This window comes from Ambystoma mexicanum, chromosome 1p (genome assembly GCF_040938575.1).
Source record: "Ambystoma mexicanum isolate Mex_15411 chromosome 1p, UKY_AmexF1_1, whole genome shotgun sequence".
Lineage (NCBI taxonomy): Eukaryota > Metazoa > Chordata > Amphibia > Caudata > Ambystomatidae > Ambystoma > Ambystoma mexicanum.
This window is the reverse complement of record NC_090921.1, coordinates 146133775-146277953: the sequence shown is the minus strand read 5'-3', so window position 1 is coordinate 146277953 and position 144179 is coordinate 146133775.

The following is a 144179-nucleotide window of genomic DNA, read 5'->3' as shown; positions in this document are numbered from 1 at the left end:
GGCTCTTCTGAGTTCTAAGTGTCAGGCTTTGCACTCGGATTCCAAGATGATCCCAGTTCCATCCTGCAAGATGATGGATCTCCTATGGTGGTCTTCGACCTACAATATTACAACGGGGGCCTCCTTTCAGGAGCCCTGCCCACAAGTGACGAATACCACGGACTTCTCCTTTCTGGGGTGGAGCGCAATGCTAGATCATCTGCAGGTTTTCGATCTATGGACGCTGCAGGACAGGCAGTTTCATATTAATTATTTGGAACTCCTGGCTGTTTTTCTGGCGCTGAAAGCTTTTCAACCGTCCATCACGAACAGGGTGGTCCGCATCCGCACTGACAACTCAGTGTCGATGTTTTATATCAACAAGCAGGGTGGCACCAAATCACCACCTCTTGTGGACCTTACCATTCAGATTTGGGAATGGACCATCCAGCACAGCATTTGGCTACTGGCGGTACACATTCCCGCTCAATTCAATGTGACTGCAAACTCACTCAGGCGACAAACAGCAGCCAGCTACGAGTGGGAACTGAACACGGAGGTCCTCTCCACCATCTTTGCCAATGGGTCACTCCAAAAGTGGACCTCTTTGCGACTTCTAAAAACAGGAGACTTCCTCTTTATGCATCCCGGAACAGTATCAGGGCCTCCTCCCTAGGGGATGTTCTCAAAATTCTGTGGTACAACATGAAGGCCTATGCTTTCCCGCCTCTACCTCTGATTCATCGGTCACTTTGCAAGCTCAGGAATATATCGAATTACACTCTCCTGTTCATAGCTCCTTGGTTGCCAGCTAGATTCTGGTTCTCGGAATTTCAGCATCTGTCGATTTGTCCTCTGATCAGAGTGCCGTTGATTCCCAACCTGCTTCACCAGTGCGATCAGCTGATTTGGCACCCCTCCCCACAATCATTCAGCTTGGTGTCCGGGTGCCTAAATTCAAATCCTTAGCACAGTTTAACTTGTACGAGGACAATATGTGCATTATCCAAGCGGCCAGGAAACCCTCTACGAGGTCTCAGTATAGGAGCAAGTGGCTCAGTTTTTGCCACTGTCATGCCACCTACTAATCTTTACCCTGGATCTCACCTTTTTTCCTTTGCCACTCTTCCTTCCTCTACTGTGGCGTGCCCGGGAAGGGAATTTGCGGGCTGCTTTTCTTCCCCTTTCACATCTCCCTCATTCCTTGGGAGAACTTTATCCAATCCTTCATCGGTCATCTGCTGTGACCCACGACCCATTGCTCCTATCGTTTTCTGTATTATTTGCCCCATGTCAGGCTAAATTCTCTTCTGGCTCTCCCTTGCCTTGCTATCATCACTGGTGCTACTCATCACCGGGTATTGTGGGAGGGTATATCCTTATGTGTTTTTCAGGAGTCTTTGGCCTGCTCCTGTCAAAGTGTACACTGATGTGTACTGGGTGAATCCAGCTGCTGATCTCGCAGCTACCAGGTTTTTCAGGAGGGTGTGTCCGTCATATGCTGTGCGACAATGCACTCCTTTGGCCAGCAGGGGTGCTGTGTATAGAGATCGTACGTCTCTCCAGATAGTTTTCATGAACATATATAACATCGTTGCTTCACGTTAAGCAGTAATCTGCTGAATCCTTAATTACTGTTTTCTTCCCGGGTGACTAAGTGTTGCAACGGTCACGAAAGTGTGGTGCGGAGCGCTGGAACTAAGATTCCGTCACGCTCCGATCAGACTTTGCGACCAGTGTGCCCTCTATCAACTGGCCTCTGTTATTTCAGTCTCCGGAGGAGCCGACTGACCGAAATATAACACTGGTTCCGCCACGCCATCACTGTGCTTTGCTAAGAGATCCTGCGCTTGCGTGCGTGTTACCAAATTCAACGAATTCAATCAATACATTTACATATATATGAAAGACATAGCGGAACACTTAACTGGCTGCTCGAGCAGCAAAGAAAGAGCGGCTTTTGGGGTTTTCCATTGTTTGTGAGGATGTGTGTCCAGGGATTGAACAGTTTTGGCGCATGCTTTGTCAGGAACAAATGGTACTTGGACTGCCGGGGACTCGAAGCAGGTGGGACTTGTGGTCATCTTTGTTGCCGGTTGTGTTGTTGTTTTGTGGGGTGCTGTTCTCGAGGTGGCGTTCGAGAGAAAGCATAATCCGAGCCTCTGTCTTGACATAGAATTCAGAAACTGTAGGTGTAACCCTTCGAAGAATTTGCTATGTTTACAACTGAACAAGAAAATAAAATGAAACTTTCTTGTACTAGTGCAAAAAGTGCAAAAAGTAAGCCTGTGTGTATGTATTTTACTAGGTTTTGGGACAATGGCCCTCATTACAACCCAGGCATTAAGGGGTTAACGGCGCCGTAAAAGGTGGCGGCGCCGTTAACCCCTTAACGCCCGATTACGAGGTCCCTTTGCTGGTTGCAGATTTTAACGCCTGCTTTTTGCAGGCGTTAAAAACCAACCGGCAAAGGGACCTTGGTGCTAAGTACGGTGCCGCAATTTGCGGCACCGTACTTAGCGCCTTCCCCATTCCCATTAAGCCCTATGGGGCAAAAATGGGAATGGGGAAGGGCCATGGCGGCATGGGGAATTACCGCCCCGCCAACCTCGGAATGGGGCGGTAATTCCTCATTCCGCCATGGCGGAGTCGGTAAGTTACCGGCACGGACCATGGTGCTATTAGCGACATGGACCATGGTGCTACTAGCACCATGGTCCAACGCCAGGGTTGTAATGAGGGCCCATATGTTGAAATTAAAATCTTATTCGGTTCATGGGACCTGTTTTTCTTAACCTCTCAAGATGAAATGCGTTCAAAATATCAAATACGATGCTTTATGGGTATTAATGCTTGTCATTGATTTTATCAGAACTATGGGCCTCATTACGACCGTGGCGGAAATCGAAAAACGATGGCGGAAATGCAATACCGCCATCGAATAGCGCTCGGTGCGATCATGACCCGTCACCGCAAAGTACGATGCCATTAGCGACACCGTAGTGAACGCCAACGCTAACTGCACCAAGTACGCGCGCGCGCGCCATGCCAAACCGTAATTACCACCATGGCGCAACGGTACGCGAATTCCGACCCTAGCGGACATGCACCTAACGCCATCAAGCACGGCGGAAAGTACCATTCCGCCATGGTGAGAAGTACGGCATCGCGAACCAACCGTAAACGGCCCTACTGAGTGCTTGTACACCGCTCCCTGGCCACATTGTACAACCCCCCGTAGGTGCAATGAAGTCACACAATGCAACCAGTGAAATGTACTAGTCATCCATGCCTGCCAACGAACAAATGAATCTCAAGAGGGCCCAATGGGAGCTGCAGGGCACAGATGGCACGAATACAGAAGCTATACAAATGGACATGACCTCAGTCTCCCACCAAGAAACGCACGCAAACACAGGCACCTGTGACCAGCAATATTCCGATAATCACATCATTCCACCAATCCAACTGGCTGACCGGCATCTGTTACACAAAAGCTAATCCCCCGCCCCTGAGCATGACATCATCAAAACAGTCATAATGGCAGCCCTTATCCCTGACCTCACTGGGCTTCGTAGGCAAACGCGCCCAGCACAGTACCACGCAACTATACTCCGAAGCTGGAACCCAATGCAGATCTCCTCACAATACATCGCTCCCCAAATAGGAATATGCCACATCACTCGCAAAGAAGAACGCTACACGGTTCATATCAGAATAGAAATTTAATGCACAACAAATTCACCAAGCCCATACAGCCATTAGGCCATGAACTCCAAAATATATTTCATTATTGTGGGCTGCATCCGCAACAAATGACCAGCTACTTCTTGTGTGACGCCCTGTTCCTTCATGGTACACAGGGGCTACATTCCCGTACGAAAAGGCAACATGGAAGCGCCTAGAACCGCAGGGCCGTCCCAATAGGGAGGCACTAGTCCAGCTGAAAGGCCGAAATGTTGCTCCTAGCCACTAGTACTGCGTAAGGGCATGTGGCCCATTGGCGATCGTCCCATAAGATCGTAATGCTGCTCCACTGATTAACACGAAGCAGCAGGTGTCGGGAGTAAAATCCATCTGCAGGAGTGGCATACAGATGGCAGTGGCAAAAGGGGAGGAGATACCTGTCAACCAAATGAAATGAAAAAGAATAGAATGGCCATCAGAACTACATTTGAATTACTCACTTCAATGATCACACCAAATCCACAGCCATATGCATGCTAGCCCACTCCAAAGGATCATCACCACCCAAAAGCCACTTGCGAATCATAACTATCCATATCGAGGTGAAAACACTATCACAAACGAGTGTACCTGTGCATGCGTCTGTTAAAACAGAATCCATCTGATGGGATTGGTAACGTGCATAGACACAAGTGTCTGAAGGCGCGTCGAGACAGGGAGGGCTCAACAAGGCCAGATAGACGATGGTCCCACTATGGCAGCCCTGCATCACATAGCGCAGGGGAGGCGGATAGATTCCAAGAAGCCCTGTACATGGCAAACTCTGTATCAAATCATCTGTCCATGCATCCATACATCATTCCCTCATCCCGTAATGAAAACGCCTGTTTCCATACTCACATAACATGTGAAATTTCCATTGAGTCTGTGCGTTATGCAGCCTGCAAAATCCACTGTGCCCCAGCCCGTTATTCCAGTGTTGTGAAGTAACATGTATTTGGGAACGTCCGGCCTCATCGCCCACGTCGCTATTGCGCATCCCAAACTATTCATATCAATCATTGCATCCTCGCCATGGCCCCTGTCCCAAGGACATCGAACAATAGAACGTTATATTTGCAGTCAGACCTGTGGGCATCTCCTCGCCGCTAGCTGAAAACCGAAAGCGCCGCCCTTCGAATTCCTCATTTGCAACATCACGTCGAAAAGGCATCTGTGGCCGCTTGAAACCACAAATTAATCCATCTAGTGCGGCTGTGTGTGAAAATGGCAACTGCCTTCACTCACAAATGGAACGCCCCGCCCGTCGGTGAAGCTCGGTACAGTGTTGCATGAGGGTCCACCGTTACTCGAGTACTACGTTCCACTGACCCTTCACAAGTCTGTTCGCGACTGCAAAGATTGTATGTGAAACAATGGGACCATAGCCGAATGAACATATCAACCAATGTTACACTGCCATCGGGTACAAATACATGATTGCAATAGCAAGATGCCATTCGTCGAATTGCAGCGTTGTGTGCGGGACGTGCTCGCCCAAAGGGGAGTGCAGCTTGCACAGGTGGAATGAATCACCACAGGTGGAGGCCATACAGCCTGAAAACACATAAATTGCACACCCAGTCTCCTCCCACAACCACACCCACTCCGAAATGCTACCGGCAGGACTAGCCATGTTGGCCCTGGGGGACCTGATAGCACTGCAAGTACTCCAACTTCAAGAAGAAGACGAACACCAACTACAACCGGCCGCACGGCGGAGACGCAGGAGGAGGAGGAGGCCAAGGCAGGGCCAGCAAGGGCCGCCAGCACAGCCACTACCAACACGCAGGCAGCCCGCAATCCCACGCCTCCGAGCACATCCGTTCAACCTCACTGATGAGCAGATCCACACCCTCTACCGTTTGGACCGGGACACCATAACCGCCATTGTGGACATGACACAGGCTGACCTTGTCAGCATGATAGATAGCCCAACCGCCATCCCACCCCTACTGAAGGTGGTGTCTGTACTACACTTCCTGGCCACAGGCACCTACCAGCACACAGTCGGACAGTTGCATGGCATATCACAGCCACTGTTCACACGGACACTATTGCAAGTGCTCGATGCCCTCCTGAAGCACGCAGACGACTACATCTCTCTACCACGCTCGGAGCAGGAAATTACCAACACAAAAGTGGGATTCCATGCACTTGCCGGCATACCGGGTTGCATTGGTGCCATCGACTGCACCCATGTGGAATTGGTCGTCCCACATGCCATGGAGGCCCAGTACCGCAACCGAAAACAATTTCATTCCCTGAATGTACAAATGGTGTGTGACTCCAACAGGATCATTACACATTGTTGTGCCAGATTCCCTGGATCAACCCATGATTCTATGGTCTTGAGGAACTCTACTATACCACGCTACATGGAGCGACACGCAGGGAACAGATCCTGGCTACTCGGTGAGTCTCATTTCATGCATGATGATGTGGGGTATGTGATGCGGCAATGACCTGGCAGGAAGGGGGGGGGTGCGTACGTAGCAATGGCATTCCTCAATATTCCTTTCTTGTCCACATACAGGTGATGCCGGGTATCCACTGAAGAGATGGCTCCTCACACCAGTCCGGAACCCACGGGACCAGCATGAGGAGGACTACAACCATGCCCACTCACGTACCCGTGTAGTCATAGAACAGGCATTCGGCCTACTGAAGACTCGTTTCCGCTGCCTCAGCAGGTCTGGCGGGGCACTCCTGTACCGCCATGTGAAGGTTGCAAAGATGGTCATGGCATGTGTCATGCTCCACAACATGTGCGTACGTAGAAATGTGCCCATGCCCCCTGACGCAGAACTGCAAGCACCTGATGATGGTCATGATGAGGGTGGGGATGTGGCAGCACCTCAAGGAGTCTGCGAGGCACAGGAGGGCCGTGCCATTCGTCAGCATCTCATAGATGCATGCTTCTAGCACTCACGCCTGGTGGCTGATACATGGACACGGGACTCGTGGCACTGTGTGTGTCTGGAACATGCACAATATGGACTGTACGCCTATAATGGCCTCGTACACAAAGATCAATGTCCACACATCTCATTGCATGATCGTGCATTGTTTATGGCATATGTGATATCATGTTAAACACCCTATCGACCCGCCACCCAAGTGAGCCCAACACACCCCCTCCACCCTCCTACCTCCCCCCCGAACACCAGTGTCCAAAGATGCTCATTGTCAGTGGGCTGTCGCTATTGCAAGCCCCCTCTGCGGGTATCAGGGGCACCCCTGCCTGTGGAGCGCAGGTTCCTCCCAGATCTACGTTGGGGGCTGCCCTGGACGGAACTTGCAACGGATGATGTCTCTGCCTGGTCACGTCCATGCATGTCCCTAAGGGTTTGTGAGAGCTCAGTGAGCACACGGCGCACTGCGGCAAGTTCGGCACATACGTCTTTGGACGTCGCATGCAGTTCCCCCCTCAGGCTCTCGGTGCTTCTCTCCATTTGTACTCTCAGGCTCTCGGTGCTACTCTCCATTTGTGCCCTTAGTGTCTCTGTACTTCTCTCCATTTCTGCCCTAAGTGTCTCAGTTGATGTTTCTATGTCTGCCTTAGTGCCCCCACATTCATCGGCATGGTCCTTGAGGAGCGTGGCCAGTTGCTGCTGTTGCACGATTACCTGGTCGAGGGACTGTTGCCTCTGCTGGGCCATGGCCATTTGCGGTGGTGTCACAGAGGGGCTGATCACCTCATGTTGCCTTGCCACAGGGCTTGTGGGGGATGGCCAGTCGTCATCTTGTGGGTGCCCCTGCGTGGTATCCTCATGGTGTACGGGATGGAACAGACAGGGGGATTGAGACAGGTCATGGATGGATCTAACTTCGACATCCCCGTTTTCTGTGTCGGAGCATGCTGCCATTAATGCAGTATCACCTATGGTGCTGCTGCCACCAGAAGCAGTGCCTACTGTGGCATCCATTGGGGGGACCTGTGGTGGTGGTGTTGTGGGCATGCTGGCTGCTGGGGTGCCTGTTGGAGTTCCCTCCTGTGTGCTGTCACTTGATTTGTGCTGCTGCCGTGTCTTGATGCGTGCAGCTGAGGTGGAGGGTCTTTGGCCGTTGGTCTTGGCCCTCTTTGCAGGTGTGCTGGTAGGGGTGTCCTGGAGCTCGTCGTTTGGATCGGACCCTGTGGTGGAGTAAAGGAGGGCGAGCGTTATTAATGGGTCTGTGGGAATTGGAATGGCAATGTATCACATGCATTGGGGTGGTACCTGAGGGTGATTTAGGTCGGGGCCTTGGAGGTGGTTTCATTTGTGTGTGGAGTGAGGGTGCAGTTGTTTGGCAGCCTGCAGTTAGGGTGTGCCTGCTGCACGTGTAGAGGGTGTTTTTAGGATTTTTAATTATTTATGTATTTGATGTGAGTTTTAAAGTGTGCTATCAGGCCTATGTATGTGGACGTTCTCCTGGACATGTGTTCCTGTTGCACTATGTGGGCACGTGGTACTTCACATGATTGGACATTGTGGTTTTGGCATTGTTTTATTTGGGACACCTACCTGATTCTTCGGATGTCTGCACTCCTTTCTCCATCCCTCCGACTCCCTCTATGCTCTCCATTCCAATGGTGGAGGCACAGATTTCTTCCCAGGGGGTCAACTTGATGGGTGATTCCGATCCTCCCCCGGTAGCTGTGGCAATGTTGCGGTTGGCAGAAAGTATGCTACGGACGCGTATCCGCAGGTCGTCCCATCGCTTTCTGCATTGCTGTGGGTTGCGGGGTGCGGTCCCCACCGCACTTACACGCTGTGCCACCAGGGCCCATATGGCCTTCTTGTTCGCAAGTGCCGTCCTGGTCATTTGCGTGGAGAAGACGACGGCAGCATTCTCCTGGAGGGTCTCCGTGAGCACCGTGAGTTCTTCACGGGAGAAGTGGACCTGCCGCTTGCGGTCGCACGCTTTCTTCGCTACTTTTCCCATTTTTCTTGGTTTCACTAGGGTGGATGACGGGTTGGGATGTGTCTCAGGGTAGTATTTTTTATGGTTGTGTGGATTTTGTGGTTTTATAGGTGTACGGCGTGATGTTTCCCGTTCCGGGACCATGCTTTTACTTCCGTTTCCGTATATTTACGGTCACCGTACTTTCCGGTTGGCGCTCACTGCGTTGTCCGCTGAGATGGGTGGCGGTATTGCACCTAGGGCGCCGTATGGCGGCGGTGTGGGCCGTTTTGGGGTCATTTCCGCCATCGCGGACTTTGCACTTCCGCCATGGCGTGGTGCTCGTGCCCGATGGGTCGGAATGAGCCGCACTTTGCTCCATCGTGCAATGGCGGAAACGCTATTTACGCTATGGCGGTCCGGTCGGTTGATTTCCGCAAGGGTCGTAATGAGGGCCTATGTTCTTTTTCAGTAAGCCGTGGCGAAGTGCTGCGTTTGTTGTAAAGTTGTATGCCTGTATCTCAAAGTGAAACCAGCATCAGCTTATGCAATTCATTTAGTGATGTTCAGCAAAACGCCATTATTTAGGAAAATTATTTTAAAAGAAACGCTCCAGACACGATAGAAGAAATTATTAGAATGAGAAATGGTAATAGTTAGAATTTAGGAGGGCAAAGCATGAACTGCCAAGGCTGTTTTATTTCTCTTACAGCAAAATAAAAAAATAAAAAGTATTAGATTGGGAAGGAGCAGGGCAAGTTACAGAGCCAGGAGTAACTTGTGAGCGTGAGCACAAAGTCCTTATGCATTAACAGAAGGGTGTATTTTGATTCTTTTGGTCTTTTACTTTCCTGGAGAAAGCCTACCCAAGGGACATTACACCCTGAAACTATAGCTCCATTGCTGCCTCCTTTCTCTTGCCAGAACAATTTACGTTGAAAGAATTTAGGTTATATGACCTAATTAAGCAATAACCCCCTTGCCGGGGCGGCGTTATCACTTCAGTAGTGCCTGGAACAACGCAGGCCACGGGGCATTACCTGAAGCGGTAATACACCGCCCCCATGCGAGGCGCTCATTGCTGTTGTTACTCGGGACAGTTGTACTGGGGTACTAATAGAATCTTTCCAGAAGTTGTGAAATGCCGTCTGCATTTCACAACTGAAAAGGAACACAACAAAAAGATGCCCGACATGGAACGGGGAGAAGGAACTATGTAGTTCCTTCTCCCATGGCTGCATATCTCAGATCAGGAGTGGACGCGATCAGGAGTGGACGCGCTGGCAACACTGCTGTTCCCGGTTCAGAACCAGAAAGGAGAAGGTAAGTGGGCGGGAGTGGGAGGGAGTGAAATTAGTGGCAAACTGGGACAGGGGATGTGTGGGGGGGCACTTACCTTGTTCCCCGGCAGGGGAGATGGCAGGCTCCAGCCCTGAGGAGGCTTGGAGCGTCATGACATGGTAATGCCACCACTCCGTGCCTCCCCATTGGCTGGGAGGACAAAGCCACGCCCCCACCGGGTACTAATACTACATAATGTGACTTTCTGGTTAAAAGATCACCCACGTAGTGAGACTACCGTTCATATGAAAAGCGTAAAAAATTTTTTTCGGCCTTTGGTTAGAAACACATGTGGTTAGAAACACATGTGGAACAAGATGGAGTTGCATGACAAAATGTTCTGAAAAATGGTTGCTGCCACTGTGTGTAGCGATTTGTTTTGGGGGATGAGCAAATACCTCTTGATTTCTGCTTTAAGCAAGGGTTGACAGAAGGTGGTTTCGGGAACCACTGCAATGCTTACAAGATGGCGGTACTGTAATCACATCATATGCTTAAAACAAGACCATTGTACTCTGTGCTTCGTGTACTCTCCCTCATCCCACTCAACCGACCCTCTAGAGGAGGAGGAGTAACAATCGTTTTCAAGTCACACTTCTCCACCTCAATCATCGACTACCAGACAATCATCCCTTCCTGCGAATCGCTTCTCATCAAACTATCCCTCCCCCCAACGTTTTCCCACAGCTTCCTAATCATCTACAGACCCCCTGGCAATGACAGCCAATTCTCATGCAACCTCTGTGATTCGATAGCCACCATCCAAATAAACCATCCCACCCTCACTCTTCTAGGGGACTTCAATATCTGGCTCGATATTCCCACCAACCCCATGACCCAATCACTGGTCGACTGCAAAACAACTGTACAAATCCCTCGAACGCAAATGGTGGAAAGATAAAAACAACCTGAGTAGATCCACCCTGGTCCGGCACCATCGCCACTACAAAGCCGAAGTCCGAAAAGCAAAAAAAGTCCACGACAACTCTCGAATTCTCAACTGTGAAAACCCCAGCAAGGGACTCCACAAAATCATTTCTGAATTCACCAAACCAAGCTGTACCTCCACCCAATCCACCCCATCTCAGTCACTCTTTGACTCACTCTCTCTCCCCTTCTACACCACTGCTCTCGACAGAACAAATTCTCTCAACAACAAACTGACCCTCCTGTCCCCGCCATGTAATCCACCCACCCTACCAGTCACCCCCCGCCGGCCACAACAACTATAACCCAATCCACCTTCGACTCGTTCACACCAATATCGAGAGACACATTTCTCAACCTTCTCTCTGCCCGGCAACCATCTGGCTCCCCCCTAAACCCCTGCCCCGCCTCAATCCTCAAAGAAATATTCTCATCCACTGGCGCAGGAGAGTACGCAAGAACCATCATAAATGACTCCCTCTCCTTGGGAATCTTTCCTGATGCCTTCAAAACTGCACGTCAAGCCTCTTCTAAAAAAAACTTCCCTCAACCCCAAAAACTACTGCCCCATCTCAAACACCCTGCACAATCAGGCTTCAGACGACGACACAGAACCAAAACCACTCTGACCTCAATCTGGGATGACCTTAAGATCACTGCAGAATCTGCGGGTTGTGCTGCACTAATCCTTCTAGACCTCTCCGCCGCCTTTGACACAATCAACCACTCAATCCCCCTCGACCGCCTCCACTCCCTAGGAATTTGTTGAAACGCTCTCAAATGCATAGCATCCTTCCTCAACAATAGGAAAAAAATAACCCTCCTCTCCACCTTTGCTTCCGCCGCCCGACCAGTCAATACCGGAGTCCCACAAGGAGCATGCCTATCAGCCGTCTTGTTCAACCTCTATATGTCCACCCTCCCAGGAATATTCCACCCACACAATATCCTGTGCTATAACTACGCTGATGACACCCAAATAATCCTAAAACTCCTCAACTCAAACTCCAACTGTCAGCCCGACCTCGCAGCCTGCCTCCTTGACATTGAGCGTTGGATGACTACAAACCACCTCCTCCTAAACCCCATTAACACCGAAATCATGTTGTGCGGCAATACCAAGCGTCTCCCCCACCCTCTACCATGGCCAACATCCATGGGCAATCCACCCACCACCTCGACCACAGTAAAAAAACCTTGGATGCACTCACGACTCTGACCTAACCCTCTCTCGCCAAATCAACAACGTCTCTAAATCCTGACATTACCACCTCAAAATTCTTAGACGCATTTTTCCATACCTCTCCTTTCCCAACAGACTTGCCGCTGTCCAATCTATTGTAATGTTGGACTGGACTATGCCAACTCCCTCTACCTCGGGGTCCAGGCATACCACCTCATTAAATTACAATAGCACAAAATGCTGCAGCCAAAATGCTTCTATCACTTGGACCAAGAGACCACACCTCTCCAGCTCTCGGAACTCTCCACTGGCTCCCGGTTGGACGAAGGGTGACCTTCAAAACCTTATGCATCTCCCACCGATCAGTACATAAAAACGGCCCTTTATACCTACAGGACAAACTAAAACCCTACCACCCACCGCACACTCTAAGATCAAGCTCTGCACTCCTTTTAGTGATACCAAACACCAACTGCCTCAGGTTAGGAGGATCCTCATTCTCAGCATTGACCCCCACTGTGTGGAACTCGCTTCCACCCCACATTCAACACACCGAAGACTACCTGTCTTTCCGCAAATTACTAAAACCTGGCTCTTCCCATAAAGAATCGATGCTTAGAGCAAATGGAATGAATAGCCACATTAAACAGAAATCCAGGGTTGTTTGAACAAAGAAAATAAAAGAGCAAAGGGAGTCGATGCAACGGATAGAAAGACTAAAACGGATAGTGTAACTAAAACGGATAGAGCGAGTGAAACGGATAGAGTAAGTGAAATGATGGAATGGATGGAACAGATAGAGTAGATGGAACGGATTGAGTAGATGAAATGGATTGAGTGGATAGAACGGATAGAGTGGATAGAACGGATGGAGTGGATGGAACGGATAGAGTGGATGGAACGGACACGGACAGAGTGGATGTAACGGGCAGAGTGGATGGAACAGATGAGGGATGGAATGGATGAGGGGATATAATCGGATGAAGTGAATGGAACGGATGGAATGGATGGAGTGGATGGAACGGATGGAGTAGATGGAACGGATGGAGTAAATGAAATAGATGAAGTGAATGGAACGGAGGAAGTGGATGGAACGGATGGAGTGGATGGAACACATGGAATGGATGGAAAGGATGGAACTGATAGAATGGATGGAACGGACGGAACGGACAGAGTGGGCGGAATGGATGGAGTGACTGGAACGGATGAGTGGGTGGAACAGATGGAGTGGATAGAGTGGACGGAGTGGATGGAAAACATGGAGTGGATGGAGTGGATGGAACGGATAGAACGGATGGAAAGAATGGGGTGGATGGAACGGATAGAGTGGATGGAACGGATAAAGTGAATGGAACAGATGGACTGGATGTAACGGATGGAATGGATGGAACGGATGGAGTGGATGGAATGGATGAAGTGGATAGAACAGTTGGAATGGATAGAACGGATGGAGTGGATGGAACCACGAGTGGATGGAACGGACGGAGTGTACGGAACGGGTGGTATGGATAGATCGGATGGTGTGGACGGAACGGATGGAGTGGGTGGAACCGATGGAGTAGATGGAATGGATAGAGTGGATGGAACGGATTGGACAGATGGAGTAGATGGAATGCATGGAAAGGAAGAAACACATGGAAGGATGAAACAGATAGAGTGGATGGAACATATGGAGGGAATGGAAATAATGGCACTCATGGAGCAAATGGAACAGATGGAGTGGATGGAACAAATGGAACGGATGGAGGGGACAGAATGGATGAGTGGACAGAACAGATGAGTGGACTGAGCAGATCGAACAGAAGGAGCGGACGGAACGGTTGGAGTGGACGGAATGGATGGATTGGATGGAATAGATGGAGTGATGGAACGGATGGAGTGGATGGAACGGATTGGACAGATGGAGTAGATGGAATGCATGGAAAGGAAGAAACACATGGAAGGATGAAACAGATAGAGTGGATGGAACATATGGAGGGAATGGAAATAATGGCACGCATGGAGCAAATGGAACAGATGGAGTGGATGGAACGGATGGAGGGGACAGAATGGATGAGTGGACAGAACAGATGAGTGGACTGAGCAGATCGAAGAGATGGAGCGGACGGAACGGTTGGAGTGGACGGAATGGATGGATTGGATGGAATAGTTGGAGTGATGTAACGTATGGAGTGGATGGAACGGACGGATGTAAATGGAATAGATTGTAAGGATGGAGTAGATGGAACGTATGGAACGGATCATATGCATGCAAGGATGAAAATGGATGGGTGAATGGAACATATTGAGTGGATGGAAATAATGGAACAGATAAAAGGAATGGAATAGATGAGAGGAATGGAACAGATGAGAAGAATGGAAGGGATGGAGTAGATGGAATGGATGGTGTGGATGGAACAAATGGAATGGATAAGACCGATGGAGTGGATGGAACGGATGGAGTGGATGGAACGGATGGAATGCATAGAGCAGATGGAACAAACTGAATGGATGGAACGAATGGAGTGGATAGGACCAACAGAGTGAATCAAACAGGCGGAGGGGATGGAATGGATGGAACGCATGGAGTCGATAAACAGATTGAATGGATGGAACGTATGGAACGCATGGAGCAGACGGAACAAACTGAATGGATGGAACTAACAGATTGGATGGAACAGATAGAGTAGATGGAATAGATAGAGTGGTGGAACGGAAGAGAGGGATGGAACGGATGAAATGGATGGAACGGATTTAATAGATAGAAGGGATAGAATGGATGGAGTGGATGGAACAGACGAATGGATCGACTGGATGTAATGGATGGAACGGATGGAGTGGACGGAATGGATAGAGTGGATGGAACGGATGTAATGGATGGAAGAGATGTAATGAATGGAATGGATGTTATAGAACTGATGAAACGTATGGAGCGGGTGGAACAAATTAGTCAAATGAACAGATGAGTCGATGAACGGAGGGAGTTGATGGAACGGATAAAGTGGATAGAACAGATGGAGTGGATGGAGTAGATGGAGTGGATGGAGCTTACGGAATGGATGAAATGGATGGAACGGATGAACTGGATTGAACGGATGAGAGAATCGAGAAGATGGAGAGGATGGAACCGATGGAGCGGATAGAACGGATGGAGCAGATGGAACGGATGGAGTGCATGGTACGGATGGAGTACATGGAACGGATGGAGTACATGGAACGGATGGGTGCATGTAACGGATCGAGTGCATGGAACGGGTGGAGTAGATGGAACGGATGGACTGCATGGAACGGATGGAGTGGACAGAATGGATGGAGTGGACAGAACGGATGGAGTAGACGGAACGGATAGAGCGCATGGAACAGATGGAGTGGACGAACAGATGGAGTAGATGGAATGGATGGAGTAGACGGAACAGATAGAATGGATGGAACGGATGGAGTGATTTGAACGGACCAGGCGAATGTCGTAGATGGTGCAGTTGACACAGACGGTGCAGATGTAACAGATGTTATGGATGGTGCAGATGCGGCGGATGGCGTGGATGTGACGAATCTAACAGATGGTACGGGTGGTATAGACGTTGCAGACAGTGCGAATGTTACAGACATTGCGGATGATGAGGATACTACCGGTGATGCGAATGCTACGAATGATGTGAATGCTACGGATGGCACGGATGGTGCGGATGCCACGGATGGTGTGGATGCTGCAGACAGGGCAGATGCTACAGACGGTGAGGATGTTGTGGATACTGCGGATGGTGCGGACACTACAGATGGTATGGATGCAGCGGATGGTGCAGACGCTGCAGACGGTACGGATGGTACGGATGTCGCGAATGCTACGGATGGTATGGACGCTGCGGATGCTGAGGACGGTATGGATGCTGCGGCAGATAATACATATCTTTATCTCCTTTATATGTTATGTACCTGTATCCCCATGTTAGCTGTATCACATGTTTTACCCCTATCCATCCTGTCGCTTTATATACATATGCCGCTATGTACGCCCCCTGTCCTGCTCTCAGGCCTGGTCGCAGGCGCTTTACTGATAACCACCATATCACATTACTACGCTTACTCTCTCCTATACACCATCATTCAACTAGAACACAGCTATACCATGATAAATTCGGCCTAGCTGTTCTCATACTAGCATGACCCCACGAACACCTCATCATCCTAATAAAACACAACTAGCTGAGCACATTCCGGCTAGCTTAGGCGTCTCCTCAGGCCTAACGCAGCCAGAACTCTGTCTGGGTGTCCACCTTCCAGACTGAACACATCCAACTGATTTCCTCAGCACCACACCTACCACTAAGAATCAGCTATCGTGCAACAACCACACCAGCTGCACACATATCTGGTGCGCCCACGCACCATATGACACTCTCTCTCACTACTGACTTGAACTGTGATTCCCGAGGGCGTTCAACCTACCAGTGCTTTGAGGTCATACCAATGATATATATGGCGCTATATAAATGGCAAGTACCATAACATAACACTGGTGTTTAGCTAAGCAGCTGGACCCCAGACATACTATGATTGACACTGTCCTGTCGTTCATGTCTCATCTGGCAGCTTCGGGCATTCTTGTCTTGTAGGACTTACTTGTCGGCTATTGCCGCCTACCTGTACACTGACAGCTGTTCCTTTTCATTGACAAACCCAGTCATTAAAAGGCATTTTGCAGGTCTATTACATCTTTTTCCACCGGTACATAATCCCCATCCAAAATGGTATTTGAATGTGGTCCTCACTGCCTTATGCCATAAACCATTTGAACCTATGGTTACGGTTGATCTCAACTAGCTTTCATGGAAGGTCTAATTTTTGATTGCAGTGACTTCGTCAAGGTGAGTAAGCGAGCTTCAAGCTTTGTCTGTGGAACATCCATTCCTTATCTTCCGTAAGGATAAGGTTGCGCTCCGCACTCATCCTTCTTTCCTACCAAAGGTAGTGACTGATTTTCATTTCAATTAATCATTGCCTGCCTTTTTTCCGAAACTGGCCTCTGATGCCGAGAGAGTTTTACACAATTTAAATGTCAGTCGAGCCCTGAAGTTCTATCTTGACGGAAAAACTGAACTCTTCAAAGGCTACTATCTCCTGATGGCTTGCCTCCTGTATTTCAGAAGTGTATACCATTCAGGGTTTTCAACCTCCGAAGGGCATTCATGCCCATCTTGTACGTGGCAAAGTGGCTGCTGATGCCTTCCAAAAGTATGTTCCCTGGGAAACCATTGCCAAGGCGGCTACGTGGGCTTCCCCATCAGCTTTTTGTAAGCATTACTGCTTGGACCTGAGCTTCAGGGCTGATGCCCAATTCGGCCAATCTGTTCTTAAAAACCTATTTCAGTAAGGAGTTTCCATCCACCCGTATTTCCTGTGAGGAGTGCTTGGGAATCTCCCACAAGTATGGAGGAAAGGGGACGGGACATAGGAGTATAACAAAGTTACTCACCGTAGTGACTACCTTTCTCCTAGTCCAAAATCCCCTTTCCTCCCTACGTCCGCCCGCCGTCCCCGCTAATAAGTATCCTCTATTATTGCTTAAATGGTCGCAGACCTGGTGATAGAAAAGGAGTAAAAAGAGAAGGACACACATTTTCATTTTTTATGCTTTTTGACAAAAGTGCTCTGGTCCCGTCCCGAAGGACGGAATGTCTCGCAAGTATGGGGGAAAGGGGTCTATGGACCAGGAGTAAGGTAGTCACTACGATGAGTAACTGTCATTTTCACACATTTTTTTTTTTTTTTTATGTGTAACATCTAGTTTTTACAAAACTTTTATTACAACTTATCCTCAGATCAATAGTGACGCTTTCCATTTCCAATTTAGTTCGTGTCTTTTCAGATTAGGACTGTGTCTAGAAAGTTTATCACTGAACAGGTAAGATGTATCGAGCTTCCACTCAGTATCCGAAACCACAGATCTTCCATCTCTTCGTTTACTGGCTTGAATTTGCTCAAATGGATGGAACGCAACTTGTTTAGGGCCACACATTCAATTGTCAGATGTTTTAGTGACTCTGCAAAGAGTTTGCAGTGGCGACAGACTTCTTCGGTATCTGGTTTCATTTTTCTCGTCACCAACATGTGGTTAGTTTTCAGAAGATTTAATCTGAGTCTGAGAAATTTATCTCTGTGATATCTTGATGGAAATTGACACAGATAGTTTGGCATATTGTCCACTTTATTCTTTGTTGGCCCAAGATCCAAGGCTGTCGGCATTGTTTCAAGTTTGTTCACGTTATCTATCCATAGCCATTCTTTCAATTTTGTTCTTGCGATCTGTTGCCGATTCATCAAAGTTTCCATTGAGATATTTGCACTGTGCAAGATGGCTTTCACTTTCTCAGACCATCTTAAGAGCAGCCCCTTGTGTAAATGTGTTCCTTCTGATTTTAAGATTTTGTAAACTGGTGCAGGGTTCGATATCTCCATCTTTCGTAGCAGTGACAGGGATTTCCATAGAACTGATCCGTACAGGCTTTCTAGTGCCAATTCGTGACGTATTATGGTCATTGAGAGGTATTTTGGTAATCTCAAGGCTTGGCGCCAGAATAGGCCTTCTAAAGTGGGCCATATCTTTAGGTCTATGTTCCAGCCTGCTTCTACTCCAAAAGTTATTGAGGGTACCACTTTTTGGATGTAAAACATACGTAGCGGTAATACTGAAAATTTACCGTATAAGGTATGTATTCTTGCTCCTTGTAGAGCGAGCATTCGGGTCCGCTGGAATAGATCATGAACCCAACTCCACTCACGAATCGAGATGTTCATCATTATTCCTAAATATCGAATTTCCATGACTTCTTCAAGGATTTTATTGTCAATTCGCCATTTGAAGTTTTTTTTTTTAGCGACTCGATCACTGCCAAACCTCATGATTTTTGTTTTTTTCACATTGATTGATAAGTCATTATCGATCATGTAGGATTCAAGCTTTGACAAAAGCCGCTGTAGCCCTATCTGGGTCTTGTCAACCAGTACTAAGTCATCTGCATATATCACATAACTTATTGGATGTCCATTGATTTTTGGGGGGAAACAGTTGACACTTGCCAATGCAATAGAGATGTCAGCAATATAGAGTTTGAACAAGATGGCAGCAAGTGGACATCCCTGTTTTACTCCTCTGGTAGTAATAATGGATTTAGACAGGTCTCCACTTGCATTTAGTCTTACTCTAATTGTTGTATTGGAGTGTAATTCCTTTATCGGTTGAAGCAAGGCATTTGGGCAGTTTCGATTTTCCAACTTCTCCCATAGTTTAATTCGATTAATTGAATCAAACGCTTGCTGTAAGTCAATGAATGCCATGAATAATTGATCTTTCTTATTTAGGGCATCAAGTTTTAGCAGATTTACCAGAACAAGGTTGTTCTCTACTCCCACGCCCTTTGTGAAACCAGTTTGTCTGATATCAGGTGGGTTAACTTCATTGGCCCATGCAGATAGCTTTTTTTGTAAGAAAGTCGCCAGCACTTTGCCAATAGTGTCCAGGAGGGCAATCGGTCGATAGTTGGCGGGATCGTCACGACTGCCCTTCTTATATACTGGTACTATTATTGCCTCAGTCCATGAACTCGGTACCTGTTTTCTGTCGGCTATCGCCACAAAAAGTTTGCCAATGAATTTGGACCATGCATGGCTATGTTCTTTTAACATTGTGTTGCTGATTCCATCTGGCCCAGCAGCTCTTGAGGTCTTTAATTTTGATATGGCCATTAGGATGTTTTCTCTAGACTCGATTATGTCCCAGGCTGTGTTGTTATTTCCACTCTCTTCAAGGTGTGGTGTCTCCTTTCCTGTAAAGACACTGTAAAAGTGCGTTATCCAGTCACTTTCGGACACTCCATTAGACATTAGGGCGTCCTGATTAACCGTGCCTTTATTCAGGATTTTCCATATTTCCCTTGAATTATTTTTTTTTATCAAAGCCAACATTTCTTCGCCACGCTCTTGGTCTCTCTGATAAGTGAAAGATTTTAACCAATTTCGATATTGTTGTTTTCTCCGTTTTATTTGGCACAGGACATTCGCTCCATGCTGTTTTTTTAATTTAGTTATGTCTTTCCTGAGCTGTTTTTTTTGATTTATCAGAGTGTGGCTCCAATTATGTTTATGATCTTTATTATTTTGGGATACTTTCCCGGCAAAGCCTGTATTCAGGCTTGGTAACAACGGTATGTAATTTAAAGAGTCGACGTTATCATAGTGTGTCGCTTGTATTTCATTGGACATTTTGATAATTTGGTATTCTTTTATCCTTAGACGATTTCGCCCATGATTTACTTCAAGTGCTTTACTGTTGGTCTCACATTTCTTTTTACGTTTTAACAACCAGGACATTACTAATGGGTAATGATCACTGTAGGTTGTAGGTATAATTTTGAGATTAGTGATAGTTGCAAACACATTTCTCGAAATCCAAAAATAATCTAAGGTCTTTTTGTGTCCCATGTTCTCCCAGGTGAAATTTGGTGGTATATCACCTCTCACTTGACCATTTGCCATCATGCAGTCACGGGCTTTCAATTCTTTACTCCATTGCATTCTGTTTTTATTTCCATGGCATTTATCTAACGAATTTTCTTCGATAGGTTTCTTATGTTCATCAAACCAAGAAATATTCAAGTCTCCACATATGATTATTGCGAGATCCAAACAGGTCCGTTGGTGGCTATCCAATATTTGCGTTACAGCAGATATAAATACATCAGTCGAGATTTTTAACGGGTTCCAGTACACATTCAAAATTAATAGATATTCATTGTTGTTTTGCGTATTCGTTGTTTGAAGTAATGTTCCTTGAACATAACTATTTGGATTCATTTTTTCAGTTATTTCCCAATTTGTTCCTGATTTTATCATTGTAATTGAACCAGAAAATGGACGTCCCTTGTTGTTTTTTTCTGCTGGGTTTAGCAATGTTACATAGCCATCTTTAGTTGGAGGCACCCGCAACCAAGTTTCCTGTAAACAGATGGCGAAGTTATCAGTTAGATCAACCGGAAAGTCATTGTATAGATGGTTGAAGCCCCTTGTGTTCCAAGAAATCACAGTCGCAGGCGCATCAATTTCCTTTTTTTGTGCTAAAGCTTATTTGACTTGTTGTTGTCGTTCCTGTTCTTTGCATTACTAAGTGGTATGATTTTTAACTGACTTCTCAAGCTATCACGTCGCTGTTCCAAAGTTTCTTTCGCTTTTATATTCACAGAGATCGCTGTTGGTCCTTGGCTGTTTGTTGGATCATAAAGTGAGATCTCAAATCCCAAGCACAAAAGATCCTGCTTTGCAGATAGTAACATTGTACGTACTGCTTGGGAATTTATGTGGAGAAGTACAATGTCAACTCGATCTTCCGAGAAGTATTCGACAATACGGATGTCGTCGGACTTGATGTTCCTTAGCGCTGGTACTGCATGCAGTAGACGCATGATGTTTCCGCGATTCAAGTTAACATCTAATTCATTTCGGAAAATGTTTTCAATCATGATCTTTTGATAGGATGCCTTAGGTGCAGTTCGGGTAAAATCATGTAAGTCAGAAAAGGACTTGCAATTATGTGCGGACGTGTATTTTGGATTTAATTCCGAACGAGAGTTGTTTTCTGACTTGGAGTTAAAGTCTAGTAGACCACTCTTCCGTCCAGACAAAGGTTCTACATTTGTTCTTTGTTTCTCCCCGGCCTTACCTATATCACTTTTCTGGCCTCCTGTTTTCATTAAAAGCGGTTTCCCTGGTTTTGCCTGTTTTGGTGAGTCTGAACTACTTGTCGACATGTTTGTCAGGTCCACAGCAGATCCTCGAGGGGATTCCTCAACCTCATTGTCGTCATATGTAGACAAATTACATAGATCTTCTATTAGATCTCCAAGATCAGAAGATCTCTGATCTGATTCGATTCCCATCCGCTTTTTTGGATTTGCAGGCGATTTGCACTTAGGTTCTGCTATTGTCTCAGCCTTTCCCACTTAACTGTTTGCATTTGATTTGCCAAGGCTTTTATTTTCAGTTGACTTTGATTTCGCAGGCGTAGTCAGATTTCTTATAAATTGTTTTGTGTTGCTTCTGTGTTTTGGAACAGTCTGAATGTTCTTTTTTTTCTAGCTTTTTCTTTAGGTGACCATTTGTCCCTGAGATTGTTTTTTCTTTATTTGCCGTAGTCTCAAGGTTTTTGGCGGGGCCGCTGAAAATGCCATATGATGCTTTTGCGGAGGAACATGATGGCTGCTCCGAGCACTTCCCCGTGATCGTGTTTATCTCACTGCATCTATTGCGGGAATCAACAGTCGGATCAATGGTTCCCTCCGCCATGGATTGATTTGAAGAATTAGTAATCTTATTTATCTCAGGGGTAATTCCATTAGTCCGTGTCTTTGGAACTATAATTGAGCTGTTTCCTGTTATGTCAATAGGAACTTGCAAGATTGGACCGGTGACTAAGGTATTTTTATTATTTCCATTTTCTGTGTCACATATTTCTGCATCCAATCTGCATTGTATCCCTGCATCTATTCTGCCATAAATATTAATAGGAGTATCTCTTTTCTCCACTTCGTGTGATGGCATTTGTGTTAAATTTTCGAGCATTTCCTCAATGCGTAATCTGGATCCTTTGTGTTCCATCAGCAGTTGTTCAAAGTGACTGCTCATGTGTTCGGCAGACTGAGTGTTTTCGACTTCTTGTCTTAATTGGAAAGCCACGAATTCTGTTTCGATTTTGTTTATTTTATCGTCTAAGTGTCTCATGATCGCTCCGTTGTTTTGGGAGGATTCATTCAAGCTTTCATATAGTTTTATGAATGGAATCAAGGCAAGAGATGTTGCAGCCAAGAAGTTATTGTGGATCTGTATGGCGGCCGCAACTGATAGGTTCGATTTTGAATCAGAATCTTTGCAGTGTAAGCTACCAGTATTCTCTTTGCTTGGAATACTCTGTTCGTTCATACTGGATGCCGGAATGCTTTTCGGCCGTTGTTGGATTTCCACATCAGTTGCTTTTCCCCCCTGGCTTTGCGTTTTTGAGCGAGTGTTGGCGCTAGCGCAGAGGTGTATTCTTTGACTTTTAAAACATGATGTTATGTCAATTGCTGGATTTAAGTTAGGGCGGTCTACTTTACGCTTCTGATCCGAAGATGTCTGTTTCAGTCCTGTCACTTTGTCGCTGATGGTGCGTTCTTGGTCGCCTTCAATATTTATGTCAAAGACAGTTTCCACAGTGCTGTTAATGCTTGAGGCTCCAAGAGTGAAATTGCTGTTAATCTATCTTTCATTTCTTCGAAGTCGGCTAGAAGTCTTTTTGTCAGGCGTGCTTCGCGCGCAGCCAGATCTATCTCTTTTAGTGGTAATACATTACAGAGGCCTTGTTGTAGACCAAAGGTCTGATTTCTGATTGTTGCTCCAGATACAGGGTTGCCACCAGTAAATAAATGTAAGGGATTTGACACATTTCCATTGCATGTTGTCGTGGTTGCCTTTATTTGGTTGCAGTTCTTGACACCATTTATGATTTTTTGTATTGGCGTACTTTCTTTCCGATGGTTTTCATATGGTTTGGTAGACAATGGGAAAGTGAATTTCAGTAAGTTTAGATCAAGTGCAATGTTTGGGACTTCAAGTGCAAGCAGTTCATTGTCTGTTACATCGAAGGGTGACTGAAATGCCTCCGCATTTATCTCAATCACCTCTAATTCCTCATTATCTCTGTTTGAGTCAACTTCCGAGTGATTTGTTCCGTTCCTCGGATTTTTGTCTAAAGTTAGGATTCTCCTGGCTTTGCTGCCATTATCGCGTTGTTAAATTGTAAGTGTAAGTTCGTAGATTCGGTGCGGGCTTCGATGGAGACTTTGGCCATTCTATCCATTTCATTCTTCAAGACCACTAAGCTCTCAGCAGTCTTGCGCGCATTTGCAGGCATAGCTTGATCGCGCAGGTATAGTTGTTGCGGTATTGGCAATGATTCCACATCTGAGTTCGCTATGAGGGTGGCTCTACATGCCTCAACCGGTGCCTGGGCTAGAGCAAGTTCAGTTGCTGGATCATCTAGAGCCGGCGCACTCGCTGGCTCGGGCTCCACAAGAGGTGGGGCTTCTATTGAGTCCGGCGTTGCGCCATCTGTACACTCTTCCAAGATTGTGTCCGTAAAACATTGGGCAGTTAGGATGGCAGTTGAAGTAGCGGAAAAAACGGGATTAATCAGCCTCGATCTGCTACTTTCAACTCCTCCCTCGTTTACATCGAGGGGTAAACTTTGTCTTGTTTCACTTTCAGTTTCATGGTCACTTCTAGTAATACTATTTAAATGCAATTCAGTGTCCATGATTTTACTATGAATTAAAGGCAAGGAATTCTGGGTTTGTTTTAACTTAAGCCTTGTCCACGGCCTATTGTCCCCCATGAAAGTCACTTACCTATGGACTTGACTTCTGATGACAGCCACGGCAGCCTGCTGCGGACTGCAGCAGACTGGACTCTCTCACGGACTCCGCACGCGCTCCGCGCTCTTCAGGTGTTTTTGAAGGCGATTGTGCTTTTTTTTCTTAAAGGCACACTGGCACAATGAAAACAGAGTTCAAGACCGTAGACCGTAGCTGCAGCTCCTCTCTCCACTCACTCTGCAGCAGACTGGACTCTCTCACGGACTCCGCCCATCTTGTACGTGGCAAAGTGGCTGCTGATGCCTTCCAAAAGTATGTTCCCTGGGAAACCATTGCCAAGGCGGCTACGTGGGCTTCCCCATCAGCTTTTTGTAAGCATTACTGCTTGGACCTGAGCTTCAGGGCTGATGCCCAATTCGGCCAATCTGTTCTTAAAAACCTATTTCAGTAAGGAGTTTCCATCCACCCGTATTTCCTGTGAGGAGTGCTTGGGAATCTCCCACAAGTATGGAGGAAAGGGGACGGGACATAGGAGTATAACAAAGTTACTCACTGTAGTGACTACCTTTCTCCTAGTCCAAAATCCCCTTTCCTCCCTACGTCCGCCCGCCGTCCCCGCTAATAAGTATCCTCTATTATTGCTTAAATGGTCGCAGACCTGGTGATAGAAAAGGAGTAAAAAGAGAAGGACACACATTTTCATTTTTTATGCTTTTTGACAAAAGTGCTCTGGTCCCGTCCCGAAGGACGGAATGTCTCGCAAGTATGGAGGAAAGGGGTCTATGGACCAGGAGTAAGGTAGTCACTACGATGAGTAACTGTCATTTTCACACATTTGCCACCAGGAATCAGCAAAACAAGCGAGCAACAACACATCCTACCTTCCCACATTCCCATAGGCATCCTGACAAAAATGGCACCTCACATGTGTGGGTGCATTTACCTGGGCGCAAAGGGAAAAGGCTACACCAGTGGTATATCAAATGGCCTGGGAGAGACTGGATTTGGCTTTGTGGACAACCCACAGATTTGGGCCTGGGGTGTCGGAGCCACCAAGAAAAACAGTGAATCCCATGCATTTCTGGAAATAAGACACCCGTGGGTATCCAAAGAGGTCTGACTTTTGCAAATCGCCCTACATTTTATTACTCACAAGGCCCGGCAAAGTCCAAAATTTAGGGAAAAAACAAAATGTTCAGACATGTGCTACCATGAAACCACTGAAACATGCTGCTAACAACACATGTCCTACCTTTCCAGGTTCCCACATTTGCCCCGACGAAAACGGTACCTCACATGCATGGGTGCGCTGTTAGGAAAGATTTCCCTTAGGTGCAATTTTCCCTCCATTTGTGAACCCCCCAAACATTTTGCTTTTGTTTGGCTTACCTAACCTGACTTTTTCCAGTGGAGCACAGCCTTCAGCTGCACTTCTCTGGGCTTACACCTATTTGTTATGGGGAAACTGACACATCCATCAAGCTGTCAGTACTGGGAAACTATGTTTCCCTTAGTCTTTGACTATGCTGCCATTTCTTGGTAACCTTTTAACTATGTGCCAAATACCTTCCAGTACAGCGCATAGGGGTCCTTTTGTTTTATGGCCCTAACCACCCTCTAAGGATTTTTGGGTGTTTGTACAAGTGTGCATATGGACGATACTGTATTTACCGCATTTGGCCAGAGACTGTGGCCATTGCCGAAAATGGCAGTCCCACAAAGTCTTTTTTTTCTTTCCTTTGGCCATTTTGTCCCTTTGCGTTCACCCAGGTCGAGATACCCAGGTATTCTTTATTTGGGCATACAGCCTCCTGCAAAAACTGCATCTTTCGCGGGCTCTTGCATGTCATGTGTGCTATTGCCCAGGAAGAGGGTTGGGACCGTCTGGTCCCAATTCACACTACTGGCGCAAGTATGTCTGGTAGGCCTAAATGACTGGAGCCATTGTGGGCCACGACTGGCCCACACCTGGTGCGCATGCAAGAGAGCAGATCTTCTACCATTGGCTATCTGAGATTTGAGCGCGAAACAAATCTTGGATAAGAGAAGGGGCTCTGCATCCATTCCAGGTCAATCAAATGAAGTTCACACCGAACTACAGAAGGAGCCAAGTATCCTTAACTAAAGAGCAGACCGAGGATCCGCCGGTGACGTGTTAGGAAGGTTTGGCACCCTGACTCTGCTTTTGCCCAGTCAGACCCCTGCTTTTGCATTGTACCAAGAAGGGCTACAAGGGCACTGCGCTCCTTTGGAGCAGTGGGATCAACTACGCTCAGAATCTCCTGCTTACCCTTGCAAAGAGCCCCTTCAGAAGTGTTCCTGGGCCATCCAGTGAACTGTTCAGCTCGAACCCAGGGTACTGCACAGGAACACTGCCATCCCGAGTTGAGACTCAAGACTTTGGGAATCACTTACTTGTGGTCCTTGGCCCTCTTCCACCAAAACTCATTCTCCTAGCTCCTCTGGGTCGCGATTTATGAGAGTGCTCTACACTGCAAGCATTTGCGGTCCCTGTGTTGCCCGCTGTAGTGACTGTAGCTGTAAGTGCCTGCAGACCAACACCACCATGTCCTGAGACATGCTGCACCAGAACTATCCTTCTCCTTTCTTTGAGAGCTGAAAAAAGGTCTAGACTGGCAAAGTTTGGTCCGGACTGTGTCGAGGGTCGATGAGTACTTTCATCACTTACCGGTGGCCCCCTGGCACATCCATCTGTTTTTGTGTACGAGAATCCCTTAAAAGATATTCACATTAGCTGGGCTAGCCTGTGCTCCCCAGCTATTCCCGAACTCGGAATGTCACTCTATCTGCAAGGGCAGACTCTCCTCAAGGAGTAGGACTTTATTCTTCATCGCTCCAAACTCTTCCTGAGCAGCTACAGCTCCCTGAAGAGAACCGGCTTTTTCGCTTTACGCACAACCGCGCATTGTTAACGCACTGCTGTACTTTAAGCGTAAGGCTCCTCACTTCTTAGGGCTGGACGGCATAAGTTAGGGATTGACTATGAAGTGCTGTTAATGCGATATCTGTCTTGAATTTACCTCTTTCTTTTGCAGGTTGTGGGTATTTTCTCCCTTTTGATCAGCATTAGGCTTAACACATTTTGTATATATGTTACATAGTGTGTAGTAATTGCTTTCTTTATACTGTGGTTAAATCATGTTTTGTTATAAAGGCCTATAATAAATGTATTTTTGATATACATCTGCCTAAGAGTAATCTGTGGAGTTTTACTGTGTGTTCTCATTGTGAGCTTCCGACCACTCTTCCCCCTCCTGAGATTTAGGGCCTCATTTAGGGCGGTAAGGGTTTACTGGAACCGGTATTTTACCGATACCGGTAAACCCTTATCGCCTTACTACGAGGTCCCTTTCCGGGTTGGAGAATTTAACGCCTGTTTTTTTCAGGCGTTAAAAACCAACCCGCAAAGGGACCAGGGAGCTAATTACGGTACCGCAATTTGCGGCACCGTAATTAGCGCCTTCCCCATTCCCATAGAGCCCTATGGGGCAAAAATGGGAATGGGAAAGGGCAATGGGGAAAAGGGGAATTACCGCCCCGCCAACCTTGGAATAGGGCGTTAATTCCCCTTTCCACCAAGGCGGAGCAGGTATTTTACCGGCATGGACCAAGGTGCTGACAGCACCTTGGTCCACCGCCATCCGTGTAATGAGGCCCTTTGTCTTGACCACCTACCAAGGTGGTCAAGACCGTAGATTGATCGGGTTTGTCCAGAAGGTTCCACTAAACTAGGGTGGCCTACTAACCATCTGCCCACCAAGTCAGAGTTTTGAAATCCATCTTAACATGCGCTTACTTGGGTGGAAAAGAAAAAGGGTCGACAGTCCCCAAGTCCAGCGGCAGTCCCAGGGAGCCCCGGCAGGGTCACCATCCCTTCCTGGAGGGAAAACCGAGTGTGGCCACGAACGCACGTTGCTGCAAGGAGTCTGCAAGGAGTCTGTTTACCCTGCAAGGAGTCTGTTTACCTTGTTTTTTTTTTTCTCCTGGAGGAGGAGCCATCTGAACAAAACACTCGCCACTAGCAGAGCGTGGCGGAGTGTTTGGCCGAGTGGTTGGCTCGAGTGGAGCTTGTGGAGCCCCCAGCAGAGTTATGCACACGTGTGATACAGAAAACATGGAAATTATGTTGGATTCCCCCCCGACGGAACCAACGGAACCAACGTCGGAGGCTTCTTCTATAACCAGTGATATGGACTTTACGAGTGAGACATTTAAGGTGAGCGATATATGCAATACAAACTCCAAACTGTCCGTATGTCCGCTGAACAATTTGCATATTATTATTGCGACTCAAACTACTTCACCACACATGACCGCGCTACCGACAGTGCCTTCCCAACCTTGCAGGTCCCCCAATTGTACAAATGAAACACTTACATATCCACTAACTAATCCGGCTTCACGCCCCGGCAATAATGAAATTAATTCAAGAAACAAGAGCGCTGTGCAAATCACCCCAACTGTTCCCTCTGCTGCGCGAGCTTCAGTGACCTCAGTGCATATGCAATCAAAAAAGATGGCTGAAAACATTGACGGTATAGATGGCAATGACTGCGAAAACAGCGAACATATATCTTGCCAACACGGGCCACAAACGAATACACCGTTAATAGTGCCCTTAGACTTTCCGGCAATTGCACTGCAGCTTAATGACTTATGTAAGGCAACTGAAAGTATGTCAGCACACAATCAAAACTCAGTTATGACACAAAATGATGCGTTGCCGGCTATTACAGAACACATCAGAGTTGAACATAATGCTTCTAAAACTGAAACAAATCTGCCTCTTCCTTACCCAGCCAAGGGGCAGAGAATGTGTTTATCTTCAACGTTTGAAAGAGTGGCTGACCTCAATACTGCCACACCCGCTCTCTTTGCTGTTTCTGGTGAAAATCATCGATCGCTTGACTTTGATATAATACTGCAGCAATTAGAAGGTCAAGCCCAAAGATGCCTTAATGATCCATTGCTAGGAGGCTGAAAGTCAAAACATCGAGTTCTCATGCCCAGGAAACAGCTGTCCATGCCTTACCATCTTCCTGAAAAATGTATATGGCATACACGACGACGAGAACAAGGGCACCCGCCGTACCAGGAGAGGCCACCACAAAGTAACAAACACTTCTACACTACTTGTTTGCATGCCTCACCATTAGGTGACCCAGAAGTCTCGGACCAACAACTGCTAGACTCGGCTTTAAAATTGGAGGCCTTAGAAAGCCGTTTGAAAAATAAACCAGTGGGCGCTACATATTCAACGGATCCACAGAGTTCAAGCATCTTTGGCCTCAATTCAAAACCACATAAGGCACCTGCTTACACAACAGTAACCTCGCAAGAGAGTTTTCTGGGGAAACCAATCACCTTACTAAAGGATGCCTCGAGTCAGCCCTCAATTGAGGTATCAGAACTCAAAAGAAATTTACAAGACAATGCTACACAAACTGCAGGTGCATTGGGAAATGATACTCATGATAACTCCCCTTCAAAAGTATCTACGGAAAACAACTTTGCTATAATAGCAACTATGTCTGCTGTCATGGCGCCATTTATGAAGTTATATGAACAATTGGCAGATCAATTGAAAGATCAGACGACGGTGGTAGCCATGATGACCTCAAAAATCATATTCGTTGAAGCCTTCATTACAGCCATACAAAAGGACCTTGACATGAGCCTAGCGAAAGTGGCAACTCTGCTTTATACTATCCTTGATCCCATCATCAAAGATAAAGAAAACCGCCGGTTATGAAGATGTTTTGAATCAATTAATGCTGATTCAAGCATTCACAAAACTAGTCAACAGCTAACGGATCCATTTGAAATTTCAGAGCAAATTCCAACAGGGACTATGTCACACCACAAACCCAAGGATCCCGCGATTTATGCCATGCCACCTCCTTCTGAAATTAATGATACACCTGAAATTGACACGTTGCATAGCAAGGAAGTTATAATGGGATCAGTTGCAGCACCTGGCATAGGTCTGGCACAAACTTCGAGTGACAATTTGTCTACACAAATATGTCCCATTCTTGTTAAAGGAGCAAAGTCAATCAATTTAAAACCGACAACCAAAAAAGCCAGAAGCAGGGCAAATGTTAAAATAAAAGCCCCAGATGCAAAGAAAGTGCTTACCATTCAAAATCGAAAGGCACAAATATCAAGTATCACTCTGCCACAGACTAATTTAATACACTTGCAAAAGCAAAATAAACAAAAGAGTGACACCCATGAGTTTTCTGGAAAAATGATGCAGTCAATTCCAAAGAAAATAACAGCACCGAAAGTAATTAATGTCGGATCCTCACACAACAAGCATGATAATTGTATCAAACAAAACCGATTTGATATGCAGACACAACCAATTAACATCAAAAAGCGTTGTGAAATAGAGGAAATCAGTGACAACATACAATCATCTAAGGACACAAATGGAAAACAACGGAGTTCACAAGACATGCCTCGCCAATTCGTTGATATGGAAAACATAAGTGTGCTGGAAGAAACTGTCAATGAATCTGATGATTCAACATCTGACATGATGAACTTGTCAACTTATTCTGTAGATGACTGTACATCGTCGAGTGATGATCTTGAAGACGAAGAGGAAGGCAATGTGAACGCCCCTACAAACCAACTAAATATAGATGATTGTCAATCGAACCCACAAAACAATTCTGATCAAACAAGAGCTCCAAAAGGACCATTTCGATTACACATGGAACAGTCCTTATCAAACCCCATACCTATCGAGGCACGTGACATATGTGAGGAGTTAAATACTTCAATTCAAAAGACTTTGAAAATAAGTAAACCGGTTCCTTATATACAAAAAGACAAAGTCTCAGATAAGGGGCAGTAAAATTCTGCACCAAACAAAGCAGTTTTGAATCCTGCCCCCAGCAAACACAACAATATGCACAATGACTCTGAGGCTGATCTTACCGAGGACTGCTACCAAATCTCGCCTCTAAAATTACCATCCCGCTCAACAAAGCAAGTGGTACACAAATCACGAAGTCTTGGATTAAACTCCAACTACCTCGAAGATGGACTTCTACTTGAAAGGATGAACACAGAAGAAGATGGGCTGATCATGAATCGAGCCAATGTCATTAGACTATTGCACAATATCCCATCCCTTCGGCCATTAACATCTAATGACATAGCGAGAGTTGAATTTCCGGAAGGAAACACATTGAACCAAGTGCTTATTTACCCAATGACTCCTCTAATTACACAAACCTTAAAGGAATGGTTCGGGCAAAATTTTTTATTGCCCCTACGGGTCGGCCATGTGTTTTTAAGCCTAAGTCGCTCGATTTTAGAAAAATCTCCTATGGACTTTACCCGAGTTTTCGTCCATTAAACACACGCGAAAACAGGCACCAGGGTGCTGCCATTTTGTGATAATCCTATCATTTCCCCCATCGCCCTGGCTGACCTGCTTTTGCGGCACTAAATCATATCCCCCGCCCCAGAGCCTGTCATCAGCAGACGCGTACCGCCCATTTCACAACGCCAAAGCGCGTCTCGTGTCAACAATCGCTGCGCTTCAGCTAATGACGTGTCGCCATGGAAATGGCAGGACGCCTCTTTCCTCAATAAGTATAAACAGACCGTTTCACAACACAGCAGCAGATTTTCGATTCCATTCCTCTCTGTGTGTTACTTTGAGTATTCTGTGACTCGTTTCTGTGCTCTGGTCAGCTACCTTCGTTGCTTGTAGCCCGTGTGAACAGATACCAGTACCACCGCTATCAATTATTTTAGTTAGTTTAACACACAATGGATACAATAATGCCCTACATGTACGAGCCCGAGTATACCGAGGAGGAACTACTGGAAAGGGAAACACGCAAAAACGATGGGTCTTCGGACGGCAGTTGGGAGGATGATTCAACAGCTGAAGAGCCTGGACCTAGTCGCATGGACGGTGTTTCCACCTGGTGCATATGCAATCGGTGCAATCTAATGCCAACCGAGGAGGAGAACTGCTGCGGCTGTGAAAACTCGGGATGCGTGGCCTACATTTCGGAAGGTGAGCCACGACCGCAATGCATCACCGAGCTGCCAGACTTCAGGAGAGCCTGCCTCACACGGTCCTTGTTGAGGATAATGATGGTGCTTATGCACGAACTTCGCGCAACTGTTCGTCCTCGTAATCCGAGTAACGAATAAGTATAATCTGCTTGTGATGCCACTACTATTTCATGGTCGTCTCCTATATCCACAATCACATCTACATATCATTGTAACGCATGAAAGTCGTTCAATAGTGTGCAGTGTCTAGATAGCATTTGTCCGAGCAGAATGCCATTAGTTACAGGAATTGTCATTGACAACAAATGTTTATTAAACTTATCTTGGTCATTTTAAACAGTTTGTTTCATTCCTTTTCACAGGTGGTACAGGCTGGTGGCCTATCGTTCCTTTACATGGTGGCTTCACGGGAGGCTTGGACACCGCGTTCGAAGAGTGATACCCGCAAGTGCCGTTCGTGCCATAAGAGAAACGTTCCCGAGTGACAGCGGTCAGTACAGGGGATTTTCTCTCGCTGTGCTGCAACCTGAACTGTACAATGTGTAAAGTTTTGTATTTTTGTGTCATCAAAATAAGCTACAAAATAAAACACCACATATATTTTAACAACGGTTGTTTCGATTTTTTAAATCAATCAAGTGTGTCTTCCTTCAAGGATGGACGTCAGATACCTGTGCTCGGAATGGGTGAAGTTCAGGTTGCTGTGAAGCTGGGTGGTCACTATCTAAGCTAACATAATATATTATCAATAATGCATGCACTAAATAACACTTGTTCAAAGTCTTTCAGTCGGTTATGTCTCTATAAAAGTCACACATATATCTATACTATCAATTAACATTGGATTATACAGGCCTTAGGTCAAGGGTCTTGACCACTATAATACACTGTTTGAAGTGTCGGTCTGTGCTCACAAGAATCTCCGGTATGTGGCATTTGTTATTGATAGGCAACGATATACTGCAGTAGGGGTCTGATGTTAGTTGGGGATCTGCTAGGTGGGCATCATGGCGTGGTCAGTGGTCTGGCACATGAAGAGAATACCTTGCAGGGACATAGGGTCATAATGGCAGTAAGTTTCCACTGGCGAGGGTGCGTGGGCAAGGACACGTTTGTGGAGATGAACGAGCCATGTGCTTGGTTCAGGCCGGTTCACATGCAGGACCGTGATCTCAGAGAGTGATGTGTTACATTTATTAGCTGTTGCAAATACCTCTGGAGTTTTCCAGTCAGAGTGGGAACGAGGCTGTGGGCCATGTGCTCTGCGTGCTGTACTATCGCAGTGAGGCCTGGCCACCAAAATGGAGTGGAAAGGGGGTACAAAAATGGATGCCCCGTATCCTGCTCAGTGTTCCCATCTACGTGAATGTCATCCAAAGTTAACATCACATAAGGGCAAGGAGCGAACCCACCAGTGGAGGCTCTTGGAGGCCCATATGCCCTTACGTGGTACTAGCGGCTAGAAGCAACATATCAACCTTTACGCTGGCCTAGTGCCTACTTGATGGAATAGCCTTGCGGTTCAATGTGCAACAAAAGTGCTTCTTTGAACGAAAACCAACACCCTGTGTACCATAAAGGAACAGCGCGTGACTCACAATAACATTTTACGGATTTGCAGATAGAGATAAAAGAAAATAAATGACTTTCAGAGTTCATATGGCAATTGCTGAATATTCTATAAACATTTAATGTCAAATAAATGTACTTTACCAAATTTACCGTGTTGCTGTTTGATTTTAAAGTACAGTTTCATATTCCGAATTGTGGTGCGCTTTGTTGTGAGCTGATCTGTGTTGGTTTCCGGGTTCTGTGTGAAGTCGTGTAGAAGACGACTGGGCGCGTTTGCCTACGCAGCACAGAAACATCACGGAAAGAGGCAGGGAATATGAATGTTTTGATAATGTCAGGCTCAGGGGCAGGGGATATGATTTAGTGCTGCAAAAGCAGGTCAGCCAGGGCGATGCGGTGAGTGATAGGATTATCACAAAATGGCAGCTCCCCGGTGCCTGTTTTCGCGTGCGTTTAATGGACGAAAACTCGGGTAAGGTCCATAGGAAATTTTTCTAAAACCGAGTGACTTAGGCTTAAAAACACATGGCCGACCCGTAGGGGCAATAAAAAATTTTGACCGAACCATTCCTTTAAAACAGGAAATAACCCAACTAAGATCACTAGGCTTTGACCTAACTGAGTCAAAAATAGCACGTGGTCCACCGAAAAACATCCGTTCCTCTACAGAACTGAATCCAAATTCTGAACAAAAAAACGCTTATGGCCGTTCAAACAAATGGCCAGTCAGAAATCATGGAAGGAGGGATAGCACAAGTGACACCTATGACCGACGATACTACAACAACGATCGGCATCGAAATTCATCTCATCATGCAGACCGTTATAAGTCGGACAGAGCTAACACACACCAGCGGAGAAAATCCTACAAACGTAGAAGATCACCATCGCTACATCTGAGGCCTGGCCACAGCCAAGAAAGAGCTTCTAATAAACACGAAACAAGGCTCCCAGTGGTTGGCACAGAAGAGAACTGGAAATGGCTTATGGTGCTGGTGGCTGATAAAATCAAGATGCCATAGGATGAACTCCCACCAACACTGACACCCCTAACTATAGCATCAGGGAATACAAGGGGTTTCAGTCATTTGTTTCAGGAAGAGTCGGATTGAATTGAAAATCATGACATTTTCTGCTTCCAAGAAACATGGATGCGCATTCCACCGATAGTCGAAGGCTATTCAAGCCACCTTAATCCAGCAATTAAAGGGGCTATTGGCAGACCAACGTCAGGTTTACTTATTCTCATTAACAATCAGCTTGACTTTACAGTAATCACAGAAATTATGCCATCCTCCTTAATTCAAATCATAGTTGGATCCATTCAAACTGCGGCACAACAAATGAGGAAAACACTCATAATCCTGAATGTGTATTGGAATCCTGCCTCTGTTGCAAGCATACATTTTCCAGACCAGATTGAAAAATGGCTAGTGCATTGTAAACAAAAATGGATAGATCCATGGTTCATTATTTGTGGTGATTTGAACTTGAAATGCTGGGATGAATCTAGAGGCCTCATAATACCCAATAGCTTTTCATTAACACCACCAGAGAAGAGAGGCTATCAGTGGAACATCGTCATGAATGCAAACAAATTGAACCTATTGAATGGCAATACTACCGGAGACATTCCAGCTAATATCACCAGAAAACAAGGAACCGGTGGGCATGTCATCGATTACATTTACATCTCAGCCGAACTGATCGCCGCAGAAAACAAAATGGTGGTAATACCAATGGATAACAGTGATCACAATTTACTATCAGCCAAATTATTACCAACTCAGAATAACATAACTTTCACAAACATGAAGTTGGTAGAAGACAACATGGGAAAAAATCGAATTAAAGTCCAGTCCACTCGGCTCCCTCTATTGACTGAAGATTCCTCCATTCTTGTAAACCACCTGATTTCAACCGGTGCCAAAGAACCTCTGAACTACCTTGGACTGTTCCGAATATATGAGAAAAAAATCAAAATCTTCCCATTTGAGTTCCATTACACACCGGCACGCCTTTGACCATCAAGTGATCCTCCGAAAAAAAGCATTGAGGAAAGGCTTAAACAAGCTAAATGGTAATAAATCAGTGTTAGCCTCAAGTAAAAAAAAACAATTACGACAGCAATATCGGAATTGGTTGCGGCTTTATAAAAAGACACTAGACCGCAATGATGCGGAGAAAATGTTAAATACCATCAGATCATCTAACATCGCAGACATGTGGAGATTGATAAACCAATTACAGGTAGATCAAAATTCCCTGACGTCAACACTAATTCTTCCAGGAGCCTGGATCTCTCATTTCAAGGCAATCTTCTATCAAAAACAGGATGACATACCAATGTCACAAAAAAATAAGAAATGGCACCTAATAGATACTTCAACAGACACCATCGAGAATGTCATCAAGAAACTGTCCAAATCAAATGCATACGGCCCAGATGGGATAAGCAATGCTGTTTTCAAAGAAAATCCACAGGAATGGGCCAAACATTTATCAATTCTATTCAATTACATCACATCGACCCAAAGGATACCAACTTCATGGAAAGAATCGATAATTATACCTATTCACAAAAAGGGCAATCGTCAAATTCCAGCTAACTATCGCCCTATAGCATTGTTAGATTCCATGGGCAAAGTATTTGGCAACTTGGTTCTTCATTACGAAATTGGGCAACATCATCCGGCCATTTTGACCCATGGCAATCAGGTTTTGTTCAAGGTATTGGGACAGCGCTCAATATATTCATCTTAAACCTGTTGAAAAGCTGCACGGAGATCAGTAAAGGTTCAAAAATATACATAGCTTTTATTGATTTAACTCAGGCGTTTGACAGCATCTTGCGCCCTAAGTTATGGACTAAACTAGAACAACGGGGCTGTCCTGCTTCCATCACAGATCCTATTAAAGAATTTCACCATCATACCACCGTAAGAGTCCAGCTGAATAAAACAGGCTTACTAACGGAGCCAATTCCAACCAATAAAGGCGTCAAACAAGGCTGCCCGATGGCCTCTGAAATATTTAACATCTTCATCTCCGACATCGACTCTGCAGCTAATAACATAAGATGCTTTCCACCATCTATAGCAAACATCCAAGTTAGCCGCTTAGTCTATGCAGATGATGCGGTTCTTATAGCCCAGACCCCAAATGGTCTTCAAAGACAATTGAATGCTTTACAACTCTACGTCGAAATCAATGGACTTATAATCAATCCGCACAAATCTGCCATCTTACCCTTTGGGGTTCAAAAGAGCCAGCTACGAACAAAAACGATGCGTTGGTCGCTACTGGGAACAGAAATCCCTGTAGTACAATCCTTTCTATATCTAGGAGTTTGTATCAACACAAGTAAGATCGACGCTCCACGACTGGAAACACTAAGAAAGAAAGTGATGAACCTCACAGGTTTAGGAAAAATCATTTTGAAGCGCTATTGTGGCTTTAGCCTAATTCCATCGATTAAATTTTATAAAGCCAAGGTGATTCCGATTCTCACCTACAGTGCTGAACCGTCTTTCAATTTCAAAGTTAAAAACTGGGCAATTCTCGAAGGTCATTTTTGGAAAAACACCCTGCGCCTTCCGAAAGGCACGTCAATACAGGCAATCCGTAGAGAACTGGGTTTAACCTCTTTGCTAGCTATTGTAGAGTGGAAAACATTGTCCTTTTCTAGAAAATGCATTGAGGAAAACCCCAAAGGGATTTTTAAATGTCTAAAAAAAGCCCTTTTGGAAGACCATGACCCACTTCTGACTGCATGGAAAGCCGAATGTCAGACTCTTCTTAACATCACAGGAGAGCAAATGGACATTCTCATCAGTAACCTGGACAGAGTTAAAAAAAAACTATATTCCTGTGACTGGTTCAGGACTGAGAATGAATGGTTAACCTGCAAAATTTATGGGAAACCATGGGAAGACAGTAAAAAACCAAATTCCCTACCTAACTACCTGAAATGGTTTCCCCATTGGTATTTCAGAGATCAATTTCTCTGATTTCGACTTAACCTGATCAAAACAAGAGAAACTACATGGACACGAAATCATGCTGCGCCCATGAATTGTAGACTATGTCACGATCCAGAGTCAATAGAAAATCTGTATCATTTGATGATGGTCTGTCCAACTTTATCATTGCAAAGGAAAACCCTCATGATCCCGGTCATCACAAAGTACGGATACAAATCAAGGGAGCTATGGTGGAAAATGTTACAATCTGGGGAATCTGGGGAAAAAACATCAATATCCTTGGCCGTAGTCAAACTCTTGCCATCCAGAATCCTGTAACGCAGCCAGGGCAGAGCTCCAGGATGGTCGGGGGTGATGTTTCCTTCCCTGTCTCACCAGTGGGTTGATCAAGTCCAGCGGCAGTCCCAGTGAGCCCTGACACGGTCACCATCCCTCGCCAGAGGTAAAAGCTGTTACTCGGCACTGCCAGAGCTCCAGGACAGTTGGGGGGTGCTGCCCCCAGCCTTGGGCACCTGTCTCACATGTTGGTCGACCGCCCCAAGTCCAGCGGCGGTCCCAAGGAGCCCTGACAGGGTTCCAATCACTCTACGGAGGGAAACGTTGTAATGCAGCACAGCCAGTGCTCCAGGACGCTGTGGGTGCTGCCCGCAGCCTTGGGCACCTGCTCCAATGTGCATCTGCCGTCGCCAAGTCCAGCTGCGGTTCGAGGGAGCCCCGGCCGGATCCCCATCCCTCCCCACAGGGAAAAGCTGTATCACAGCCCAGCCAGAGCTCTAGGACGGCTGGTGGTGATGTCACTGGCCTTCGGCGACTATCTTCCATGTGGGTTGACCGTCCACAAGTCCATCGGCGGTAGCAGGGAGCTCTAGCAGGGTCACCATCCCTCCCTGGAGAGAAAACCTGTAATGCTGTCAAGCCACTGCTCCAGGATGGTCAGGGGCGATGAGCCCGCCCTTGGGCGCCTGTCTCCAATGTAAGTTGACCGTCCACAAATCCAGAGGTGGTCCCAGGGAGCCCTTGCAGGGTCAATATCCCTCCCCAGAGGGAGAAACTGTAACATGGCATGGCAAGAGCTCCAGGATGGCTGCAGGTGTTAATCCCGGCCTTAGGTGCCTGTCTACAATGTGGGTCGACTGTCCACAAGTCCAGCCGCAGTCCCAGGGCACTTCGGCAAGGTCCCCATTCTTCCCCAGAGGGAAAAGCTGTAATGCAGTGCATCCAGAGCTCCAGGACGGTCATGGGTGATGTCTCTGGCCAGGGACGCCTGTCTCCCATGTGGGTTGATCGTTCCCAAGTCCTGCAGCAGTCCCAGGATGCCCTGACAGGGTCCCCATCCCTCACTAGAGGGAATGCTGTAACGCAGCCCAGCCAGAGGTCCAGGACGGCTGGGGTTGTTGCCCCTGTCCTTGGGCGCCTATCTCCCAGGTGGTTTGACCGTCCCCAAACCCAGCTGCGGTCATAGGGAGCCCCGGAAAGATCCACATCCCTCCACAAAGGGAATAGCTGTAAGGTAATGCAGCCAGAGCTCCAGGACGGCTGCGGGTGATGCCCCTAGCCTTGGGCGGCTGTCTCACATGTGAGTCGGCCACCCCCAAGCCCAATGGCAGTCCTAGTGAGCCCCGGCAGGGTCACCATCTGTTCCTGGAGGGAAAACCTGTAACGCAGCCAGGCCAGAGTTCCAGGATGGTCGGGGGTGATGTCCCGTCCCTGTCTCCCATGTGGGTTGACCATCCCCAAGTTCAGTGGCAGTCCCAGTGAGCCCTGGCAGGGTCACCATCCCTCGCCAGAGGTAAAAGCTGTTACTCGGCACCGCCAGAGCTCTAGAATAGTTGGGGGTACTGCCCCCGGCCATGGGCACCTGTCTTGCATGTGGGTCGACCGCCCCAAGTCCAGCGGCAGTTCCAGGGAGCCCTAGCAGGGTCCCAATCATTCCTCGGAGGGAAAAGTTGTAATGCAGCCCAGCCAGAGCTCCAGGACGCTGTGGGTGCTGTCCCGGCCTTGGATGTCTGCCTTCAATGTGCGTCGGCCGTCTCCAAGTCCAGTTGCGGTTCGAGGGAGCCCCGTCCGGATCCCCATCCCTCCCCGCAGAGGAAAGCTGTAACACAGCCCGGCCAGAGCTCTGGGATGGCTAATGGTGATGTCCCTGGCCTTCGGCGCCTATCTCCCATGTGGGTTGACCATCCACAAGTCCAGCGGTGGTAGCAGGGTGCCCTCGCAGGGTCACCATCCCTCCTTGGAGGGAAAAACTGTAACGCTGTCAAGCCAGTTCTCCAGGATGGTCAGGGGTGATGTCCCCGCCCTTGGGCGCCTGTGTCCAATGTGGGTTGACGGACCACAAGTCCAGAGGCGGTCCCAGGGAGCCCTTGCAGGGTCATCATCCCTCATTGGAGGGAAAAGCTGTAATGCAGCCAAGCCAGAGGTCCAGGATGGCCGGGGGTGCTTCCCCTGGCCTTGGGCGGCGGTCTCCCATGTGGGTCAACCATCTCCAAGTCCAGCGGCAGTCCCAGAGAGCCCCGGCAGGGTCACCATCCCTCGTCAGGGGTAACAGCTGTTATGCAGCACCACCAGAGATCCAGGACAGCCTTGGGAGCCTGTCTTCAATGTGGGTCGACTGACCACAAGTCCAGTGGCTGTCCCAGGGAGCCCCAGCAGGTTCCCCATCCTTCAGCGGAGGGAAAAGCTGTAACACAGCCCAGCCAGAGCTCTAGGACAGCGGGTGTTGATGTCCACGGCCTGGGGCGCCTGTTTCCCTTGGTGTTCGACGTCCTCAATTCCAGCAGGGATCCCAGGGCGCATTTGCAGGGCCCCCCTCCCTTTCTGGACTTAAAAGCTGTAACGCAGCCCAGCCAGAGCTCAAGCTTGGCCGGGGTGCTGCCCCCAGACTTGGGCACCTGTCTCCATTGTGGGTCAACTGTCCACAAGTCCAGCAGTGGTTCTAGGGAGCCCTGGCATGGTCACCATCCCTATTACGCGGCACCGCCAGAGCTCCAGGACAGCCGAGGGGTGCTGCCCCAGGACTTGGATGCCTGTCTCCGATGTGCGTCACCCGTCCACAAGTTCAGCTGCGATCCCAGAAAGGTCCAGCAGGGTCCCAATCACTTCCCGGAGGGAAAATCTGTAATTCAACCCAGGCAGAGCTCCAGGACGACTGGGGGTGCTGCCCCCGGCTTTGGGCGCCTGTCTCCCGTGTGGGTCGTCCATCTCTAAGTCCAGTGGCGGTCCCAGGGAGCCCTTGTAGGGTCATCATCCCTCCCCAGAGGGAAAATCTCTAACACGGCATGGCAAGAGGTACACGACAGTCGGAGGTGTTGCCCCCGGCCCTGGGCACCTGTCTTCAATGCAGGTTGACCGTTCACAAGTCCCAGGGCGCCTCGGCAGGGTACCCATCCCTCCCAAGAGGGAAAAGCTGTAACACAGCTCAACCAGAGGTCTAGGATGGCTGGGGGTGATGTCCCCTGTCTTGTGCACCTGCCTCCCATGTGGGTCGACCTTCCCCAAGTCCAGTGGCGGTCCCAGGGAGCCCCGGCAGGGTCCCCATCCCTCCCAGGCCAGAGCTCCAGGATGGACGGGGGTGATATCCCCATCCTTGGGTGCCTGTCTCCCATGTGGGTCGACAGTCCCCAAGTCCAGCGGCAGCCCAGACAGAGCTCTAGGACGACCAGGGGTGCTGCCCCCTGCCTTGGGTGTCTGCCTCGCACATGGGTCGACCAACACCCAGCTCAGTGGCAGTCGCAGGTAGTCCTGGCAGCGTGCACATCCCTCCCCAGAGCGAAAAGGTGTAATGCAGCCCAGCCAAAGCTCTAGGGGGGGCCAGGAGTGCTGCCCCCGGACTTGGGCATCTGCCTCGCACGTAGATCGACGGTCCCCCAGCCCAGCGAAGGTCCCATGGAGTCCCCGCAGGGTCCCCATCCCTCCCTGGAGGGAAAAACTCTAACATTGCCAGGTCAGAGATCCAGGACAGCTAAGGGTACTGCGACAGGCAACGGACGAAACACCCCCCCAACCCTACAATCATTTCCCTGGTGCCTTAGTCCTTCTTACCGCTTCCCCCTTGCCCCAGGAAGCAGATTGTCTGCCGCTCCATGGGGGGGGATTCTTGAGGGGGCTGGCTCTATAGACATAGGGCCAGCTCCCTGAGGCCCCCAAGTGTGCCTCTGGTAAAATTGCCCTATGTTGTTTTGCCTACCTTGGGGGACAATGTGTGCAAAACAGCACTAATTTGCCTCCAGTGAAGGCCATACAAAATTTTGCCATCTTGTTGGCATTTTCTGGGGGTGAGGGTGGGGGCGGATTGGCCTGGGTTCCTTTCTGCTTCCCAGGGGTGGCAAAATGGGTCCAGACCCCCAATTCGCCCCTCCGCCCCCATGGAGGCAGCAAGGGTCTGTCCTTCCCTGGTGGGGAATACTAAAAGGGCCTGCCCACTGGCATGGGGCCAACCCCTGATGCCCCCAAGTGTGCCACTGCATATGCAGTGGCATGTTGTTTTGCCTTCTTTGAGGGATCTGAACCCAAAGGAGGCAAAACAACATTGTGCCACCTTTGATGAGCCAGTGGGATTGCTGGTCGAGGACTGAACGATCCTCACCCAGCAATGTGGGAGGGCGTGTTGAAAGGGGGAGAGTCGCTCCTTTCCAACGAGCCCTCCCCCATGCAAATCAGGCAAAAATGCCCAAGCACCACTGAGAAACGTGTCTGCTATATTTACATGCAGAAGCCTTCCGGCTTCAGCATATAAATATCATTTCCTGATCATGGCGGTGCACATAGCATCCTCCGACGTCAGCACAGCCACCCGACCCCCAGGCACGGAAGTCCTCCCCTTCATTGCCTGGGTGTCGGGAGGATTGCTGCAGCAACAGAGGGGGCAACCTGCCCTCCAAATGTAAGCACTGCAGAGGACGAGATATGTTTGTTTATTTATTTATAAAGCATTCCTCACCTTACATTACACAATTATGCAGTTTCTTTGTTGCAATACAGCGGATTTTAGGTTATAATACAATACAGTATAATACAAGGATTACAAGTTAATTATATATTAAGTGTGTGAATAGATACAATTAATGACAGCGTACTATGCAGAGATACAGAAAAGGCGCTATCGCTATTTGCAAGTTTCTAGATGTGGACATCTAACAGGGTGGGAGGTCTTTGGAGGTGAGCCAAAGTTTGAAGTTTTTCCTAAATTTGTAGAAGGATTGGTCAACTCTTAAGGTGGTGGGGAGGGAGTTCCAGAGTTGGGCAGCCATGACAGGAAAGCTACTACCACCTGCTTTCTTCAGTTTGAGCCTAGGGACTGTAAGGCAGCCTGAATTGGTAGTCCTAGTAGGTCGTGAGGAGTTGTACTTAATGAATTATTCGGTGAGGTAATGAGGGGCTGCGTTGTTGAGGCATTTGTAAGTCAGGGAGGCTGTTTTGAGTTGAATTCTATCCTTGACGGATAACCACTTGTTGTCCCGTCTAAACACTGAGATGCATTGGGGGTCATTCCGAGCATGGAGGTAAGGTAAAAACCATGCCGGTAATGATTTACCGGCATGGTTTTCCGCTCCATGCTATTCTGACCCCTCAGACCGTTAATTACGGCACCGTAAACTACAATGCCGTCATTATCGGTCTTGGGTCTTGCGCGCGCACGACCATGCCGAAATGACGAATTAGCGGCATGGCGTAAACGGGAGCTGATCGCAAGTGAGGAGCACACGTAAATAACGGCCTCCCCAATGCCGCAAAACACCTTACCGGCATGGAGTACATACAGGCATCTCAGAGAAGGAGTAAAAACCCTGAGCAGTGGTTCCTAGAGCCACAGGTGCACACATACATCACAGATGGAGGCTATGGAGTCTGCCACAGCAGAAAAGGAGCACACCCACACACCACCCCCCTCCCACACCAAGATGACACCAATAGAACAAGCAAGGCCACAACCACACAAACCTCTGCAACAGCACCACACCCCCCCACTGAGGAGACACAGGGGTAGAAGGAGGGGGAGACAGGCCCTGCATGCAGCACCAGTGCAGCCTCCGTTACCACCCCAGCAGCCGCCATGCACACCCAACATGTCCGGCCACTCAAGGAAAAGTCCTACCAGATAGACACTCCTGACCACCTAGACTGTGACACCGTCACCACCATATTGTGCCACAGACACAAAGGCCCTCATTACAACTCAGGCGGTAAGGGGTTTACGGCGCCATAAACAGCGCCGACCCTTACCGCCTGAGTACGAGGTCCCTTAGCGCCATGGCGGACTTAACACCTGCTTTTAGCAGGTGTTAAAATCCATGGCGCTAAGGGACCATGGAGTTAATTACGCCACCGTAATTTACGGTAATTACGCCTTCCCCACTCCCATTATGCCCTATGGGGCAAAAATGGGAATGGGGAAGGGTAAATGGGGATTGGGGACTTACCGCCCCGCCAAGGTCGGAATGGGGCGGTAAGTCCGCCAACCACCATGGCGTAAACGTAGTTTACGCCATGGTGGTAAAGTCACGGCCCAGGCGGTAACTTACCGCCTGGGTCGTAATGAGGGCCAAAGAAAAGCGAGCACCATACAAATGTACAGTGCCAACCTGGCACAAGTGACGGTGTTGCCTGTGCCCCACACCCATGCCACAGGCACCTACCAGCACACAGTGGTGCCAATGCATGGCATGTCACAACCATCCATTAGACGGCCACATATACAAGTGCCGTTACACCTCCCCAAGCACACAAGGGCCTACCAATCCCCAACATGGACCACCCAAGAGATACACAACAGTAAAACTGGACCCAATGCAAATGGAGGCATGCCAAATGACAATGGTGCCCCTGACAGCACCCACAGGTCGTATGTGGACCAGCATGGCATGCAGGCGGCGGACAGCAACTGCAAAGAATACCACTCCCCCTACGTGCAGATGGAATCCAATGCAACCAAGAACCGCACACATGGGTGGGCCCGACACCAAACAACTACACATGACTCAAAGGGCCAGCAGTTCACCACGCTACCATGCCACATGGTCCAACATGCAGGATGTCGTGCCTGGCTGGCTGTTGAGTCGCCTGACTGTGTCATGCAAGTGCACTGGTGCCATGAGGTGGGTGCCTGCATGAACCAACTGGGTTGAAATGATGAAGCCACCGTACGGTGTTCACCCCAACAACAAACCTGCCACAGAACCAGTGCAACAGCACATACGAACAGCTTCCCACTTTGATTGAATAAGGCACTCACAATACACTACATCTCCACCATCTGACAAGAGCTAATCACACCACACTAGCACTACTCATTGGCAGACACCACAACCGTAAGCGCATATCGGAAGACACACTGCACATGCACAATGTGGCAGCCCCCAGCATGGCACCACATTGGAGACCCATCTCTGGGAGTGGAATGAACGGAGGGCAGCAGGGATACCACATTACGTCACCGGCATGGCACACCCATAGGAGTGTTGGGAATCACCATAGAATGGATCAGAGCAGGATGATGACCATGATCCACGGACTACAAGCATCACACCCAAATACGATTTTACACAGTACACAGCACCACATGGATCTAACATCAGGACAGCAGCATGCAACAAAGGAACATGTACCACAAGATGTCCATACCATCGTACACGGACCATCTTGTAGACACAACCCCCCACTGCATTCCATTGTATTGGACACATATTTGTGTCCATGATTGTGGGCAATACATCCATGGACATGTGCAGATGGCCATCATTGAAACCCTGCCATGACAGCCAAGTACTGTTCTCCACCATGACAGTCCAGACACTCACCTTATTTGGCTACACATGCATCTGTTGGTGGCTGTCCCTTGACAACAAGCCACATGACCCCTGTCATGAACCCCCTGAACAGGCCCATGGAGCACTCAAACAATGGCCATACCTGTGCATGCGTGTAGATGAAGCAGTCACCTGGCTTGCGTGAAGCACATATGAGCCGGCGAAGGAGGACTGGTGGGTGACCCATCCATTGATATCTGGTGTCGAAAGAGCCCATGTCATATGTGTAGATGAACAAAAAGTGCATCCCTACATGAGCGGCTATCACCCCAGACATGGTACTGCTACAACCACATGACGATGCGGTGAAGGTGGAGAGTGAAGTGGCAACAAAGCTTCATGGAGGCAGTGCACTTGAGGGACATTTAATGCTCTAAACCTACAGTGGACAAGATCTCCAGGACACAAGTCAGTAGAGGGTGGCATGACATGGGCACACAGGGCACTGGACTTGTGTATACTTGTACACCATGCACTGGCAGATGTCAATAAACAAATGTGCAATGATGAATGTCCACAACGGTTGAAGTTTGCGACACCAATAGTGTATTGTGAGAAAAATGAAACAGTGAAAACATCACAATCACCTCCCTCCCCCCTCCCTCCCAACTCCACAACAAACCATCACCCCCCTCCCCCCCAACACCACAACAAACCATCACCCCCCTCTCCCCCCCTCCAACACCACAAAAAACCATCACCCCCTCCCCCCTCCCCCCAACTCCAGAGCAGTCGTCCCATGTAGGATGTGAAGCCCACATGTGGCAGAAATGGCTATTGTTTCTTGCCCCCCCTTGTCTGGGGGAGGCATATCCCAGTGACGCTTGGAACGCTGAGTGCGTCTCTCCGGGCTGCCTTGTGTGGCCTCACTGTTTGCGGCCGTGTCCGCCTGCTGTGGCTCGGAACTGGAATGGCCTGCCTCAAGGGCATTTGCTATGCGTCCAAGGATGTGACATAGACGGGTCGTGCTGTCTGTCAAAGTGTCACACAATTGGGTGGTGCAGTCGGTGAGGGACTGCCACATTTGTCTGAGTCCTTCATGCCATTCTGCCCTGGCCTGGCAGTTGTCCTCAATGAAATCTTGTATGAGGTCTGTCAGCTGATTCACTCGCTGCCGGCCCTAAAATGGGAAACCATCGGAGAATCCACTTGGTCCAGCATGCTCTGCAGAGGGTGGTACAGGTGGACTGGGGAGATCTGCGTAATACCCCTGCGGGTCGAGTTCCGGACTGTGCACAGGTGCAGGGGCATCCCCAGAGTCACTGCATGAGGCCAGTGGTAAAATGCATGACTCCGGGGTGTGCACTGTGTCTTGACCCTCCTCCGACAAGGCCCCACAGATGGGTGACGGGCGGTGCTTACACTCATCAGGCCCGGTAGCAGAAGCCTCCCCTGAGATGCTCGACTGTGCCGAGTTAGGGGTTGGCATAGTGGCTGCCGCCGATGCTGTGTGGGATGGTGGTTCAGCAGCATCCAGTGGCCTTTCCGTGGGCAGGGGGGTGGTTCTTTTTGGTGCTGGCTTTGGCCTGACCCTGCCACTACCCGTGGAGGTGCTTGGCCGGCTTGATTGGGGCTCTGTGCTGTCATGGTCAGTGCCTGTGGGGGTAGAAGAGAGGGACAACATGAGTGAATGTGCAATGTCCTATTTGCATTCATGGCTGCATGGACATTTCGGTAATTTGACATTTGTTTTGTTTTGGGGGTAGCTATGGCAGTGGTACATGTGCATGGTAATGACATTTACGCATGTTTGGGAGTGACTCATTGTGACCTGGTTATGTACATTTTGGCTAGTACAAGGCCAAACACGCTGGACAGTGTGCATGATGGGCTGTGCAAGTCAATGCACTATGGTTGATGTGCGTTTTGTGCTCGCACTTGGACCTTCGTTAGGTGGCACTTGCCTCAGCATTTGTTGGATGGGGGATGCGTTGGATGGGGGGAGGGCAAGACGAGAGGGTGCCTTCGATGGCCCTTGGGTCAGTTTTCATCATGCAATGGACATTGCCAGTGTACACTGTGGACATTCACCTCCTTCAGCAGAAGTCGTTCCCCCGCAATCCATGGTCCCCACGCCCTCGATGGATTCTGTGCCAATGAGAGCCGCACAGGTCTCCTCCCACGGCTCAAGTTGGACTGCGGTGCTTGGTCCACCTCCCATCTGCAAGGCCTGGCTGCGGTTGCTGGAGAGGAGGCCCCGCACCCGCAGGTCATCCCACCACTTGAGGCAGTCCCTGGGGGGGCGGGGGGTGTTGCCTACGGCGCTCACCCTCTGTGCCAGTTCGGCCCAGATGTTCTTCTTGCGGAGGATTGACTCCCTCCGCATGTCGCTGCTGAATACAACATCGGCATGCTCAGCCAGGAAGTCGACCATGGCCTGGAGTTCCTCGGGGCAGAATCTCCTCTTGCGGATGCGATCCGCAGCCCTCTTTGGTTCCTTGGGCATGTTGTGGGTTGTCTAGCCCTGTTCCCGACGTTAGTTGACTCACAAGGGTGCTGGCGGGTGAGGATGGCAATGGATTGTGTTTTTAAATATGGCCGCCGCTCTCCTTCCCGTTCCTTTGCGATGATGTAATTTCCGGTTCCTTTTTTTAGCGGTGTCCGTAATTTACGGTGTCCGTAAATTACGGTCACCGTTATGTACTGACGCAACAGCTTCAAAGGCGGTGTTGTTGTTTACTTGTCGCAGCATGCCGGTAGGGGTTTTTCGGGTCGTTTTGCGGCAGGACGCTCGATTCTTTTCCGGCATGGCGAAAAGCGCGTGTCCGCGAGCTCGGAATGGACCGCAATTAGCGGTCTTGCGCCAGCCCGGTGTCGTACTTTCCGCCATGCTGGAAAGTACCGGTACTTATCGGCATAGTTCGGAATGAGGGCCATTGTCTTCTGGTGATGCCTAGGGCTTTTCTAAGTGCGCTGTTTTGAAGAATCTGGAGTTTATTGATGGTGTATTTGCTGGCACATGTACAGCACGTTACAATAGTCGATTTTAGAAAGAATTAGAGCATTAGCCACTGTAATGCAGCTTTCTGTGGAAAGAAAGGGTTTACAGGCGTGGATCAGCTTACAGGTGTAAGCTGTCGCTGACGCTGTGCAACTAACTTGTTTATGCAGGCTCAGGGAGGAGTCTAAATAGAAACCCAAGGTTTTTTCCTCTTTAGCCACCTTGATGTCATTGCCATCAATGTTGAAAGAGAGGTATTGATTGCCCAGTTTCTTCTGATTGGAGGGAGTGGCTAAGAGTAGCAGCTCAGTCTTCTCATCGTTCAGGCACAGACCATGTGTGGCCATCCAAGCCTAAATGGGAATAGGAAGAAATTACTGAATATAATTTACCGACCTTACAAAAAGACCTAAAACACATACCACCAAAAGTTTAAACTGCCAAAAGATCCATGTGGTGTGTGTTTTGGTGGGTCGGTAAATAAAAAAAAGCCTGGGGCTGCGGGGGTGTCCCCTGTAACTCCCTGTTCACTATAGTATACGGTATAGTGAGCAGTGTGTTGCTATACGGCCACCCGAACAAAAAAAAAGAAAAGAAAAAAGAAAAAGTCGGGGGCTGCAAGGCTGTCCCCCGCAATACCCTGCTCATTATACTATACAGTATAGTGAGCTGGGGCTCCCGGGGCCACTCGAGCGAATCAAAAAAAGAAAAGAAATGAAAAGGACCCTGCAGCGCCGGTTCCTGATCACGGAAGTGAAAGCGAACAGGCATTGCAGGGACACAGGGCGTCTGAAGGAAAGGTAATTAAGGGGTTGAGGATGTGGTGGGGGTGTGTTGGGGGTGTGTGTGATGGTGTGTGTGAGGGTGTGTGTTTGAATCTGTGTGGTTTTCAATGAATGTCCGCATGGGAAATGTCCGAAAAAGTTTGTGTTGCGTACATTTCCCATGCGGACATTTTCATCACGGACCATTACGCGGACCTTTTCCGCAATGGTGAAATCACACAGATCCCCTGAATGATGAGATATATTTTGTTGACCAAAGCTAGATCTTTCTCATAGTTACCTGTCAGAGATATGAGGATAGAGGTATGAGGTATCTCGTCCTCTGCAGTTAAGGGGTTAAAGAAATAATCACATAGTTTAAACATGATTAGTTTCACAAAGAGATGTTAATTTGGGAGGTGGGAGCCTTCTAAAAAAACCTCTCAGCAGAGTATTAGCCCATTACATCATAGGAGGTAGATGGATACGGGCCAGGCAAGCTTTTGTCCCAGCCTCTGTGCGTGTAGTTCCGAACAATGATTTCACGGCTCCCTCCTCCTCCAGGAGTGGGATTAATGTGCTGCCTGCTGCACCCCAGGCGGTCACTCAGTTTGCCTGTCCTTCCTTTTGCCATCCCATGTATCTGACATTCACAACACAACCATTCTGTGGGGTTACGAATCGTTAAAGGGGAAGTTCTCTCAGAAATTGTAATGGCCCTATCAATCGGGCATGGATTTATGAGCACACATAGATCAATTGTAAACAAATGTCCAATGCATCATACCTTATTTGTTCTCACATTTGCATATGCGAAAGTGACAGGTCGGGTACCTCCATCTTGTGATAAACTTAGCCGTTGATCCATTGCTCTAAGTTCAAGTGTCCTTGCGGCAGTAATACAGATCGCCTGTCTCTCAAGTTGACATCACTAGACGCTTACACCCCGTTTCACAACACCAATGCACATCTATGTCAACATCCCCGTACATAATCTATTGACGTGTCTCTAAGGAAATGTCAAGACGCCTCTTTCCTCGATAAACAAACCCTTTCTTACAGACAACACTGGAGTTTCTTTTTCCTTCGTGTCAGCCTATTTCATTTGGAACCTCCCTGACTTATGCTTGCTTTGTTCAGCTATCTGAGAACAAGTACTTACACTACCTAAAATGAATTAAATCAGTTAACATGTTTACATTTTCTTTTTTAATATGATGTACAAATGTCTTTACCAAACCATATTAAAATTCTATGTTTACATGGGTTCTTTTTTACGTGTCAATGCAAAATTTCAAAGTTTATGCCTATAAATTTTGTCTTTGCATTATGGGTTTTTGTAGCATGGCAGTTTCTTCTCTTATTTTTCTTTTACATTGCATTTTAATGTAACACCTCATTTTGTTACTGTACACAAACAAAAACATTTATTTTTCTCACTGTTGCTTTTATACATCTTCAATATTCAAGTACTATGGCAACAATTTACCCCTATCTGTACGAGCCTGAATATTGAGAGGAGGAAATGATTGAAAGAGAAAGAGAAAGAAGCCAAAATTATGGGGAATTAGATGAAAGTTGTGATGCTCAATCACCGGAGCCTGATCCCAATCGCATGGAAGCCGTTTCCACCTGGTGTACCTGCCATCGTTGTGAGGTTATGCCAACTTTTTTGGAAAGCTGCTGTTGCAGCTAAAACTCTGGCTGCTTGGCTTATATAGTCAAAGAAGATACACCACCACTATGCGTTATCCAGCTGCATGACTTCAGGGCAGCCTGCCTCACAAGGTCTGTGTTACGAATGATGATTGTCCTTATGCACGAACTTCGAGCAACAGTTTGCCTTCGTAATCCAAGTAATAAGTATGTTTCCTCTTAATACATTGCATGTTTGACAACCGAGAACGCTAACATTTTATGTTGTTCTCCTACATCATTATAACTTTGATGGATACTTGCGAAAGAATTTTTTTGGTATTTGACATCATTTCTTATTCTATTCCCAAGCCAAAGTATTCAAGATTATATTTAATGGCCAAACACTTACATTTTTTCACCTTAATTTTAAAAACAATATTTCCCTAGGTTGCAAACTTTTTTTGCTGGAATGGGATATCAATTATTAATTCATCCCTTCTTGTAAACAAAAATACTGTCCGTATTTTGTACAAAAAGGTACTTTTTTAAGCATAGCAATGCCTTAAATTTTAGAAGACAGTGCAAACAAAAATAAAAGCAATTACTGGATTCATTCAAGTAAACTTGGCCTATCACATTACTAATTCATCCCTTCTTGTGACAAAAGTACTGTCCGTATTTTGCACAAAAAGGTACTTTTTTAAGCATAGCAATGCCTTAAATTTTAGAAGACAGTGCAAACAAAATAAATACAATTACTGGATTCATTCAAGTAAACTATTTCTTAATCTCTTACACAGGTGGTACATGATTGTGGCCTATTGAGTATTTACATGGTGGATTCATGGAACACTGGGATTCCACGTTCGACGAGTAATACCTGTCTGTGTGGTTTGAGCCATTTTGAGCCATTTGTGAAAAAATTCTCAAGGGACTCTGGGCAATACAAGGGATTTATACAGACTGTACCTCCACCACATCAGTATAATATAATATAATTCAGTATAATTTGAACCTTATCGAACTAAATTTAAAAAAAGATGTCATATGAAAAGTTATTAGAACAAAAATTGTAAGTCACCAACACGTCCAAACATGTAATATTTATAAATCTATCCTATACCAAGAAGATCATGAAAGATCAGTGTCATTTAACAAGTTTCATGGCATATTGCGCTCGCCTCAGCCACATTCATCCCCCTACTAGCAATTCACGCCTAAAACGGTGTGCTCGCAAGTGGGCTGCGCTGTTGAGAACTAACAAGGTGCTGAAAACCATGTACACCTTACATGGCTACATGGCCACCCCAGACCGATGTCTCCATACTCCCCTTTGAAGACTCCGTCCCCGCAATCAACATTTGGATGTGTCCTCTGAGAATGTTCCGGGCCTATTACACTTGCCTCACCCACATCCATCTCTCCTCCGGTATCAATGGCAGCTTGCACCCGTGAACAGGCGCTCGCAAGGGGGCAAGTCTGGTTGGGAACAAACACATCAAACATTCAGATAGAGGCTGGGTGGGTAGGTTTGAATACATCAAACATTCACATATACACCCTCTTTTCTAAGCGTTTATAAACGCATTGAAAGTTAGCAAGATAACATCTCTGCAATCTACAACGGTTATCATCATATATCTGCTTTTTCTCTTGGTTGCTGAATCAACACATCTATCTTACCAAGTAACGGTTATCCAACTATGTTTCTCTAGTGTCATTGTTTTCAGCTCAGTACTTCCCTATTGCTTTTTACTCAAAATACATTATATTCTCATTTTAATTTATCTCAAAGACTAGACCATTATCAACCTTTTGATGTATTGTGGTCGCCAAGATGTTTGAATAATGCAGTGCACGAATTTCAACCGTGGACTACTTTCAACATTCCTGTTGAAATGAGTGCACTGTTGAAATTCGTGAACTTCATTATTTCAATATTAATTAGCACATCACATGACAGTGTATTGTTTGCAAACACAATGTGTCTAATCCATGTTTTAAATGCATGGTTTCTTTAGGTGTCTCAAAGGTTGTTCAGTGTACCAATAATACATTTCTTCTTGTAGTAGACCAATGATGTTTTACTAATTTGTGATGGTTAGAGCAGGTTAGAGTGCATTTGTTAAAAGTCTAAAAAAAAGTTTACTATCGAAGCTATATGATGGTTGATTTTCCCATTGTGATGCTTCATTAATTATAATCTTTATTTATATTTAACAGATCTTCTGGACAATTTCAACAATCCCTTCATGTATCGTTATGGTTGCCCAAATATCAGACATGTCAAAACTCCTGGTACAGTGACGTTAATCAAAACATGGTTGTTGAATTGTGGATTTCAAGTGTACGAGATTGAAAGCAGAGCCAAGGATTTCATGGAGGACGTGAGGCGCAATCAAGTCCGTGTCTGCAGGATGTACTTCCCAGAGGGTATGTACGACACATCAAACTACACTAAAAAGCATCACCCATGACTCCTTCGCAAATTACTTCCAAATGCAATTCCAACTGAATTTCAGCGCACGTCAGCTGTGTAGTGGACATTTAAATATCACAACATCTATTGAAATAATGTGGTAAAAGGTAACATGTTGAAAGGTTGAAAGTTTGTGAGTTTTTTTTAAATATTTGTATCACTATTTTATTGTACAATTTTCCATTGTGTACAGTAGTCTTACCATTTTTCACTTTAGACTACTTTGTGTATCCTTACTTTAGGGATACACAAATAGTTCAGTGCAATGGGAGCCTTTCTAAAACCTTTAATATCGTCCTCTGAAAACTGGTTATTTTGGTAAATGTGTTGATTACCAAGTCTGTCTTTTTGTAGACCACACTGATGGAAGTACAGACCGTTACCACAGAGGAAACAACAAACAACAGACAGGTCAAATATCCCAAATGGTGGGAGTGGCAGGAGTGTTTTTCAACCCTCCATTTTTATTAAACACATGGAAAAGGAATACATTTTTAGGTGTGCCGGTATTTATTCAAATTTACATTTTGTACTACAGATTTTCCATTTTTATAATTCATTTCTTCCATAAGGATGTATTGACAATAGTGGACAAAGTAGGAGAAAAAACAATGCGCTCAAACATTTCACGCATTATGCTGCTTTTGATTTGCAAGGCACACGCTCGTTATTTTGGACTGCTATTTGGATTGCTATACTTTGCTGTTTGAGTTGACCATACTCTTGGGAGTATGGCCTCCGTTGAGTCAGGTTTCCACAAAAGGCAAAGGAGGTACATCTCTTAACTGTGCCCGATTTAGCTTTATGATTGGGTTCACTCTTGAGTGTGACACTATACCCCATGGCCACCCCCCTAACAAACACTATGCCCCATTGGCCCCACCCCCAACCAAACACTATGCCACATGGCTACAATCCCACAACTAAAAACTGTGCCCCATGGCCTGATCCCCCACACTATGCCCCATGGCCACCACCCCCCCCAACCAAACTCTGCCACATGGCCCCCCACCCCCAACCAAACACTCTGCCCCCTGGCCCCACCCACCAACCAAGCACTATGCCCCATGGCCCCACCCTCCAACCAAACACTATGCTCCATGGCTCCCACGCATCAACCAAATACTATGCTCAATGGCCCCCACCCCCCCAACCAAACACTATGGCCCATTACAATAATCCCACAACTAAAAATTGTGCCCCATGGCCTGCACCCCCCACGCTATGCCCCATGGCCTCCACCCCATGCTGTGTGCATGCGTGTATGAGTTTGATGGGGAAGATGTATGTGGTGGTGTGTGAATGTGCATTGGGCAGTTACAATGAGCTAGGAAGGCTATTGTTCTGTTTGTATGTTACTACACTGCGGTTCAGAGGAGAGTAGAAAGTGAGCTAGTGGTGAGGAGAAGCATTAATAGTAAACGTAATGGTATAAAATTAAAACCGTTCTTCCTTTTCTAGTACTAACATTCTAAGGGATGAGTATGTTATTTGTGTTCCAAAAAAACAGAGATTTGTGTGCCATTCTGCCTGCTAATCTCTGTTTAATAAATGGGGATTTGTGGGCAGAATGGTTCAGAAATCGATGTTTTTTTTGGTGCGCAAATTACATACATAACCCACACAATCTCTTTGAGGAACAGTAAGAATATAAAGGTAGTTTTGTACTTACTTTTTTTGTGCAATGACCTGGTTTCTTCGGATATGTTGTTTGTAGTGTAGATGCTGTTGATTTTCAGGTGAGTGGTCTTCACTGCAATTGTAAAAGGAAGAAGTTAGTAATTTTGTGTGTTTATAGCACTGATGTAAAGTACACGTTAATTTTTCAGTTTTTGTGGAAATATTCTCGTTTGATATCTCAACACAGTGTATGCGTGCATTTCATTTGACTATGTGCAGCCTTTATATGTTATTTGAAATATGCCAGTTGAACCTGCTTTGCAAATGAGTACAATTTTAAGTTCATGAAATTCCCTTGTTATTTTGCAGCTTTTTTGCAGCTATCAGAGAGGTTTGGAAGTGATAGGTTATTATAGTACATGGGAAACATTTGAATACTTTCATTTTATAAGTAGGAATGCGAAAAATTGGGAGCACCTGAGAGGGAGATGTCACCACAGCAATTGGGAACGTTGATTTTTCTCGTACGATCGCATTGGAAGTAGCATTAATTTAGGCGGAAGACAGTAAAAATGGTGACATTTTTTAATGAAAAATCAAGTTTCGCGCGTAAATCGGGAGGGTTGGCACGTATGTATTGGTTATGTGGGAGATAGTAAGAAGTAGTGCAGTTTTTCAATGACAACTCGGAAGTCTCACGCTAAAAGCGGGAGCGTTGGTATGTATGTATTGGCTATGCAGATTTATTGGCATTAATTTGTTTAAAAGGATTCATAAGAGTTGCACATGTACTCTGAATAATATATGCAAACCTGTACTTTGTAATCATGCATGTGGGTATGCATGGAGCTGTAAGTAGAAATCCTCGAAACTTGCACAGTACTTTTTGTAGTAGGTGCTTTGCAATGATATGAGACTTGTATTCAGAGTGATCAACAGTACGTTTGAAGTGCGGAACTCTGATGACGGAGTTAGATGTAGAGGTCGTGGATGTGATTGGTGGATGGTTGTGTAACTGCTTAGCTGTGTCCATTGAGGGAATGGATTTGCAAGTGATTTGGAAATGGTAGAAGGGCTGGCTAAGAGTTACGTGCCGCACGGACACAGCGCTTGTCCATGGGTAGGGCGTGCCACATACAGGGTTTTCGAGCAAATCCAGCATGGAAAGGGGACTGTAGGGATCAGCCAATCAGATGTTGACATTTTTTATTTGTGTAGAAAGAGAGTGTGTGTAGTAAAGATGGCAGAGGTGGAGACAGTCAGGGTGTTGATGCTCAGAGATATTTTTGTCCATGGTTTACAGCACTATTCTGAATGTAGGCATGTGGCAAACAATTTCGATGTACGAGGAGTGGAGGTAGTGTGGAGCGCTGCGACGGATTGCAATGTAGAGGAAATTCTCCAAGTTTGCAGAGATATGCGTAGGATGAACAGTCCCCATGTTGTAGTTTTGCACTATGGTGCTTTCCATTTGGGCTACCTGAGTTCACCTACTTTGTTGGGAGATTTGGAACAGTTGGTTCAAGCAGTCTTCAACATCTTTTCAACTGCTAAAGTAATTTTCTCTGGCTTACTTCCTCGAGCAAAATGGGACAACAGTTCTGTTTTTTGTCCTGATCAAAGTATTGCTAGGTGTGCAATCAATCGCGGCATGCATGCTTTCATGTTAAGAGCTCGTATGTTTTTCTGCAGCCACGAGAACATTGTTTCCAGTAATGCGGCTTATTTTGAAGCAGACGGTGTTTCTTTATCTTTTTTGGGAAATGCCATGTTCTTTTGGAATGTAAGGCTTGCTTTGGAGAAGGTTATGTAATGATTGTAGGAGTAAACTAAGAAGAAAAAAAAACCCAAAAATACAAAATAACAGGTGTCTGTCAGGCATCTGCAAAACAAACCCAAACATTTTCAGAGCCCACATTAAAGGGGAAAAAGGGAACACTATTTAAATGTACAGTCGTCACGCTCAGATCCACTACATGTCTGCGGACATGGCGGTAGTCTACAGGCAGAGCGTACTACATACGGGGATTCTGGGGTGACGAGGCATGCAAATGAGAATGAGCGGAGCTAGGGATTGGTCAGTAAAGTTCAGTGGGTGTGTTGTGAACTGAGAGCTTTAGTGAGAACGTCTTTTCCCTGAGAGGAGAACAGACAGCTATGGCTGTGTGTGCTCGAAAACAGATTATGTGGATTTTTGGAGACTCATGGATACATTTGTTGAAGGTGCATGCAGAACGTTGCGGTATATATCTGCAGATCTTGGATTCCCTCATGTGGAAGTGCACTGGCTTGGAGTGCGTGGAATGAAGTGCTGGACTTGGTACCTCTCTGTGCTACTTTACAGACAGAGCGTCATCCTGATATAATTATCATTAATTGTGGAGGAAACAGTTTAGGGCATGTGTCTGGAATTTCTTTGCAATTTGCAATGAAGGAAGGACTTGAGAAGGTCATGGACATGTTTCCAAATTGCCAAGTAATTTTTTCACATATTGCACAAAGACAAATGTGGCTGCGTTCTTCTTTATATAGTCCACAAATGGAGAAAGCGAGGCGCAATGTCAATAAGGCTGTTTGTGCCTTTCTAAGAGATGTTGGCATGTCTTCTTTCCACAATGAAAATATTATGTTTCGTAGCACATTAATTTTTTGCAGAGATGGAGTCCATTTTACATATGTTGGCAATCAGATTTTTCTTGCGACCTTTTTGCCATTATAGTCACCTATTTTGCATTGCATGTTGAGGAATCCAAGTTTTTTAAACACACAAAAAACTACCAAAAGGCTCTTTTCAGAGCCACCACTTACTGCCAGAGAAAAGTACATTGGTTTTGCTACGGTTGCACCCTAAAACTTTGTCTGTCCTAGGACATTCTGCAGACTTTTTGAAAAATGCGCGGGGGCCTACACCGTTTATTTGATATTTCCTTTTTTAAACTGAGAAAGGCGGCTCTGAAAAGAGCCCTTTTTTTTACTTTTTGATGTTTTATATTTTTGGGGAATTTTTACACACGACACACTGGGAGAGGAGGGGAAAGGAGGGTAAGGAAGGGACACCAAGCACAGGGATATGAAAGGGCAGGTGGAGAGAGAAAGATGTAGGGTGGGCCTTATTTAGGTAGGTAGCAGGTCTTCTGGTGCTCCGTGATCGAAGTCTTGAAAGCACTTCGAAGACTCTCCCCCCTGCAGATTACTGCGTTGCAGTACATACACAATATTGTGACCTTCGAAAGGTAAGGGTCAACAGCATCGCGAATGGCCTGTGAGGCAGCTGGAGGGATGCGCTATCCCACAGAAGTGTCTCTTGTGGAGAGAGGATCGGACACCGAGGATGCTGTGGAGGAACTCAACCTACTACGTTCTTTACATGGTACCACCTTGCGAATGTCCGCACCGTGGAACGAAGTTAGGTGTCGCTTCATGGTTGTCGTACCAAAGCTGTACGCTCCAGGTCTGCCACGACTCAGCACCAACTTGCACTTTTTACAGGTGACCAGGTTCGCACGTGCTTTTAGTACGTTACCAAAAACGGTAAACAACCGCCACACCCACGACTCCCGGTGAGTGGTGGTAGTAGGGAGATCCCCCACCTCATTCTCTTCATCCTTTTCTTCCTCGCTCTCTACATCCTCATGCGTATTCCCCTCTGCAGGCCCTCGGGGAGGTGGTGGCGGTGGAGGGTTTGGGGGTGGTGCTGAGGCTGATGTAGCAACAGCAGCCATGGGTGCCATTAGAGTTTGTGAGATAATCTCCACTAGAGCAAAACTCAATCTACAATCACCAGAAGTACAATGAAGATGAGCTTGGGGGTGTGGCCTTTTATAGGGGTGGAGGGGTGCGCCTCGTAACTATACCGATCACTCAAAAGCGTTGAAAAAGTTCCAAACAATATGTGGAAAGCTAGGTCCATTGTATGGGACATGTGAAATGGTGATTTTGTATTGTAAAATAATTTGCCTTGTTAAATTCTTTTGAAATGTTGCGGAAGCAGACAAAGTGCTCAAATTAGGCCACACGCTCAGCGTGGGTGCGGTCACATGATGACCTCGTCAACACATCTGCGAAGGAAATGGGTGCCCGCAGGACACCAAATGCACAGGAACGGTCATGCGCATATGCGCGGGTGTTCTACGGACAACAGTGTTCGGGTCTTGAAACTAATTAAAAGTGCAACACAAGTCAGAAGGACAGTTATAGACAGGCGCGATGTTCGCAGGACTTATGGGTGTGGTGCGCATGTGCGGAGATGATCTGCTGACTTTACGGCCAGGTATAGTGTCCTTAGGACACCTCCATTTTGTTTGACTATGGACATGCCGGACACCGCGCCTGTTCTACGGACAGTTCCATCATTGATGCGGACGGTACAGACAGGTATGGTGTCCTTAGGACACTTCTCTTTTGTTCATTTACGGACTTCCCAGCCACCTGCTGTGTTCTAAGAACAGTTCCATCTTGGTTGCAAATGGTACGGTAGGTGTATTGCCCCTAGGACATCCATATTTTATTACTACAGACAGGCAGAACAGGTGCTCTGTTTGCGGACATTTTAACTCTTTTAAGAAAAAAGAATTTGACGCACACAATTCCATTAAAAGTAACTTCACATTTTTCTTATTAAACACATATACAGAAATTAAGAGAGAGAGGGGTAAGCAGACACTGAAACAAATATAGGGGAATTAGGGGTTTCCAGAGGCTTGTTGTGAGGGGATGAAGGGATGGAAGTTTTGTCGAAACGTTTATGTTGTTCTTCAGCGTTTGGGGATAGTTCAGTGGGAAATGGAGAAGGGGGACAGGTACAGGTAGGACAGGGGTATCTTATTTTTCCTTTGACGTGGTCCTCCACAAATTGCCTTAACTCGTTAAAATTCTCTTTTAGCATGTCCACTTTGTCTTATATGCGTTTCAAGGTGTCTTACACTGTTTCTTTTGGTGGACTTTGTTCATATTTTTCCTGGTCTGTAAAAAATAAATATATATTTGTTAAGTATCCATAAAGTAATGACTATTAATTTTCTTATGCAGAGAAGTGTGTACCATTATTATCGCTATCTTCCGGGATTTCGCCTTGCGGAAAATTCTCCTCCAGCCACTCCAAAGTACTGCACATTTCTGTGTGAAAACAACAGAAATACATTATTTGTTCTGCACCTCATACAAAAAGTGTACCAACATACAGGAAAAATGAAGTTCACTTACTACTTTCTTGTAATTTGTATTCATTGTGTTGTGTTCGTCTACTATCGCTGCTAGCTGTACAGTTTCTGTGAGGTAATTACATTGGATGCATATCTTTTTTTATTATGGTATAATCCATTTCATTACACATGTTATTTAAATGGATGGGTTATGTGTGAGACATGTAGGTTCCAATGGTTATTTATTACTACTTATAATGTGTTTACGTGCTTCTTTTTAACCTTGTCCAGTTTTTATATGGCATGATAGAACAATTTCAAATACCCCCTGACTGTTTGGGTAGTGTTGCTCTCGTCCGCGCCTGTCCGCGGTCAGACGCTCAGTCCGTGGCCTTCAAATATCATTAGCGAAGGAGGTTCAGTATGTTCTATGTTAGATGTACACAAAGTAAGGAAATCCTAGTAATTATCTCCCAATTTCACATGATGAATGTGTATATTCAGTAGGAAGAGTGAAGTCCAAACCATTCAAATTCATCGATCAATTAAAAAGATGCTTAAGTCATTTCAGTCTGTGATATTTCTGATTTTCAGCATGTATTGGGGAAACAAAGAACATTGTCTCTTTCTCTGATTGACATTTTTTAGAGGGTGTGGATTGTGTGAGTGGGTCTGCAAGTAATTCTGAAACATCTTCTGTGTTGTCTGTCTCTTCTGGGTGACACTGTGTTCTGTAACAATGATCCATGGTTACTTTGCATGTGTCACTGGTGACATTCAGTTCAAAAACCATCCACTGGACATCTGCATACAGACTCTGAATCTTAAGACGAGCATGCTGAGTGTCAACATTTAGTTGCTTTTAAGTGACATTGGTTTGGCAAGTGACATCATTAGTTTGTGGTGTGGTCTGAGTCTTTCTGCTCCTCATCTACCTAATTAATTATTTATTTTAATATTAATTTATAGCACACTTACAGAATATATGAATTACAACCTCAGAATGCAGTATCAATTACATAACCTCTAAACAACTCCTTTAAAACAAACAAAAGCCTGTTTTTTATTTACCCTTGTTTTCAAAGTGTGCCTTGATACAGTCAATGTTGATTTACCGACTTCAGCACGAGGCTGAAGGAGCATTTTGAAAATGTATAAATAAAGCATTTTACTTTTATATATTCAGTCAAAAAAACTTTGTTAACGGGACGTTATGGTTAAGTTGCCCTACTAAAAATCTGTGAAATTCAGTAAACAAATCTTTGTTAATGGGACATTATGGTTCCAAGTAAAACCGCAAAACCCTTGAAATTCACCAGTTATGGTAAGCTAAGCAACCATAACTCTCAACACCACTGTGCACTGCTAACAGTAACACCCAGGACATCAAAGATGGCATCAGAAATGTCATTGATGACATAACTGATGACATCATATGTCTGTGTCATGCCGCCGACTCGTAGAGGCCACTGGCGGCTTTGGAACGCTTGGCGCTGGCGGCACCATTGAGTTGTTCCATCTTGCTTTCTCCACTTCCTGGGTTGCGGTCTAGTCTTTAGTGTTCGGTCTCCCTCATTTCCATATTTATCTCCGCCTTCTTTTCTGACTCGGCACATTGCAACTTTTGATATCGCTCTGTTGCTGTGCTCTTTCCCGCTCGTACTCTTTGCCCCTTTTAAAGAGTATAGTTGGTTCTTCTCTCCCTGCCTTTTTCCCCTCGGAGTATCCCTCTACTCGTCCATTCCTGTTTTGCTCTCCTCGTTTTACCCCCACGTATTTTTCCTTCTTTCTCGCTTTCTAGTTTGTTGTTGTGTTTCTCTTACTATCCCTCATCCTGTCTTTCGCCTGCTCCCCTCTGTTGCCTCTCTGCTTTCCTATTTTGCTTTCTGTCCTTGTTTATTTACTTACCTCCGTAATCCCAGCTTGCCCAGGTTATGGCGTTCAACTCACCTGCGGACTGCCTTCCACTTCAAAGCGTCCATGACGTTCAACTCACCAGAGAACTGGCTTCCGCTACTGAGCCACTGGATCCTCAGCATGCAGGACTTCCGTTCCATAAAGATCCGGCAATCTTCCCATCCGATCCAGGACTATCCTTGCCAACCATCAATCCGCTACACCAACTTACTCTGAGAGGTTTTTTTAAGCGGCTGCTTTTTTCCTCTCCACTTGGTCCCTGCGGAAGAGGAGTCCTCTGCTTCCCTGTATAACAGGGAATCAGTGTGGCTTCTTACCGCGGAAGACCGTACCTCTTCACAAGAAAGAAGAAGTCAAAGAAGAAGCTACACAGGCGCAAGCTCACATCGGAAGAGACAGGTGAGGAGGAAGGGGAGGTGGACACAGATATCGCAGATATACAACCTTTCATTGCTGAGCGTGATAGTTTGCAACGCCAAGAAGATAAATCAATGTCATCCCCTGAACAGGTTTAGGAGCTTCTTTCCGCGGTGCATAATTTAACCCAGGAACTGCAGGCAGTCAAGGCTGAGAATGCGACCCTTAGACAGAGGGTCGACCGTCATGAACAATCCCGTAGTAACCTTCCTCCTATGTCCTTATCCTGTGGTAAATATGACGGATCCCCTCATAAATTTAAAGAGTTTGTGGAGGCATGTATCATCCATTATACGTTCAGACCCCAGACCTATGCCACTGATCAAGCCCGCATAGAATTTCTGGTGTCCAACCTAACTGGTAATGCCTTATCTTGGGCTACACCACTAGTGACAAGTGCCAGTCCTCTACTGCAAGACTATTCCGGGTTCACTGCCCAGTTCAAGTTGGCCTTCAAGAGGCAAGAGACCGCTGTGGTTGCCAGTGAACAATTGCTGGACATTCGGCAAGGTAACTCTGACCTGTTGTCTTACATTTCCCACTTCAAACGAGTGGCAGCTGAAGCAGGTTGGCAGGAAAACGCCCAATATGCCATTTTTCGTCGGGGTCTGAGAGAAGACCTTAAGGACGAACTAGCAAGGGTGCCTAGGCCCACTACCCTTTCCGAGCTTTGGTCCACAGTTCTCCAGCTGGATTTCTGTCTATCAGAAAGGTGTTCAGAGCATCGAAAGAACTGTGGGTTTCCAGTCCTGTCTGAACCTAGTGTGTCCACCTCCACTCCCACCTATTTGGGTAAGGAAGAACCCATGCAGATTGGGACTACTCAAGGACCCCTTACGCCCGTAGAACGTAAGCGACGACGGGACAACAACTTGTGTATGTACTGTGGATCTAACCAACACATTTTGAGAAATTGTCCTGATGTGCTACCACCATCTTATGGTGGTAGCTGTCCAATTGTGTCTTCCACAACACACCTTTGAAGTTTTGGCTTTGCTGGATTGCGGGCCGCAGGATGCTATATGGACATCGTCTGGGCCGACAAGACCGGCATTGGCCGTTTGGAGAAAGAAGATGATCAAAAGGTGGAGGGTGTCGACGGCAAACCCCTAAGTTCTGGCCTCATCACCCATACCACTCCTTCAATGGTCATGAAAGTACTCCATTACACCGAAAATATTCAATTCGACCTGATCAGAGCTGCACACTTCCCGGTTATTCTGGGAGTATCTTGGCTGACATGTTTCACAGTAGCCAAAACTCTAATAAGAAAACAGTTATCATTTTACTGTTCAACATGGCAAGCTTATGAATATTGCACCTCCATCATGTATGCTGCACACAATGCCTATATTTCTACATGAGTACCTTAGTATACTGCATAGAACCTCATAATAGAATGCTACGTATATCAAAGCATGGCTTAATGCACTAATTAGGACTTGATATGTATTCCAATGATCCTTCACACTTTTTGGTCAACATTACAATAAGAATACCTTCTACAGAGTTTTCATTCAAAGTAAATGTACATGTGATGTCATCAGTGATGTCATCAATGACATTTTTGATGTCATCTTTGATGTCCTGGGTGTTAGTGTTAGCAGTGCACAGTGCTGGACACAAGGGCTTAGGAGTTGTTTAGAAGTTATGTAATTGATACTGCATTCTGAGGTTGTAATGCATATATTCTGTAAGTGTGCTATAAACTAATATTTAAATAAATAATGAATTAGGTAGATGAGGAGCAGAAAGACTCAGACCACACCACGAACTAATGATGTCACTTGCCAAACCAATGCCACTTAAAAGCAACTACATGTTGAGACTCAGCATGCTCGTCTCAAGATTCAGAGTCTGTATGCAGATGTCCAGTGGATGGTTTTTGAACTGAATGTCACCAGTGACACATGGAAAGTAACCATGGATCATTGTTACAGAACACAGTGTCACCCAGAAGAGACAGACAACACAGAAGATGTTTCAGAATTACTTGCAGACCCACTCACACAATCCACACCCTCTAAAAAATGTCAATCAGAGAAAGAGACAATGTTCTTTGTTTCCCCAATACATGCTGAAAATCAGAAATAGCACACACTGAAATGACTTAAGCATCTTTTTGATTGATCGATGAATTTATTAATGGTTTGGACTTCACTCTTCCTAGTCTGGAGGACTTGTCCACCACCATCGAACCACAAACCACTGTACTGCAGGACAATTGGCTATTAAGGGCGCCAAAATACATTGTATTCAACAGATGCCTGCTAGAGTTGATCAAAATGATTGAATGCAATCATAAATTACGTAGAAGGATTTGTGTGGAGCCACTGGTGAAGTTTACTCGTGTAGTCAAATGCACCAACCTGAACTTCAAGGAAGGCTTTTTCCACCAACATAACACCTTTACATGGTCTGCTCAACCTATCCCTGGAAACAAGCCTGCTAGAAATGTACTTTGTTCATCTGCTTTATTGTTCGGTGTATCAAAGTTCAGTAAAATTTAACGTTTCTGTAAATTTGTGGGACTTGCGTTCCTTGCAAAAACTGCAAACTACAAATATCAGAGCAATTTCTTGCCTGGAATCTTAAACAGATGTCAATGGACAATGCTATCTCGGGCAAAAGGCTCAGGGTGCTGGTGATAGACAATGCACAGTTCTGATTTTTCTGCTAAATTCTGCACTTACCACTTCCAAGACATGGAAAGCAAAAATTATTGTGAGTTCAGTCATTGTGCATGTGTCTGAATGTACATCCTCTGTTGCCATGGAGAAATATGGTTGCATTAAATTAATTGAACTTCTGTAATCCAGGGGAATGCAAATAGACCTGATAGCCACTGGCAGGCACGTTGGAATAGCAAAGGCAGTGCTAGAGCAGTTCCCACACAAGTATCAATTTGATAAATGGCATATCGCTAAATCAATATCTAAAAAAATAACAGCTGCTGGTAGAAAAGGGGTACAGAAAACAATTTAAATTGGTCACAGTCTATCAGCAACCATCATTGGTGGATCTCAAAAACTTGTTAGGGATCTGTAAATATTCTTCTTGAAAAGTGGCTTCCAATGCTGCACCATTGTTCAAACATGTACTCTTGGGAGGCACATTAACATTTCACTAAGGAGCAGGAGCGTAAGAATGTAAGGCTCTCCTAGCAGCTGTGACATGTTCTCTCCTTTGCAAGCCTGCAGCAATATGTACTGCGTTGTTTTGAATCACCTGTAGACGGGCCAGGTTGTGTTTGGAGATGCCAAGCAGAAGACTGGAACAGTAATCCAGTTTGGCTCCTATAATTGCCGCGCAACCGTGGCACGGTTAGCCGATGAAAGGAAGGGCTGTAACAGGGCCAGAAGTTTCAGATGATAACAAGTGCTAGACACAAGACTGTTAACCTGACCGTTCATAGATCATTCTTGATCAAAGATCACCCCAAGTGTCTTGACCTTGTGCTGTGTGGGAATATCGCAAGCTGCAATTTTGAAGGAGAAATACTCTGGATCAAGATACCTCAGCTGTGTAGCAGTACCTAGCATCATAGATTCTTTCTTCGAACTGTTGAGGGCAAGCCTATTTGCTTGTATCCATGTTTGAAAGAGTTCATAGGTGGAGCTCAAGGAGGTAGAGTCCAAAACGTAATCCCCTTTAAGGGGAATGAGGCATTGCCTGTCATCCTCATAGTTAGCGTACAATACACCTAATTCATCTATTTGCTTAAATAAGGGGAGCATAAACATATTAAAAAGAGTGGGTGACGCACACAAGCCTTGTGGGACCCCGCAGGAAACAATGAACTACCCAGCTGGGGCATCCTCAAAGAACACCCTTGCCCTATGATCTGCCAGGAATGATTTCATCCATTTGGTGGCTGAAACAGAAAAATTTGCTGGACCCCGTAATCTCTCTGCCGGAATAGAATGATCCACTAGATCGAAAGAGGCAGAGAGATCCGGGAGCACAAGCATGGTGGTCTTGCCCTTTGACATAAACTGCAATGTATTGGTCTTGACTTCAAGTAGGGTAGACTCTACTATGAGCTCTTCTAAAGCCCCATTGCTTGGGCCCCAAGATGCCATGTTCAACTAGAAAGTTATCAATCTGTAGATATGCTACCTTATCTAAGATTTTTAGCAGATAGGGTTAATTCGTAATTAGGTTGATAATTTCCTGCAATGACGGGGTCAAGAGAGTTTTTTTTATTAATGGTGAAATAGAAGCTTGTTTTATAGTACTAGGGACAACATTTTGCCTAAAAGACGCATTGACAAATTTGGTTATGAGAGGTACCAATTGAGGGGCACAGGCTTTCACTGTAACAGCCGGGCAAACATCACCCTTACAATAAGTGGGTTTCAGCTTGCTAAGGATGTCGGCAAGATACTGCTCAGAGATAGGCTGAAAAGCGAACTCAGGAAAGGTCCTGGGCATTGCATGCCCTAAAGTGTCATTGTGGTCTGCAATTCTATCCCTTTTCTTGCAGACGATGTTTGCCTGATTTTTAAAAAATGTATCCGAGAAGGCCTCTTGAATGTCATTACGCCTCTTGGAATCTCTGATAGCTTGCCCAGGCATAGGACGTTGGGCCTCCAGTTCTTTGAGGATACTAAAAAGCTCCTTGGAACTGGAAGCTGCCCCAGAGATGCAATGCTCATAAAAATTTCTTTTCGCTTTGAAAATATATGTTTTATAGGCCTTGGCTGCCTGAGTGTAGAGGAGTTTATTCTCATTGGACTTATTTTTTTCCCACTGTTTGAGTGCAAAGCATTTATTTTTCTTGAGCACGCGAATCTCCACGGTGTACCATTGTTTATCGGGTTGTCTCTTGAGTACACGTGACTTGAATGGTGCCATACTCTCAACAGCTGTTTCCAATGACCTATGGAAGGCAGGGGAGAGTTCTTCAGCCGAGGGCAGGTCACTCAGGTTATTAGTAATGGGTAGAATGAAGGGTGCCATGGCTCTAGGAGTGAGTTCACGTGTATTTCTGTAAGAAACCCGACAACTTTTCCTTATGATTTTCGTGACTGGAGGAATGGACATGATCCAGTCCAAAAGATGATGGTCTGACCATGGGCATTGAGTATTATGTACATTTTCAATGATGATGCTGTGTGATAGAACCCAATCCAAGGTCTTTACTTTAACATGAGCAGGTGACATAATGTCCTGGTTAAACCCGAGATCGAGTAGCATAGTTTTAGTCATCATGGCTGGAACGTCTGACCGAGTAAAATACCCAAAATTAAAGTCCCCTAATATCAAAGTTCTAGTGTTAGGTTTCAATGTGGGGGCTAAAAGGTCACTAAGATTTGACACAAAATCTGCTGTACTATGTGGTGGTCTATAGATAACAATTACCTTGATCGTGGTGGTGGGATTTACTTGGAACTTAGCCCAGATCACTTTGCAGTCTGGGATTTATATATTCTCAATTTTATGAATGTTTAATGCTTGGTTGTAGGGTAAAGCTACCCCACCGCCCATAGCATTCATACGGCTACTCCTTATGATATTATATCCATCAGGCACAGCAACAGTGAGAGCAGGTCCTGCTGCATTATGCAGCCAAGACTCAGTAATGGCATCGAGATCGATGTGCTGATCGATAATATGATCTGTGACCTCTGTAGAGTGCTTAATGAGAGACCTTGTATTTAGTAGCATACATTTCATCTTCCTAGGACAACCAATGACTGAGTTTTTCTGACAGTCATTGTGTAACATATCAGATGCACATGGCATGGAAAGTAAAGTTGGGTCCTTTTGGTCTGGCCCTGGTGACTCATTGCCTCCAAGACCAGGGTCAGAGGACCATTGTAACATGGATGATGGCTGACCCCTGGTAGCTTGGATTGTTAGAGTGTTCCCCACACCCACATCTTGTGGGGGTTGTGACTTCTCACAATAGGGAACAATCCTGCTAGGCATGGTATATGCCAACGAGGGATTGATCAATGGAGCCAAAGAAACACCCACCTTCTCACCTGCTCCAATGTTACATCTAGTGCTCGCCATGGAACCCGGAGGAATGGTGTCAGAGGATATGAATGTAGAGGAGGCCACCATGACGCCGTGATCCAATGCGAATCTGCGTAAACCGGCCTTGCTGATGCAGCGGCGCTAATGGGCTGCCGACGGAGCTTAAGGACAGCTAGAAATATGGGTAATGTAGTTGAAAGAAACTACCGCCGGCAGTTAGCCATGTTCATACAGACAGCACCACGAAAGAGTGCTTGCTGGCTAAGAGGGACACTTAGCAAGTAAAGCAACAGTATACTGGATGTTAGGTAGAGCAATGAGATACTCTTGTGAACAATATAGTGATGGCACAAACTCCCACAAAATTCAAATTTAGGTCTTTCTATGTGTTTCAAATCTAGGTAGTTCAAGATATTGCACTCAAAAATCAAATCTGATATTTCCTCACTAAGCATACAATTCCTAACTATCGTACACAGCATACACACCCCAAAGTGAACGGCATGCATACAATCATGCAAACAGGTACCAACTTTGTTGCTCTTAATGCAAATAAGCATCATCTTCTTAGAAAAAGTAAAGAGTCGAGCCTATTCCACAAGGAGTTGCATTTGCAAGTCAGGCATAGATCTTTTGCAATGGCTAATTACCTACCTTTCATGTTTTATACCTCTGTCGCATTTACCCCATTTTCCATACACATCATCCTATGGTGCCCTTCTATTTCACCACATCCTTGATGCCCCTTCATTCTCTGCTTAGTTACAGTTAAGTTTCATATCTCTATTACCCTTTTGCGTCATCCCTTTACTCTTTACTCAATTCCCTTTCCTTACCTGTTACGCAACCCCTTTCCTTTGCCCATATTGCTCATTGACAAATTGCGTGTAACTCACCACCTTCCATTGCCCTGGTTCACATGTACATGGTAGATCACATTTATTTGCCACCCATCTTCTGCTAGACACAACAAGAAGTGTGGTCAGGTACTTAATGGCAGCTATTGGATCTGCCCATGGACAGCCCAACGAAAGACGCAGAGTGGACTTCACATTTATTGTGCTGACATGTTGCACTCTATTTAAAGTCTGCTGCATATTTCAATTCATTTCAATTTATGGAAGCAGAGGTAATTCGAGGGGTGTCATCCTGGGATATGTGATGGAGATGGAGTAAGAGAGATCTATAATATGTATTTGGGTTTTCAAGGAAGCTGAGGTGCTTTCCTTTAAAATACTTGACATTTTTAAAAAGGGACAATGAAAGTGGTGAAAAGGATGTCATCTCAGATGCCCACATTCTCACGGCCTTTATCAGAAAATGCGGAAAAGTGACAATATTGACAATTACGTGCATAAACTATGACCCGTAGTAGTATTATTATTCCACTATTAAGTAATACCTAACTGTTACATTCTTATGTGCATGTTATTCCACTGCGCCCAAAAGTGAGTACCACAAACTAACACACTTGTAATATTCATGGTTATTATTCAGGGTGCTATTAAACTCTTTTTTGTTATGAACTCACAAGCTCTCAGGAATCCCATCAGAACAGATGAGAAGCAGTCATAAAATCAAAGCAAGAAAAAACTCTTATAACATATGGAATCTAACTTGTTTGGCAAGTAGGATTTGTAGCAAGGGGCTGCGGATTGCAACAGACCAAAGATTCATGAGCCTCAGTGTTAACCAACATTGACAGCTCGGGTGACAGAATATAATTTAAATGCATTGTTTGCCGAGGTGCAGTATGAACATGCGCCTGTGGCCTATGCATTTCTCTATGTCCAAGATGATTTGTTAAATGAGTTTGCATGTTTTTGTTCGGCACTGAAGGTGGGTAGCGAATAGCTAGTTAGCTAACAGCAATACATACTTATCAGATGTTGGAAGTAGGTGCATTCAGTAATGTTGCAAAATGTGGCACATTCCCAAAGACAAAATGATTTAACCGATTGACAGAATTCCAGAAGTCGTATTGGGTTTGAGGTGGAAAAGTCAGTTTTCATGGTATGTATTAGAATTCAGTTTTTTGAGAAGTGAGGAGATGGCTTGCATGTGTACAGGCGCCATACTGTTAGGTTACGTTGTGAGGGGGTTGATTGAATTTACACTGTAGGAAGACTAGTGCGTGTTTCTAAAACCTCTTCAGACAGTAATGCAATCACCACCTAGCCTGATCTGAACCGTATGGGCAGACCGATCTGCAGGCCAACCCCACTGCTGCAGGATGGCCTCCCTTCTGGGCATCCATAACAAACGATTCATACATACCCAGGGCACATGAGTGGTTGTGGCCATTAGCAAACAGCAATATGTGGTGTCCCTTTTCCGCACCTCTCCTAGCTGCATGTGTTGAAGTAGCCAAAATCGGGTTGGGTTTGAGTGCCGTGAGACTGTTAAAATTGAAGTAAATATTGTGTTATGTGGAATAGTTGAAATATTTCATTTGATTCAATGCACAGCTTGCTATTGAAATTAGAAAATAATATTGTGCATTTCTGTGTCATTTGTTACCGAAAACGAAATCTTCCTTTGGCTGGCTGAGAACACACAATAAAGTGTCTCTTTCTTATTTGTCCTTGAATTGTCCGTACTAACTATTTGAAGGCCTCATTACACGGTCGGAGGTAACCATGCCGCTATTAGCGGCATGGCTACTCCCTTACCGCATACCGGATCCGGGTAGGCGGTATGGGGACTTACCGAGTCATTCCGACACTGGAGGACCCGGTAAGTCCCCATTCCAAATACCATTCCCCATTCCCATTTGAGCCCCCATAGGGCTCAATGGGAATGGGGAAGGAGCTAATAACGGTACCGTTATTAGCTATGAAGTCCCTCAGCAGGTCCCATCCTTAACGCCTAGTCAGACCAGGCGTTAAGGACGGGACCAGCTGAGGGACCTCGTAGTAGGGCGCTAAGGAATTACCGGCACCGGTGACCTTACCGGTGCCGGTAATCCCTTAGCGCCCACTGTGTAATGAGGCCCAATGTGTCAAATATCCACAAAGACCTGATAAGTTTCACCTTAATGAAACCGAGCATAAGAAAGTTACGTTTTTTTATTACTGAGATCTGCCGCCTGAGATGGTTGCTCATCCTAACATAGAGACAATTTAAAATCAGCAAATAATGTATGCATAGTTTTACATAATATTTATGCGACTAAAGTTGGCATTTGTGCAATATGCTTGATGATTAATGATGTGCCAGATTAACGTTAAATGTGACCCAAAGGGCCTCATTACGACCCTGGCGGATGGACCATGGTGCTATTAGCACCATGGTCCATGCCGGTAACTTTCCGACTCCGCCATGGCGGAATGGGGAATTACCACCCCATTCCGAGGTTGGTGGAGTGGTAATTCCCCCTTCCGCCATGGCCCTTCCCCATTCCCATTTTTGCCCCATAGGGCATAATGGGAATGGGGAAGGCGCTAAGTACGGTGCTGCAAATTGCGGCACCTTACTTAGCACCAAGGTCCCTTTGCGGCATGGTTTTTAACGCCTGCAAAAAGCAGGCGTTAAAATCACCATCCCGCAAAGGGACCTTGTAATCAGGCGCTAAGGGTCGGCGCCGTTTACGGCGCCGTAAAACCCTTAACGCCTGACTCGTAATGAGGCCCAAAGACTAGACATTGGGCTTCATTACGACCCAGGCGGTAAGTTACCGCCTGGGTCGTACCCTTACCACCATGGTGTAAACTACGTTTACACCATGGTGGATGGCGGATTTACCGCCCCATTCCAAGGTGAGTGGGGCGGTAAATCCCCATTTCCCATTTTACCCTTCCCCATTCCCATTTTTGCCCCATAGGGCATAATGGGAATGGGGAAAGGCGCTAATTACGCCACCGTAAATTACGGTGGCGTAATTAGCACCAAGGTCCCTTTGCGGCATGGGTTTTAACGCCTGCAAAAAGCAGGCGTTAAAATCACCATCCCGCAAAGGGACCTTGGAATCAGGCGTTAAGGGTCGGCGCCGTTTACGGCGCCGTAAACCCCTTAACGCCTGGGTCCTAATGAGGGCCATTGTACATGTAAATTGCACTGTAAATTGTTACAACATATTTATGTACTATGCATATCATTTCTTAAAATGGGTACTGAAACATATTTTTCCATTTCCCAAATTTACATAGCATGTGCGTTTGTGACGGATACAATATTCCTGTGTACGCTTTCTTCAACCAAAATTGGGCAATAAACGTCAACAACGCCTTTGTAATATCAATATTTTGGGACAATCGTCAGGCACAAGTGTTTGCATGTGCGATTGCAATAGTAAGATGCAACATGCCAGCTTTTATGGTCTGAATACGTGCGGTTGGAAAAGTGTTGCATTTTGAAGTGAAAGGATTCCTTCGAATGGATTGTGTCCTCCCACGTATTCCTCATTTTATGATATTCGTATCCCAGCTTCAGCTGCTTCGGAATGTTTTTTAACCAGGGGGCACTGTGTTCTAGACTGCGGAGTCGAAGTCCCTCGAGGGCCGCCATTGGGCGTCAACGTCATCAACTGTATAAGGATTCGAGCAGCGTCAGTTACCTCAGTTCCGTTTTTCCGACGCAACTGCTTCGTTACTAACGGCGCATCAAGCATTTCTTCGACGATGTCCTCGTCTTCAACACCCTGCACACCCAAGACATGGTTAAAAAAATGTCTGAAGTGTGGCAGGAAGATGTCTGTAACCGACCCCCATCGGAATTGCCTCTAGTGCCTCATCCCAGACCATCGGTTGGATGAGTGCGGGTCCTGTCAGGCCATGTCTAATAAGGCTCTTAGTGAACGCAGAGGTAAGCTGACGGTGGGGGAGGAGAAATATAAGTGTTCAAAAAGACAAAAGGATTCGGATGAATCCGGTAGAAAATCGCATCACGAGTCGAGGAGGTCGAGATCGGAGAGTCGCTCGAGGAAATCTTCCTCGTCTTTGACTAAAAAGTCAAAGAAGCGACATACATAGGTCTTCTTTCTCCTCGTCCTCTTCTGAGAGCAAAGTAACTTACCCATCAAAGCATGATTCCCCAGAAAAATTGGAGGCCTTCAGGGCTTTGATGCTTAAAATATTCGAGAACGTGGCCCAGACCCCCTCGAAGTTGCAGCGTGGTGATCATGCCTCTACTCTTTCTAAAAGTGACAGAGGAAAATCAAGATCGAATCATGCAAGATTTGAAAAAGGGTCAAGAGTGTCTTCAAGGGAAAGTTCCCCGACGCCTCGCACTAAGTCTAAGCCTCCGGTGCATAAATCGGGGCTAACGGAATCGGCATCAGCGTCAAAGTCGAAGCCAAGACTCGACTCAACACCGTCGATGACCATAGCATCGAGACAGATGACGAAGATGATGTCGACACGTTTAGCTGTATCTAAGCCTCCTTCAACAGCATCAAAGCCTCCTTTGACACCGTCGAAGCCACCGTCTACCCTATCAACGGCTTTGACGCCTTTATCGAGGCCTTATTTAATACCAAGATCCAAGTCGACACCATTGTCCACACCTAGGCAAATTCCACCGTCTTTGCCTGAAAAGACTTTCCACCCTCAACCTTGACAGGAATTCTTTAGATCCATGTCATCTATATATGAAGAACATTCCTCTGAAGCGGATGTCACTCCAGCTGGAGTTAGGTTCGGAGCCAGAGAGGTCCCTGAAGAACTAGTGGACCGACAGTCTAAAATAACAGAACTTTATGACAGTCTCCAAAATGCAAGTGGCTTAGACACTTCACCTGGAGTGGATTTTGAAAGGCCAGATCCTACAGATCATGCTGATCCCAGTTATAGGAACCTTATGGGAAGGGTCATTGATTTTATGGGCTGGAAAGCAGCTTCTGTGGATTTTGACCAGGATGCCATGAATGACATCCTGAGTGAGTGTCCTTTAAAAGATCCTGTGCTCCCATTCCACAAGGCACTGCAAAAAAGAGTAATGGTGAATTGGAACACTCCTGATTTGATTGCAGCAGTAAATAAGAAACTGGCACCAAAATAAAGGCCAACTTTATCAGACCCAGAATACTTTTCCAAACATCCATCTCCTGAAAGTCTAGCGGTGCAAGCTGCAACCTCCACTAGGCAATCAGCCTACCCATCAATACCACCAGACAGGGACGATAAAAAAGTTGATGCTTGGGGCTGGAAAGCTTTTTCTTCCGGCAGCATGGCACTGAAATTGACTAATGTCTCTGCACATTAGCAAGATTTACTTATACCTTGTGGGACTGCATGTCATCAGCGGCTGAACGCATCCCGGAAGGTGAGGAACGGGAGGGTTTCCTGGCTATAGTGAAGGATGGTAAAGAGGCTATGGAGGAATGCCTTCAGTCAGGATTGGACACTGCGGATAGTATAAGCAGGTCCACAGCATCTAGCACGGTCTTGCGCAGATTCGCATGGCTAAGAAAATCTGGTTTTGTACCTGATGTGCAGTCTAGATGACTTAATATGCCTTTTGACGGATTGAGGTTGTTTGGCAGCAAGGCAGACGAGAGCTTGAAGAAGCTGCAGATCTCAAAAGCAGCAGCAAAATCACTCAGCGCCGCTATAAGGCAACCTCAACAACCTTCTTACGCAGGCTCATCTTCCTGGAAGAGTCGCCCCTTTCGCTTCTATTCCTCTTTTGGAAAAGGGAGGGGGCAGACCAGTCAGAGAGGCCAACAGAGAAAACCCTTTCATGGTGGAAAAGGGAGAAGTGCTAGCTCAGCCACAGCAGCAGCTACTACCTCCTCAGCCACTGCTGCAGCCGCTGCAAAGCCACTTTGAGGTCTTAACCCACAAAACCCCGGTGGGAGGCAGAATGTCTCGGTATCTAGACGAATGGCGGGGCATTACGTCAGATGCCTGGGCACTAGAGATAGTGACCCATGGTTACTACCTTCCTTTTCATCAAAGACCTCAAGATCATCCACCAGGATCCAACTCTGTAAAAATTCCAGTCCCGCTCCTTGTGCAGGAGATTTTAACCCTGCTAGAGAAAGGTGAAATAGAACATGTACCTGTAGCGGAGAGGAACAAGGGCTGGTACTCCCCCTATTTTCTCATCCCCAAAAAGGACTGAGGATTGAGACCCATCTTGGACTTGAGAAGCTTGAACAAGTTCTTCAGGAAGGACAGGACAAGTTCAAGATGGTGACCCTTTCTCAGATCCTTCAGGCTCTTCAGCTTCAGGACTTGCTGGTTTCATTGGACCTTCAGGATGCTTACTTTCATGTGTCAATCCATCTCAAGCACAGAAAGTACTTGAGGTTCGCAATTGGTGGTTCTTAGTATCAGTTTCGGGTTCTACCATTTGGGCTGACCTTCGCCCGAGGGTTTTCACCAAACTGATGGTGGTGGTGGCAGCGAGTATCAGAAGAAGGGGGATTCACGTCTACCCTTATCTGGACGATTGGCTAATCAGGGCGAGTTCATCCTAATGAGCCCAGGAACATCTGGCCTTAACCTGCCACTTCTTACACAGTCTGGGCTTCTCCCTCAATTACAAGAAGTCACAAATGATTCCAAGCCAAAAACTTCAATTCATAGGAGCGATCCTGGACACTTCCTCAGGGAAAGCCTTGTCTCCCGAGGAGAGAGCTCACCACATTCTGCAGATGGTAATGAAGTTTGAGAATGCCCAACATCTACCAGCTTTCGACTTTCTAAGGTTGCTAGGCCTCATGGCATCCTGCATTTGTCTGGTGCCAGAGGCCAGACTGAGGATGAGCTCCCTTCAGTGGGCCCTCAGGGCTCAATGGTCCCAGTTGTCGGGGGAGATGTCAGCCCTCCTACAAGTCCCGACCAAAGTGGCTCAAGATCTCCTATGGTGGGCTTGCAAGGAGAATATCCTCATGGGGGAACATTTTTGGCAACCATGGCCGGAGATAACAGTAGTGCTGTACACCTCACTCACGGGGTGGGGAGCCCACACCAAAGATCTGACAATCATTGGTCGTTGGTCTCCATCGGAGTCCAAACTACACATCAACCTTTTGGAGCTGAGAGCAATCAGACTAGCACTGAAGGCTTTTCTGCCCTCTGTACAGGGAAAGAATGTTCTGAAAATGAGGGACAACACAGTGGCCATGTACTACCTCATCAAAAGAGGAGGCGTAGGATCACTTCCGCTGTGCATAGAGGCAATACAGCTCTGGCTCTGGGCAATGCAAGAAGGAGTCTCTCTATCGGCAGTTCACCTCTTCGGAGAGCTAAACTCGGCGGCAGACGCTCTGAGCAGGCAGAGCACAGTCTCCCACGAATGGGAACTAGCTCAGGAAGTCCTTGAAGAGATCTTCACCCTTTAGGGAACCCCTCAAATGGATCTGTTAGTGACCGGGCCCAACCAGAAGTGCGAACTGTGTTGCTCAAGGGAATTTCCCCCAAGAGGAGCTTTTGGGGACGCATTCATAGTGGACTGGGTATTTCCACTCCTTCACGCATTTCCTCCAGTCCCCGTGATTCCTCACATAATCAGGAGGTTGAGAAAGTTCAGGAAAACCATGATCCTAATTGCCCCGGATTGGGCCAGAGGAGGTGGTACCCGGACCTTCTGGACATGTCCATCTGCCCTCCAATACATCTTCCACAAAGAGAGAATCTTCTCTCGCAAGAGGAAGGTCGGGGTCTCCATCCAGAGGTCAAGACACTCAGCCTTCATGCATGGCTTCTGAGAGGCTAAGGTAGTAGGATTGGGACCTCCCGGATGACATAATGGAGATTTTGCTTTCGGCCAGAAGCCTAGAAACAAAATCCCTGTACCAGTGTCGTTGGAACAATTTCAGTGACTGGTGCAGAGATAAGAATGTGGATCCATTTCTTTGTAATACTCCAACAGTACTTTCTTTTCTCTTACACTTAGCCAATTTGGGCTCCAAGTTGGAACTATAAAAGGTTACTTGGCAGCACTATCTATCTTTGGTGTCCTATTTTAAAATGCCTTTAGTCATTCAAATTCTTGAAAGGGTTGACAAATGTATACCCTCTGACACCTTTTCAGGTGCCCATCTGGGATTAAAATCTAGTCTTAAAATTTCTCATGTGTGTTCCTTTCAAACCTTTACATTCTTGTCCATTAAGACTGCTCACTCTCAAGACAATTCTATTAGTGGCTATAACATCAGCCCGCAGGGTAAGTGAGTTGCAGGCAATGGCCCTCATTAGGACCCTGGCGCTAAGAGTTTAACAGCGCCATAATAGGCTGCGGCGCCGTTAACCACTTAGGGCCTTACTACGAGGTCCCTTTGCGGTACCCGACCTTAAAGTAGGGACCCGCAAAGGGACTCTCGAGGTAAGTACGGTACCGCAATTTGCGGTACCGTACTTACCGCCTTCCCCAGTCCCATTGAGCCCTATGGGGCAAAAATGGGAATGGGGAAGGGCCAATGTTCAATGGGGAATTACCGCCCCACCAACCTTGGAATGGGGTGGTAATTTCCCCATTGAACATTGGCGGACTTGTTACAATACCGGCACCAACCATGGTGCTAATAGTGCCATGGTTTAGCGCCGGTGTTGTAATGAGGGCCACTGTCTTGTAAGCCTCCTCACACCATTTTCCACAGGGAGAAAGTTTTTTAAAAGTCAAACCATCTTTCTTGCCGAAAATAGTGTCTGATTTTCATCTGTCACAAAAGATTGTCTTACCTTCCTTTTATCCTCCACCTCACGCTAATAAGAAAGAGCAACGGTTACATAGACTGGACCCTAAAAGGGCTCTATGTTTCGACAGTTCCAGATTGGCAAATCTCCGACAATGTGACCAACTATTCGTTGGATATACTGAGCACAACTTGGGCCTTGCAGTATCTAAACAAACTCTATCCAGATGGATAATTCTAGCATGCTCTGAATGCTATAAACTAGCTAGAAACGAGCCTCCATATGGATTAAGGGCTCATTCAACCAGAGGCATGGCAACTTCCACGGCTCTTCAGAGGGGTGTCCCGGTGCAGGATATTTGTGCTGTGGCCATCTGGTCGTCAATGCACACCTTTGTAAATCATTACTACTTTGACTCTACTTCATATCAAGGAGGACTATTTGCAAAAGCTGTCCGTCATTCAATCCATAATTAATATTTCTAGTACTCCCTCCTCCAAAATTGCCACTGCTATGGGAGTCTATCATAAAATGAGGAATACATGGGAGGACACAATCCATTCGAAGAACAAGTTACTTACCAACTGTAATGTTCTTTCGATTGGATGTTCCTCCCATGTATTCCTCATCGACCCTCCCATCCTACCCCTCCGTACAGTTTACGCCAGTTGCACTCTAACTTCCTTAAGAGCCTGAGGACTTAAAACCTGATCAGCTGATGCCACCATGAACACCGTAAAAACAGAACTGAGGTAACGGACGTTGCTCGAGCCTTTTATACAGCGGATGACGTCGACGCCTGACGGCAGTCCTCGAGGGACTTTGACTCCGCAGTTTTGAACACAGCGCCCCCTGGTGAAAAATGTTTCCCGAAACAGCTGAAGCTGGGATACGAATATCATAAGATGAGTAATACGTGGGAGGAACATCCAATCGAAAGAACGTTACAGTTGGTAAGTAACTTGTTCTTTCTTCTCACTAACGGAACACCATATGCGTTGATGAACCATCAGGGATGGAGCATAAGCGCATTAGATTTAACCACACAGAACTTTGACTAAAGATTACTAATACAGGGATTTATCGATCGATCAAGGCAATCAGCAATATTTGCTGGAAGTTGACAGTAATAGAAAAAATGCAAAGCATGCAATGTTTTCAAGCTATCACTTATACTGGCAAAAGTTATAAATGTTTTTGTGGATTTAATTTTCTATTTTGAGCGCTATGTTAAAAATATAACTACTTTTTACATTCCCAACTATTTCTATTTTCCTCAAGATATAGGTTATTTACTCCTTTCAATGAGAAAAAAGAGAACATTTGCGCCTGTGTGTGGATGTGTCTGTTGATCTTCATGGTTTTGCGTCAGGTAACATTAAGACGTGGGTGATGACCGCATACTCTTGGCTATGCTGTCCACAAACGTCATGAGAATAGATGGAGCATATCGTTTTCACTAGTGATGCCAGCTTGAGTGGTGGTTGATCTGAATTACTGCCATGAGGGCACTTGAACTTAGGGCGATGGATCAGCAGCTAGGTTTAGCAAAAGATGGCGGTACCCGACCCGTCTTTTTCACGTGTGTAAATGTGAGAAAAACTAAGGTATGATGCATTGGCATTCTTTCTATGATCGATCGATGGATACTCAAAAATACATGCCCGATCTATTGGGCCAATAAAATGTCTGAGTGAACTTCCCCTTTAATTAACAAGTGATCCAAGCATCAGGGCCCAAGCCATTCCTTTCACCCTTTTGCGGCACCTCATGAATCATCTGATTTCACCCGATCTGTCGACTGAAATGCTTGCGAGGTATGATAGAGGAATAGGGGAAGCTTTTTTCTGGACTTGCATTCGAAGACCACCGAGACCTCATTTTACCCAAAATTGTGGGACTTGCATTTTTCCTAAATGTAAACTTGGAAGAAAAACTACAAGTCCCAGAATTCAAAGGAAATAATAGGGCTCGATCCCTTCTCACCCATGCCAGGGGAAACTTAAGATCTTCTGTGATTTTGCTTTTGGCTGGCGAGAGCCAATTGAAATCTATGGACGGGTATTAGACTTGGTGTATGAATAAACTGAATCCAAGGCAGGTTACACCTGCCAAAGGACATGGGAGATGGGTGGAATATCTACACTGAGCTGGAAGTCCAAGCTGTACCCAACAGAAGGAAGCCTCATTCCTCCAAGGGGAGGAGAGAAATTGGCCTTCCATTATTTGCTTTTTTAACCGAGTTTGTTCAATGTCTATTGTTTTCTTGCGTCAACAAGTATTGTTAAGCCTATTGCTTCTTTTGTATTTGTATTTGTATTTTCTCCAGCATTGGATCTTTCATGGATTCACATGCTTAGAATATTCCCCGTCGTCAGGCTGGGAACCCTCGGTATATTTATAAAGGCCTTTCCTATAGGAAAAATTCTGACACTTCTGTGTCCTATCTATGTCGTTAATCGGGCTGCGTACGCTTGACCCAATAGGACGTAGGGATATGAATAGCCCCACCCCCACGGCTCCCTTCAGATTTCAACCGTCTCCAAAGTAGCGGGAGCACCTCGTGTTTGTTTCTACTTCGGTACAAGGTTGAGTTCTACCTTGCTCAGTTTAAATTGTCCGGAAAGCGTTATTCCGTCCGTGTGCAACCTGCAGACTTAAAAAAGTTTATTAAGGAGATGGGCACATGGATTGTTTGTACTGTCTGCACCCTCACCACTCGGTGGACAGTTGTGAGATCTGGAAAGGCTTCTCACAGAAGACGCTAAAGGATAGAAATAGACGCCTGGTGACGTGGCTGAATGAAGGAACTTATCCTTCATCGGAGGTAGGGTCAGCGTGCAGCATGGCGTCCAGGACCAAGTCATCCAAATCGGAGTCCCATCACGCTTTGTGTCGGCGGAACCTCCTCCGAAGAAGCCGCGTTCGATGGAGAAAGGCCCACCAGAAAAACATCAGGCAAAAGAATCCTTTTCGAAACATGGACAAGATCGCCATCAGGCAAAGTCTTCATCTTCATCGAAGAAAGGCAAGGACCCTTCGAAAACCACCTCCTCAGGCGATCATCACAGGTCGTCCTCGAGTAGAGAATCGATGAGGCATAAATCTGGCTAAAAAAAGGCAGGATCGCCAAAGGAGTCTGTGTCACAGCCTATTCCATCGTCTAGACTCCGTCACTGAAGAGAGTGTTACCGTCGACGCAGGCAGGGCCCGTAGTGGCCTCGTTCAATACGAGGGCGACGACAGACGTATCCACGTTGACATCGTCGACGTTGAGCCTACAGGGGAGTGGCAGCCGGAGGTGTATGATGCGGTTCTACCGGAGGCTCTACTGCAGCCGGAGGCGGCCTTCTCAGTATCATCCATGGAGGAGGATCGAGAACAGATTGCCGGTCCAACAGATCTGGGTTGGCAGGCATTGTCGACTTGTGCGCAAAATGTCCCTGCTGCGTCGTCGTCGTTATTAAATCCTCAATCTATATTATCCTTGCAAGTGCTGTCCACTCTACAGTCTCTCCTGAAGCGGCTGGATGAGAAACTACCCCTCGTAGACGCACCTTCGGGGATGCCGACGAGAACTACCGATGACGAACCAGGTCCTACGACACGAGTTATGGAAAATCCAGCCTCCCGACCAGTGAGCGAAGAACCACCGCGCTCATACCCAGAGGAAGGGGAGCTACAGGATTCAGATTCGGAACCTAGAGACTCTTTTTCAGAGGTATCCTCATCCCCTTCGAGGGATCCTACATGGGAGTCGGAGGCGGAGATGGAAGCACCTAGGAGCCCGGCTCAGCCATCACCACCGGACGACATCAGCGCTTTTCATGCAATGATGGGAAAAGCCTTTATTGAATTTGGTCTGAGCCCAGAGGAGGAAAATAAAGAGTACTTCTTGTTCGACCATATGGGGAAAAGAAGGAAATCAGTCTTCTTAGTTCCCATTCTAGACCACGTCTGGCAGGAAGGTTTGAGGACTTCCATTTTCAGAACCAGCGATAAAGGGCAGGTTGGAGAAGAAGTTCCAGGTTCCAGACTCTACGCCTAAATGTTTGACTCCTCAACCAGTGGTGTCGGCTGCAGCAGCTAGGAAGGTCAGATCACAGCACAAATGTTCTACCCCGCCGGATAACGAGGCTAGAAGACAAGACACCTTTGGCAAAAGGTTCTGTCCGTAGGAGCGATGACAGTTAAAGCAGCTAATTCGCTGGCAATTATGGCAAGATATGACAGAGAAATGTGGCATCGTTTGGCCCCTAACCTAGAGCACCTTCCTGAAGAACAAAGAAAGTCGGCTATGTTACTGGTCCGCAAAGGGGAAGAAGCGTCGAACCACTCGATTAACATTCCGGTGGATTTAGCGGAGTCTGGTTTTAAACAAATAAACAATGGAATGGTTTTGAGAGGTCAGGCCTGGCTAAAATGTACTAATTTCAGACCGGAAGTTCAGTACAAGGTACTCGATATGCCGAGTGAGGGTGATCAACTGTTTGGTGAGAAAGTCGACGAGGCATTAAAAGGTATGAAGGAGGAGACGGATACAGCCAGGTCGCTAGGAGCCCTACAGAGTGGAAGAGCCTTTCACTCCTTTCATCCCTTCCGCGGGGCATCAGGAAATTCCCATTTTACTGCATCAAGAGACCGAAACTTCAGCAGGCCATCTTACGCCTCCCAAGGTTATAGACGAGCGGTCCAGGCAATGAGAAAAGGTCTAAACTACCAGGCTTTAAGAAGAGGATATTCATCGTCGACAAAGGACAGGCAGTCAAAGTCACAACAATGACATGTTACAGGACGTCCTGGGAGGAAGGGTGGCCCATTGCGTCGACGAATGGGAAAGTATAACAACAGACCGCTGGGTATTGGACACGATAAAACTAGGCCACTCTCTGCAGTTCAAGGAAACGCCATCACAAATTCCACCCGTGTATTCGGCGCAACCTCATCTTCACATATTATATCAAGAAGTGGAGCTTATGCTGCAGAAAGGGGCTCTAGAATTAGTTCCAGTGGCCGAGAGGGGTCAGGGAGTTTACTCTCGTTACTTCGTGGTCAAAAACCCAGCGGCAAATGGCGACCTATTCTGGACTTTCGGACCTTCAACAAGACCCTGAAAAGTTTAAAGTTCAAGATGCTTACTTTTCAGGAGGTAATCCGGTCAGTACAGCCGGGAGATTTTCTAGCGTTGTTGGATCTACAGGACGCATACTTTCATATACCGGTGCGTTGATGGCACAGAACATTTCTAAGGTTCGTGGTAGGTCGAAGCTATTACCAGTTCAAAGTACTCCCCTTTGGACTAAAGTCGTCTCCCAGGACGTTCACCAAGTGTTTGGCTCCAGTGGCAGCGTGGCTGCGAAGAAGAGGTCATCATGTTTACCCGTATCTCGACGATTGGCTGGTAAGAGGCTCGTCTCCGAGCATAACTCAAGCAAGTCTAGAGGCCACCATGCAACTTCTGAAGCGCTTGGGGATTGCGATAAACTTCGAGAAGTCCTCCCTTTCGCCCTCAAGGAACTTAGTATTTCTGGGAGCGGAGTTCCAAACCCAATCAGGGCTAGTGAGGCCCTCAGTGGAAAGAATTAAGAAACTGACTCAAAAGGCAAAGGAATTGAGAGTGGGCACCAGAGTTTCCATCAGAAAATACATGTCGCTTCTAGGGGCCTTAGCATCTTGTATTTCATTGGTGAACAATTGCCGTCTCTTCATGAGGCCGATACAAGAGTTTCTGGCAGACCGGTGGTCCCAGAGTCAGGGCCTTTGGTCGGACAAACTGAGCATCGACCACAACCTGTGGCAGGCACTTCAATGGTGGCAGCTTTCCAAAAACCTGACAAAGGGTATGCCCCTGCAGGAGCCGGATTTCCAAGCAACGGTTGTGACGGATGCATCGCTGAAGGGATGGGGAGCTCATCTAGGCCCCCTACAAGTTCAAGGTCAATGGTCGCCAGCAGAGTCCACTCTTCACATAAACGTGCTAGAGTTAAGAGTGGTACGTTGGGCACTAAAGTCTTTTCTGCCGCGTATACAAGCGTCAGTTGTCAGACTACTAACTGACAATACAACAACGATGTTCTATCTCAGGAAGCAAGGAGGCACACGATCCAGGACACTCTCGAGCGAAGCTCAGAAAATATGACCTTGGGCCCTCAAACAGAATCACCATAATGGCTTACCATCTGCCAGGGGTAAAGAATGTACAGGCAGACTCCCTCAGCAGGGAACTGAACCAACTGCACGAATGGGAGCTGCACGACAGTCAGCTAATGAAAGTCTTCAGAAAATGGGGTCATCCACCCTTGGATGTGTTTGCGACCCGAGAAAACAAGAAGTGTGCAGGGTTTGCAAGCAGTTGGCCACAGCCCGAGTCGATGGGGGAGGCGTTCTCCTTCCCGTGGACGAACCGGTCTGCTTACGCGTTTCTTCCGTTTCCACTAATCCGACGGACGCTCCAGTGGATTCACAGGTACCCGTGTCGGGTGATTGTGGTGGCTCCTTATTGGGCGAGGCAGTCGTGGTTCTCAGACCTACTGCAGCTGTCAACAGCGGAACCAGTGAGGTTGCAGAAGATTCTGAACCTTCCATCTCAAGGCAAAGGAACGGTGTGGCATCACGATCCAGACTCTCTCAACCTGACGGCCTGGCTCCTGACTTCTCCGAGTTCGGGGATCTGAACATTCCCTCAGAGTGTCGACGAATTTTACAAGCAGCACGAGCTCCATCCACGAACGCTTCGTATGCAGGTAAATGGAAATGATTCTGTATTTGGTGCAGGGATCAACCGGGGAAAGAACCCCTAACAGTTGAAGCGCAGCAAATTCTGCCATATTTATTACACTTGGCAGAGCAGGGATTGGCTTTTTCTTCTATAAAAGTTAATTTAGCGGCCATCTCGAGATTTACTCGAAAAACACATTCAACACCTCTTTTCAGCAACTGACTGGAGAAGCATTTCCTGAAGGGCCTTTTTCTGACTTTTCCGCCAGCTAAAATGTTTCCACCAAACTGGAGTCTCAATCTAGTACTGTCGGCACTAATGAAGGCTCCGTTCGAGCCAATGTCGTCGTTGTTGTTACATTTTTTGTCATGGAAAATTGCCTTTATAGTAGCCATTATGTCGGCGAGAAGGCTGTCGGAATTACAGGCATTGGTCATTGATCCGCCCTACTTGCGGTTTTTCAAAGACAAGGTAATATTAACAACCAATCCTCACTTCATTCTTATAGTGCCGACGACATTCCACAAACATTCATCTATTGTTCTTCCAACAATCTTTGCAACGGCTTCTTCTGCGGCAGAGAAAACTCTCCACACGTTGGATGTAAAAAGAGCTTTGAAGTACTATCTCAGTCGTACTCAAAGTTTTAGACGTTCAAGGCAACTGTTTATAGCTTATGGACCTTCGGTGAAGGGGAAACAAATCTCTAAGCAAGCACTGGCCCGCTGGGTGTCGTCAAATATTGCTTTTTGTCACTCTAAAGCAGGAAAACCATTGGAAAGACGCCCAAAAGCTCATTCAACAAGATCCGCCTCATCATCGGTGGCATTATGGTCTGGAATTCCATTGGCAGACATCTGTCAAGCGGCATCATGGACAGTGCCTCACACATTTACTCTGCATTATTGCCTAGAGCAACAACATGCAGCAGATATGCAGATGGGGCAAGCCGTCCTTTGGCATCTGTTTCAGTAAGGTAAGCCCCAAATGGGGGTTTACATACTTTTGTCATTTTGCCATATGTTTGGTTGTTGTCACTGGCCCTCATTACGACCCTTGCGGAAAGGGGTTTACGCCGGCGTAATGCATGGCGTACCTTTCCGCCTTACTACGAGTTCCCGTAGCGCCATGGTGCTTTTTTCGCCTGCTTTTCCGGGCGGAAAAATCCATGGCGCTACGGGACTTGTTAATTACGCCACCGTAATTTACGGTGGCGTAATTAACGCCTTCCCCACTCCCATAATACCCTATGGGGCAAAAATGGGAATGGGGAAGGGTAAATGGGGATTGGGGACTTACCGCCCCGCCAAGGTCGGAATGGGGCGGTAAGTCCGCCAACCCCCATGGCGGAGTTGGCAGCTTTGCGCCATGGACCATGGTGCAAATTGCACCATGGTTCTCCGCCAGGGTCGTAATGAGGGCCATTGTACCTTAATGGGGTTTTTCCCATGCCAGACTGAATATATGGTCTAGTTTGCATTGCACACCTCCAGATTAGGGGTACTGCTGTATAATCTATTCTAAGCATGTGAATCCATGAAAGATCCAATGCTGGAGAGGGGAGTAGTTTCTTACCTGTAACTCCATTTCTCCATCTTTCATGGATTCACATGTGCCCGCCGGCCTCCCCCGGAATGCAAACTCTATATGTTCCCTCTACTTTGGGGGTTAAAGTGTGAAGGGAGCTGCGGGGGCGGGGCTATTTATATCCCTACAGCCTATTGGGTCAAGTGTACGCAGCCCGATAACGACATAGATAGGACACAGAACTGTCAAAATTTTTCCTATAGTAAAGACCTTTATAAATATATCGAGGGTTCCCAGCCCGACGACGGGGAATATTCTAAGCATGTGAATACATGAAAGATACCACTGCTGGAGAAATGGAGTTACAGGTAAGAAACTACTCCCTTATTGTTTATATAGCGCCTCAATCCAAGGTGCTTTACAGTTAACAACAAGAAACACATCGAACATGGAACAGTAGAAGCAAAACAGTATACATGAATCAAACCATAAAATCGGCATTTAGAACAATTTGTAAGTAAAGGAGAGGAGAGGATTGAGGTAGGGGAGGAAAGAGAAGGAGGAAGGAAAGAGAAGGAGAGAGTAATGAGTGAAGTGAGCAACGAAAGAGAGGAGATCACAGGAGAGATGGGAAAAGATAAAGATAAGGAGAACAGGGAGAGGGTATTAGAAGGAGGGAGGGAATGGAGAGAGGGGAAGTTATCAGGGAGGGGAGTGAAGAAGAAGTTCTTTCAATGAGGAGCGGAAAGAGGAATAGATGGGGAGGAGCCGATAGAAAGAGGTAGGGAGTTCCAGTGTAAGGGGGCTCATTCCCCTGTGGTCCCCCATGGCTAGGCTTCTCCGGGCCTTTTTATCCCAGGGTGCTGTAGCTCAGCCTAAACTTCTGTCTGCCTGTCTGTGACTCAGACAGTGATGTTTCTACTTGTAACATCACGCACCTCCACTGTAAGTCCCTTCAAGCCCTCTCTCCTCCACTTACCCACTCCATTGAACTTACTTTCATAGAGGTCAATGGTACACCAGCCAACTCCCTCGACTCTTACTATCCTGCTTGCTCCTTCATCCCGCCTACCATCACCCCCAACTGTGGATCTCCCCATCCATGTAACAACTGAGAACAACCATGTGCGTGCACCTGCGGCCCTGTTGCAAAGGCCACTCCCTCATTCTTATCCCACCTATAAAGAATCCATCCTCTCCTTCGCCAATGCTCTTGACCCTGCTAAACCGCCTACTATAAACTCTTATGCCTTTTATTCCCTGTCACCCCTGCAAACTCTCAATGACCCTCCTCAGTCTATGCATTCTCCCACCACAAAATACTTCCAGTCTTCCTCTCTCTCTATTGATGAATTTTCAAATACTTCCCAAAAATCAAACACATACAAATACACCCATAGTCCCATTAATTTATAGTCCAATATCCCAAGGAGGAGTCACTTGGTGATCCCCCTCAATCAGGCTTCCAGAACAAACACTCAACTGAAACTGCCCTCACTCATGTATCAAAATCTCTACTCACTGTGCACCACTCCCACCCCTCCTCATATTACTTGCCCCCTCTGCAGCACCTGATTTGTGGACCTTCCTTTTCTCCTACAAATCCTCTCCCACCTTGGCTGAGTTCCCTCCTATCTCTTCAAATGCTTCTTCTCCCTCCACTGGAACTCCAACACCTTACCCGATGGGAGTGTCCCAAAAATCAATAAAGTATAAAACAGAGGGCAGAGGAAAATGGGACAAGGAGTTTGTGAATCTGCATAGATGGTGTGAAGATCTCAAAAATACTTTAAACCGTAGGAAGCACAAATACAGATTTGAAGCCATCCCATGTAGGCGGAGTGCTACGTGGCTGGTGCAGAAATATTAGAGATCTTATGAATAACGGTTGAAGGACAAGGTTTTGTATAGCCTGGGAGAGAAGAGAACAAGTTTGTGGGAATTCTAGTTGAATAGCTACAAAAAGCTTCACTCTATCCAGTTGTGACAAATATCTAAGAGAGTGGACCAGACACATCTTTATGGGAGGGCAAAAGGGCACTTGCCCCGAGTCTCCAGATTGGAGAGGGGCCCCACAAGGCTGCCTGCTCTAAAGATCAATTCGCATTGTTCACCAAACTTAAATCACACACATGAAGATATTTTAATGGTGTGATGCTGAGTCCCTAAACCTACTGACTGTTGTTGAAAATTAAAAAACAGAAGGAAAGCACTAAACGTAACCTATGGTTCTCCCCTGAACTCTAATCATGTACTCTCAAAAGCTTTCATATATGGAAATCTATTTGAACTCAAGATTCTCTAATAGATTATAAAACAGCAGCCAAAAAGTACAGAACAGCTATCATTGAGGCAAAAAAAGATTCATTTAATCATAGAATAACACAGGCCCAATCAGATTCTAAAGAACTATTGAAGGAGCAGGAATCCACTGACAAGATTAATGATAATCTGGTCAACAAGGACAGCGCCTCGTGTAACACTTCGCAAAAAGCCATGCAAGATAAACTTGATAACATTCTTAAGGACATAAATATGAAAAAACTCAACTTAGACAATAAGACCACAGGAATTCAGGCATCCTACACAAGATGCCCTGATATTCCCATTTTTGATTTCTCACCTATTACCATAAATTAATTGGCTAGAATAATCAATCTTAAAACCACTAAATGTAAAAATGATATTCACACAGCCATGATGATTAAAACATGCCCACCAACACTGCTTAATGTGATACGCATGTTTATTAACGCCTCACTGATTACTGGGAGCGTCTATCAGGAAGTGAAAGATGCCTGGGTCATGCCGAGCATAAAAAAACCGGGCCTTGATGTGAATCTAGCAAAAAATTATAGGCCTATTACTAATACCAGTTTTCTTTTGAACATTTTGGATCGTGTAGCCTATGAGCAAATAGCCACACATATTCAGTCCTACATGACCATCAGTCGGGCTTTCGAGTGGGCTTTGGCTCAGAGACAGCTCTTTTAGAACTTAAATCCAAGCTCCTTGCACGCTTAGATAAACAAGAAACCACCCTGCTGATGTTACTCGATCTCTCGGCTGCCTTCGACCTGGTGACCATACCATCATGTCCACCAGGCTGAGGGAAGTAGCAAACTTTTCACCTGTAGCGGTCAACTGGATCTCATCCTTTCTTAGCAATCGAGAAAGCAGGGTATTCTTTAAGGAAGCGGAATCAGCCGCCATAAATGTTACCATGCGAGTACCACAGGGTGCTTGTACATCACCATGTTTATACAACATATTTACTGCTCCCTTATTTGCCATGCTGACTCAAGAGGGAGTGATATTTACGAACTATGCGGATGACACACAATGTGTCATCCCATTAACTGGCAACTATGATGCAGACATTCTCTTGATCAATAAGATCTACTCCCTAGTGGAGTCTTGGATGATCTCCAACAAGCTAGTGCTTAATAGAGAGAAGACCAAAATATTGGTAATCGGCTCACCTCATACTATTCAGAAATTGGGCCCCAACTATGAGAACGTTGCATTAGGAGCTACAATAATCGCTTTTTAAAAAAGTAAAAACTTTGGTAGTAGTGTTTGACCAACATCTGACCATGAAACCACATGTAAGCAGCCTGATATCGTCTTGTGCCTACTATATAAAATGACTTGTTGATCTTAGACTATTCATAACGCAAAAAAGTGCAGAAACAATTGCACGTGCAATTATAGGCGCAAAGATTGACTATTGCTCTAGCCTTTTGATAGGCATTGATAAAAACACATGCAATAAACTGCAAGTGGTCCAAAATGGTGCAGTGAGAGTGGTAAAGAGGCTTGACCGGAGAGATCATGTCACAGATGCTAGACGGAGCCTGCATTGGCCACCCATCCAATCAAGAATACTCTTTCGCATCCTTCCCATTACGCAGAAGTGTCTTCAGGGACAAATGCCCTTCTACCTGCGAGAACTTCTTACTAATAAAACTCAAACTAGACTACTTAGATCCAGCCAGCAGAACTATCTGGCTATTCCAAGATGTAGGACGGTGAAAGTCGCCAATGCTGCCTTCTATGCTATTGCACCGAAAGCCTGGAATGGCCTTCCCATAGAAATATGCGGTATTGAGTCCCTTGATATTTTCAAAGGCAAACTCAAGACCCACTTGTTTGCTTAGCTAGTTGCAGTTATGACTCTTATCTCCCCGCATATCATCTATGCCTATCTGTTACTTGTTGTTTCTGTCTTGTTGCGCCCTTAAGCCCAAGGGTCAATGGCTGCGCAATATAAATCTAATAAAGTAAAGTAAACTAAAGTTGACAGGTAGATTCTGCTCTGATCAATCCATGCTGTAATGCTTTCTGTGTTCACTGTGTTATATGCATGGTTTTTTGTGTTCACTACTGGACAACTCCTGTAGCATTCACACCTTTCTGTCGGAATTATATTGATCATATCCAATAGACAAAGTTCAACTGCATATTAATACATTTTAGTGCTGCAATGGTTCAGAAGATAGCTCATTTTGTTAAGCACTCATTGCATAGATCTCTGTTCATAAGCAAGATTGCAATACTGAAATTCAGCAAGGCCAACTCAGCCTTTGCTATGTTTGAAGCTGATACACCTTCATGTACTTACCTGCAAAATACTTACAACAGATATAGTTTGCTATAAAAACTAACATAGCATCAGTATTATAAAGGTCTAGAAATTGTATTTTCAGATGGGGGATTTGGAAAATATAGGCAGCCACCTCCAATGATGAGCATAAAGTGTTAGTCTGTGAGGTAATTAGTATTAGTTCGGCTTCTAATATGTATTCAACTGAATTCCGGCTGAGAATCAGCTATTCAGCATTCGACCGAATACTTACTTGACTTGTACTCTAAGCCGAAGTTAGGAAGGTTTGTACACTGGCCCCTTGTGAAAGGAGGCCAGTGGATAATGTGCGCCCTGAGTGACCAGCATGGGCTACAAGTGTTCTAGTGGCAGAAAGGAGGCGAGTACCTGCTGTGTGCCGGGGCACCTGCTGCTTCCTCCTTTGCGTGCTGCCAGGTTGTGCTGGTGCTGCTTTCCTTCCTGGTGCTGGGGTGTGTGCCAGGCTGTGCTGCTACCCATCTTGGCGCCGGGTAGAGGCTGGGCTGTGCTGCTGCTGTCGGGGGTTGCTGGCTGCTCTGTTGGCTTGTTTATTGCCAGTCCTGTTGCTGCTTGTTCAGCCCAGGTACGGTGCTAGGGCTCCCGGCTCTGATACCAGGCAATGCTGCTGTTATCCAGGCAGCCCTCGGGCTGCTGCCCCCCTATCTGCTCCTCGCTGTTGGTGATCCAAGCCCCGCGATCCACTCCGGGGCCTGCCTGCCCAGGCATCTCATGCACAGGGAAGAGTCTTCCTTGTAGCAGCAGGGAAGTTTGGGTCCAACAGAGCGAAAAATACAACAGTGAATTAAGAAATGTCCCCAAAAGACTACGGGTGGTAAAGGGTGAAGTGGTCAAAGATCAAGAGGGCGAGACGGCTGGAGAGAGGGAGGGGTCCTTGTGTACATCCAGGGGCACACTACCACTCACAGCCACAGGCAGCCGTACACAGCCTTTCACATCCATTGATGGACTCCCACGGACATTGAATGCCCCTCCTTGCCGCCAGCTGCCATTGAAAGGCAATGGCTGCCTTTCACAGCCACCAGCAGGCCTTTGCAGCCCTCAACAACAGTCCATTTGCTACCACGGACAATCACTGCTTCTCACAGATACCGACTTGGTCTCTCTAATTCCTATAAGCATGATTTGATTATAACTCGATGTGAACACATTTCACGGATGCATTGGCGGATGAACGTGGAGCTGGAGGAATTAAAAGGACATGTTGGTGAGTGCCATCACAGCACTGTGCTTTCAAATCTCTGCTGATGCGCCACTCGCACCCTCCCTCTCCTGCTCCCTGTAAGGAATTAATAGTGGCAACAGTAAAGACAGACAAGTGATCACAGGTCAAGGGTGTTTACTAAACTGTACAAAATGGGTGAGGAAAATGACTAATCTAAACCTAAATCTAAGATGGGAGCAAACTACGACCATCAAATAATAATAAGGCCGTCCTACTGGCGTCTTGTCAAATAAAAAGGGCCTATACTAAAAGAAACAATTGCCAATCCTTACCACTTAGTTACAAAATAGTGTGGGATAATGTTCACCAGAAAAGAAAGAAGTGTTCACAAAATGATAAGTCAGGATGTTATAACTGGGTCCCCTTCCCCACGTTGTTAGCACGGGACATGGCAGGACTCTCGAGCACAGCAAACTCCTGGGCTTCTCCAGCACAAGCTCGCAGTTTGTTTTCAAAATATCAGGGCCTTCTGTGGCCAAGTCCCTTTTACTCCAAGTCTCTTCCCTCAGAGGGCCTGATGCATTCTAAACAACAAACAAAAAGTTCCTTTCAGTAATCTTCCTGTCGGGTGATTTGCTTTCACCCGTGGATCCCCCTCAACCGGGCTACAATCCTTTTTGTAACGTTGGCTTCCCTCAGTCGGGTTCACATATGCAAGTTTCACACAGTTCACTTATTCGTAATACCGAGCAGGATTCACTTCCCTTAGCTTTTTCTAGCCCCCAATCAAGCTTTCTTTTAAGTCCCCATCAGGCTTTCCAGATTTATCGTTGGTACAGCGTTTCCCTCAGCCGGGCGCACATGCCTGTTTCACAATGTCAAAACTTTGGTAATGTGGTAATGGGTTAAGGACTTTCGATTGTACAAGGTATTTTGGCTCGACCCTTGTATGACCACCTTAACTCTTTATTTCCGGCGTTTCCTCTGGTCTCTTGCTACTATAATGTTCACAAGAAAGGGGGACCAGCGAGAGTCTTTTGAAAAACTTGTTCAGGAGGGGAAGAAGTTACTGACGGGCCCATAGGTCAGCGCTCACCCTCCAGAACTTGTAAGACAAGATAGCTGCACCATGTGAGGATAGGGGATGTAGGATTCACTTACGCCAACACGACTCAATAATGAGGACTCAGTAAGTTGGCAAAGGGAAGTCCGTTTAATGAATTAATCAAACAGAGAAACTAATGGAAATCAGCATCATTGCAATCACCTGTCTCGTAACGACTTCCTCAAACCTCAGTCGAAGCAATTCTTATAGGCAAAATCGTCATCACTGACGTCTAATTCTACAAAAAATCATCATGCAATATAATTGGTTAGGAAAGGTAACTTAAGTATAGGTGTAATACCTGTATATGATAATAGGGCATGTGGATTGGATAACTCTTATCGGGTGGGCGTCTACGCCCATCCCTCTACATCACGCGTGATAGACGTCACTACATCTACGACGTCCTATTGGTTACAGTATCAATAGGACTCCAGATAACTTAGTCCATTGTGATTGGGTAGGTTACACCTCTAGACATAAATTTCCACTTTTAATTAGCAGCATGCAGAATGGACACCCCTGTGCCTGGTGTCCCAAGTTTCACCCTGCCTCCCTTCCATCAATCAGTGCTTTAGGGCGATGTGTCAATTAGTTGGCTAAGAATGGCCTCGAAACTGTAGTCTCTTATCGGGAAAAGTTATGACATCCTCGGGTCCTGGATGACATCAGGCGATGGTACTTCTTCGCGCCTGGCTGGTCACGTGTTAGTTCACCATGAATCTGCTTCAGTGTCCAGCTTTTAGTGCATTTAATTCTGTTTCAGCCTCGCAACCTGCATGGGCCCCCCTTATCTTGACCTTCATGAGGCAGGCTGGTATGCTCTGAAGTTGGAGTCTTGTGAGCTGACGCTCTACTCCCCTTCTCTGGTTGACCTCGATTTCCTAGGCATGAGCCGCTCTTTGTTGAGTTTCGATTCCGCTCCTTCTCTTGCCTTTGGCTGGGTTTCAAAACTTGGCCTGTCAGGCCTCTGGCCGCCTGGGTACATTTCTGCTTTTACAAAATGGAGTCGCACTTGTATAATGTGCCTTATTGAGGTAGATATATGGTTGGCACTTGCCGCTCTATATTCTACTAAGCATTGCAAACAGTATCGATTTCGTAGCATCTTGCGTTTCAAGCCTATTTACACACTTTTAATAGGACAGTTGCTTCCATCTTGTCTCGTAGCACTGTTTCCTCACATTGTAACATTGTCTCCTCTCTGTGTCTATTCCATTCATTTTCGTAGTTACTCACACTGGCGTGTTATCTTCGATAGCTGCTTTTATTCATTCACGGGTCTGTTCAGGCCCTTGTGTCATTTCCACTGGCCTTCCAATAAGGCCTTTGGGGTATCTTCGCGGACCGTGTGTAGGTACTCCTCATTTCGCATCAGCGGCTGGTATGGATGTCTAGTAGGGTACCGTGCTACCCAGGGTTGTCTGGTTATGGGTGCTTCAACCGGTATGGATCTTCTGATGTATACTGGGCAGAGTCCCAGTGCAGCTCTTTGTAGGTTCCTTTGCTCTTCAGACGTCACATACCTTGGCGAGTACGCTCCTGGTACCTCGAAATAAGAGGAAGGGGTGCAGGCCATGTCTGGGATCTCCTCTACACTCCCCCCTCTGGTCGGTTTATCGACCACTTCTGCAACCTCTTTTGCATTTATTTCTTTTGATTCTTCGGTGTCATGTTCATCATCTTCAGGGTTTGTACATGCTGGTTGGAATGTGTGAGCCTTTGGAGTCGATATTTCTATCACTCCTTTCAAACTCCCTGCTGTTTTCACATGTTCGTCTTTGTTCCATGTCATTAGCTGACATTGTCCATTTGGGCTGCAGTAGATCCATTTTCCTTCATACCTTCTTCGTTTCTTAGGCTATGTGAACTTTGTTCCTTCTGGCGCAAATTTGCTGGCTATCACAAAGTCTCTTATTTCTTCATCAGTCAGGTCTCTGGGCTTCCATCCTGGCTCGACATCAACCAATTATTTTCATCCCTATGGCTTTCTTCGCAGTTTTCTGGCACTGTGTAATGATAACACAGAATCCTAGCAATACCATTGCTAGTAGAGCTCCCAGAAACTTTAATATATCTGCCACCCATTGTGGGACCCACGAGAATAGGTCTCCAAACCAGCTGTCATCGTCCACTTCATCACTTTCATTGATCATCTGGTTTTTCAGGCTTGTCAACATGCTTATGGCCTCTGATAGGGTTCCATTTTCTTCATCGTGTGATGGTACAAATGTGCAACATGATTCTCCGATGTTTGCACAAACACCTCCATCCATTGCAGTGATCATGTCAAGCACATATCTGTTTTGGAGGGTCATCAGTCTGATTGCTCTCAGCTCTTCTTTGATCGCGTTGAATCCTTTTATAGTGGTATTGATGGTCTGCAATAACTCCCATCTGGTTATCTGCAACCATTTAGTATTCACTGTGGGGCAGGAGGTAGTGTTGTGAATACTGTTGAGGTGAGGCTGAACAGCCTGTGTTCGTACGGGATTGCATGGAATGCCTCTTCTGATTTGAGAGAAAAGTAGTTTTCCCTCTTCATCCTGGATACCAGTTCTACGGATCTCCTTCTTCTTACATGAGCATCTGCTTTCGGGAAACTGTCCAACTTCAGGTCATTCTTAGGGATCACTAGCGCAGGAACGTGGACGTTCACAAGTGTGCATATGCCTCCCCAGTTCTTTGGCAACCTTATGTATGCCTTGGATCCACACGCCCAGTAATGGTCAATAATAACTGTGGTTCCTTGTGTCATTCCTGGGGCTTCAAAGATTCTTCCACAGTTTTGATTCTCTCCCATCTTCCTTGTGCCATTGTTTCTGAAGCATAGTTTCGGGCTCTCCAGTGGCACTTTCTGCAGGGGTCCCCCTCTATCTTCGACCCATGTTAGTAACTTTACTAGCTGTGGCCATAGAGGTTTGCATAACCTCTGCAAATTCTCTATTGCTTCCTTGCAGGCTCCAAGGACCACCCATGCTCGGCAGATCTGCATTTGGCCTCTGTTCTTCCAGATTTGAGCCTCTTCTGCAGTCTTCCCTCGAATGTTCAGTCTCGGGTTAACTTCCCATCTTATCCCTGATCCTTTGATGCCAGGGTTCTCGTACCTGATCACATGATTTCTGGTGTGCGCTTGGTTTCTTGTTTTAATATCCTGGACGTAGCCATCTTCATCCGGATAATCCTTTTTGTTGGCCCATATCAACGAGGCATCTCTTCCCATAAATTATCCTCTGGTGTTGCACATTGCTACATGTGACATACAGGGCCTCATTACGACCCCAGCGCTAAACCATGGTGCTATTAGCACCATGGTCCATGCCGGGGTCCTCCATGGTGAATGGCGGAATTACCGCCCCATTCCAAGGTTGGCGGGGCGGTAATTCCCCATTCACCATGGCCCCTTCCCCATTCCCATTTTTGGCCCATAGGGCTCAATGGGAATGGGGAAGTCGCTAATTACGGCACCGTAAATTACGGTGCCGTAATTAGCTCCTAGGTCCCTTTGCGGGTTGGTTTTTTAACGCCTGCTAAAAGCAGGCGTTAAAGTGCAACCCGCAAAGGGACCTCGTAATCAGGCGTTAAGGGTTTAACGGCGCCGGCACCTTTTACGGCGCCGTTAACCCCTTAACGCCTGGGTTGTAATGAGGCCCACAGTGTGCTGTAGGGACATCAATTTCTACAGCCACGAAGATCTTGGATTTTCCCATGCTGTATGGTAGGAGAGCACAGACGAAGCATTCTCCTTCTGATTGCATTCGTCCTACTTCCTTCATGTGCTGGTACCATATGTTGTTTCCGAGATGGGCTGTGCTGTCCAGGTAATCATTAAGTTCATTGTTATCTTCGTGTGGGCTTCTCTTGATGCTCAGCGTTCTTCTGTAGTTTGCTATGACTATGTCTCTAAATGCGTCTGTGCTGCTTTTCCTCTCTGGGTGTCTCGGTGGAGCAGGCTGACTCGCTATGGTAGGAGAAGGTTTTGTGTTTTTCCTCCTCTCCTCTTGTTGGTTTTCGTCATGGTTCTCTGTCCGCCATTGGCTCACCATCTCCTCAGCGTGTGGCTGAGTTATAGATCCGGTGCTTGTTTGCAGTGCTCAAGCTGGCGTGTTTGTTGTTATAGTCTCTGCAGTTCTGTGTTCCAACTCCTCGTGCAGTTTCTTTGCTCTGACTATGAATGGGAACAAATAGTCTATCAGCATTTATGTTTTGTCTGTGAATTCCTTTGTGGCTACTTCTGTTCTTTTGAGGGATTTTGCTATGCCCTCTCGCTCTAGTGGTACACTTGGCTCCTCTTGAGTACTTCCAATGTTCTTTGGAACTGCTTGTTCGGCAGGCAGTCTCTCCTTCTGTGCTGCCTTCGTTGGAGGTCTTGTAGCCATTGACACTTGCCCTTGTCTGTGTGCATCCTGTGTGTGGGAGCGTGCAGTGGTCAGTGCAGCATTTTCATTCATTCCGTGCTGACCCTGTCTCCAGCTTTTCTCTTCATTTGTTACTTCGAATGTGTCTAAATCATTGCTTATTATATTTAAATTTAGTTTGCTACTTTTATCATCAGGTTTTCTTGGGACAGGAATGACTATATAGGGTCTGGGTGCTTTCGTAGGCCACAGATGTTCATTATCTTTATTCGTGCACCAATAAAGAAAGCAGTTGCGATTGTTAATGACAGAAAAACAATAATAATAACTATACATATACACACAAGCGTTCGGAACAACAATATGCAGCATTTTCTTCCAGGGAAGTGGGGGCGCCCTTCTGTTGGGGGTAAAACCAAGTTGCTGTTCTGGGCCCCCATTTCGAATTAGTTCATAGTCAGTGATGTATTCCTTCCTTTGCTCTGGTCTCGTATTTTGAGAGTTTGTTACTATTAGAGGAACGAGTGCTTCTCCAAATGTCCCCCCTCACGTGAGTGACGACGGTAATCTCTGGGTACTCAGTACTGTTCCTGTGCTAGACTATGGAAAAGGGTTAGGCTAACATTTTTGGCACATCACATTCATTTTACATATCGATAATAGGTGAGGTCCCAATGCACTCCTCGAATTTGCCTTGTCCTGAGGATATGCTGGAATTTGCTCAATGCAAAGGAAGGAGAAGATGGAACTTCTAAAAATCCCACAAAAATAAAATGTTGCAAAAATAAAAACAAAAATAAAAATAAAAGTGAACATATGAAAAAATAGGAAAAAATGAGAAAAATGCAGGAAAATGAAAATAAGATGGTGAAGTCCTTGTGTCCGCCCCTTTCATTCGGGCTCTCTGCGACAAGTTGAAGAACAGTGTCTCTCTCCTCGATCTGCTCCACGGCGGAAGGATGATGAAAAGTTTTATTGTGGATCTCCTCCTTCTAAGGCTCTCCTTACAGTGGATGTCCGTAGTTGCTTCTCAGTTGCGTTATGATAACTCTCAGGAGCTTGTTTAATTGTGCGTTCTTTACTGGGTCTCTGAGGAATGTGGGTACGTCAACATTGTTGGGTCTACCCACTAGTTCTGGAAAGTTCTCAATGAGGTGGAAGAAGACTTGGTATGCTTATCTGCTGTCTTCTGGTGACAACGACATTCGCTCTGACTTTCTGGTCTCTAGATCACAGGCCTTTCTTGTGACATGAACAGTTTTTACACTTTACTGCGGCGTGGCTTGCGACCACATAATTCAGTTTGTACCACACTTGGTTTAGGAATTTGTTGTTTCTTGCATCTCTGATAAAGGTTAGGGTATCTGTGGTTCTCCCGACAAGTCCTGGGCATTCCTCTATGATGCGGAAGAAGAGTGTGTATGTCAGTTCATCAATGATCGCTTGTGGTGGAAGCATCTGTACCCTTATCATTGTACTCGGGGCAGTGCGATGAAAGCTTCCGTGATGACAGTCAGTAATTGCCAGATTATTTTCTTGTTCACCGGATCTTGAATAAAGTCTGTGATACTGGTGACTCTCCCTACAAGTGATGGATATGTCTCTAATACTAGCTGGAAACAGGAAAGCACATCCTCTGTGATGTTTCTACTGGGGGATACCATAAGTTCTGTGAACAAAGTCTCAATACTGATTGCTTTAGGATACTGTGTTACACTCTCAGGCGATGTCTTATTTGCAGTCTATCAGAGTATTGATTCTTTGTACTAATTGAGCATGTCGTGCTTCCGAAAGCTCCTTTTATCAATGTTGTTGTGGCTTAGGATGTGCTTCTCTTTACCCTGCAACTGGGATGTACAGAGTGTTTGTTATGTCCTTATGTCCCCTTGCTTGGGGAACCTGTCCAGTTCTATGCCACACTTTGCATCCGGGTTCTTTGTCTTGGTCTTCTGCTCATGCGTCCTTCTTCCTCACCATTGATCTTGTCTGCACATGCTGAGGTTCTTCCCTGTTGTCTGTGGCTTCTTTACAGTTGGATGCAGCAGGAGGGCTCTCTCCTATATAGGGTTTAATGCCATTCACGAAGATCCATGCCCTTCTGCCCTGGAGCTTGACGGCGGACGGGGTGCAGTCCTCTACGATGAAAGGGCCATTAAATCTTGGCTCGTCCCACCTTTTCCTGGTAAAGTTCTTCACTAGTACGCTGTCACCAGGGAAGACGAGGGGCGCATGTACACCTTGCTCGGTGTCTGCTTCAGCACTTCCTGTTGTGTTTCGTGCTGCACCGTCTCCTTTTCGCCATCGCTGCAGCTGGCCTATAATGACAGAGGTGCTGGATGTCACACAGTCTAGGTACTTTTGCATCTCTGTTCCCAGGACCTCTCTAGTCAGCTGGGCATCACAACTAGCTCTATCTCGGGGGGTAAGAGGGGTCCTCATCCTTCTGCCTGTAACTATCTTGTGCAGCGTAAGATGATGGTCGGAGCCTGGTTGGTTCCGAAGTGCATACAATGCCAATGGTAGACAGTGCAGCCATCCCTTCTTTAATGTGAGCTTCAACTTGGCTATCCTCTCCTTAAGGAAGCCATTGATCCATTCACATATCCCATTCCCCTCAGGATGACACGCCGACGAGAACTTGTGCTTTATACGAAGCAACAAGCTAATCTGTTCGAAAACTGAATTTACAAAGTGAGCCCCGTTATCTGATCTCATTACTTCGCACACCCCCCTTCTTGGGAACACCTCCCTCACTAGGAACCTGGCAGCACAGGTAGCGTTGCGGTGTGTACAGGAACCTGCTTCTATCCATCTAGAGAATGGACACACCACCACAATTAAATACCTGTACCCGTTGCACACTTGAATCATGTCGATGTAGTCGATATGCAAGTTCTGGAATGGTCCATCTGGTCTGGGAATGATTCCTCTCACTACTTTTAATGTGTGCCCAGCGGTGAACTGCTGGCAGATAATGCAGTTCACCATGAAAAATGCAACATGCTCTGCTAAATTCGGTGTGAACCAGTCTTCTGCCAGCGTTGCAGCAAGATTTTCTTTTGTCATGTGGATGAGGTAGTGTAGTTGTTCTAATGCTACCTTTAGAAGGGCGACAGGCATTACCATCATCCTCTCATTGGTACGTGCCACCTCCACGTCCATGATTGTTTCAGTTTTGGATGCCATGCACTTGGCTTCCGTGTCCACTTCATGATTTCCACGTGACACGAAATCCGTCCCCTTGGTAGGAGCGGTGCATTCCACGACCGCTATGCCCACTGGGAGCTGTAGTGCTTTTATTAGCCTCTCCAATAAGGCTGCATGTTGCACTGGCATGCCGTCTGCTCGGAGGTAGCCCCTCCTTTTCCAGCGTGCTAGTCCTGCGTGCACCGTGGATGTCACATAGGCAGAGTCACTATACACCGTTACTTCCTGGTTTGCATGATTCTCAATGGCGAGCATCAATGCCAATAGTTCTGCAGCCTGTGCCGAATAATGGGATAGTATTCGTGCACTAACGAGTACTCGAAACTCCCCGTTCGCGGTGTTTCACCACGACTATGCCTGTTTACCTTTGTCCGTCGTCTTGGCCGATTCTCGAAGACCCGTCAATCAAGACGATCTCTCCACTCGCCAGGGCATTTTCCTTTACCCTGGGGATCTCATCATAGAATTCCTCATAGTTTGCACAGTCATGTATAGGTTCTCCCTCTGTGACTGGCTCAGCTATTAACGTAGCAGGGTTTACAGTTTTACATCACACTATCTTGATCGATGGATTAGAGATAATCACCTCATAGGCGGATGCTCTTTGAGATGTCAGTGTGCCCTTTGGCTTCTCTAGTATGGCGAACAGTGAGTGCTCAACATACATCACAATGGATGACGCCTTTTCAATAGCGAATGCGGCAGCAGCTAGGTTTTGTTCACATGGGAAGTGGCCCTTCATGACCGGGTCCAGACTCCCACTGTAATATGCTAGGGGCTTGTACCCCAGCGAGGTTTGCTTTGCAAGCACTGCCGTCATAAAATTGCCATCGGTGTGCGAGAACAGGTAGAATTCCTCTGCGTAATTAGGAATTCCGAGAACTGGGGCCTTACAAATTGCCCCCTTGAGTTCTGTAAACCCTTTTTCCATTGCCTCAGTCCATTCGATATCTTCCCTTGTCGCCTGGGCCTTATTTAGGGCCTGCAGTAAGGGCTTGGTATATGGCCTGTAGTCAAAGACCCATGCTCTGACATAATTGCACAGGCTTTGCATTTGTTTTATCTTGCCCGTGTTCATGATAGCTTCAGCCCTTTCTGGGGTTACCTTTTTCCCTTCATGCGAGATCAGTTGCCCTATGTACAACACTTCTTGCTGACAGTACTGTACAGTACATAAAATTGCCATCGGTGTGCCCTTCATGCGAGATCAGTTGCCCTATGTACAACACTTCTTGCTGACAGTACTGTAGCTTTTCCTTATCAACCTTGTATCCCTTCTCAGCCAGTATAGTTAGTAGCTGGTCAGAGTCGCGCCTGCATTGCTCTTCAGTGGTGCTGCAGATCAGAATGTCATCTACATACTGCAAAACAACACTGTCCACCGCAATATTGTTTAGGTCCATTTGCAGGACTCTGTTGAAAATAGACAGGCTCTTGCAGTACCCCTGTGGCAACCTCGTGCTTTTCAGGCGCATTTGTCTGAAAGTGAATGACGTCAGGTCTTGTGATTCATGGTGCAACGGAATCGAGAAAAACGCATTTTTCAAATCGATCACCGTGAAATATTTTGCCTCAGTGGGTATGTTACACAGTATTGTGGATGGATTAGGGACTAGAGGCAATTCGGCTTCAACTATATTGTTTAGTGCTCGTAAATCTTGGATTAAACGCCAAGACCTTCCTTTTGATTTCTTGACCGGATAAATCACTGTGTTGCAAGGTGATTCTGATGTCACTAGGATGCCCTGCTCCATCATGGCAGAAATTGTCTTCGTGATCCCTTCATCTGCCTCTCTGGACATGGGGTATTGTCATGCTCGTGGCAGAATCGCTCCTGGTTTCAATTTAATCTTCACTTCACCTGCCCCCTTCAGGAGACCTACGTCATAGGGCCCTGTAGTCCATACTGTGGCAGGCACTTGGGCCATGTCATCATCAAAGTACTCTGGACATATCAGTGCCAACATCATTCTCTGTGGCACCTCCCGTTTGATCATTTTGACCCAAATTATGAGACTCACTTCTACCCTGGTTTCCTCTAGGTCAGGGTACTCTTCGAACAGATCGTCATCGGTGACGTCAGACCCCCGATACCCTTCTTCAATGGCAATAATCGCACACCATTGCCTGCCTTCATCGTCATATCCTTCGACCAATACCACTTATCATTGCACTGCAGCCGATTGTATCTTTAAGGGAAATACCTGTCCCTCCTCTTCGTGCATGGGTATTCTTGGTCTGAACAGAAACTCATCAGGGGTTCGCATAGTTTTGTCTGCGAGGCCTGGCAATCCCACCATAAGCACCCGCAGGCCATATGCAAAGACTTCTGGCTCTAACGGTACAGCTCTCATGGCTATCTGTCCTGAGTATGCTCTGATCATTTCGCACACGTTTGAATAATGCATTCCTGGAGTAGAGCACACTATACCATTCTCGGTAAACGAGATGGTCATGTTTAATTTAGTCATCAGGTCTCGTCCCAGAATATTTACTGGGGTCTGATGTGAATACAATAGGGGTACATTCATTTCGTGCTCTCCCACTGAGACTGGGAGTGCGTCTGTAAAGGGAACTCTACTAGGAGCTCCAGTGAAACTCTGAGTATCTATAGCCTCGCGGGACAAATATGCCCTCTCGTATGCACAAGTGCGTTGCACCCATGTCAACTAAGAAGGAATATTATTTCCCCCTATGGTGACATTCACCCTTGGTTCCCTGTTAGGGTCTGGTGTCACTGATAGGATAGAGCACATCAAAGTCCTCAGTGAGCTGTCCTATTTCATCTATAAGTTCAGGCCACTGTATACTTGTTGATTTCCCCCAACCCCAGGGTTAACTCCCCCTCTGGAGCTAGTGCCCTGTGATATTTGTGGTGGTGCCTGCTGGGATTGTCCCGGCGGCAAGTTCCCCATGTTCGGTGGTTGAACCACTTGCTGTGCACCTGGCTGCACGCCTGATGCCTGCGGCTGCACTGTGTAATTTTGTGTACCGCCCTGTTGCGGGACGGCAGGCTGATTCACCATGCCTGCCCCCATCCCTTGGCTGTTTTGCCACATGCCTTGGCTTTTGCACATGCGCGCCACGTGTACTGTCACTCCACACAGCTAACACGCTGGCGGTGGTCGGGCCATCTGTCCATCTGGCATAGCTTGACCGCCCATCTGCGCATTCTGATAGCGATTTTGATTATTCTGAAAGCCCCCCTGGTTACCTCAAAACCCTCCTTGATTACTCTGCCATCCTCTTCCTCCAAAACCCCTTCCTCTTGGGTAAAATCCTGCATTACCCTGATTATTCTGCGATGGGTTGGTCGCTTGTTGTGCGCTTGGTTCGGCTGGGCTGGTGAGCATGGCTCCCTCGAGAGCATACTTCGAGAGCTTCTTTTGCACCAGCTTCGCCTCCTCGCCCTTACGAGTTGCCTCCTTTTCCGATTCTTTTCTTGCAACAATATACAGTAGTGTGCAATTGTCAACTGTATTTCAGCCCATGGTTTTGCTTCTTCTCCTACCAATTATTTGAGCTGCTTCTGCACCGGTTCAGGCAACCCTTGGCATAATATGTGGTAGAATACAAGGATAGATTTCATCCAAGACTCGTGCGTTTCGAGCACCCACGCGTCCTGAAAATTCTGGATATAAATCAACAGGTCCTCTGACTCTTTCATTTTTCGAGTCATTATAGCCACCATATCAGAAGTGTCTGGATATAGTGTTCGCAGCGCTTTCCACACTGCTGCCCTACAGTTATTAAACGGCGCTCCGTCATGGGGGGTGTTAGTGTATCTGTACAAAATTGTACATTGGAAGTACCAAACGTATGCTCAGAATTAGAATCAGAGAACACATAAGATCAATACATAACCAAGTACCTCAAACTCCTTTGGCTTATCATTTCCAAATGAACCATCCACTAACCGACATTGGAAAGCTTAAATACTTTGGTATTGAAAAAATGGAATCCCCACCTAGAGGTGGCAACATAGAAAAAATGTTAAGGAAAAAAGAAGCATTTTGGATTTGTCATCTCGACACATGTCATACAGGACTCAACAAAGAACAGGAAATGCACCATTTCCTATAAAGTGAAAAACCATCAAATAGAGTCATTGGGCAAGTTTACCACTCATAAAATAAACATAATAGAGAGGAACATAAAAGAACATGACACAGACAGGTCTGGCAGAAGAAAGACGTTTTTCACTCAAAACAAATCAAGAAAATGTCTGGAAAAGAAAACATAATACATGTAGATAAAAACAAAAACATCATTACAACATAATTCACCACATGATAAAAAGAGATATATTTAACGCAATGAAAATATGGCTACTATAATTTAAATACAAAATTATAATTTGAATCAAGATTACAATATAACTATTAGTCTGATACAGATTGAGTCTGAAATAATACTAATGGAAACGAAGAAAATAAAACAAACGAAGTAGAAAATAACTACGGTTAAAACATCAGTCCCAAACCAAAATGGCGAACGGGATCTGACCACAAAGTAGGGAACGTCATCAGACATAAACAAACATCATCACGTGATCAAAACTCAGAGTAGCACGTAACGCAGTAAACGTTATCGCAGATAAATAAATACCATCACGTGACCGCAGTTTGTTAAACAGAAGAAGGAAGACTAATATGGACTGGCGTACAGCGGGGAATCACAGCGAATATGGAGTAATAACGGCAAGGTAACTAAGATGCTAGATTTTAAGCAAAATTGCGAGCAATTAGTCTTAACATTAGCGAATCTAGACTTAAAAACAGACGCGAACTCTGCCACAAACGAGGGCTCTAGCAATGACTGTTGGCATTTTCCATGCAGGCACGCTACAAAAATCTGGTCACAAACGAAGGATCATTTAAACGAACAATATAATTCAAGAAATTGAAAGAAACAACAAGGTACCATTTTATACAAACTAATAAGCAAAGCAGCTATAAACAGTTTACAAATGCAAAAACGCTCAATACGTTGTCCCGTTATGTCTCTCAGCAAAATTCGTATAGAAACTTTGTCAAATGCAAGTAAGAAAATAATGTCTTGTGTATATCAGATGGCAATCACTCGCTCAATTGCATTTACTAAAAATGTTTGTAAATGTAGATAGCAACGTTTAAAAAAAATGAGATGTGGGTTTCTTTTCCAGGTAACTTGTAATAATGACGAATTGGAACACCTATTTCTGTGATCCCTAACAGAATATAATCAGCATACTAATCTGATACGGAAGAATCCTAGCAACATTGCATATAATTAAACTAGAAACAAGGAACTTTTTAAAGTCAACAATTGAGAAATTAACACAAAAATCCGATATCAAACAAGGCAACCGTGTAGTGAAACTGAATGCAAGGATCCTCCTGAAGAACCGTCAGATCAGTAGACGGGGAAACACGTGTCGAGGAACCAAATAAGAAAAAGAAGAATTTCACAGACTAACAGAAAACACAGGACTCAAACAGGGAACGGAGGAATAACATAAACCTATAGAGGAACTATACAAACCTAAGATTAACCAAAAAAATAAAAAAGAGAAGAATTTCACAGACTTACAGAAAGCAGAGGACTCAAACAATTGAGAAAATCCACAAACCAACTGGAGAAAACATATAGAAGACAGTGAATGTTTTGTGGACAGAATAAGTTACAACAGGAAATCATTAACATATAGACAAACTGCAAGATAAATATTGCCGTGACCGATATGTATGCTAAATAAAAAGGCGCCATTTCAATCAATACAGTATTGGTTTTTATTTTGCTATTTTCTAACCCTTGGACAGCCGAAGGGTAACTGTATTTTGAATTAGAGCTGCCAGATTGATACTATATAAAAGTCATTTTGATATTCTTTATAACTACCGGAACACATACTAACAATATTGGGCACCAGTAGCTGTCTAAAAGCTGACGTTATTATTTCAAGTTAGTTAGGGTTACCCTAGGATAGCCTTCCCGTTTCCATACATCATCTGCTCTTTCACCAAGTATGGCAATTAGGAGGCCCTTAATGTCTAAGGTGACACCTCCCATCATTTTCTCTAACTCGTGTGTCCACTTTCCGGCTCCCGATGTCAGCATTGGAAGCTTATTTTTAAGGTTCTCTCTGTCCATGTGGGGCCATGGAATATACTGTGGTTTGGCTCCCCCCTTTTCTAGCAACGGGAATTGGAATGCACAGTCCTCCTTCTCTTTTCCCACAGCTTTCCGGTCTGTCGCCGGGGTGGCATTCCCGCCTTGCTGTCTACCTGGCAATGCCCTTAATCTGTCTACATATGCAGGTGCTGACGCCCCCCTCTGACCGTGGGGTGTTCCTTCATGTCGGCCGGACTACACGGCAGACTTCTGTGCCCTACTTGTGGACCCGCTAGCGTCTGACCATCGTACCCCTCGGTCCCCTGGGAGCCGTTTTTCGCACCGACTCCCTTCTTCATGTGCCACATCTTCCGTTTCCCCACCAGAATCAGATTCTGAATACTCCCAGTTTACACAACTCCTTGCATCTTCTTCATTCTGCCCAATCTCCAGCCTGTCTAGGGACAGTCCCCTGCTCCCACTACTTCGGGTGACATCCTCAGTGTCATATAGCTGAGTGCTCTCTAAGCGCTCATCTTCTCTTCCCCCATCGGATATCTGCTCTAGCCCCATCTCGTCGTATATTTTATCGATCGTTTCCCCGATGCTTCTGGTGTCGAAGTCATCTTCAGTATTGGTCACGCTTGTACCTGGTACCGCATCGCTTGCAGGGAAGAATTCTTCTATGTCTTCCCATTCTACTGTAGGATTGGGTTTAATCACTTCCCGCTCCAAATATTCAAGATCCCGTACCCTCTGTCTGCGCTTACGTTCTGCTTCCACATCTATTTCTTTTCGCTTCTTTGCTTCTTCTCTAGCCTTATCTACTTCCCTCATCCGTTCATTTCTACGTTCTTTTGCCCTTCTACTTTCCTCCTCTTCCCGCTTTTTTACTTTCCTTTCGTGCACTCTTCTTTCTTCCTCCAACCTTAACATGTTCTGCCTGTACTTTTTATAGGCTGCGTACTGTGCGACTGAACGGTATTCCCCGCTCTTCACGATATAGTTGTTCTCGCCTTAGCCTATCTTTCTTTCTAGTCCTTTCATCTCTTTCTTCCATCCCTTTCTCTTTCTCTCTCCTTTGCGTCTCATCAGACTTCTCCATTGGCCTCAAATCATCACTTCCTTTTCCATCTAACTTCAGTAATATTTGACCTCCCATCCATTTGTCTTTCGCGATTGCTATCTCATCACCTCTACCTTCATTTCCTTTATGTTTATTTCCCTCTTTCTCCTTATCTTGAGGTGCACAACTCCATGCCCAATCTTTCCCTTTATCTTCGCATCTCTCTTTGTCCCTTGAGACTGCGGAGGCGATATTGTTTTCCTGTTCTTTTCTCTTATTATCATCACTACTGTACGTAGGCAACTCATATGCGGGGTTGCTATACCCCGTGGCTGCTTTAAGTTCTCTTAGTGGGTAAAGACCCTCTGACTTGCTTCCTTCAATGACTCGCTCAGGCGGGGCTGGTGGCATGGTAGGCGTCTCACCCCCCCTCTGTACATACATTTAGTATCCAGTCTGTGGGTGGTTCTTCCACCTTCGTTTTTTCAAACATTTTCCACAACTCTAGAACAGCAAGACGTTTCTCTAACTTCTTGCCCAAATATGTGGCGTGTAGGAAGGTAGTCATTTGCTGTAAAACAGCCTTAGAGCGTGACCCCTTCTGGGGCCACGGCATAAACATCTTATTGGCGGTACCCTTAACCCACTCCTGGCTGTATTTCTTTAGTTTGGCTGCATGCTTGGGCAGTTGCATGCACAAATGCGCAAGCGGGGTAACTTCCTCCATTTTTAATTTCGTCACTAACAGTATTTAGACAGTTCTTTAACCCTCCAATGGTATGAGCGAGCACTACATACGCAAGCTCCAATCCAATCTTTTCCCGCCAAAATTAATACCAACAATTTACTCAAAACCCATCAATTCAAAGGCGATTCCCTCTTAGTTACAGAATCGCGTAAATCCAAAATGCATTTCAACTAATCATGAATACAATTATTTTACATTTGACATACAACAAGACACATATGACAGACACTCGACAGACTAGACGGACACCAGCTGGTCATACATATACCTGCCTTCTAATCAATACCCCGTCATGGGATGTGAACAAACCCTTTTGATGCCGTCTTTAATCGTCACCGTAGCCTAAATTATCCCCCCACTGTGGGATATGGGTTCACGTTCCTTCTGACCACTGTTTAAAGCGCAAGACTAAGGCAAATCCTTATGTTTTTTCTCTCAGGTGCCCCCCTGGTAATCCTTACATTGGTCTCAGGTGCCCCCCTGGTAATCCTTACGTTTTGTCTCAGGTGCCCCCCTGGTAATACTCTCTTTATTTCTTATGCTCGAGTCATTACCCCCTATATATATACAGTCTTCTCTACTTCTAACTACTTTATTCTTCTCTGCCGCCCACCGTTACCTTTCCCTTACTGGCTCTAATGCCTACACGACATTTGCCAAAGTAACGAGTTTTACTGCTTCACTCACCGATTGCATCTTTTCCTCTCTGGAACTTCGGGATCACCGCCCCTTCCTCTTCCCACTTTTAAGGTTTTCGTCCGATCCGCTGCCCATGGGAATGAGAAGGGTTATGCTTCGAAAGGCGGGTTCCTTCAGACCCACTGCAGATTTTTGAAGTTTTACTCTATCATTGTCCACGGGCAATGATAGAGTAAAACTTCTCAGTCTACTCAGCCAGAATAGCGAAAGGACTTGTGATCTTAGCAAAGGCCTAGAGTTACTTCATGCCGTCGGTCTAAAGGTATCTTATAACTATATCAATCAATAATCGATAATCGATGGCCAAAACCATCCTCACGCTACCAAGTGTTCAGGAGGGGAAGAAGTTACTCATGGGCCCATAGGTCAGCGCTCACCCTCCAGAACTTGTAAGACAAGATAGCTACACCATGTGAGGACAGGGGGTGCAGGATTCACTTACTCCAACACGACTCAATAATGAGGACTCAGTAAGTTGGCAAAGGGAAGTCTGTTTAATGACAATTACATCAAACAGCGAAACAAATGGAAATCAGCAGCATTGCGATCACCTGTCTCATTCCGACTTCCTCGAACCTCAGTCGAACAGCAATTCTTATAGGCAAAAATCATCATCACTGACGTCTAATTCTACAAAAAATCATCATGCAATATAATTGGTTAGGAAAGGTAACTTAAGTATAGGTGTTATATCTGTATATGATTATAGGGCATGTGGATTGGATAACTCTTATCAGGTTGGCGTCTACGCCCATCCCTATACATCACGCGTGATAGACGTCACTACATCTACAGCGTCCTATTGGTTACAGTATCTATAGGACTCCAGATAACTTAGTCCATTGTGATTGGGCAGGTTACACCTGTAGACATACATTTCCACTTTTAATTAGAAGCATGCAGAATGGACACCCCTGTGCCTGGTGTCCCAAGTTTCACCCTGCCGCACTTCCATCAATCAGTGCTTTAGGGAGATGTGTCAATTAGTTGGCTAAGGATGGCCTCGAAACTGTAGTCTCTTATCGGGAAAAGTTATGGCATCCTCGGGTCCTGGATGACATCAGGTGATGGTACTTCTTCACGCCTGGCTGGTCATGTGTTAGTTCACCATGAATCTGCTTCAGTTTCCAGCTTTTAGTACATTTAATTCTGTTTCAGCCTCGCCACCTGGATGGGCCCCCCTTATCTTGACCTTCATGAGGCAGGCTGGTATGCTCTGAAGTTGGAATCTTGTGAGCTGACGCTCTCCTCCCCTTCTCTGGTTGACCTCGATTTCCTAGGCATGAGCCGCTCTTTGTTGAGTTTTGATTCCCCTCCTTCTCTTGCCTTTGGCTGGGTTTCGAAACTTGGCCTGTCAGGCCTCTGGCCGCCTGGGTACATTTCTGCTTTTACAAAATGGAGTCGCACTTGTATAATGTGCCTTATTGAGGTAGATATATGGTTGGCGCTTGCCGCTCTATCTTCTACTAAGCATTGCAAGCAGTATCGATTTCTTAGCATCTTGCGTTTCAAGCCTATTTACACATGTTTAATAGGACAGTTGCTTCCATCTTGTCTCGTAGCACTGTTTCCTCACGTTGTAACATTGTCTCCTCTCTGTGTCTATTGCATTCATTTTTGTAGTTACTCACACTGGCGTGTTATCTTCGATAGCTGCTTTTATTCATTCACGGGTCTGTTCAGGCCCTTGTGTCATTTCCACTGGCCTTCCAATAAGGCTTTTGGGGTCTCTTCGTGGACCGTGTGTAGGTACTCCTCATTTCGTATCAGCGGCTGGTATGGCTGTCTAATAGGGTACCGTGCTGCCCAGGGTTGTCTGGTTATGGGTGCTTCAACCGGTATGGATCTTCTGATGTTTACTGGGCAGAGTCCCAGTGCAGCTCTTTGTAGGTTCATTTGCTCTTCATACGTCACATACCTTGGCGAGTAGGCTCCTGGTACCTCGAAATAAGAGGAAGGGGTGCAGGCCATGTCTGGGACCTCCTCTACAGACTGCCCACATGGCGCCGGACCACTCTGCTTGAAACAAAAGGGATGGCGTCCTACCACTTACTTTTTGGTCACTTTACATATACATTTTTGTAAAGGCTGAGTTATTCAGCATGCTTGGTATGATAGAAGCCATTTCATTAAGCTAAATCTCATACGTAATCAAGAAGACGAGCAGTTAAGCCCTTAAAGGTTACACTGTAGCTTTTTATTTAGCCAGTGTTAGTAGGTGCAGAGGAACTTTTCTGCGTTCAGTTTAACATAATATTTTTTCGTTTTTTGTGTACATATAAATCAAAACACATTCATTTTGTTTAATACATGCATCAAAGAAAGGTAGCAAATGCTTAAAGAAAATTAACAGACAAAACATAAATACATAGTCATTGGTGGTTTGCCTAAATGTGCAATGTGTGCAAAGAAACATAGTGTAGTGTTTTAACACAAGGCAACCAAATGTACAGAGTGCATGGAGTCAAAATCATGAATCAAAGAAATTACATTTTTTCTTTCTGACATTGAATATATTGTTGTTGACTCATAGGAAAAAAGGGACCTAGTCGTTGGTCTACGTTTGGAAACAGATCGAGTTATGAAGCGGGATTGGAGAATAATGCCCTCAAAATGATGTGGTCCCGTGACGTTTCGGCGGGAAGCCTTCTTCATGGGCCTCGACTTGGTCTCCCCTATGTGCGAAACAAAAAAATATAAAGAATACGAGAGGGGCTCAAATTGTTGTAGAGCTTGTCTAGAAGGAATAGATCTAATGATAATTATACTGGCATGCAATAAAATCTAATTAGGACCATGTGGGTGTACAATGAGACCATTGTCCAGTAGCTTGCTAGCACTGATTACTGACCTGGACGGAAGTCAGAGAATGGTGCTTCTTCCAGTCGGGGTGAACAGGGAACTGAAAGTAACATGTAGCAGACCCCTTCAAACTGATGGAGGAAGTTCCTAAAGGTAGGTAGCTGGTGTACTGGATGCAGGTGAAGGAGTAAATATACAAAAATATATATAGAAACAGGTGAGTGTAACCAAAGATTTTGGTTTACTCTAATTACGATATGTAGTAAGGAACCTGGCTTAGTACACAGAATGGCGTCAAAATACCTGTGGATGCAGTCTTGGAGCCGTTGGAGGAGCTTGGCTATGCAGGATTTGGGATAGCCCTGGAGCTGGTGCCTGCGAGTAGCGGTTAAATGATAGCCCTCATTTTAATGGGGCACTCAGACTTGTAGGGGCTGGCCACCGGCTTGCAGAACGGTGTAGAATAGAGAAGTAAGCATGTACATTGCCGTGATTGGCAGTGTGTCTTGTATTGTACGCAGGATGATCAGCTTCATATGCAAAATGACAGAATTAACGCATTACAAACTCATACATTTTATACAAAGCATTAGTTGGTTTAAAAAGGAGAATTGGTGTATACACTCGTAAAAGGTACAGAGAAATGCACATTCCTAAATAGAGCTCCACTGTACAAAAGATGCAAACGATCTGGCACAAACGGACATTTTGTGTATGAGTGCAGTTCTGCTGTCTGAATTACTGTGGGATAGGACTTGCACATCTAACATGTTGCACAAGATATTTAGGCAAGATGGGCTGTCCAGCTTGTACAAGGGCAGAGCTGAAGTTGGTCCCCATGACTGTAAAGTATAGAAGTGTGGAATGACAGGTCATATAAAGGCAATTGGCATGGTTTCATTAAGACCCTTGGTGGTGGCTTTAAGTTTAAAAATCCACCATGATTCCTTATGGTTTAACGCATTGGATGTGTTGGTGGTGTTGAGTACTGTATCTGCAATCCACCAATGTATATCATCCGCGCTGTGTTGGTACTCCATGTAGTGCAAAACTAGTGGTGCCGTGTGGACTCGACAATGAATCCTAGAACGATGTTCGCCAATCCTTTTATTCGCTTGCCTCTGAGTCTGGCCACCATATCTAAGTCCGTTCTGCAGCTGGTCTTTAAAAGTTCACTAGCACACAAGTTATTTTTTCATAACATGTTGCTGTTTGCAACCTTCACTCAACACTGTCCGGTTTACTATCAGTTCTCCCTCCGACTCACCGGCTGTGCTGACCTCCTTGTCGTTTCTTGTCTCTGGAGTCAAGGACAGTACAACAGTAGCAAGCGTGCCTCCCTGCCTCTGTTATCAGTGCGGGACGGTCCTGTGCACGTAGACATCTGTTACACCACACGTCAGCTGTAATTCCCGGTCTTATGATTCCTTTCACTGAGGCTTTGCGGTTTTGGGTCAAAAAGGGCAAGGGCACTTCCCTCCTTGTTGTCCTTTCTGGTCTTGCCATCTTTCTTCTCCATTTGAACTGCCATCCTGGAATAGCTGCTTCCTCATGCATTTATCCTCGCTCAAAGTGTGCTCTCGTGCTCTGCCTTTTATCCTTGTGGGGAAGGGAAAGGGCCATCAGGTGTGTGCAGTTAGTGTCAATTGCCCGACTGCCTGGCGCTTGTGTTGGGACACATCAGATAAACGGCTCTGGTGTTAGTCCATTGTCTTTTATGGTGTAAGAAAGTGTTTGTGTCGGAGTGGGGGGGGGGCGGGGAGTAGAACTTCTAAGTATCCTACGGGGTAGGATGGGGGAAAAGGTGTTATAAGGAAGGGGTACCGTGTCTCGCCTGTCGGTGTTCCACTTCCACTCCCTGAAGATCCCCCATCCAGGTGATCATCTCCCACTGGTCCACTCCCATGAACTGGATCCAATAGCGACGGCAGTGTCCTGGCCACCTGGATGACAGATCTCTGGGGACTAGCGGGTGAGACACTTTCAGCTTTCTCACATCCCCCACACCCCAAAAGTGAACCAGGAGCAATGTTAACACACTCGAAGACCACTACACTTTCTCAGTCGGAAGAAAGGTGCAAAACGAAGAGGCACAAGTGATGGGCTTGCGCCTGTTGCAGCGTCTGCTCTGAGTGCACGAACAGCGGGCGACCAGAGACAACTAAACATGGACGAGTACTAATTTCAACCCCAAACGAGCACCAATCTTGTATCATAGGGGAAGGGAAAGGGGAAGGGGGGAAGGAGTTCACACAAGATGCTACCATCTAATTCTGGGCCCACCCTGTAGAAAAAAATGAAAGAAAAACATGCATTTTTTGTCTAGGAGTGGGCTTCACCTGTTTATTGGAGCCTGGATTGATTTGGGAAGACTGGGTCGGGAATTACTTTTTAAGTTGTTTCTTGGTTATTTGCAGTGCTTATTCTAATATTTAAATGTTTAAGTAATTGGAGTTCTGATGACTCTTTGTATGGTTCAGTGCCCTTGGTAGGGCCAGAAGGCTAAAGACTGGGAAGGCCCAAACGGAGCATTTGAAAGTACAAGTAGACACATCCCAGTCTCTTCTCACAGTGATTGCATGATTTACTTTTGGGCTAGTCTTAGTCACTTGGGTCCTGCCCAACAAGCAACACTCATGAATGTACATGAATACAAACTGTGCTGTTATTGAACAGGTTTTCTGATAATGTATTCCTTTCATGGTTTACACAAACATCTTCAGTAGACAAAAACAAAGAGGAAATTCAATAACGAATGGATGTTCATATTTTAAAGGGTGTTTTTCATTTACAAAGTGTTTTTATTGACTACATAACTGTATTTATTAAAAAGGCAACTATTCAGCTCCTTATTCGGCCCTGGACGAATACTTGCCTAACTATACGGTATTCGGCCGAATACTTAAATCTACTATTGGGTACACCCGTAGTAATGAGGTATCCACATTAGAGAATGTAGAACCAAAGCACTCATGCTTGTATCCTGGCTTTGCCAGCAGATGATACAGTGATCCTGGACACATTTATTTATTTATTTTAATGCTTGTATAAGAAGCCCCATGCCTAAGGCCTCAGCCCACCCAGACAAAAACAAGTAGAAGACAACACATATGACTAAAAGAAGACATGCAGATAAATGCAGTGATACTAAGAAAATCTACTCGAGTCCTTTATTAAAAAGGTATGTCTTCACTTCCCTTTTAAAACGGACGGGCAAGTGGTATCCCGAAGTGACCATGGACAATTCTTCCGTGTACTTGGTGTACTTGGTGTACTTGGTGGACAAGAGTTAAAGCGGATGCCAGCATATTTTACTAATATAAAATGAGGCTTACAAAGCAAAGTGCTGTTATTAGAGTGTAATGTTCTCGTGTGTGGCTTAATTTTATAAGCGGTCTGTAAGATAACAGAGAGCAATGCTCTGGATAAATTTCTGAGTTAATGTTAGAAACTTATGCATGATTCTGTGCTTAACAGGAAGCCAATGTAATGAGTGTCTAACCACTGTGCCTGCAGAGCCCATGAATGGCATGAACGTCTCCATTCTGGATGACCTGCAATTTGTTCAAGTTAGCCTTAGAGGCCCCAGCTAAAAGACTATTACAATAGTCTATCCAAAATGGTATACCCTGAACTCCTATTAGACAAATGGGATTCTAATGATTTCCAAAGGGTGTAAGTACTAAGTATTTTGGAATATCATAGTCTTATTTGAGGTGCAGAGGTGAAAAGGTCAAACCTGGCATATGGATTGAAAAAACTGATACAGAACAACAAAGTTCTCAAGTGGGGGAACTCCCGTCCTCTGCACACTATCTTAGGCTTAAAGCCAAACCTTTTAGGAAAATAGATTATCCTAATATCTGCCCAGTAAATTCAATCATATTGTACACTTCAAAATGTGGTTTGTCGGTAGTTGCTTAGCACAATTTATATGTAAGAAAAGAATGTTTAATTGAGTCTAAAGCATTTTTTTAAGGCTCAACATGTTTCGAGATATTCTTTCTCTTCATCACGGGCATGGTTCAAATCATTTCTACAAGAAACATCAGATAGTGGGCCTCATTACGACCCTGGCGCTAATGGTTTAACGGCGCCGTAAAGAGCGTCAGCGCCGTTAAACCATTAGCGCCTGATTACAAGGTCCCTTAGCGGGTTGGAGGCTTTTTGCAGGCGTTAAAATCCAACCCACTAAGGGACCTTGGAGCTAATTACGGCAACCGTAATTTACAGTGCCGTAATTAGCGCCTTCCCCATCCCCATTATGCCCTATGGGGCAAAATGGGAATGGGGAAGGGCAAATGGTGAATGGGGAATTACCGCCCCCGCCAACCTTGTGATGGGGGCGGTAACTCCGCCATCCACCATGCCTGAGACCGGCATGGACCATGGTGCTAATAGCACCATGGTCCAGCGCCTGGGTCGTAATGAAGCCAAGTATATTTTTAGTCAAGTAGTCTAATGTTAGCGATTTTCTTGATAACAAATGTTCTTTGATGGATCACATGTTGTAACGTATTTCAACCTCTAATTCATACTACACAGTCTTAAGTATGGTCTGCAGTTAAATGTTCATTTTGTCTCAATGACTTCCAGTGATATTCACTAATGAATTATCGACAATGATAATGCATTTTGTAATCACAAAGATCCGTTCATATATGATATCCATTCAAATACGGTCTGTACATAAGTGGCTCTGTTACATAAACAAATTGTTTTGATTGAATTGCTACATAGTGGCTGTCATAGGGAAAAAACATTGCTGACCTTTAAGTGCAATGATTCAGTTAACATGTCTATGGCTTGGGTGTGTGTATTCCTCTTCAATATCCAATTGGGTAACATGATCTATAGTGACAGGAATAGCATATAAGTATCTTGTACAATTTTCATAATGGATATTGCAGACATCAATTAAAGTTAGGCTCACCCAAAAAGACATGTGTCTAGATGTCCACTGTTTGTTGTTGTAAGGAACAATCCAAGTGCAATCCGCTGGTTAATAGGCTTTGTGGATAAAATAACGAACATAAAGGGTTGTTCCCATATAGTGTATTCCTTATGGGCAACTATAAATATAAGTCCTGTAAACATGTACTCACTCTGAATGCAGTCACGTGTGAAAAGTAATTATCGTCTTTTTGCCGGTTTTCAATGCAAATTTAGATGCCAAAATAGCTGCTGTAAATAGGAACGTGTTGGCGTTGTGATGATATCATCACGTATGGCGTTCATGATGTCATTTATGTAAACAGAGTCAACTTGCTGCTTGTTGAAGCATTTATTGTTGGTATAGTAATTGCAGCAACATGCAGAGTTGCAGTACCGAATCGGAATGCAATGTAATACCCAATGTATGTGTTAAATTTGGACAAGATAAATGTCCTTTCAGTCAGTTAAGTTGGTGATTGTATCTGAACACTTCTGACTGTGGCAAAATCAAATTAATGGGGAAGTTCAAATTAAGAGATATGAACTAAACTAATACATTCATAATAATGTATGGTAATCTAATACCCATGGTGTACATATGATTTGGACAAGACGTTAGGTGGGTGATAACGTCAGAACGCCTCTGACTGTAACAAGATCACATATGCAGAAGTTCAAAATAGGAGTTATTGGTTAAACTGATACATTCTTAATCCTGTATGGTAATCTAATACCCATATTGTATGTTTAGTTTAGATAAGTCAGGTGTTTTTTTATAAACATTTACGATGATAATTGTATCTGAACACTTCTGACTGTAGCAAGATCACCTTCGTGGGGAGATTCAAAATAAGAGATATAGGGCCTCATTACACGGTAGGCGGAGGACCAAGGTGCTATTAGCACCTTGGTCCATGCCGGTAAAATACCGGCACCGCCTTGGTGGAAAGGGGAATTACCGCCCTTTTCCAAGGTTGGCGGGGCGGTAATTCCCCCTTCCCTCCATTGCCTTTCCCCATTCCCATTTTTGCCCCATAGGGCTCTATGGGAATGGGGAAGGCGCTAATTACGGTGCCGCAAATTGCGGTACTGTAATTAGCACTCTGGTCCCTTTGCGGGTTGGTTTTTAACGCCTGCTAAACAGCAGCCGTTAAAGTACCTACCCGCAAAGGGACCTCGTAGTAAGGCGGTAAGGGTTAACGGTCACCGGTACCATTACCGGTGACCGTTAACCCTTACCACCTTCCGTGTAATGAGGCCCATAGACTAAAACTAGTACATTCTTAATTATGTATGGTAGGACCAACTTAAATTGCTACAAGATTAAATTCCCAATATTCAAAGTTGGCCTGTCTTCTCTAGAGCTCACATTCTTGGTAAAACCTTTCAACAGCTACAAAATGACAAAGATGTCAAAAGAAATCATATGCTGTATATCCATAAACATAAATGGCATCCTTAATGTACAAGGACTCCTGTTGATTACTCCTGCCTCATAAGAATTCACATTATCTCCTACTGGTCATCCGTGTATTAATTCTAGAGTTGTTAGATCTACTGGAGTTATTCTAACTGGTATGCAGTGATACATTTATGGTCTGTCTTTGATTGCTACTATAGGAATGGGCCCAGGTAAAATTCTTCATTCATTCCTAATGGAGCCATAGGGCCTCATTCCGACCCAGGCGGTAAGGGGTTTACGGCAGCGTAAACAGCGCCGACCATTACCGCCTGATTCCGAGGTCCCTTAGCGCCATGGAGGATTTAACACCTGCTTTTAGGAGGTGTTAAAATCCATGGCGCTAAGGGACCTTGTTGTTAATTACGCCATCGTAATTTACGGTGGCGTAATTAACGCCTCCCCCACTCCCATTATGCCCTATGGGGCAAAAATGGGAATGGGGAAGGGTAAATGGGGATTGGGGACTTACCGCCCCGCCAACCTCGGAATGGGGCGGTACGTCCGCCAACCACCATGGCGTAAACGTAGTTTACGCCATGGTGGTAAAGGTACGACCCAGGCGGTAACTTACCGCCTGGGTCGGAATGAGGCCCATAGAGTCAATTTTATGAATCCAAAAAGGTTCTCTTTGTGAGAGTCTTTTGGGTAGATCCCCAACCCTTGGAAGGTGGTGTATCACTTGCAAGATGATACATCTCAGTTGTGCTGTGGTATGTCTGTTTTCTTTGAAATGTCTGTACACTTGTGATTTGGCATTTGCAGTCCTCAGATTGGACTTATATTCGGTCCATCTCTCATTTGCTTTGCGTGTAGTTTTCCCTACATAGTACATGTCACAAGGGCATCTTAAAGCATAGATGACGTTTTTACTGTCACAGGTTGCATAGTCATGTAGGGGTATCTTCTTGCCTGGATGGGGGTGTCTGATGTACTCTCATTTAATCATATTGGAACAGTATTTGCAATTAAGGTATGCAAATGTTCTACATCTGTATTCTTTTTAGGATTGTCTGAAGAGGTGTTTCTGCCCTAATTAGGGTGTCTCAGATTCCTGCCCCTCTTGTACGCTAACATTGGTGGTTCCGGAAAGAGGCAGTGTAAATTGGGATCGAGTTTAATCAGGTGCCAATTTTTGCTAATGTTTGTCTTGATCTGGTAGCTCTGTGAGGAACATTTCAGGGAGTGGATCAATCTAGTATTTTCCTTTTTGTTTTGTCCTTTGAGGAGATCCTCTCCTCTTAGTGGTCCTACTCTTATTATGGCCTTTTTCAAAATTTCATCTGGGAAACCCCGATCTGAGAATCTAGTTCTCATATTTTCATACTCATTTTGTAGGTGTCCTGTATTGGATATGATTCTTTTTAGTCTCAGGAATTGACTGAAGGCTAAGTTTTCTTTCAGGTGTTTAGGATGAAAGCTTAGTGTAAGCTGTTATTGACATCAGTTGGTTTTCTGTAAATGTTAGTTAATAGCGCTGTCCCTGTGTAGCTGATTGGCACATCTAGGAAGTGGATATCCGGTGCACCTATTTCCAAAGTGATTGTAATTCTGTCATGACAGGTATTCAAATATTCAAAGAATTGCAAATGTTCTTATTTTGTACCGTCCCAGATACCGAAGATGTCATTGATATACTGTCTCCCGAATTTAATTTTCATGGACCGAGGTTGTTTATCCAGTACGTGAGTTTTCTCAAGTTGGTACATACTGTCAGGTGAGTACAAAGGCAGTGAATATGGCAATGGAAATGTGCACAAGATAAACACAGTGAATAGCTTTGAGTCAAACAACATGCACACAGGAACCAAGACACATGTATACTAAAACCCAGGAGTGCAAATAGAGTGTGACAACAATACAAATATATGAAAAGGGATGTGGGGTAAAGGCCACAATTGCTGTTACAGGTACTGACCGCGCTGAGCCCACATAGAGGGCAAGCAACGACAGGATCTGTGAGCTAACACTCTTGATGGTATTGAATAAGGAAACTTAAAAAACAGTACTCGCGAGGACGAGAAATGCCACTTGAATGTCAGCAAAGCCCACGAACCCTGTTGATCAAACAAGGACACAGAAAGGTTATAACAGCAATGGGAGGATAACTAAATACACAAGACTCAAGACAAGGGGCAAGTAGGAATAGTGATTACAGAATAGTGAGGAAAACATAGGCATTCACACAGGAGCTAGCTACAACAGCACACCACACCTAATAATCAATGGGAAAACGTGGAATGGATTCCAAGAGAAAGTAGAGGAACAGGAGCAGGGAAAACGAAATTATAAAGGCAAACTTCCCCCACCCATCCAAGGAAAAAGGCAGGAAGCTAAATGTATAAAGAGGAAGACTAAGGCATCAAGGTTTACAGCAGCAAAGGACAAAGTCAAAGAAATATAGAAAACAGGCAACCTGGGCTGCACCAAAAAGGAAAGCATTGACAAATGCGGCCTGCAAACAGAGGAAGACAGAAAGGGAATCTAGGAAGCAGAAATCAATTAAGCACATTAATTTCGAAATCCAGGGAAGAAGGAACAAGAAATAGAAACTAGGAACTAGGCACAAAGCTAAGACCCGAGAACAAGGGACCAGTCACAAACAGGAACACTGCATCAATGACCAGCGCTGGACTGAAGCAAACTGAGGCTTTTAAAGCTGCTAAACAAGCACACGCCTCAGGTGTGCTGCTTGCTGCACCTGCAGCCACAGGTGTTGCCTATCCTCTACCCAACCTTGTCCTGCAAGGGTGGAGATGAAACAGTGGGCCAGGCATTCTTGGAAGCATAGTCATTTGATTAAAGAAGCATGCTGGGTGCCAAAAACCTGGAATGGATCCGGAAGGGAAGTAGCTTGGAAAATAAGGATTTAGCGCTCCCAATTCATCACAGCACTGTAGCACAAGCTTCGGAAGGTAAGTCCAGTAGGAAATAAATGCGCACAAGGAAGTACGGGAATTACCCCGTTAGCTGTGGAACGCTGAGGATTTTGCTTGCTGCTCGTGGTCATTTCAACACTGTCAGAACGAGGAGAGAACGTCTTTCTACGCAACACGGAGGTTGTCTGTCCCAACTATGCAATGATTGGCTCAGTCATCTAAACCCTGCCCTCGATCCTGCCCACTCCAGTCTGGAAATACTGTGTGTGCAGCGCACCCGCCCGTGCACACGGAAGTACGGGAAGTACGCTGTTAGCTGTGGAACGCTGAGGATTTTGCTTGCTGCTCATGGTCATTTCTCCAGCAACACTGTCAGAACGAGGAGAGGACTTCTTTCTACGCAACACGGAAGTTGCCTGTCCCAAGTAAATACATTAAGTGACTGCAGCGTCCGTGAATGGGACGCTGATGCTAAACGTCCTTTCCAGCTAAATGTGTATGTGTTAATACACCTTTCCTTTCCCTTGATTGCAGCTACGCAATGATTGGCTCTGTCATCTAAACCCTGCCCTCGATCCTGCCCACTCCATTCTTGAAATACTGTGTGTGCAGCGCACCCGCGCGCGCACACAGAAGTACGGGAAGTGCGCTGTTAGCTGTTTGCTGCTTTGTGCAGCGTGCAGTTGGCTACACGGCTCACGGCTCCCTATACATATATTGTTCGAGTGAGGTTCATTGAACGCTAGCAGTGGGGAAATTATACCATCTATGAGGTGGTTCGTATATGTTGGCGGGCCTGAAAGAGGTATCATATGCAATTTCCAGAAGGCACGGTGAAGTAAAGTCTGAATTCTGGGTGGCGGAAGTTTGTGTGTCAGCGCTTATTGAAGAGTAGTGCATGTACAGTGGTGTAGTGAAAAGAAAGATTGTTGGGGCTAAACGCGATTGTAATATGCCTACTAACACTATTAAAACACGCCGAATGAGTATTGCTCATGCCATAGCGTTACCACTCCCGGCCTCCTCAGATTCAGACGAGGACTTAATGGAGTGTGCTCAAAACATATCAGAAAAAATCAATATGGAAAGGGGGGAAGATGATATCCCTGATTCCTCCCAATCCCGGTTTAATGAGGAAAGGAGTCCCAGAAGAAGCTATGGGTCTGACATGGGATTGCCTGATTCTAATAAACCTAAATATTTGGAGTCAGGTTTGTCATTTATGGATACTCCCCCAATATTTACATCAGGTGAAATAACATTGCTTGGGCTATCTGAGCATTTTGATGCATCAACACAGATCTCTCTTCCCATAGGTGGTTTTGGTAATCCGGCAATAGCCTTAGGAGAGTCTAGCAGGAAAGTCTGCTCATGTATTGCTAAGGAAATGAGCTTAGGGGAAGGTCAGCTATTAAAGGAAGTTAACTCACAGACAAGAATCCTAAACGAAATCGTGCTAGCATTAACAGCCTGGCCTGAAATGTTAGCAGAAAATATGGCAAAGATGTACTTACCAGTCAGTGGAGGAAACGTCAACGGGCAAATTGCTACTCCTTTTGCCGAACTGCAATCTGCTGTTGCATCTCATGCTCTTACTCCAAGGACTGAATTAAAGGAGAAGGAGCTCAGTGTTACTGTATTACCTGACACCTTGAGCCCTAGTATTCATACTGAGGATTTACAAATCCTGACTGCTGCTAATGTTCCTTTCAAGGTTGCTGAAATATTTAACATAAATATATCTAAAAAAAAGGAAAAAAATAGGGGTAAACAGGCACAAGCACAAAAGGCATTGAATCTATCCTCCCGAAAGTTCTTAAGAGATTGTAACTTACGTGTGTCCTGTTATAGATGGCATATCACAGGTAAAGGACACCCCATCAGAGGTTACACATGGGAGTACTGTGGATAATGGCGGAACACTGGTGGCTGACTCTCCGGTAGAACAGCGGACAAGTAAGCAATTGAAGGATACTCCTATGTCAATGGTAGCCACTGACAGACGTAATGAGCTGAATCCGCCCGGCTATTCGCATGCTGTAACTAAGCTGTCAGATGCCTTGAAAAACAAAATAGTTACTGATAGAATCGATACCAACTTAAAAATACTTGAACTTGGTATGCTGGATATATTTGACCTATTCAAGAATCCGGATGCTCCGTTATGTATAAAGATACCACCAAGGGACGAGAATGGGTGCTATGTGTGCACAGTTGATGTGGATGGGGAATTTAAGGCTGCAAAGAAATGTGAGGAGACAAAGGGGCGGGTCTAAGAAGGATTGGGGGAGAAGAACTATACCCATAGTTTAAGTATGAATGTTATGGCCAGAGGGCAGGTGCTCACAAATAGAGGGATGCTGGCTAGTAATGAGATCTTCTAGAGTACCCCGGATGGTACGGAGTTACCTCCAAATTGCAATCCCGTGATAAATAGTAACCCTACCCCATCTAAAAAGTCTGATTCAGCCATAACAGGTAATCTTCTCACAGAAGACTTTGTGCGAACCATTATTAAGGACATACTTATGCAGAAAGTTGGAAGAATGCCTGTTACAGAAAGCTCAGTATTTGGAAATAATAACATATCTGTTGATACTAGTATTCCTGAACCAGAGAAAAGATCTTCTCAAGTACAAATCATGAATCCAGAGGGCAGATGGGTGCAAATGTTGCACCTGAGAATAGAGCGAGGGAATGGTTAAATCCCCAGTATGCCCCAGCTGAGGGTAGGTATAATGATAACACACAGGAATTGAAGGCCAAGGGGAGAACTCAGAATGGTGGTTCCAATGAAAAACTGCGTCGGCCACATTTTCCAAATGATCCAAGTTTGACCTTGTATTATGTATTCGACAATGGTTATTCTCCTACCCTTAACAGACCATACATCCTGAGCCTGTTTTGGGATATACCAGAACTATCACTCATACCCTCATCTGATCTACAACTGGTGGATTACATCCACCCACATAGGCTTGATTTTGTATGTTTGGTGATTGGGTCTCCTCTAGTTCATGCTTTGATTATAAAGGAAGCCAGGTCTTTACAGAAGAGGGGCTTTGACACCTATGAGTATCAAGATCAAAGAGCAAATGGGGCTGAAAGTAGCTCTGAGCACTTACCCCAAAATGTTTCCCAACTGGGCAAGAGAGGAGTCCCCGGACAGGGGCTTGTTGATGTTATGTCTATAGATGAAATTAGAGAATGGAGAACCCTGGCGGTGTCTCTCAGGGATTCCCTTGATCAGCTGAAGAATATGGGTAAGGCCCTTTAGCGAAGATGATTCATTCAAGCTTGTTACATGGAACTCTAGAGGGTATACGCACTTAGCCTTAAACAAGAAAGTATGCAAGTCATTAGAGAATTTAGATTTTGTTCTAATACAGGAATCATGGGCATGTGGGCCTTTGTTGTGGGATGGTTATGTTGTTCTATGTATGTTCGGCACTTGCGGTCCGAGAGGCCGCCCTAAGGGTGGTTTAGTGCTTGCATTCTGCAATAATCAAGATTTTTTGATGCTAACCGAGAAACATCTGTATACTTCTTGTATAGTTGCTACCTTTCATATTTCAACCAGGAATTGTAATGTTCGCTTAATGGTGATAAACGTATATTGAAATAATGCTGACTATGATGATAGAATGCTGGAAAAGCTTTTTGATGATTTGACCACATTGATAGAGGAGTGGCTAGTTTCCACCCCTGAGGGTTTTATTATCTTGGCAGGCGATATGAATGCCGACTGTAATCTATCAAGCAGTGAGATTGACTGGAATTTAACAGCTCCAGGTACCAACAGTCTTAAAATAGGCAACAAACGCTACAGAGGAGCTCCCTGGTGTAGCTTTGCTAAATCGTCGGGTTTGTTATGGTTGTTTAATGATCAACCGACTTGGAATGCCCGTGGTGAGACCTCTATCATTGATTACATTTTTGCAAGTGAACACCTAATTGTGAGTGATGGAAACATGCTTGTGCAACCCAATGCGGCTAGCGATCACGCTATGCTTTCAACTGATCTGAATTTAAAGAAGCAAACCAATCACAGAAATGTATATTGTGCACAAACGGTTGTTAATGTTAGGGGCACCAGAGTTAAATGGAACACTGAAAAAACAGACAAATTTAATAACCTGATGCTGCATGATTTTGAGAAAAGATCTTTGGAATCAAAAAAAGAAACATATTCGGTTGGCTCATTTGGTGGTTTACTGGGCTCTATGTTAGCTGGGTTTGAGCAACCAACTTCCGAATTAGTTTCTCGTAAAAGAATTCATAAACATGTCTTTGATCTTGATGTTAAGCTTCATAGAGCTCAGATGAACAAGGATTTACGTGCCATAAAAAGACTGCATTTGTAACCTGAACATTTTAAAGAACAGTGTTGATTGAGGCGTCAATCCTATAAGAACTGGAGGATTCACCACTGTGCCTTCCTAACACAGAAGGATGGTGAGGCCATGCTCAAGGCAATGAATGAATCTAATTCTAGAAATTATTGGGCTCTTATTAATAGCACAGAGATTTCACAAATTCAACTGAACATCAATCCCATTAGTGAAAAGTGTGGTGTGATTATTTTGAGAATCTATATGCACCCTCCAGTTATGAGGGGTCTTTAATAGGATGGAAGAATCATAAATGGGTATTAGATGTATCTGTGGAAAAAATACTATTTATGATTAGGAAAATGAAAGCCTCGGACACTCCTGGTCCAAATAATTTGTCTTCTGCTTTCCTAAAACAAAATGAACTTCTGTGGGAAAGAATACTTCATTTTGTTTTTAAAGATGTGATTGAGACACAGACCATGCCAGACTCATGGAAAGTATTGCATGTTCTGTTGATATATAGAAAAGGTAATCGCCAGAGTCCGACAAATTATAGACCCATATCTTTGATTAATATTGAGACAAAGGTATTTTCATCCATAATTCTGGAAAATCTGCTAAAATGGATGGAAGATAATAATATCCTTGAGGTACGGCAGATTGGGTTTCGGAAAGGTTTGGGGACTGATGCTGGGGGATTATTAGTTTCTATCCTGCAAAGTCAAGCATCAAAGTTTGTGCATGTACCTCTGTATGCCGCCTCAATGGATCTTTCTGTAGCCTTCGACATGGTTGACAGACATTTACTATGGCGAAGGCTTGCTGCATTAAACATTGAACGAGGACTACTTGCTATGCTTAATCATCTATATTCTAATACTGTTTTGAGGGTTAGACTCAACAATGAAGGCTTGATGTCAAAGGATATAAGGTCAAGGAACGGTCTTAAACAGGGATGTGCCCTGGTGGCGATCTTGTTTAATCTGTATGTGTCTGGTGCAAATGAAGTATTTGAATCCTCAGGTTTGCTATCTCCCGAGGTCGGACGAATTGTCATCAACTGGGTTGCCGATGCTGATGAATTTCTGCTTTTTGATCGAACTAAAATAGGATTGCAAAGGCTTATTTGATGTGTTTGCTAGGTTCATAAGAGATTTGAAACTGAAAAGCAATCCTCAGAAAACCGTTGTGATAAACCTAGGTGATACTAATAAGAAATGTTCCAATCCAGTGTGATTTGTAGAAGGAACTGCAATTCGGTTGCAGAAAGCATTTAAGTATTTAGGCTACTCATTTTCAAGTAATATGTCTCATAGTTTTGTGAAAAAATGCCTGGAGTCTAAGGCAATTGAAGCAGGGAAGCAAATGAGAGTAATTGAAAGCAAATTTGGTAAATTCTCTATTTTGGGTTGTAGGGATTTTTATATGATGAAGGTTATCCCAAGATTGGCGTATGGTCTAGAGTTCTACCCCGACAAACTTACACCACATTTAAAAACAATTGAATCCATCATCTGGAAGTTTTTTAATTTTTTTTTTTACCAAAATGTATACCAATCGAACTCATAAGGTATGAGTTTGGTCTTAACTCTCTAAAAGGTAGCATGGAATGCACAAAAACAATGCTATACAGAAAGTGTGTCTTAGCAGGACCTAATTCGATTTATCAAATATTTAACAATGATGTAACTGAGAAACACATGTGGAACTTGAATATAGAGGTAGAAAATATCCTGTGTAATATCGGAGTTTCAATTAAATGTCTCATAGAGAGACCAGCCAAGACCAAAATGCTGATTAAAGCGTTTGACTGGGTTGCTAATAACACAGTGATTATGAATTCAAAACTGTACTGTCAAGTCTTATCTGTGTGGAAATGGTTCCCGGAACCTGAGCCTTATCTTGTAAAATATCCTTCTCGTAAATTGCGCAATAGTGTTATGCGGTTCAGGTTTAATGTGATGAATACCAACAAAATATGTTTCATAAGGAAATTAATTCCCGACAACGGGAAGATCTGCAGATTCTGCATGAATGAGGAGACCGTCGAAACACTGTTACATTTGGATGTAATGCACTTCTCTTCCCATGCAGGGATGACCAGTGGCGCCACAGTTTCTCCGCCGGTTACCATGCTCTTCCACCGGTTTTGGGACAGCAGTCCATGCACCTGACCCTCACGTCATTCCAGCGCTTCCTGCATTCCTACCCATCAGGGGATACACTGGCCACTGCTGGCGCCTTCTGGCTTATGGAATGCCAGAAGGCTGGCCTGATGTTTTGCACTGCCTGGGCCCATACAATTCATCATGGTGTGCAACCACCTCATCTGCAAGCACCTCCAACTAGCCTTTGCAATATTTGGGTTTTCTTAGCTGAACTTCGACACCCTTTCCTCTCACCCTCCCCTGGGACATTCAGTCTTGTTTGCAGGTCTGGATGGCTACATGGAGTGGAGATATTTGATATATTTTGTGCTTTTCAAAATGGCCACAGCAATGCTTCCCGTTCCAGCGGCGATGCACTTTCCGCTGGTGCTATTACCACCGGTTTTGGCAATGGTAGCTCTATTAGAGCCAGTTTTCGGGTTGTAGCCCTTATTTTGGTATAATCTCCGCCAAGCCCTAATAGCATTACTGTCAGAATCAGGGGCACGTTGATGCCAGGTTGTGACACAGCGCTAATACCACTGTATAACCTGGCAGTAACGCTAGTTCCACTCAGCGGTAATAGCGCCAGTTTACCACCCAGCTCGGGATGAGGCCCACTGTCCATTGTGTCCAGGCACCTGTAGCTGCATGGAACCCCCGTACAATGCCCCACCCATGGGCTGCTGACCAACGAGGAAGTGCTGCTGCTGGGGGGCCGTGCCCGTCCTCTCCTTCTGGCTCATGGGTGGTCCGGCACCAAAGGAGCTGTCTCTGAAGCGAGAGCTGGCAACAGTCTCAGACTCAGATGCTGCATATTCAGGAGGCTCTGATGCTAAAGTCAGGCTATTGGGAGAATCGTCTTGTGTAAAAGGCAGGCATTCTGGTGATCCCCCTGAAGCATAAGAAGGGCCGGCTGGACATTCATCAGCAATAAATGGTTGGGATTCAGGAGGAATCCCTGGAGCAGAAGAAAATGCAGCAGGATCTGATGGTGTAGACAGGTATACCTCTGATATTGGCAGTGAGGCTAAGCAGGATACAGGTGTCTCATGAACAGAAGGCAAACAAGCAGTAGGTTCTTGGACTGAAGACATGCACTTTTGATGGACTACCGGAGGCTCTATGGCTGAAGGATGATCTGCTGGATGATTCACTGTAGCTGAAGACAGGCATGCCAGAGGAAACTTTGAGGCTGAAGGCATGCAATCTGGAGCCATCTCGGTAGCTGAAGACAAACATGTCAAGGTCTTTGGGACTGACCAAGTGCATGGTGGAGGCTCTTGAGTAAATGGCAGACATGGCAGCGGTTCATTGATTGAAGACATGTGTGCCAAAGATGACTGCAGAGCTGTGGACTGAATAGTAGAAGAGTTAATAGTTGTAGGAGGACAGACAGAAGTCTCAGAAGTCGACAGACACATTTGTGGTTCAGGAATGGAGGGCACCTTTAGGGCTGTAGATTCCTTGGCACCAGTAACCAAAGACTGAGCTGTACCCTTGCAGTCCCTTTGCTTAGTGGATGACACAGAGTCTCTTTCTTTGTAGAAGTCAAAATCAACCAGAGGAATCACCATAGTAAAGTCTCTGTTAATCAGGATTTCGTCAATTGTCCATTCATCTGTCTTAGCTTCTGAAAGTGGCAGATTAACAATCAATAGTTCAGAAATCTCCTGACGGGTTTTTTGGTTCTGTATACTGTGGAATGAGTCCATCAGAGCATGAAATCTGTACTGTCTCTGACTGTTCGTTGTGACAAAAATTGGCAGAAGGAAGAGTGAACACAGAGGTAGCCTCGTTTTCCACATCAGATTCAACATCTACTTCAGTCTCAGCAGCTGAATCAAGAGCAGGGTCTGAGCCTACTGTAGTGACTGAATCTGTGTATGCCACCATTGTGGATTGTTCTTGGAAATCCGAAGCTTGCATGTGTGCTAGTTCAGAGTTATGACGAGCTGCTACTCGGGAAATCTTAGGTAAAGGAGTGCCTAGTAAATCTTCAGCTAACTGCAATCCCTGACAAACAGCAGGACAATCCCTGACAAACAGCAGGACAATAGTCAGAAACTGTGCCCTGATTAAGCGCTGTGCTAGAAGAAAGATTTTCACTCCCAATATATCTTACATGTTGACAGATATGTTTTACTAATGTCTCTACACTCAGGGACTGAACAGTGTTCTCTTCATCAACATCAATGGATAAAGTCTGAGGTGTATTCAGTAAAGGCTGTAAGGTTTTATTCTCCTCTTGTAAAGAAATGAATTCTTGTCTTAACTCCTCAAGCTTAGCTTTTAGCATGCCCAGCATTAACTGTACATCACTATCAGTAGGCACAGTGGGAGGCATGGTGGCATCAGGGCTGGATCCTGCAGTAGCAATCTGGATGTGCACTGATTGTACATTGTCACTTACTGCTTGCCGGTTCTGTGATATATTCTTTCACTTACCAACTCGGTCTGTGTTTCCCTTAAGCAAACTATTGACATCAGACCTCTTGACATTAGGGGCTACAGTAAGTACTTGTGCACAGGAGTATGCTATAGACTGAGGGTCAAAAACAGAAGTTATGCAAGGAACCCCTCCATTCTTTGCGTTTGTATCCTGAAACTGTTCAATCTGAGGTGAAGCATAACTGGAATTATGGGGTTCAACAACAGAGGTACTCTTGTGTAATACGCCTAACAGTGTGTTGTTCTCTGCTGCTAAGGCTTGTGCTGACATAGAATCTGGATCAGAATAAAAGACAAAACTGGGATCAGGCAATGTAAGATGGGCCATCCTGTGGGAAAAATACTCTGCACGTAAATGCCCATTAGCGACAAGGAGTTAATTTATGTCAGGACTAGTGATTTGATTGTCACAGGTAAATGAAGGGGGAGCTTTCTGTAAAAACCTGTTACAGGCCTTGCTGCCCTTCTTTCTTAAATCTGCTACATTCAATGGGAATAGTGGGCTGGCCATTCTGTCAGGTGAGTACAAAGTCAGTGAATATGGCAATGTAAATGTGCACAAGATCACACAGTGAATAGCTTTTGAGTCAAACAACATGCACACAGGAACCAAGACACATGTACACCAAAACCCAGGAGTGCAAATAGAGTGTGACAACAATACAAATATATGAAAAGGGATGTGGGGTAAGCGCTAAGAAGCTCCTTATGACTGCAAGGAAAGTCGGCAAGCTCCTTACCCACAATTGCTGTTACAGGTACGGACATCGCTAAGCCCACGTAGAGGGCAAGCAACGACAGGATCTGTGAGCTAACAATCTTGATGGCATTGAATAAGGAAACTTAAAAAACAGTACTCGCGAGGACGAGAAATGCCACTTGAATGTCAGCAAAGCCCACGAGCCCTGTTGATCAAACAAGGACACAGAAAGGTTATAACAGCAATGGGAGGATAACTAAATACACAAGACTCAAGACAAGGGGCAAGTAGGAATAGTGATTACAGTATAGTGAGGAAAACATAGGCATTCACACAGGAGCTAGCTACAACAGCGCACCACACCTAATAATCAATGGGAAAACGTGGAATGGATTCCAAGAGAAAGTAGAGGAACAGGAGCAGGGAAAACGAAATTATAAAGGCAAACTTCCCCCACCCATCCATGGAAAAAGGCAGGAAGCTAAATCTATAAAGAGGAAGACTAAGGCATCAAGGTTTACATCAACAAATGACAAAGTCAAAGAAATATAGAAAACAGGCAAACTGGGCTGCACCAAAAAGGAAAGCACTGAGAAAAGCTGCCTGCTAACAGAGGAAGACAGAAAGGGAATCGGGAAGCAGAAATCAATGAAGCACATCAATTCAGAATCCAGGGAAGAAGGAACAAGAAATAGAAACTAGGAACTAGGCACAAAGCTTAAGAGCCAGGAACAAGGGACCAGTCACAAACAGGAACACTGAATCAATGACCAGCGCTGGACTGAAGCAAACTGAGGCTTTTAAAGCTGCTAAACGAGCACACGCCTCAGGTGTGCTGCTTGCTGCACCTGAAGCCACAGGTGTTGCCTATCCTCCACACAACCTTGTCCTGCAAGGGTGGAGATGAAGCTGTGGGCCAGGCATTCTGGGAAGCATAGTCATTTGATTACAGAAGCATGCTTGCTGCCAAAAACCTGGAATGGATCCGGAAGGGAAGTAGCTTGGAAAATAAGGATTTAGCGCTCCAATTCATCACAGCACTGTAGCATAAGGTTCAGAAGGAAAGTCCAGTAGGGAATAAACCCCAATTCATGCCCCCAAGTGGTGGGAACGGGAGCAAAGGGAGCGATTCGTGACACATACATATATTTGCGTAGGATGCTGCAACTGAGGAGCCCATAGATGTTCTTGCTATCTATAGGTAGAATTGTCCATCATACCTAAAGTAATTATTATATAAAATCAAGTTTATCAATTGTATCGCAAAGACTTTGTGGATCTGTGTATTTTCCTGTTCTAATAGAAACCAATACATTGCGTTGATCCCTTCGACATGGGGGATGGATGTATAAAGACTACGTCCAAAGTAAAAAGGATCAAAGTGGGGTCTGTCAATTGTAACTCACCCAATAGTTGTAGGAAGTGTGCTGTTTCTTTCAAATATGTGGATGTGGACTGTACTGAACTAGACATAGACTATGGGTATTAGATTGCCATACAGGATTAAGAATGTATTAGTTTGACCAATAACTCTTATTTTGAACTTCTCCATGTGTGAACTTGTTACAGTCAGAGGCGGACTGACATAATCACCCACCTAACTTCTTGTCCAAATCATGTATACACCATACATTATTATTAATGTATTATTTTAGATCATATCTCTTAAGTTGAACTTCCCCATTAATTTGATTTTGCCACAGTCAGAGGTGTTCAGATACAATCACCAACTTAACTGGCTGAAGGGACATTTATCTTGTCCAAATTTAACACACACTGTGTATTAGATTACATTCCAATTCAGTAATGCAAATCTGCATGTTGCTTCAATTACTATACCAACATTAAATGCTTCGACAAGCAGCGGGCCAACTTTGTTTACGTAAATAACATCATGACAACGCCAACACATTCCTATTTACCAATCTTAATGAGGAACTTTTTGTGCGATACCAATTCTGGATCCTCGCGACCAAGCCCTGTTTGGGTTAGGAAAGTGACACATTGGGACTTGGAACTACAGAGACCTTGAGTTCCTCTACTCCGTCAGCAATTAGAGAAAACATGTGTTTCAACCACACCACTTACTGAGCCACGAAAACAATTATGTTTGCAAAAGTAGCAAAGAGTAATTGTGAGATGATTTGGCAAGAGTATTCATTGTTGGTTCTATGTGATTATACGTGTTTCAGCACTAAACCGTGCCTTTCACAAATCAGGGCATATCTACTTAATTGTTAGAAAATCAAAAACATTGTGCCTCATTACGAGTAGTGCGGAATGGGTTTAACGGCGCCGGTATTGGTGCCGGCGCCGTTAAACCCACTCTGCACTATTACGGGGTCCCGTCGCAGGACCCGCTCTGGACGTCTGGTTTTTCGTCCCTCGCGGGTTCCTCGAGAGAACCAGTGAGCTAATAACGGGCCCATAATTGACGGGCCCTTTGTTAGCTCCCTCCCCATTCCCATTGAGCCCTATGAGAGCTCGAATGGGAATGGGCAAGGACTGGGCCTGGTTCCCTGAAGGAGGAATTACCGGGCCCTCCGAACTCAGAATGGCCCGGTAATTCCCCATTCAGGGAACCCGGATCTGGACACGATTTTGGAGGCAGCCATGATAGAAAAATAAATAAAAGATAAAGACTGCGATTCCAGAGGGGGAACCAGGAAGGAACTATAGGGTTAAGAATTGATAAGAGAAAAAGGAGAAAAACATAAAGACATCATAAGGCTTGCCTTCAAATTCAGGTTTCGTGCGACTCGCGTCAGATAATTGCGTCCACCATATCTGTGTGTGTTCCTGTTTACCTACTGCTCCATGGAAACTGTGTGGTCCTTCCCCAGTTTCCATGAATCTGAGCAGCCTGGCGGCCATGTTTTGGGGTGCTTTGCCTGTATGTTATGGGTAACGTGTTGATGTAACAAGACATAAACCACATGGACACATAAGGGTAAGAGAACCAATTTATGGGACTGTCGATACCTGATATAAATGTTTGGAAACCAACTAATGGAGGATTTAATATTAATGTTAAAATATAAGTGCAACCAGGAGCAATTTTTCAAATACAACATAAATACATGAAAAATCAAAACGGGATTGTTTAGCAACCCGGGGCATTTTATTTATTTGTGCAGTTGCTACCTGATTTATTAATCAATGTGTATATACACAGAATATTTATATTTAAATTGTTTTCAATCATGTGCACATCTTTTCAACATACAGAGAACCCATCATTTTTGCATTTGATGTACACATGGTACTGATTTCTTGCTTATGATGTCTTTATGTCTTTCTCCTTTTTCTTGTATCAATTCTTAACCCTATACTTCCTCCCTGGTCCACCCTCCGGAATCTCGGTCTTTATCTTTTATTTATTTTTCTATTAATTCTTTTATCATTATAAACATTTTCATATTACTAAACTGATTATTTTTTACGTTTGTGGAATGTTTGCTCACTAATTTATGTCGATCTACCCCTTTCCGGGGTCTACATAATGATGCAACCCATTGACATGTCTTTTGTTACCAATGTTCACAAATTGGCTTTTGATTTGTATATGATATACCATTTTCAACATAATGGTATTGATTTTCTAACATGTCAATTAAGTAGATATGCCCTGATTTGAGAAAGGCATGGTTTAGTGCTGAAACACATGTAATCACATAGGGCCAACAATAAATACTCTTGCCAAATAATCTCACAATTACTCTTGCTACTTTTGCAAACAGAATGGTTTTTCTGGCGCAGTAAGTGGTGTGGTTGAAACACATGTTTTCACACATTCTTATTTACAGCGGCCAGTTTGGCATCTAAACTTGCATCGAAAACCAGCAAAAAGATGATACTTTTCACACATAGAACTGCTTTCAGAGTGAGTACATGTCTATAAAACTTATATTTCTAGTTCCCCGTCAGGAATATACTATATGGGGAATGACCCTTTATATTCATTACTTTATCCACAGAGCCTGTTAACCAACAGATTGCACGGGGATTCTTCCTTATAACAACAAACAGCGGACATCTAGGGTGAACCCAACTTTAATTGATGTCTCCAATTTCCGTTATGAAAATTGTGCCAGATACTTATATGCTATTCCTGTCACTATAGATAATGATATCTTACCCATGGGATATTGAACAGGAATACACATACTTGAACCATCGACTTTTTAACTAAATCTGTGCACTTAACGGTCAGCAATATTTTATCTCTATGACAGCCACTATGTAGCAATTCAATGAAAACAATTTGTTTATGTAACAGAGCCACTTATGTACAGACCATATTTGAATGGGAACAGATCTTTAAGATAACAAAATGCATATCTTTGTGGATAATTATTTGGTGAATGTCTTCATTGAGACAACGTGAAACATTTATCTGCAGACCATACTTAAGACCGTGTGGTATGAATTAGAGGTTGAAATACGTTACAACATGTGATCCATCAAAGAACATTTGTTATCAAGAAAATCGCTAACATTAGACTACTTGACTAAAAATATACTGGGCCTCATTACGACCAAGGCCCTGGACCATGGTGCTATTAGCACCATGGTCCATGCCGGTCTCCGGCATGGTGGATGGCGGAGTTACCGCCCCCATCAAAAGGTTGGCGGGGGCGGTAATTCCCCATTCACCATTTGCCCTTCCCCATTCCCATTTTGCCCCATAGGGCATAATGGGGATGGGGAAAGCGCTAATTACGGCACTGTAAATTACGGTTGCCATAATTAGCTCCAAGGTCCCTTAGCGGGTTGGATTTTAACGCCTGCAAAAAGCCTCCAACCCGCTAAGGGACCTTGTAATCAGGCGCTAATGGTTTAACGGCGCTGACGCTCTTTACGGCGCCGTTAAACCATTAGCGCCAGGGTCGTAATGAGGCCCACTATCTGATGTTTCTTGTAGAAATGATTTGAACCATGCCCGTAATGAAGAGAAAGAATATCTCGAAACATGTTGAGCCTTAAAAAATGCTTTAGATTCAATTAAACATTCTTTTCTTACATATAAATTGTGCTAAGCAACTACCAACAAACCACATTTTGAAGTGTGCAATATGATTGAATTTACTGCCCATATATTAGGACAACCCTTTTTCCGAAAAGGTTTGGCTTTAAAGCTAAGATAGTGTCACAAAGCTCCGGTTTATCTGCAATATCGAGGTCACTTCCCAAATCCGTATCTTCCCCCTCCTCCTCACCTGAAGAAAGGACCTTCGTTGTCTTCTTCTTTCTTTCCTTGCCGTAGGTCCTCTTTTTTATTAGATATGGTCTACCGCAAAATGACGCCACAATGGGTTCCGAAGAGTACCGGAAACCAGCGGCCCCGGATCCGCGATAACCGGAGGGGAAAAAGCCAAGTAGGCAAAAAACCCTGGGACTCCTTGATGTCAGAGGATGGAGTCCCAATAAACTTCAGCGCAAGAGTTTGGTCTTTTAGGATCCGCGGGAACCGGGCAGTAGGTGCGGACTTCACCCGAAATGGAATCAGAGTTGTCTGCAGGTGAGGAGGACCAGTGAAAGAGAAGGAATGAGGTGCAAGCATCCAGGGAGAGAACTAAGGTAAGTGACGAGGGGGGAGGAAGGCAGAATGGAAGGAGAAAGCCAGAATCCGTAACAATACGGAAAGAGAGCCAGAGAGAAATGAGACGGGAGCCAAAGAAAGAAGGACCGTCCGTCAGAGAGGGACGGAGGAGAGAAACAGAAGGAACGAACGGAGCAGGCAAGGGCCCAAGGCAGGACAGGGGGGCTCAGCAGAGCCAAGAGAGAGCACTAGCGTATTAACCAGCAGAAGAACTAGGTTGCAACGCGAGTTGCTCGAGGAGTGAGAGCCCTGATAACCCTGGCGGTGGCCATCTTGGAGAAGACTAGCACGCAGCCAGGCGTTGCGGCTGTAACGTGGCGGAACATTTCAATGGCGACAGTATGCCCCCCCAATACGGGCAAAGCCTGGCTTGCCAGAATGAGCCCGAAAAAACGACTTCACCAGGCGTGGAGCGTGTACATCAGAGCTGGCCTCCCAAGAATCTTCAGAGGAAGGATAGCCCTTCCAGGACAACAGAAATTCCAATCTCCCTCGGCGATAACGAGAGTCTTTGATCTTCTCAACCTCATATACCTCCTCCTCCGAACGTTCCGCTCCAGGGGGGCGAACCAGTGAGGAGGCGGGTACCTTGTCCTGAGCCAAACGTAGCAAAGAAGAATGGAACACCGGATGAACCCTTCTTAAACTCTCCGGCAACTTGAGGCAAAAGGACACCGGATTAATCCGGGAGATCACGGTATAGGGACTCACGAATCTGGGAGATAATTTGGTCAGGTGGACCCATCTGGGTAAGTACTTGGTTGACAACCAAACCCGTTAACCCACTTCGATCGAAGGTCCATCAGTGCGTTTCCGATTGGCATACCGCTTGTAGTGACTGCGAGCCTGAGTCAAAGCTTTCTTGGCCGTGCGATGAGCTGCCATTATCTGTTGTAGCCAATCATTGATGGTAGGGCAGGCTGTATCGGATGCTGAGACAGGTAAGATGGTCCTAGGATGGAGCTTGAACGTACAAAAGAAAGGACTTAGACCCGTGGCAGAGTGCGTAGCATTATTATAGGCAAACTCAGCTGTGGGGAGTAATTCGTACCAGTTGTCCTGGGTATAGTTGATGTAGCAACGAAGATATTGTTCGAGGGACCCGTTCAATCTCTCCGTCTGTCCATTTGTCTGTGGATGGAAACCTGAGGACAATGCCCTTTCAATACCCAGTCTCTGACACAAGGCGGTCCAAAACTTGGAGGTGAACTGACTACCCCGATCAGAGATGATTTTCAAGGGTAATCCGTGCAAGCGAAATATCTCACGCACTAACACTTCGGCCATCTGAGAGGCTGATGGTAATCCTGGGAAGGGAGAGAAATGAGCCAATTTGGTAAACAAGTCCACCGTAACCATGATACAAGTGTGTCCCCGTGAAGCCGAAAGGTCTACAATGAAGTCTGTGGAGATCTGTTCCCAGGGGGTCTTGGGCAAAGGAATTTCTTCCAAAAGGCCGATGGGCTTTAGGTTTCGATTCTTACAGTGGGCACACTGGATGCATTCTTGAATGTATTTCTTAATGTCAGAGGACATGTTGGGCCAAAAGAACGACCTCCGAACCAGTTCCTCTGTGGTCTTCCTACCCCTATGTCCTGCGGTTAAATGATCGTGACACCAATGGGGTCATTACAACCCAGGCGGTAAGTACACCAACTTTACCACCATGGTGTAAACTATGTTTACACCATGGTGGATGGCGGATTTACCGCCCCATTCCAAGGTGAGTGGGGCGGTAAATCCCCATTTCCCATTTACCCTTCCCCATTCCCATTTTTGTCCCATAGGGCATAATGGGAGTGGGGAAGGCGCTAATTACGGCACCGTAAATTACGGTGCCGTAATTAGCACCAAGGCGGTTTAGCGCCATGGATTTTAACGCCTGCTAAAAGCAGCCATTAAAATTGGAATCAGGCGTTAAGGGTTAACGACAGCATTAACCCTTAACGCCTGAGTTGTAATGAGGCCCCAAGACAGGACCTTGTGCTGTAAATCGAGTTGAGGTACAAACAGTTTTTTGTTGACAAAACATAACCCATCTTTCATTTCCATCTGATAGCGGGGTGAAGAAAAATCAGGTAGGGAAACTCGGGCTGTGGCCGACTTGACTTGCGAGAGGAATGATGCGGCGGAGGCAATAAACACCTGTTGATGAAACAGACTTTCCTTGTTGAGAATGGAAGGATCAGTGGCAGGATAGCGACGGGATAGGGCATCGGCGATGATATTCTGACTGCCTGGAATGTACGTTATCTCAAAGTCATATTGGGCAAAGAAGTACCCCCATCTTGCCTGGCGAGAATTGGCGCATTCCATGTTCTGCAAAGCCTTGAGATTTTTATGATCCGTCCTGATGAGAAATGGATTACCCCCACCCTGCAGTAGATGTCTCCACTCTTCACATGCAAGCTTGATAGCCAACAACTCCCTCTCAATAACTGAGTAATTCCTTTGGCTAACGGTGAGAGTTTTAGAGAGATATGCAATGGGGTGTTCTTCTCCTTTGCTCTCCTGCAGGAGCACAGCTCCCACTGCAGAAGCTGAGGCGTCCGCTTCTAAAATAAACCTTTTGGTTTGGTCGGGCTGGATGAGAACAGGAGCCAAACAAAAACTTCTCTGTAATCTTTGGAAAGCCTCTTCCGCCTTCACGGTCCAGGAGAAGGGTTGGTTCTCTTTCTTAAGAAGAGAAGTTAAAGGAACCACAGTAGAAGAGAAGTTTCGGATGAATTTCCGGTAATAGTTGGTAAATCCCAGGAATCTCTGAACCTCCTTTATGTTAGTGGGAGACGGCCAATCCATAATGGCTGAAACTTTCTTGGGATCCATACTGATGCCATCTTGGGATAGAATAAACCCCAAATAAGGGATCAAAGAGGTCTGAAACTCACATTAACTGGGTTTCACGAGTAGTTGTTTTTTCTGCAGTCGATCAAGTACCTCGTGAAGATGAATTGAATGATCTTGTAGTGATTTGGAGAAGACCAAGATGTCATCTAAATAGATGATCACTGAGTGAAACAGCAAATCCGAGAAAGTATGATCCATAAATCTCTGAAACACAGTGGGGGCATTCACCAACCCAAAAGGCATTACCTTGTACTCATAGAGACCGTAGGGTGTCCTGAATGTGGTCTTCCACTCATCCCCTGACTTGATGCGCAGGAGATGGTACGCATTACGCAGATCAAGTTTTGATAATATGGTAGCCCCTCTTACTGCTTCCAGGATGTCAGATATAAGTGGCATGGGATACCGGTCCCGAATTGTCACTTTGTTGAGACCCCGGTAATCTATGCAGGGCCGAAGTTCTGTGGAATCCCTCTTGGCTATAAAAAACAAAGAGGCCCCCGCAGGAGATTTTGAGGGTTGAATCAGGCCGTTCTTTAGATTGGCGTCCAAGTATTCCCGAAGTACTATCTTCTCTCTGGCAGAAAGGGAAAACATTCTGCCAAATGGTACTAAAGCTTCGGGGATGAGATCTATGGCACAGTTCTCAGGGCGGTGAGGAGGCAGATCGTGTTCCGTCTTTTACAGGAAGACTTGGTGATACCTTTGGAATTGAGGTGGAATCAAATGAATCGTCCGGAATTGCAAATCCGCTGACTGCACCGCTGCTGTCTGGTAATGAAAGGATTCCAGACAGAATTGATGGCAATGCATGGAAAGGAAGCTAAGAGAGTTCTTAGTCCAGTCAATCGTAGGGTTGTGAAGACGCAACCAAGGTATGCCCAAAATAATGGGGAAGTGAGCAGCCCTGATGATCTTAAAGGAGATATTCTCCTTATGATGTTGAATGGTAACCTGGAGGGCTTCTGTGGAGTGAATAATCGGACCGGAGCATAGTGGAGTACCATCAATCAACCCCTTCCACCTTCATGTTTTCTTTGTTGGGTAAACGACTGATGCCCATTCTTTCAGCCCACATCGTGTCCACAAAATTCCCCGCAGCCCCACAATCAATCAGGGCCATGGTTTCCACAAATCGCTCTCTCCAGGACAGCTGTAGGGTAAGCACCATCAGGCATGTGTCTTCTGTCTGACTGGAGGGTGTTATCGAGAGAGATACGTAGAGACTTTCTGAGACTCCTCGAACCATGGTCCCTTCTAGGTTCAAGGTGGTCTGTTTCCTTAACGCCTAGGTGGGACATCAGGACAATTCCGCAGGAGATGTGTAGACGCTCCGCAGTACATGCAGAGACCAGCTTCTCTGCGTCTCTTCCACTCCTCTGGAGTTAGCGGAGACCTCATGGAACCTATCTGCATGGGTTCCTCCTTAACGTAGGTTCCGGAAGAAGGTGTCGGAGTCTGAGATGGGTTTGAGAGACCTAAACCTCTTCCCTTCTTCTTCTCTTGTCTGTGTTCATTAATGCGGTGTTCGATCTGCAGAGTTACAGATACAAGTTCTGAGAAAGAGACCGGGCGGGGAATCCGGGCCAATTCATCCTTCAGTTCCTCTTTAAGCCCCCTGCGGAAGAGAGTGAATTTGGCTTGTTCAGACCAGGTGGATTCTAAGGCCAATCGTTTGAATCTGGTAATGTAGGTCAAGAGGTCTATCTGACCTTGATGTACTTCTAACATCTCTTCGTAAGCCGTGTATCTTGTTTCTGGCCTTTCAAAGGTTTGCTTAAGTTGAGTGAGAAAGGCATCCCAATCTCGTAAGACTGGATCATCTGTAGTAACTAGAGGGTTGGCCCATGCCAGTGCATTACCTGTAAGGTTGGAAATTACATAGCCCACCTTGCTAAGACCTGTAGCAAAGGTGTTGGGACGGAAGGCAAAGTGCACATTGCAGGCTTCAATAAATTCCTTAAGAGCCTTCGGCGTACCATTGAATTTCCCTGAAGCCAATGGAAGGGTAGGCAGGTCGGAGTTGCATGGCTCCCTATTAGCCACCAATTGACGGAGTAAATTGTTCTCAATCTTTAAATTCTGCACTTCCTGGTTCAGGTTCCGAGCTTCTACATTCAGTGATTGGACTGCAGCAACCAATTCCTGGATTTGCTCGGGGGTCGCCATACTGATGTGTGTTGGGCGTTGCAAGCTGTCACAAATCTCCGGTTTATCTGTAATATCAAGGTCACTTCCCAAATCCATATCTTCCCCCTCCTCCTCACCTGAAGAAAGGACCTTCGTTGTCTTTTACTTTCTTTCCTTGCCGTAGGTCCTCTTTTTTATTAGATATGGTCTACCGCAAAACGACACCACAATGGGTTCCGAAGAGTACCGGAAACCAGTGGCCCGGATCTGCGATAACCGGAGGGGAAAAAGCCAAGTAGGCAAAAAAACCCGAGACTCCTTGATGTCAGAGGATGGGGTCCCGATAAACTTCAGCGGAAGAGTTTGGTCTTTGAGGATCCGCGGGAACCGGGCAGTAGGTGCGAACTTCACCCGAAATGGAATCAGAGTTGTCTGCAGGCGAGGTGGACCAGTGAAAGAGAAGGAATGAGGTCCAAGCATCCAGGGAGAGAACTAAGGTAAGTGACGAGGGGGGGAGGAAGGCAGAATGGCAGGAGAAAGCCGGAATCCGTAACAATACGGAAAGAGAGAGCCAGAGAGAAACGAGACGGGAGCCAAAGAAAGAAGGACGGTCCGTCAGAGAGGGACAGAGGAGAGAAACAGAAGGAACGAACGGAGCAGGCAAGGGCCCATGGCAGGACAGGGGGGCTCAGCAGAGCCAAGAGAGAGCACTAGCGTATTAACCAGCAGAAAAACTAGGTTGCAACGCGAGTTGCTCGAGGAGTGAGAGCCCTGATAACCCTGGCGGCGGCCATCTTGGAGAAGACTAGCACGCAGCCAGGCATTGCGGCTGTAACGTGGCGGAACATTTCAATGGCGGCCGAGCCTCCATTGAAACCAATGCTTCGTGAAAAAGGGGCGCATGACAGATAGTGTGCAGAGGATGGGAGTTCCCCCACTTGGGAACTGCGTTGTTCTATTACAATAGTCTAGCCAGGATTTAATCAAGGCTGTGCTATCCAGAGTTAAATAAGGACATATTTATCTCAACAAGCTATTGATGTAGGTGAAAGATGAGTGCAGCTGATCAACATGTTTGATGAAAGACAACTGGGAGTCATAATAGAGTCCCAGTGTTTTTACATAGGGTGCAACTATAATAGGACAGCCTGCGATCGAGCAAGAGTCATAATTCCTTAACCTGTGTCCAGATCTGACAATAAGAACTTCAGTCTTATTGTCGTTTAACACCAATGAATTAGCCACCATCCAGGATGGCACCAGAGAGTAGATTTAATTAATTGCTGGTGGGTCACGGTCATAGTCACCCAACAGCTCTAATAGAATTTGCGTGTCATCATTGTAATTCATATAGGTGTTGCAAGCGCTATGCAGAAGATCAAAAAGGGGTTTGGTGTATACATTGAAAAGGGATGGGGATAAATATGATCACTGAGGAACACTGCAATTAGGTTTGACGGGAAATGCCTTGGAATCACCCAGAGTGACTTTCACCGACCGAGGCCCCAAAAAGGACTTGATCCACCTTGCTGCACTCTCCGAGCATCTTGCAACCTTGACCACTCTCCTCAATAAAATGAATTATCGACTTGGTCGAAAGCTGCCGAAAGGTCTAACAACATCAGCAAGGGAGTATGGCTCTTACCCATCATGTTGGCCGTATTGAATTTCAGATTGAGTAACTCATGTTTCATGTTTTGAGTGCAAGCCTGACAGACGGCCCCCAAGAGATTGTGAGCCTCAATGAAATACTGTAGTTGCACATAGACTGCCCCTTTCTGGTAGCGGTGCGAGGCAAATCTATCCAGAATCTTCTTCCAAAAAGGAATGTTTGTTATGGGCCTATAATTTCTTGCGACTGCAAGGGCAAGATTATCCTTCTTGAGGAGGGGGGTGATCCATGCTTCCATCTTTGTAATCGAATGTAGGAGGAAACAATCCGTTATCTTAATCACTAACATTACTGTGTTGTCTTCTGTGAAAAGTTTTGCCTTCTAACATGCCGGTGGTTTAGCCCATTATCTGATCTTTCTTTTTTTATAGGTCATTTCAGCCGATGGGGTTCTAGATTGAAGAAGGTGGAACAGACATTGCAGGACTCAGGCAAGCATAATTTATGGTGTTCTCATTTGAGACAAACAACGTTTTTTGCACAATTCAAAGGTTTTTCTGCACATAAATAAATAACAATTCCACAAGTCTGTGTTTTGGGTGTATTTAGAGCTTTGAAATACAAAA